The sequence below is a fragment of the Lampetra planeri genome, chromosome 23, assembly GCF_965212315.1.
Source record: "Lampetra planeri chromosome 23, kcLamPlan1.2.h2, whole genome shotgun sequence".
Taxonomy (NCBI): domain Eukaryota; kingdom Metazoa; phylum Chordata; class Hyperoartia; order Petromyzontiformes; family Petromyzontidae; genus Lampetra; species Lampetra planeri.
In genome coordinates, this window is record NC_136129.1 from 9,860,872 (window position 1) to 10,003,195 (window position 142,324).

Consider the following 142,324-nt stretch of genomic DNA (forward strand, 5'->3'; position numbering starts at 1 on the left):
TCTACGATTAAGTACAGGTATTAGTTAATTTCGCTGCGTTTTGTTTCATTTTATTTCTAACTACGTGGCTTTACCGAAAAAACCAAAGAGTATGGATTCCTGCAGTCACGAACGCTTCAAATCAAGATTGTTCAGTGGCGTTGACGTATGGTTTAGGGTCGAGTTAACGCGGTTAATGGAATTTTTTTAGGTGGAGAAGCCGTGACACGGCTGGGACCCATCGTAACGCGCCGAGGAAGGAGGGAAAAGCATCCAAAACGAGATGCGTTCACGAGCAGCAGATGAGTAGTAGCAGCACTGCACCGCAAGAGGTGGTGACGGGATGGAGAAGCCTTCATCCAGCAGCGAATAGACCATGACTACTGATGATGATGGTGCATTACAAATGGCACCAACTTGAATCTCCAACACCAACCTGAAAGAAAAAAAACTCGAACCCTCACTCGAATCTTCACCTTGACCCCCTCCCTCCTCCTCATCCCACCCCTCCGTAGTCGGTATCACACCTCCATTCACTCACTCTAACGGTGCCGCATCACACGCACTGCTCGAGAGCGTCCCGACAAGGTGTTGAGTCACGAGGGGCGGGGGGGAGGTGGGGAAAGGTAGCGGCGACATCCCCAATTAAGGACGGGCTTCTTGCTCCGCGTCTGCACGCAGCCGGGATTGAAGGGGGCACGCGCGCCAGAGCGCCGCAAAAAATAATCAGCTGACGCCAGCGAGGACGACCCCGAGTTCCGTGGGCGTCTGCCGCACGCGCGGGCAGATTTGCTCCGTCGGCCGCAACGAGCTATTCCAGTGCGAAATCAATCGGTCCCAACTTGACCGTCCGAGGAGGAGGATGAACAGCAGCAGAGAGATGCCCACACATGCACGCATTTGGAAAAAAATAATAAAACTAAACATGTCTACTGAGAGTTCTGCAATGCGCTAAGAAAAGACACGCCGATGCGATTGGGCACTGCGAGTCTGCGCAGCCCCTCAATTCTATTTTTTGCTGCGTTCATCAGCGAGAGGACTAATGATGCGCTTATGCTACGGGGTCTCCACACGCTACGCAGCTAATCGTTTTCATCGTGGCTTCGTCTGGGATTGAAGACCACAGCGGCCATATATCGGGGCGCCGATCGATGATTCTCGTGATCTCAACTCGGTCATCCGCGGGGCACGATTATATCCGGGATGCGGATCGACCGTGCTTGTGAAAAACAAATGAATGTATTTGTCAGGTTCATCATCGTCAGCTGCTCCTCACTCATAAAGGGGTCAGTGCCTCAGTGTCCACGTGGCCCGCAAACTTGCCGGCAAGTAAACAGAATTACTTTGAGAAGGAATAAAGACGGACGTGGCATTCGACCTCTGCAATTCCACAACCAAATAACCATGTTGGTTTTTTATAGCCTAAGCTCAATGTGATTGGCTCTGTGTTTTTGTTTTGTCTGCCCCCCGCACACGCATTACCACGGACAGTAGAGAGTTGATTGTAACTTTAAAACATGCGGAATAAAGTACTTGATGCATGACCGAACGTGAAATCACATGCATTGTCTCCAATGATTGACATTCAAGGAGGGAGAAAAACCCGTGAAATATGTTCATGTATTTGCACCAAAACAACAACTTGGCTTTGGCACAACTGAAAGTTTTGATTTAGGTAAGGTCACAGTGAGTGCATTAAAGGACTGAGAGTAAGATATCGTGATATTACCGACGGAAAATTGTGTAAGCTCCATTGAAGGCTCATTGACTACTGCAGTAGCGGTTTGAACTTCACGCCTTATATCAGAGTGCATGCAGGCTAATTCTGACCACCGTAAAGTCAAGCCTATATTTTTGCCATTCTGACCGTAGCAAGACATTTACCCGAACTCTCAATATTCGTGTTTGCACGACGAATTCTCTATATGGGCGCCACGGTGGCGAGATGTTAACTACCTCGCCCAGTATACAGGAGGTCGCGGGTTCTCTCCTGAACCTGACGCCCGTAAATTTGGAGTTTACACGTTCTCCCCGTGGATATTTCTCCGGGTCATCCCGGTTTTTTCCCCCCTCCACATTTAGAATGAACGTGCGTTTCGAGTGTTTGGCTGCCACACATTTCCACACGACAAGCCCACTTCGTTGAGCTATCAATGGCGATGGCCAGGTCGCTTCTGAAACAGAGCTGCGTAGCGCAGCGAGGCCTTTACCTGGTCGTGAAACAACACGTGTCTGCGGATGCCGCACGGAGCGCGCCGCATCGCGAAGTTAGCGTGCAAATGCGCGAAAGGCGTCTCCGGTTTTCCGTGACCTTGCTGCACGCGCCGCGTAAAGCTTTCCGCGAAGCGCCCTTCCCGCGGGGGCCCCCCCCTACCACTCCCCCACCACCCCCGAGATACCGCCAGACTTTGGAGGTGATGACGAGAGGCTTCTGCGATGACTGTTTCCTGCCGTCCGTCTTCCGCCGTCCGTCCGTTTATTGACGTGGCCACAATCGTTGCTGTAGATATTTTAAACTATCGGTTTGAATATTTTTTTTGGGGGGGTGGTGGATAAATACCGGTAGCTGGGTTTTTCGCCGGCTTTTTGTTAATGGGCTTTAGCACCACACCCCACAGAAGGCGACGAGGACTTGTTTAGCACGAGACAGAGTTCAATTGTAAACGAAAGAAGGATGTTAAACATTTCACGGACAGACAAGACGACTGGCGTAAATGTAATTCGGATGGCACCGGGGTACAGAAAGAAGACGCATCAGAATATTTAGATGTAGGCAAAGTTATATTTCTTGGACATGTAGTTATAAAACAAAAGACTGAATATGAATGTGTTTTGATTGGGAAAAGTCTAGGTGCAGTAGCATAGGAAGCCGTCGAAGATAGCGAATTAAATTGACCAAAGGCAATGTGAACAATTGGATGCAACTGGGAGGAGTTCCTGAGTAAATATCACGGCCGGAGCTAAAGGGAAGGACATCGATAATCGCCGATGTTTTTGGGAAAGGACACGGCTCGCACCGATAGCGAGAGAGAAGTTCCGTACGTACGTATGTTGAACTTCTTTCACACCGTACGTACCCAAACCGTGATAATCGGAGGTGCGGGCCACAGGACGACAAACTTAACACAACACAAATCAGTTCTAAAGAAGTGCGTTTGTCAGCCTATAGATAATTTCAAAGTCCATAGCTCCAGCGGCTTCCTAATATCGTAAGGAAGAGCGTTCCAGACGGCCGCAAAAGCACATCCGAAAGCGCCGCGCGATGCAGTCCGTGTGCCGCCACTGCCCAGCGTGCTGCCGCTGCGGTGTGGGGGGGGTCCGGAGTGGCGGGGCGAGCTCGCACTCCAGCAAGCACGGGGCCCCGGGCGCTGTGCCGGAGTGCGGGGCGAGCCCGCACTCAAGCACGGGGCCCCGGGCGCTGTGCCGGAGTGCGGGGCGAGCCCGCACTCAAGCACGGGGCCCCGGGCGCTGTGCCGGAGTGCGGGGCGAGCCTGCACTCGAGCACGGCGCCCCGGGCGCTGTGCCGGCACCTGTTGGCACGGGAAGACGTACGCGTGGAGACAGCTGCCAGTCCCGGGTCCACGTGGGACCGAGTTTCTTGGCCACGGCCAAGCTTCGATAATTCCTGCCACGGGTCGCGCCGGCGCTCTCTGTGCCACAGCGACGTGCCCCCCACCCCTCCCCACCACCACCACTCCGGGGGGCTCCCAAGGGCCTCCCCTAAACCTCGGTTCGACAGCCGCCCCGCGCCTTCTTTGGTGCTCGATTGTAAGGAGCAAAGCTAGGAGGAGGTGACGGGGGTGGGGAGAGGGGGCAGTCTTGCGCACTCTCGCCCCTTGCATGTATTCATTCAGAGACTGAGTGATCGGTCGTGCTTGTGATTACGGGGGTGTTTTAATAAGTAAAGAGACCGCTGCTATGTTACAAGGGGCCATTTGTAGGCAACGACAAACGGACTATTTATTTACTTACAGTCGCCATCCTCTGACCACAACTCAACAAACTTCCGCCAGCTCGACGCGGGAAGAATCGTTTCTTATCGGCCAGGCGAGAAGTTCGCCCTGGGAAGGTCGCAAGTTTCAAATCCTGCTTGGGGGTTCACTCAGACCATCATCCCTCCGGGGTATATAAAATAGGTACCAATGTATAATGCGCATTCCATCCTAGGATGCCAATGGGCAATGCATGGAAAGCAGAAAACTAAAACAGAACCTTGGCAACCGACCTCACGAAAGAGGGAAAGCCACTTCAAAGATATGGATTTGCAAAGCAAACTTGAATCTATCTACCGACTCTGATTGCCTGATTTCAAGTGGGAAGGCCTTCCGTAGCTTGGATGCCAAGCTCACAAAAGCCCGATCACCAAAAGAGCGCAACCTAGACCTGGGATCGTGGAGTTTCCACCACTGACTCGAGGTCGTGAATAGGAGTCGATCACGGCCTCGATGCCCGCTCATTGGAGAAAGAACTCAAACCCACTCTTCAATGTCTCACTCAAACCCACTCTTCAATGTCTCACTCAAACCCACTCTTCAATGTCTCACTCAAACCCACTCTTCAATGTCTCACTCAAACCCACTCTTCAATGTCTCACTCAAACCCACTCTTCAATGTCTCACTCAAATCCACTCTTCAATGTCTCACTCAAACCCACTCTTCAATGTCTCACTCAAACCCACTCTTCAATGTCTCACTCAAACCCACTCTTCAATGTCTCACTCAAACCCACTCTTCAATGTCTCACTCAAACCCACTCTTCAATGTCTCACTCAAACCCACTCTTCAATGTCTCACTCAAATCCACTCTTCAATGTCTCACTCAAACCCACTCTTCAATGTCTCACTCAAACCCACTCTTCAATGTCTCACTCAAACCCACTCTTCAATGTCTCACTCAAACCCACTCTTCAATGTCTCACTCAAACCCACTCTTCAATGTCTCACTCAAACCCACTCTTCAATGTCTCACTCAAACCCACTCTTCAATGTCTCACTCAAACCCACTCTTCAATGTCTCACTCAAACCCACTCTTCAATGTCTCACTCAAACCCACTCTTCAATGTCTCACTCAAACCCACTCTTCAATGTCTCACTCAAACCCACTCTTCAATGTCTCACTCAAACCCACTCTTCAATGTCTCACTCAAACCCACTCTTTAATGTCTCACTCAAACCCACTCTTCAATGTCTCACTCAAACCCACTCTTCAATGTCTCACTGAAACCCACTCTTCAATGTCTCACTCAAACCCACTCTTCAATGTCTCACTCAAACCCACTCTTCAATGTCTCACTCAAACCCACTCTTCAATGTCTCACTCAAACCCACTCTTCAATGTCTCACTCAAACCCACTCTTCAATGTCTCACTCAAACCCACTCTTCAATGTCTCACTCAAACCCACTCTTCAATGTCTCACTCAAACCCACTCTTCAATGTCTCACTCAAACCCACTCTTCAATGTCTCACTCAAACCCACTCTTCAATGTCTCACTGAAACCCACTCTTCAATGTCTCACTCAAACCCACTCTTCAATGTCTCACTCAAACCCACTCTTCAATGTCTCACTCAAACCCACTCTTCAATGTCTCACTCAAACCCACTCTTCAATGTCTCACTCAAACCCACTCTTCAATGTCTCACTCAAATCCACTCTTCAATGTCTCACTCAAACCCACTCTTCAATGTCTCACTCAAACCCACTCTTCAATGTCTCACTCAAACCCACTCTTCAATGTCTCACTCAAACCCACTCTTCAATGTCTCACTCAAACCCACTCTTCAATGTCTCACTCAAACCCACTCTTCAATGTCTCACTCAAATCCACTCTTCAATGTCTCACTCAAACCCACTCTTCAATGTCTCACTCAAACCCACTCTTCAATGTCTCACTCAAACCCACTCTTCAATGTCTCACTCAAACCCACTCTTCAATGTCTCACTCAAACCCACTCTTCAATGTCTCACTCAAACCCACTCTTCAATGTCTCACTCAAACCCACTCTTCAATGTCTCACTCAAACCCACTCTTCAATGTCTCACTCAAACCCACTCTTCAATGTCTCACTCAAACCCACTCTTCAATGTCTCACTCAAACCCACTCTTCAATGTCTCACTCAAACCCACTCTTCAATGTCTCACTCAAACCCACTCTTCAATGTCTCACTCAAACCCACTCTTCAATGTCTCACTCAAACCCACTCTTCAATGTCTCACTCAAACCCACTCTTCAATGTCTCACTGAAACCCACTCTTCAATGTCTCACTCAAACCCACTCTTCAATGTCTCACTCAAACCCACTCTTCAATGTCTCACTCAAACCCACTCTTCAATGTCTCACTCAAACCCACTCTTCAATGTCTCACTCAAACCCACTCTTCAATGTCTCACTCAAACCCACTCTTCAATGTCTCACTCAAACCCACTCTTCAATGTCTCACTCAAACCCACTCTTCAATGTCTCACTCAAACCCACTCTTCAATGTCTCACTCAAACCCACTCTTCAATGTCTCACTGAAACCCACTCTTCAACGTCTCACTCAAACCCACTCTTCAATGTCTCACTCAAACCCACTCTTCAATGTCTCACTCAAACCCACTCTTCAATGTCTCACTCAAACCCACTCTTCAATGTCTCACTCAAACCCACTCTTCAATGTCTCACTGAAACCCACTCTTCAATGTCTCACTCAAACCCACTCTTCAATGTCTCACTGAAACCCACTCTTCAATGTCTCACTCAAACCCACTCTTCAATGTCTCACTCAAACCCACTCTTCAATGTTTCACTCAAACCCACTCTTCAATGTCTCACTGAAACCCACTCTTCAATGTCTCACTCAAACCCACTCTTCAATGTCTCACTCAAACCCACTCTTCAATGTCTCACTGAAACCCACTCTTCAATGTCTCACTCAAACCCACTCTTCAACGTCTCACTCAAACCCACTCTTCAATGTCTCACTCAAACCCACTCTTCAATGTCTCACTGAAACCCACTCTTCAATGTCTCACTCAAACCCACTCTTCAATGTCTCACTCAAACCCACTCTTCAATGTCTCACTCAAACCCACTCTTCAATGTCTCACTCAAACCCACTCTTCAATGTCTCACTGAAACCCACTCTTCAATGTCTCACTCAAACCCACTCTTCAATGTCTCACTCAAACCCACTCTTCAATGTCTCACTCAAACCCACTCTTCAATGTCTCACTGAAATCCACTCTTCAATGTCTCACTCAAACCCACTCTTCAATGTCTCACTCAAACCCACTCTTCAATGTCTCACTCAAACCCACTCTTCAATGTCTCACTGAAACCCACTCTTCAATGTCTCACTCAAACCCACTCTTCAATGTCTCACTCAAACCCACTCTTCAATGTCTCACTGAAACCCACTCTTCAATGTCTCACTGAAACCCACTCTTCAATGTCTCACTCAAACCCACTCTTCAATGTCTCACTCAAACCCACTCTTCAATGTCTCACTCAAACCCACTCTTCAATGTCTCACTGAAACCCACTCTTCAATGTCTCACTGAAACCCACTCTTCAATGTCTCACTCAAACCCACTCTTCAATGTCTCACTGAAACCCACTCTTCAATGTCTCACTCAAACCCACTCTTCAATGTCTCACTCAAACCCACTCTTCAATGTCTCACTCAAACCCACTCTTCAATGTCTCACTGAAACCCACTCTTCAATGTCTCACTCAAACCCACTCTTCAATGTCTCACTCAAACCCACTCTTCAATGTCTCACTCAAACCCACTCTTCAATGTCTCACTCAAACCCACTCTTCAATGTCTCACTCAAACCCACTCTTCAATGTCTCACTCAAACCCACTCTTCAATGTCTCACTCAAACCCACTCTTCAATGTCTCACTCAAACCCACTCTTCAATGTCTCACTCAAACCCACTCTTCAATGTCTCACTCAAACCCTCTCTTCAATGTCTCACTCAAACCCACTCTTCAATGTCTCACTGAAACCCACTCTTCAATGTCTCACTGAAACCCACTCTTCAATGTCTCACTCAAACCCACTCTTCAATGTCTCACTCAAACCCACTCTTCAATGTTTCACTCAAACCCACTCTTCAATGTCTCACTCAAACCCACTCTTCAATGTCTCACTCAAACCCACTCTTCAATGTCTCACTCAAACCCACTCTTCAATGTCTCACTCAAACCCACTCTTCAATGTCTCACTCAAACCCACTCTTCAATGTCTCACTCAAACCCACTCTTCAATGTCTCACTCAAACCCACTCTTCAATGTCTCACTCAAACCCACTCTTCAATGTCTCACTGAAACCCACTCTTCAATGTCTCACTCAAACCCACTCTTCAATGTCTCACTCAAACCCACTCTTCAATGTCTCACTCAAACCCACTCTTCAATGTCTCACTCAAACCCACTCTTCAATGTCTCACTCAAACCCACTCTTCAATGTCTCACTCAAACCCACTCTTCAATGTCTCACTGAAACCCACTCTTCAATGTCTCACTCAAACCCACTCTTCAATGTCTCACTCAAACCCACTCTTCAATGTCTCACTCAAACCCACTCTTCAATGTCTCACTCAAACCCACTCTTCAATGTCTCACTGAAACCCACTCTTCAATGTCTCACTGAAACCCACTCTTCAATGTCTCACTCAAACCCACTCTTCAATGTCTCACTCAAACCCACTCTTCAATGTTTCACTCAAACCCACTCTTCAATGTCTCACTCAAACCCACTCTTCAATGTCTCACTCAAACCCACTCTTCAATGTCTCACTCAAACCCACTCTTCAATGTCTCACTCAAACCCACTCTTCAATGTCTCACTCAAACCCACTCTTCAATGTCTCACTCAAACCCACTCTTCAATGTCTCACTCAAACCCACTCTTCAATGTCTCACTCAAACCCACTCTTCAATGTCTCACTGAAACCCACTCTTCAATGTCTCACTCAAACCCACTCTTCAATGTCTCACTCAAACCCACTCTTCAATGTCTCACTGAAACCCACTCTTCAATGTCTCACTCTAACCCACTCTTCAATGTCTCACTGAAACCCACTCTTCAATGTCTCACTCAAACCCACTCTTCAATGTCTCACTCAAACCCACTCTTCAATGTCTCACTGAAACCCACTCTTCAATGTCTCACTGAAACCCACTCTTCAATGTCTCACTGAAACCCACTCTTCAATGTCTCACTCAAACCCACTCTTCAATGTCTCACTGAAACCCACTCTTCAATGTCTCACTCTAACCCACTCTTCAATGTCTCACTCAAACCCACTCTTCAATGTCTCACTCAAACCCACTCTTCAATGTCTCACTCAAACCCACTCTTCAATGTCTCACTCAAACCCACTCTTCAATGTCTCACTCAAACCCACTCTTCAATGTCTCACTGAAACCCACTCTTCAATGTCTCACTCAAACCCACTCTTCAATGTCTCACTCAAACCCACTCTTCAATGTCTCACTGAAACCCACTCTTCAATGTTTCACTCTAACCCACTCTTCAATGTCTCACTCAAACCCACTCTTCAATGTCTCACTCAAACCCACTCTTCAATGTCTCACTCAAACCCACTCTTCAATGTTTCACTCTAACCCACTCTTCAATGTCTCACTCAAACCCACTCTTCAATGTCTCACTCAAACCCACTCTTCAATGTCTCACTCAAACCCACTCTTCAATGTCTCACTCAAACCCACTCTTCAATGTCTCACTCAAACCCACTCTTCAATGTCTCACTCAAACCCACTCTTCAATGTCTCACTCAAACCCACTCTTCAATGTCTCACTCAAACCCACTCTTCAATGTCTCACTCAAACCCACTCTTCAATGTTTCACTGAAACCCACTTTTCCCAGCCGCCCAAGAGGCATGCGTCCAGCATCGTGAACGCCCTTTGCTTGGATACTGAGACGAGGATTGCACCACCCCTGCTTTCTGAGCACAACGTTTGACTTAAATCGCGCCCATGTATTTTTACCAGTTTCTGAATTTTTTTTTTATTAAACACCCTTTTATTGTCCGAGTGGTATTCTTGAGCTCATATATTTTAATTTGTGAGTCGCGCGCGTGTGTGTGTATACAGTACTTTATTTTGCACTCTGTGCAAGAACGTGTGTTCACCACGTCGACACGTTTTCTAACCCGCTTGCTGTACTGCCTCCGGTGGCACGGCCCAGCTGTGGCCCCATTCGTAGCTTGTCGCAGGGGAGCGCGGTTCGAAACCCAGTGGCCGCACGTCAAGATCCCGTGATTTAGTTCACAAGGGCCAGGCCACTGCGTGCCGGCGTCAGGGTCCACATTTTTGCCAAATTTCGAAAATTACCCCGCAGGTTACTCAAATTGGAATTAAAAACAAACACAGCAGCAGCAGCAACGGCAGCAATCATCGCCCTCCTAATGCCATCAAACCCATGTCCCTGGTCGCTCCTGCAAGTAAGACCTATGCTGGCCTCTTCAGGTGGTGGACACCCCCCCCCCCCCCGTGATCCATAAGCCACACGTGACAATCCGTCACGTGTGCGTTGTCCATATTGTGGAGATGGATTGTGTCTCTTTTGTAGTATTATAATAACAGCACCTTGGCATGTTTAAATACAACATGTGTTCTTGCTGATGATTTGTTATCATTCCAGCCCCCTCCTATTAATAAGTCACTCTTGCCTATCTGTCCGTTGTGAAGGACCATTACCCGAAACGTCACCTCTTATGCATCTCCTCTTCATGGTAGTGCTCTTGATGAATGTTGAGTTTTCCTGAGATGTGGAAACAAGGTGGCAGCCGGAAACGAACATCCCATCTTCTCCAAATGCCAGTGAACTCAGCTCTGAGGCTTACAATCTACGTGAGCGACAGTCGTATGGCAATGCTGCCACTCTTGGTATTTTCTCCAAAAGTAATAACGAACGTAACTCGTGCGACGCGGAGAGCTCACTGAGTGTAGCGCTTCACGAGGCCACGGCCACCAAACGCAGTCAGGTCCATAGATGATCCAGGACTTACTCATTCACTCGCTCGCCCACCCACTTCCTTACTCACCCATTCAACCACCACTCTGGGTCAACCACCACTCTGGGTCAACCACCAGGCTGGGTCAACTACCACTCTGGGTCAACCACCACGCTGGTTCAACCACCACGCTGGTTCAACCACCACTCTGGGTCAACCACCACTCTGGGTCAACCACCACAGTGGTTCAACCACCACGCTGGTTCAACCACCACAGTGGTTCAACCACCACTCTGGGTCAACCACCACAGTGATTCAACCACCACGCTGGTTCAACCACCACGCTGGTTCGATGGTGCTGTTTGTTGCTGGCCGCTTGACGTCCACGGGCCTTGTGCTCGACACACAAACTGGGTTGAAACAAATGAGCGCAAACGGAACTCTGCGTCTCCGTGTCGTTACCCGCGCCTCTTCTGCGCACGCAGAATCGGCGGCCTCGGTCCGGGCTCCCCATTTAGGGTCCATGGCCCCCCACGGGAAGGAACGGGCTATTTTCTCGCCGTGTGCTGCTCTGACATCCCTACCCCTACCCCGCCTCGCGAACGCCCGCGGGCTGCTGAATGTGCAGAGCCTCGGCGGTGTCCCGGGAGTTGGCGTGGCGGTGGCCGTGGCGGTATAAGTAGGAGGGTGGCGACCCCACCTTCGACAGAGACCCCACTCCAGCCCGAGCCACAGGCCTCCCCTCTGGTAGGTGTCCTGCAGCGCACGCCACCCACCACCCACCCACCCACCCACACGTGGCACTCTTCACAGATGTGTGACAGATCAAATTTGTGAATAGATGCAATGCAATTTGCTGCGTTCGTGTGAAGAGGAAAATGTGTTCGCCCGCGTTATTTTGTATTTTATTTTGTGCTTCAGTTTAGTTCATTAATTAGGTATAGCCCTGTGAGCAATGTGGCTCTTGAATCGGGTGCAACCGCAACAAACAAAAACATGAATAAGAAACATCTGAAAGTGACTACGCGCAACAGAAAAATCCAGGAAGAAACAGCAATTGTGTGTTGGGAAAAAAAGCTGTTGACGTAATTCAAAGTTACCAACTAAGTACATAATAGAGGATTTTTTTGGTCAGATCGCATTAATATAAACGCGTCGTTAAACCCGCCACCACCCGACACAAGTAAGGTTTGTCACGTAAACAAGACATGCAAAGTCGTTGCTAGTACAGCACACCGGTGTGTTACAGAGTAAATCCACAACATTTACAATTCGAATATCAGTGACGTTTCGCCAGTACATTACAAACGTAACAATTGAAGCATTTGCTATTTGTGATTAATTACAATTGCACTAAACGTCATGATTTCACGACACAAATATCGCCGTGTATTGAACAAACACACGTGTTTGACGTTCATCAGCAGGAGGATAGTTGCATACCCAGCGATTGAAATAATCATTGGAACAAGAGTGCCGTGAGTCACAATGATACAACGTCATATCGGTTATCATACCAAGTGGTTCCTCTGCTGAACTAAATAATCAAACGAAATTCGTTTTGTAGAGCAATTAACTTGACGAGTAAAACAAATATATAGCGCATCAGTAAACATGCAAATCTAAATACATGTATACACATAATTAATTTTTTTATAATTAATTAGCAGGCGTATCAATTTGGGATCAGTAACCTGATTGGATGGAGGTGAGAAGCCACTTGAATTGATGAGGCTGACCAGCAGCCACGAACTACAGAGATCGGCTGTCATTGTAGATAGACACTGACTATCGCATTGACACCCAACAAATCTAATTCAACAAATCTAATTCTAGATTTGAAGCTTTCGTGACTGCATGGGATGTCTCATTAGAGACGCGTGCTCATTGAGACCACGCATCAACACACGTGACAGATGTGTTGGGTATTCTTAGGTTTTTTCGGTAAAGTCACGTAGGTAAAACATCAAAATTAATGAAAATAAAATAAAATAAAAAACAAAAATCACGACGTTTCGGAGGCAACACAAGTCTCCGTCATCAGGTGGGACTTGATGCAGCTAATTCGGCTGTGACGGTCCCACCTGATGACGGAGACTTGTGTTGCCTCCGAAACGTCGTGATTTTTGTTTTTTATTTTATTTTATTTTCATTAATTTTGATGTTTTACCTACGTGACTTTACCGAAAAAACCTAAGAATACCCAACAAATCTGTCACGTGTGTTGATGCGTGGTCTCAATGAGCACGCGTCTCTAATGAAACATCCCATGCAGCAGCCTTCATTCGCAACACATCGCAGATCACTATTCAACTGTATATCAATGACAATCTGGATGAAGACGCCTACATCGCAAAGGTTTAGAATGTGGGTTGCTTCGTGTCTTTAGTAACTTCCCGTTGGCTTGAAGCATGCGTCTTGTGTAAGACGCACCAGTGAGTTAGTTCAGGATGACAGTGGTGGCGGTGCGCTAACCGCTGCGCCACCACTCCACAGCAAACAAAGACAAATACAAATATCTCCCGAATAGCCTTAACGGACTGTTAGGGCAAGTGCAGTTAGCGAGCGGCGCCTATGGAGGCCGTCACGGCACACGAGGGGGTGGAGTGGCCAGCGCCACGCCAGTCGTACACAGGGGCACGTTCGGCGTGCGGGTGGAGGAGGGGGCGGGGGGGTAGCGAGGCACTCGAGTTGGAGGTGGTCAACATATAAAAATAAGCCAAGACACCCGAAGGAGTGTGCTCAGGAGGGAGCCCCTCTGAACTCTTCCATACAAGGAAGACTCGGGCTGATGCCGGGCGCCAGGTCCGTAGCCCGGGCGGGGTGGGGCTGGCGGGGCGGGGTGCCCAGGCCCCCACCCCCCCCACCCTACTCCCGAGAGAGGCCGCCGCCCGAACCGTTGGAATCGACGGAGCGAGCAGTGGTGGGGCGGTGCCGGGGTTGTGGGGTTGTCTGGTAACCCCCTGTGGTGATCGCTTAGAAGTTAAAATAATCAGGTAGATAATCTTACTAAGTTAGTTGGGTTTATTTTTTCTAAAAACAAAAACATGGAACTTTAAAACAACTATGTAACACGCATTTGAACAATAACGGTGGTAATGTTTATATTAGTTATTGCTCAGCACGATTGAGATTCATGGTGGCAGCTTGCAGAGGGCTCGATCAGTGAATGGACCCTCGATGACGATAAATGTATTTTAGTATATTATTGATAACTAACCACGGTGCTGAAGCAATATTGAACAGCTTAGTATTTTGCAAGAGGGCCTTTGCACATTCTAAGTAACATTACTGACAGATGAATATTTACTAAACTTTACAGCTCATCGCTTTCACAGTGGCCTTTGCTGACACCATTTCTTTTTTCTAAGTCAACTTTCCCAGTGTAAATGTTGCCACTATTATTTGTAACAGTCAACAAAGGTGATCACGTCCCATACATTGTCGTACTAATGTCTGACAAGTGCCCGATATAAACTGTGATCACCTTCAAGTTGACACATTTCATAGACGGCATAATAACTCTAAAGCTCTGCTTTATTTTACTATAAATTGTCTGGCTTATTACACATATACAAAGACACAACTATATACACATATACAAAGACACAGATACATACACACAAATACACACAAATACATTTTCATGTATCCGTGTCTGCTGACATGCCGGTGCAATAATCGTCGTCATTCCACGTTAATATTTCTATTTTAACAAAATTTTACAATGCACGGTTTTTAAAACATTCACTTGTCCGAGCCAACTTTCGTGACAGAATATCTATCGTATTCGGTTGCTTGTGCCACGTGGTCTCTTTTACTCTTCAGAATCAACATCACGCGTTTAGAGTTATCTTTGCTGCTGTAGATGCCCACGTGATGATAAGAACCACTTCGATCATTTGTGATCGCCAAGTCTCTTCTATAAGTTGGCCTTAGCTGGTAGAAATAAAATAAAATCGATTTATTCTATTAGTTCTGATTCATATTTCCTTTATCCAATTCTCTCGAGTTGTCCACGCGTGGTGATGAAACACAAAACGAACTTGAGAAATGAACTGACATGGATTATAACTTCAAGCCAAGTACAGTGATCCAAATTTGTTTGTAACTCCACGCGTTCGTCAAGAAATGCACTGTGGTCTTAAAATAAAATAATATATAAGAGGCGACGTTTCGGGCAATGGTCCCTCTTCATAGCCACATAAAACTCGTTGTTTTGGGGTTCGGCCACGTAGTAAGTAGTTTTGTGCCAAGCTAATCAAGTCGTTAACCCTCCACCACCCCCAACAGATCGTCACGCGTGTACAGCGACATCATTTACCACGTGGCCAACGTATCGATTGTGGAACCCAGAAATAAATGACGGATCGACATTCGTGTTGCGCGTGTTAACTCTCACCACTTCTATCTCCCCCTGTCTCTCTCCCTGTCTCTCCCCCTCGATCCACCCTCAGCCAGCGAGGAAGAGAGTCGAGTCCGGTCCGGTCCAGCTGAAGCTCCGTTAAGCCCTTCCCGCACCTCCTCGTCCACCGTCTCGACAGCAGCCATGCCGTACAAGGGCGAGTGCGGGGAAAATGACGACCCCATGCTCTTCTTGCAGCCGACTCAGGCGGAGCGCATCGCCTCCTCGAGCCGCCCCTTCGACATCAAGACGAGCGTGTGGGTGAAGCACGATGAGGAGGGCTTCATCCAGGGCACCATCCAGGAAGACAAGGGCGACAAGGTGGTGGTTCTCTGCGCTGATGGCAAGGTGAGTGAGTGAGAGAGAAGGGAGGGAGGGAGCCGTTCGCTGCCCCCACTGTGGCGACCCCCCCCCCCCCCCCCCCACGGACGATGCTGGTGACGGAATCGCAGCCAGAGGAGGGAGTGGGGAGGGATGGGAGGGGGGCTGGAGGCGAAGTTGCCGGGCGAGGCCTTCATCCAGCAGTGGATAAACAATGGACCGGTGTGCGATGATCATGAATCGTGGACGTGGATTCTAGATCGTGTGAATTGTAGCGCTGGGTTGCCACGAGGGGCGATGACGTCACGCTGGGCTTTGTGACGTCGTCTCAAGCTCATTTGCTGCGTCCCAGATGCATTTATTGAACAGGACGCCGAGTGCACAATTGCTTATCCTGCTTAGCACCGCAGGCTTGCACGACCGATGTCATCCTTATTAGAGCTTAAAATCATCTTCGCGATTTGGCCGCTAAAGATTTGTTTGGAATTACTCACAAACACAGTGCACGCGCGAAAAAAAACATCACGTGAGAAAAAAGTCGTTTTGTAACAGCGCTGAGAATCAGAGCTTCGGCTCGGCCGTCGAGCGACGAACGCGGGCGGAAAGTGTCGCCCTCTACCACGCGAAGCATTGGCCGCTCGGAGGAATCTCGGAGGTAGCTCTCAGGCATCCACTTCCACGCGCCGTGCCGTTCTCGAACGCGTGGCCTGGCGGTGCTCTGCGGGGAGATCCGAATGAGCCCTCTGCCTCGTGACGCCGAGATGCAATGGGGGGGGTTGATGACACCTCCGATTGGCGCGGTTGGCTACGTACGGTGCGGAAGACGTTGAACATACACACGTGCAAAACATGCACTTCAATAAAGTATAACAAATATATAGGGTGCTTCAAAAAATGTTTTATACTTAAATGGGACTATCGTTTTTAATGGAAAACAATAACGGATAATACACTCTAAGCTGATAACAAATGTGATGTTAATAGCTTCCAAAAGTCAGAGTCTCCACTCGTTCGCCATCGTTGTCAACGCGCGCCTGGAATCTCCTCCGGGTGGTCTCCAGAACGCGGAGGCAGCACGCTTCTCGTGCCATCGTTGCGAATTCTCACAAGTGTTAAAAACATTTTGTTTAGAAACAACCTGTACATTAAAAACAAACACCCATAGCGAGTGGGTCCGGAACGGAGGCTGACGGCTGCGCGGTTCTCGCCCTGTGCCTGTGTGCCTGCAGACGGTGACCGTGAAGAAGGAGCTGGCCGACCAGCAGAACCCGCCCAAGTACGACCAGGCGGACGACATGGCCAACCTGACCTTCCTCAACGAGGCCAGCATCCTCGACAACTTGCGCCAGCGCTACGTCAACATGCGCATCTACGTACGTCCAGCGGCTGATGCCCTGCCTCCTGGTTTCCCTCCAGTTCATCTTCCCACGGCTTAAAGACACAAAAACACACAAAAACACCAGACGATGTTTCGTAGCCTGAGATTGGCCAAGCGTCCCAATACTTTACATCACGTCTCAGCCCATCTGAACCATCACAATGGCACCATCCCACCACCCACCCTGCCCCCGCCGCCACCACCGTAGGCTCCCCCAGTGGCAGCTGTTCCCGTGCGGCAGCGGCACGGGCGCGCACATCAAGGGGATGACGTTCGATCTCGTGTCGGTCGCGTGCGTGCGCGTGCGTGCGCGTGCGTGCGCGTGCGTGCGTGCGCGTGCGTGCCGCGTATCAATCTTCGCGCGTGCGTCGTCTCCCTGCAGACCTACTCGGGGCTGTTCTGCGTGACCGTGAACCCGTACCGCTGGCTGCCCATCTACGGCTCCAAGGTGGCGCTCATGTACCGCGGCAAGAAGCGCAACGAGCTGCCCCCCCATCTCTTCTCCATCTCCGACAACGCATACGCCGACATGATCATGAGTGCGTATCGCGAGACCAGCGCCCACCACAGCGCCCACCACAGCGCCCACCACAGCGCCCACCACAGCGCCCACCACAGCGCCCACCACAGCGCCCACCACAGCGCCCACCACAGCGCCCACCACAGCGCCCACCACAGCGCCCGCCACAGCGCCCGCCACAGCGCCCACCACAGCGCCCGCCGCCTCTCTTCCAACATCTGTCCCCTCCGCGTAATCGGAAGAAAGAAAAAGAACCTCAAACCCCCCCTCTCCCCTCTCCTCCTCCCCCTCCAATGAAAGTCTGTTTCGTTAGCGCTTCTCATCAGCCACGACCGGCTTCGAGATGTTGGGGTCTCGTCGGCCGAGTGAGGCTCGCTTGAGGCTGTCGCTGTTGTTGAACGGACGGCTGATTATTGACAAAGACCCTCTGCCTCCCTCTCTCTCTCTCTTTCTCTGTCTTAGACACGGGTCCTAAGTTCGACGCAACGCATACAATCAAACTGAACACATTCTTCAACAACACTGTGGCCTGAAAATTGAAAAAAAAAACATTTATAATTGGCGACGTTTCGGGCGATGACCCTTTTTCACAGCACACAGAGATGTGGAGTGTGTTTCGGGTTGTGTTATTATGATAACGGTGCGCGCATTATTCCACCGTACTTTATACAATTATGCACGTAATAATAATGATGATACAATTAAGGAATGATTGACGTGAATGTTACATATAATTGTCATTGTTTTGTTTCTCGCAGACAAGAAGAATCAGTCTATGCTCATCACGTGAGTACTGCTTCTCACTGAGTACTGCCGTGACATTGTACTTGGGCTTGCAGTGGCGTGACAACGGGAATGCAGCACTCACACTCGGGCATTCGCACGGAGCTCATCAGTTCTTTACAGCCCACCATAGCCAGTGGTGGAAATTCCACATTCCCATGGCGGGGGGCGAGTATCTGCATGGGACAATCCCTGGTGTACGTATGTACGTTGAACTTCTTTCGCACCGTACCTAGCCAACCGCGTTAATCGGAGATGCGGGGGAAGGACAACAATACTCTGGACTTCCCCACAAAATGGTAGTAATTTTATCGACCCCGACATGATGATTGGCTAAATCAACCCCCCACCCCTAACACAAACCAGGATGTGAATTCGTCACTGCTACCGCTGAGTCACCAAGGCAGGCGACAACTGATAACAGTTTACATCGCGATGATGTTTTATATTGCAACCCATCATCCCTCCGGGGTCGATTAAAGGTATAAGCACTGTGTGGGCAAGTCAACAGTGGTCGATCCCATGGATGGACAGACTCGATGCCCTTCACAGGAATGTGGAATTCCACCACCGTAAGCAGTGCTGAATAATGATGCGATTTCATCCTCGAGATCGTTCTGTCCAGCCCAGTGCTGCCACTCTTTCATTCCTTTAACTTCACATCCTCTCACCCCCCCCTCCTAACCCCCCTCCCCCTCCCAGCGGAGAATCCGGGGCTGGTAAGACTGAGAACACCAAGAAGGTGATCCAGTACTTTGCAAACATCAGTGGCGGTGCAAAGCAACCCGGCCAAGATCAGAGCAAGGTGAGGATAATGTAACTAACAGCAACAATACACACCCTGTGTGTGGCCAGCCTCACGCAGAATCTCTCTCCTCTCACCGCCCGCTTCGAGAACAGACGCTGCTTCTCTGTGCTGCTCGCTCCTTCCTTCTCTCCCGACTCTGTTCCCTCCCCTCTCACCACCCTCTCATCCCTGACGACTTGGCCCCGTCACCCCCTCTCTCTCTCTCTCTTCGCGCTGCTCATCTTGAGCCGTGCGCTGCTCTGTTGTCCGTCCCGGCTTTCCCTCCTTCCCGGTCACCTCTAGCCCCGTCTGCCCTGTTGCCCAGCTGGCTCGACTCCGCGTCTTCGTGGACTCGAAGCGGGCGCCCGGGGTGCCTTGTGATGAGCGAGGGTGGTTGTTGGCTCGGGGTCCTTTCGCCGAGACTCAGGAGGGGTCCTGCCTTGTTGCGTGTGCCGCGAGCAGGGCTCCCTGGAGGATCAAATCGTCCAGACCAACCCTGTGCTGGAGGCCTTCGGAAACGCCAAAACAACCAGGAACAACAACTCCTCTCGTTTCGTAAGCGCCTTTTCGAAGTCAAACACACGGCACACTCGGTCGATGTGGAGCATCGTCAGCGCCATCGGCCGAGATCGATCCACTCACGAGCCTGAGATGCAATACTTCACCGAGCACCGCCTTCTCACGACTTGATTTCATCGCTCCATCTCCCCGGTCGAGGTTCCCTCCTTGCTGGTGGCTGCCACTCCGTCATTATTCTCAACCGTCGTCCTTAGGAGCGGAAAGTGACGCGTTCTGACACAAATCATCCCACGTAATATGTCACGCTCTAAATATGTCACGCTCGAGGGGCGTCAATAACCCGCGCATGCTCTCCAAATCCACGCAGAGATACACCCCAACTGAAATGATCGGGACACGTGGCCACACGCGTGCTCGTCCTCACGTCACAGCGAGTGTTTGTCGATGTCACTGTCGTCTGAGCGGACGCTCTGAGCACGTGGACGATGACACACGCGCGCGTGCGCGTGTGTGAGTGTGCATAGGTGCTGCTCGCTAACAGCACTTGCCCCAACAGTGTGCTAAGGCTATACGGGGGGGATCGTCAGAATTGACGCGTTGTTTTTGTGTATGCTTCCTCCGACTCCTGCGCACAGGGCAAATTCATCCGGATCCACTTCATGACTAACGGCAAGCTGTCCGGTGCAGATATTGAAGTTTGTAAGTGAGCCCTTTTGTTGTTTGAACAACAACAACAACAACATTTGCACGACAACAACTCAGCGCGTTGCACGCGTCAGTTGAACATCTTTTAAACGAGCGTGCCGTGTGGCGAGTTCGTCAGTGCGGCCCTGCACATGGAGCGGTGGTGCCGCGGCTAAAGCGCAAACTTTTGTCTTTGTGTGCGCACGTGAACAGATCTGCTGGAAAAGTCCCGTGTCATCTCTCAGCAGCCGGCCGAGAGAAGCTACCACATCTTCTACCAGATGCTGTCGGGAAGAATTCCCTCACTTCTGGGTACGTTCTCGTCCACGTGTCCAAAGTCAACTCCGCTGCACGCGGATCACTCAACATCAGCTTCGTGAAGCCACAGCCACGGGCGGGGTTCAACTCAGGTGGTGGGCCCTTGAGGTCAGCTCCAGGGGATCTGCTCCGGGACCTTTAGTCAATGGGTTTCGCAACAGCTGGGGTCAAATCAGTGTGGACACTCGCTCCTCTCCCAAGACGTTTTCAATCGGGTAGCTAAATGTGCCGCTGTGTTGCTCGAAGGGTGCGTTGGCTGCCAGGACTTATGGCTCACCTTGAGATCATCTCGAGTGAAAACGCAATTCTTTCGAACTGCTTTTTGTGTTCAGTTTGTTGTCTTTCCCCCGCACCTTCGATTGGCCACGGTTGGCTACATATGGCGTGACATACGTACGGCTAACGGTTTGGACGATGCTTGCCCCCCCCCCCCTCCAGACCAACTGCAGTTGACCCCTGACCCCAAGGACTACTTCTGGATCTCGCAGGGCGTGACCACCGTGGAAAACATGGACGACGGGGAAGAAATGGCTGCCGCTGACGTAAGGCTACCACCCAGCTGACCACTCTCCATTGCAGTAGACTGAGTAGAGAGTGGTGGCTAGGAGATGTTAACTACCTCGCCTGGTATACAGGAGGTCGTGGGTTCGATCCCGACCCCGACGCCGGCTGTATATTTGGAGTTTGCGGGTCTCTCTCTCTCATCATTGTCACGGTGGCTAGGAGATGTTAACTACCTCGCCTGGTATACAGGAGGTCGTGGGTTCGATCGCAATCCTGACGCCTGCTGTATATTTGGAGTTTTGCGTGCCTCTCTCCCCGTGGTCACGTGGATTTTTCTCCGCGCCCGTTGGGGTTTCCCTCCACATTTAGAATCAACGTCACGCGTGTCGAGTTTTTTGGCTGCTGCTATAAATGTCCACGTGATAAGCCCACTCAGTTGAGCTAACATTTGTGGCCAGGTCGCTTCTGAAAAAGAGTTGTACAGCTCAGTGGGCCTTACCTGCTAAAATAAAATAAAAAATATTTTTTTTCCAATCAAATGAAAGTGGAGGCGCTGCTCATCTCCCGCTCGCAGTTCTGAGGCAGTGTTGGTAAATTTCCACATTCCTATGGCGATGAGCAGTCCACAGCGAGAGCACAACCACTGTTCAATTCCTCGTGAAGCACAAAGTGGCACTCAATTTATCTGCCCGGGAGGGATGATGGGCCGTTTCAACACCCACCACGCAGGGTAAATTTAAATAGTTCTTCTGAGAACTTTCCAATCGATCACGTTACTTAAAATCTATACAAAATAACTGTGGGCGGTAGGGTGGTGGCAGAGTGATAACACTCGTGCCGCACAGCGAAAAGGATCTGGGTTCAACTCCCGACTCGTTCTCCCCCTTGTTATTCGTGGATGTTTCTCTCCTGGTTGTCCCGAAATGGGCAAAACATCACGATGCCGAAATTGCCCCCTGCAAGACCACTCACTTGGGATCACAGGCAGAGACAGCAGCAGGCAGCAGCAACATCGCCTGCTCTGCAGCAAACGCTTGGCAGGACCCTCCCGAGCAAGAGCATTGAGACTCAGAAAGTCTTTCCTGGGCAAACAACCGCAATGGCAAACGCGTAGATTGAAACCCCACGAGATTGAAAACTCATTTGTTTAGAACAGATTTTTTTTGTTTAGTTTGTTGTCCTTCCCCCGCACCTCCGATTGATTACCGCGGTTGGCGACGTACGGTGCGAAAGAAACAAACAGACATACCTGTCGTAGAAATCCTGACAGTGATGATAATAACAGCAACGTGCAAATGTAAGTGGAGGAAAGGGGGACACGCCGGGAGGGAGCGAGCAAGTACTCAGTGTGGCCCCGCGTGCCTCTCGCGACCGCAGGAGGCCTTCGACATCCTGGGCTTCACGGCCAGCGAGAAGAGCAACGTCTTCCACCTGGTGGGAGGCATCATGCACTTCGGAAACATGAAGTACAAGCAGAAACCACGAGAGGAGCAGGCTGAGGTGGAGACCACCGATGGTGAGTGCGGCCTTCCTACTCCTCCTCCTCTTTGATGTTGTTGTTGTTGTTGTTTCAGAAAAAAGTGACGAAAAAAATCGGCGGCCTGTTTTTTTAGAATATATTTTAGTGAGATCGATTTAACCGCGCGCTTACGTCACTCACAAAAAACCACATTGCAAGAACGGCCCCCACCCCCGTTACGGACAGACTCATGCCCACCAGCATGTCCGTGCTGCGCCCTGCGCCTTGCACCACGCAGGGACAGCTGCCACCTGAGGTCCCCTTGGCTGGACTACAGCGGGGCATGGGCTCGGTTGAGATCATTCATTCAATTTCTATTTTTGAGTAACAACTCGCCACCCACTAAAGAGGGCGTTGCAATACTTTGCAGCAGCACGAATTGAACGGAGGTAGCCCTACCTAGACAATCAAGGACACGAAAATAAAAATGAGAACAGGACACACTCAAGGAAAATCTAAAAGGCGAAAATGAGTCTTGCAGAGTTGATTATTGTTATCATCCGCTGTAATGACGACGACAACAACAACAACAACCGTTCCAATGCAACGTGAGCTGCGATGTGATGCGCTTCGAGGTGCCATTTGGAGCAAACGCCACGCAGGGAACCCCTTCGCCCCGCACTCTGCACACGCATGCCGTCGCCTCTTTGCTCACTGCGGCTGCTGCTGCTGATGTTGCTGCTGCTGATGTAGCTGCTGCTGCTGTTGCTGCTGTTGCTGTTGCTGCTGTTGCTGTTGCTGCTGCTGCTGCTGCTGATGCTGCTGCTGTTGTTGTTGTGGCGAACCGCAGTGGCCGACAAGGTGGCCAAACTTCTGGGCATCGACTCGGCCGAGCTGCAGAAGGGCCTCACACGTCCGCGCGTCAAGGTCGGGAACGACTTCGTGGTGAAGGGGCAGAACGTCGTGCAGGTGAGCCACGCTAGCTCGCTCGCTCGCTCCACCCACCCACTCCGCCTGCTCGCTCCACCCACTCCACCCACTCCGCCTGCTCGCTCCACCCACTCCACCCACCCACTCCAACTGCTCGCCCCACCTACTCCACCCACCCACTCCGCCTGCTCGCTCCACCCACCCACTCGGGGTAGAGACTTATCGGCGTAAGGCACTGCCACTAGAGTGCAAAGGTGTGCCAGTTACACAATAATCACACATCAATCTGAGAATAAGAATAGGAGTGAATGTCACACGTGCGTCTTCACAGGCAGTGTTGTGACGATTTGGCCAAACGTCTTTTGTCATTCAAGGTCCTCCACTAAAATCAACCCCCAAATAATATTCGACACGTTCATCACTAACACTGTGCGACGTTAAGATGAAAAAGAGATTTATAAAAGGCGACGTTTCGGGCGATTGCCCTTCTTCATGGCACATACACAGAGGGGTTAGAGAGACAGGGTGGATTTTAAGAGTTGGAAACCACGCCTGTGTTGACACCGTTGACGATGCCCGATTTGAACGCAACACTTTCTTAAGAAAGAAAACGTGTCTGATGAAAATGAGTTATTATTAAATGGGCGTACTAATAGTTACCCTAACGGTCGCGATCGCGTAACCAGACAACAACAACAACAACAAACCCTTCCTTCACTCTGAGTCCACGGAAGCCCCGCTGATCGTGTCGCTCACCATGCCCGCGTGTGCCCACTGACCATGCCCACGTGTGCCCGCTTCCCTGCCTGCCACAGTGTGCCTCCAGCTCAGGTGCCCTGGCCAAAGCCATCTACGACAAAATGTTCAAGTGGCTCGTCGTCCGCGTGAACATCACGCTCGACACCAATCTGCCACGCCAGTTCTTCATCGGCGTCCTGGACATCGCTGGCTTCGAGATCTTCGAGGTAACGCTGCGGGTCCCTTGTCCCGCTGCGTCGCGGTGTTCCTTACCATTTGTACTCTGCCAGGCACCGCGTCGAACGAGAAGGACCGCTCCGATTGCGACGAGCGAGTCCGCAGATGCGTGGCCGTGCATCCACGCGCCGCGCAGCGAGCACACGACTCACCGCATCTCTCCCCTCCCTCCCTCCCCTCCCTACCTCCAAACTGACCGCGCAGTTCAACTCCTTCGAGCAGCTGTGCATCAACTTCACCAACGAGAAGCTGCAGCAGTTCTTCAACCACCACATGTTCGTGCTGGAGCAGGAGGAGTACAAGAAGGAGGGCATCAACTGGGTCTTCATCGACTTCGGTCTCGATCTGGCTGCCTGCATTGACCTCCTGGAGAAGGTATCACACCCCAGGGGCCCCTGGTGCTCAGGACTTTGAGATACCCGTGGCCAGTGGCACTACACCTTGCAGCGGGTGGAGGCGGCCGTGGGTTGAGTTTGTTTTCACTGACCGGTCTGCAAGGCCCATTGTGGGGCGCCGCGGTGGATAGGAGATGTTAACTACCTCGCCTGGTATGCAGGAGGTCGTGGATTTGATCACCACCCTGACGCCCGCTGCTGTATATTTGGAGTTTGCGTGTCTCTCTCCCCGTGGTCTCGTGGATTTTTCTCCGGGTCCTCCGGTGTTTCGCTCCACATTTAGAAACATGATTTTAGAGTATTTGGCTGCAATACATTTACACACGATGATAAGCCGCTTCGGTGAGCTCTCATTTGTGATAGCCGGGTCGTTTCTGAAAAATAACTGCATAGCTCAGTGGGTCTTAACTGGTAAAATAAAAAATAAAGTTTAGTTTTAGTTAAAAAATAGTTTTTTTTTAGTTTCAGGATGTTCTCCATCAGTAGTGCACATGTGGACAGTGGCGAGCGATTGACAGTGTCAGACGATCTTGATTTGAAGCTTTCGTGACTGCAGGAATCCATACTCTTTGGTTCCTTCGGTAAAGTCACGTAGGTAGAAAAAATAACAGATCACGACGTTTCGATCGCAACACAAGCAATCGTCGTCATCAGGTGAGACACCCACAGCAAGAACACCGCTGAAGCCGCAAGGTGTTAGACGACTTCACTCACTGCGAGTCGCCATGCGAAGTGTCAGCTGTGGGTTTGTTCAGTCACCCCCCCTCCTCCTCATCCTCCTGGTGAGAACGATGCGAGAAGCCTCAGTCGCAAGTGCGGCCCGGGTCACCGACATCACGCAATGAATCCACGTGCAACAAAGCAGAGAGCAGCGACACGCACGGAAGGCAGTGCACAAACAACGACGGCGGAGGAGGCACCGCAGATTTAGTTGTATGTATTTCAGCAGGAAGGACGGCGGCGCTAATGAAACCGCGACGACGTTTGTTGTTGTCGTAGCGTACAGAATCTTCGTCACTCCGACACAGAAGAAATGTAAAATATGTCCCAAACAGGTTAATATTAGGTAACGTTAATTTTTTTCGAGTAAAATTTGTCTCGGACGAATTTACTCTCAATTGTCGTTCACGGCAAAAAAAAAAATAAAGTAACGCGACAAAACGGTAGAACGACAGATGGCAGAACCGAGATGCGGGGTGGCGTTGTGGCCATCTGTGATTTTTTAAAGAGCTTTATAGCTCATCGGATTCCTCTAGTCTCAGTAAAAATGCGGATTCTGCGGACCGATTGGCAGAGACTGACATTGGAAAATGATCATTCTCCTTTACCCGCCTGCATCCCGTCCTCTCCACGTCGCACCAACTCACCGTGTCTCTCTCTCTCTGTCTCTCTCTCTGTGTCTCTCTCTGTCTCTCTCTGTCTCTCTCTCTGTGTCTCTCTCTGTTTCTCTCTCTCTCTCTGTCTCTACTCATTCCCGCGCAGCCCATGGGCATCTTCTCCATCATGGAGGAGCAGTGCGTGTTCCCCAAGGCCACGGACGAGACCTTCAAGGCGGCGCTCTACGACAACCACCTGGGCAAGTCGCCCTGCTTCCAGAAGCCGCGCATGGGCGGCAAGAAGGGGCCAAGCGAGGTCACGTTCGAGCTGGCGCACTACGCCGGCCTGGTGAGGCTCACCACCATCACCAGCTCGCACCGCCAAACCCGGCTCGACTCCCCGGCCACGCGTGCGACGACATACAAACATAGACTCACCACACAGAGACCCATAGACTCACCACACAGAGACACATAGACTCACTGCACACACGGACCCATTGACTCATCACCGCACACAGACCCAGAGACATGCCACACAGAGACCCATAGACTCACCACACTCAGACCCAGAGACTCACCACACAGAGACACAGACTCACCGCACACACAGACCCATAGACTCACCACACAGAGACACATAGACTCACCACACAGAGACACAGACTCACCACACAGAGACACATAGACTCATCACACAGAGACCAATAGACTCACCACACAGAGACACATAGACTCATCACACACAGACCCATAGACTCACCACACAGAGACACATAGACTCACCACACATAGAGACACATAGACTCACCACACAGAGACACATAGACTCACCACACTCAGAGACACAGACTCACCACACAGAGACACATAGACTCATCACACAGAGACCAATAGACTCACCACACATAGAGACACATAGACTCACCACACAGAGACACATAGACTCACCACGCAGAGACCCAGAGACTCACCACACAGAGACACATAGACTCACCACACATAGAGACACAGACTCACCACACAGAGAGACACAGACTCACCACACAGAGACCCAGAGACTCACCACACAGAGACACATAGACTCACCACGCAGAGACACACAGACTCACCACACAGAGACACATAGACTCACCACACACAAAGACACATAAACTCACCACACACAGAGACCCATAGACTCACCACACTCAGACCCATAGACTCACCGCACACAGAGACCCATAGACTCACCACACACACAGAGACCCATAGACTCACCACACACACAGAGACCCATAGACTCACCACACACAGAGACCCATAGACTCACCACACACACAGAGACCCATAGACTGGCATAGAGAGCCATGGAGACCCACCGAGACGACTCACCACACACACGTGCCCCCCCCCCCACCCCAGGTGGGCTACAGCACCGCGAGCTGGCTGGAGAAGAACAAGGACCCCCTCAACGAGACCGTGGTGGGGATCTTCCAGAAGGCCAAGCGCGAGGTGTTGGCCACCATCTTCAAAGAGGAGGAGGCCGTCGGTAAGAGCCCCCCCCCCCCCGCGAAGCTACACACAGATCTATTCACAAGAATAGGTTTTACCCTGTCTGGCAATACAACAGTTGTGTTAAAATATTAAAACACCAAACTGAAACCTTTTTCAAGGAATCATATACTGCATTAAGCCACATATTCTTGTGGTCAACATGCAAACAAAAAACCCATGCTCTGGTAGTATAAGGTGATGATGCATTGGTCTTTGAAACTGATTGGTCCACACCAGAGATGGCTTTCTTTAGAGCCTCGTCTTAATGACAGTGTTAGACCAGAGGACGACGCCAAGTTCATTTCAAGTTCATTTATTAGGTATAGCCCTGTGAGCCATTCGGCTCTTGAATCGGGTGCAACCGCAACAAACAAAAAACAAAAACATGAACAAGAAAACATCTTAAAGTGACTTTGTGACTGAGTGCCAAGAGTTGACCAGCACCACGGCAATGCCACTGTCAGAACATTGAGAGCAGCTACATCACGGGACCTCCCTTGGCACGATCACAACAAAGATCTATTTACCGCTGTGACAGCCACACAACGAGGCCTCGTTTCAGTGTGTATGTACGCGTTCTTTGCATTCGCTCGCCCAATTAAATGTCCCGATTATGTTGTGTTATTGCAGCTGGAGCCAAGCAGAAGCAGAAGAAAGGAGCGTCCTTCCAGACCGTGTCTGCGTTGTACAGGGTGAGTCGGCCGCGGCGAGATGTCAACTGCCTCGCCTGCTATGCAGGAGGTCGTGGGTTCGATCCCAACCCTGACGCCTGTACACTGTATTTGGAGCTTACGTGTCTCTCCCCGTGGTCGCGTGGATATTTCCCCGGGCCCTCCGGTAGAATCAGTATTTGGCCGCTGCTGTAAATGTCCGCTTTGATATGCCATTTATTTTGTGACCAGGTCACTCTTTGTGACCAGGTCACTCTTTGTGACCAGGTCACTCTTTGTGACCAGGTCACTCTTTGTGACCAGGTCACTCTTTGTGACCAGGTCACTCTTTGTGACCAGGTCACTCTTTGTGACCAGGTCACTCTTTGTGACCAGGTCACTCTTTGTGACCAGGTCACTCTTTGTGACCAGGTCACTCTTTGTGACCAGGTCACTCTTTGTGACCAGGTCACTCTTTGTGACCAGGTCACTCTTTGTGACCAGGTCACTCTTTGTGACCAGGTCACTCTTTGTGACCAGGTCACTCTTTGTGACCAGGTCACTCTTTGTGACCAGGTCACTCTTTGTGACCAGGTCACTCTTGTGACCAGGTCACTCTTGTGACCAGGTCACTCTTGTGACCAGGTCACTCTTGTGACCAGGTCACTCTTGTGACCAGGTCACTTCTGCAAAAAGAGCTACAGAGCTCAGTGAGCCTCATCTGGTAGCTGAGCTACGAACCGTTGCGAGCCGAGTTCGATTCCGGCTCACACCGGTGACGATCATCTGCACCGGTCCTGGGCCATCCCCTATCATAGGTCGACTCAGCCTCAAATGAGTACCTGCTGCGCTCTGTCAACATCGCCACCAGAGGGAGGGAGACAAAGGCGTCCTGGCCCTGACGTGGTTCCGGCCACCCCACCCCCATCGCGTGCCGTGTCGGCCTTCATAGGTGACACTCGCAATCAGCACTTGCCCCAGCAGCGTGTTAAGGCTACACGGGGGGGGGGATCTTTGTCTTTTTCTTGTGAACAGGAACAACTGGGCAAGCTGATGGCGACCCTGCACAGCACATCGCCTCACTTCGTGCGCTGCATTGTGCCCAACGAGTGCAAGAAGAGCGGTGAGCGAAAGTAGCAGCAGCAGTCGTCGTCGCTAGCCCCTCGCTGCAGCGATTCGAATATCCGGCGGGCCGCCCTGGACAATGCTGCGCGGCGTATCGCACCGTACAAATATTGCACAAAGTGTGCCGGAGCGTAGGTGTCTCCGTAGCTGAGTAGCTCGCAAGCGGCGCGCCCGTCACGCCCTGGATGTCGCAAACCTGCGTACGATCCGTGTGAAACGTTTGAAAATACCGCCTTGTTATAATTGCGTTCAATGAACGAGCTGACACGGACCATTGACGATGTGGTTTTACGAGTCGACTCTGCCGTCCGCTGCCCTCCAGCGCTCAGGCTCAATTGATTTGATCCATCTCTTGGGGAGGGAGGGAGGGAGGTAGGGAGGGAGGGAGTCACCTCTAGATGGGACTCTGAAGATCCCGTGACAATGTATGTCATTCAAAGTGTGCCGGTGTCACGGTGCGGATGTGCCCGGCCAATCACCACCCTGGCTCAGTGGTGGGCACGCGGGCCGGAATCGGAGGGTTGCGAGTTCACATTGAGGGGTCGATAAAACGACGACCGCACTGTGGAGAAGTAAACCATGGTTGTGCTATGGGGATGGACTCTCCCCCGCCGTGTGAACATGGACATTGCCACCATTTTTGCTCCTCCGATTACCACGGTTGGCTACATACGGTGCAAAAGAAGTTCAACATACATACGTACGTGCATGGAGAGCTATAGACTCACCACACAGAGACCAATAAATTCACCACACAGAGACCGATAGACTCACCACACGGATACCCATAGACTGGCATAGATTTTGACATTGAAAACTCGCGCGCGTGCGCGAGCCCTCGCCGTTAGCCGCGTGTCGTGCACGGCGTGGAGTGAGCGGTGGTGGCCTGACGAGGCGTCGGTCTCCGCGTGTGGACAGGGATGGTGGACGCTCACCTCATCCTGCACCAGCTGGCGTGTAACGGCGTGCTGGAGGGCATCCGAATTTGCCGCAAGGGCTTCCCCAACCGGCAGGTGTACACCGAGTTTATCCGCCGGTGAGTGGCGTCGGCCAAGCGGGGGATGAAGAGGGGGGCAGTGTATAGCAAGTAGGCCCCCACGCCTCACCAACTCCCTCGCCTGGTGTGCAGGAGGTCATGAGGTTCGATCCCAAATCGGACTCCTGCTGCTGTGTATTTGGAGTTTGCGGTGTCTGTGGTCGTGGTGGATTTCCCCCTCCCCCCACACATTTAGAATCAACATCACGCCCTTTGAGTATTTGGCTGCTTTAAATGTCCACGTGACAGGCCACTTCGTTGGGCTATCAGTCGTGAGAGCCAGGTCGCTTCTGAAAAAGAGCTGTACACCTCAGAGGGCCTTGCCTGATAAAAATAGAAAATAGTTTCTGGTTTACACTCCAAGCCAAGGCCGTAGCCATGGAGTCAACATTGGGGGGGACCAAATATATTTTGTAGCAATATAATGGGGGGACATTTTGAGCATATTAGAATTTCGGGGCCTTGCTCCAAACAAATGGAATTTGCCAAATACCCCCAAGAAGGAGCCCCGTGGATAATTAATCTTGAGACTCGGCAAAGCTTCCTGGTTCAACAAATCAAGGGTTACGCAATCAAAGCACACGCACTGCAGTACACAACAGAGACCAAGATCCCCCCTAGCGCAGCGCGCTAACGGCGACACCACCAGCACACACCACGCACTACCGCGCCGCTTGTCTGCTCGGCGTGGATGTGTGTCAGCGAGCCGAGTTTGATTCCCAACCACAGCGAACATCAGTGGCGAGTATTTGAACCGGTCAGGGGGCCTCCCCGCGATCGCCTTAACTGAGCACCTGGTGGGATGTGCAAAAACATCATCACTGGGAAGACAAAGACGGCCCCGCGCGTGGTGCTGGCACCACCTCCTTGTGCGCCACCGCCGCTCTTAAGCGTTGCTCGCTAACGACACCCTTGCCCCAGCAGTCTGCGTAGGCTACACGGGGCATCTTCGTGTTCACCTGCGCGTGTAAGGAATTAGTTGCAACTGTCGCCTCCGTCTCAGTGGGTAGCGCCAGCACTTGCCCGTTCGCTCGGTGCCACGTCTTTGCAACGGCCTTGATCGCCATCCCTCTCGGGTTCGCCCCTGTTGCACGCGTGCGCCCCCTTGCAGCTACCAGATCCTGGACCCCAACGTGTGCAAGGGCATCGACGACCCCAAGAAGCAGACGGAGCTCATCATCAAGTCGGTGAAGCTGCTTGAAGATGAATTCAGGATCGGCAACACCAAGGTAGGCATTGCGCGGGGAACAGCTGACTCGCTCGCACCGTGGAACCAGCTGACTGACTCGCACAGCGGAACCAGCTGACTGACTCACACAGCTGAACCAGCTGACTTACCCGCCTCACCCGCTTCACCCCCAAAGCCAAACAGAAACTTTCATAGCGATTATTTTGCCCATCGGATGAGCATCGAGGCACTGGCACGCATCTCTAATTTACAGCCCTGAGCCGCCAGTGGTGGACACACCACGTTTCTATGGTGGGGGCGAGTATATCCATGAGACAACCGCTGTCGACTTTCCCGCAAAGTTGGTACTTATTTTATCGGCCCCACAGGGAAGGATGATGGGCTGAGTGAACTCTCAACCGAGATGTGACCTCGGGACCTTCCGATTGCGAGCGGCTCGCTTAATGACCGGAACGAGCTTCCTCCTTGACATAACGGAGGATTCCAACCACCCTCAATGTACACGAGCAAAGAAAACGTGATTTAGAATGTGTTTGTCCCGCGGAAAACATTTATATCGTGCACATAGTTGTACAATGGTCCCATTGTAGATGCAATCAATCAACTAGGCCGGGCAGGGGGTGGCCACGCACGTAGCTGCCTCGAAGCCAGCGCTGTGGAGGCTGCAGCAAGGGATGGTGGATCACCGCACACACAGATGTTGTTGTCAAACTCCCTTCCTGTGGACGTGCGGGGAGGTGCTGTAGCTTGGCTTTCTAGGAGAAGGCCGTAGCGGAAAGTGGACTAATCGCCATCTGTTCCCATCTGCACGGGGGATAGAGCGTTGTCACCGTCGCGCGAGGCGTGGGTTTTTCTCCCCACGTGAATAATAATCACAAACACAACGCGTCATTAATTGGCCGAAAACACCTTCACAACATAAACCCAACGTAGCGATGCAAACTTGAGCTGAGCATAACCAGCGTCAGCGTGACATCCCAGCCTGCGCTCGTTCCGGGACGACGATGACGATGCCGCCGTTTCCCCTCCCACCCCCGTCCCAAGGTGTTCTTCCGCGCCGGCATCCTCGGTCGCCTGGAGGATTACCGCGACGACTGCATCACGCGCTTCATCATCCGCCTGCAGGCCGCGTGCCGGGGCAACACGTCCCGCCGCAACTTCGGCGCCATCCTCGCCAAGCGGTGCGGCGCCGCACAGATGGATTTGTTTTTTTCACTCCGGGAAATCTTTGGCCCGACGCGGTTTTTATCGCGAACGCGTGTTTAGGCTACACGCTAGAAACGGAGGCGGAGTCGGCATCCTTTAGTACCATAACAAGGACGTTAATATGGGGGTGCCGCGGTGGTGAGATGTTAAATACCTCGCCTGGTATACAGGAGGTCGTGGGTTCGATCCCGACCCTAACACCTGTTGCTGTATATTTGGAGTCTGTGTCCGCCCGGAGTCGCCGGGGTTTTTCTCCGGGTCCTCCAGGTTTTCCCTCCACATTTAGAAACGTGCGTTTGGAGTATTATTTGACTGCTATAAATGTTCACGTGGTTATAAGCCACTTGATCGGGCTATCATTTGTGGCCAAGTCGCTGCTGCAAAAGAGCTATATAATAGCTTAGTGGGCCTTACTTGGTAAAATAAAAAAATAGTTTTTTTAAACAGTTTTATCGGGTAGAATTAGTTAAACAAAGAGGGAGGGGATGATCATTTCGGGCCCAGGAACACAACCCGATTTTCCCCACGAGGTGAATTATTTGTCGAACGCCGTTTTTGCCCAACGCATAATTTTCCAGGAACGCCGGCGCTTGGCTGATCGTGACGTTAACTCTAAACTTGGCTTTGGAATCTCACGATCCCTCGTGGGCCGCCTGTCTTTGGGCGAGTGATGTGGAGCGGCGCTCTGTGTGTGTGTGTGCGTGCGCGTCTGTGCACACGCGTGCTTCGTGTCTACGCAGGGATGCCATGGCGTGCATCCAGCGCAACATTCGCAGCTTCCTCACCCTGCGCTACTGGCCGTGGTTTAAGCTGTACACGAAGGTACGCCGCACGACTCAGGACGGTATCCGATCGCTTTCCTTCTCTGTACCGGGACAATGCGGGTGCCTCCTCACACGTTCCACCGCGTTCTTTAAAAAAAAAAAGTTTCTTCAAAACCACGATGGAAACGTTAACCCACGGATGGCGTCCGCTGGTTGGCAGTGGGGTATCCAGCCCCGCCGCCATCTGCAGCACCATCGTTCCCTGTAGCGCATCCTCAGCGGCGTTCAGTCTACAGCCCCAACCTCATGGCGTCCTGGTCTCGGTGTCTTTCTGGTGATGCGGGGGGTGGGTCACGATTAGTGCACAAGCACCGAAGTCAAGGGCCGCTGATGAGGCGCACTAACTCGTCTGGGTTGCCCACCACGTGTCTACACTGAGACACTCGGAGGCCCCGCCTCTTTCTTAAAGGCCCACCACCACTTGTCTTTCAACCGACGCCGAGTTTGGCTCCACGCTCTCGGAGCCACAGTCTCTCTTGAGTTCATGATACAAATCGCATCATCGTCGTCGTCATTATGATTATTGACTTCCGCTGGATGGGCAGCAGATCCTACACGAGCATTGCCCGCCGGGGGAGAAGGGGGGGGGGTGCAGGCCAGAGCCGGTTCGGTGTCATGACGACGTGCGTGGCGTGCGTGGCGTGCGGTGCGCAGGTGAGGCCCCTTTGCGCCATGCTCAAGGAGGAGGAGGACCGCAAGAAGAAGGAGGAGGAGATGAAGAAGGCGCTGGAGAACGCGGCCCGCACCGTCGAGGAGCTCCAAGACCTCAAGGACAAGCTGGCGAAGCTGGAGGCCGAGCGGGAGAAGCTGCTGAGTCAGCTGCAGAACGTGAGGGCACCCTGCCGTTCGAGCACCACCAACATCCATCGCCACAGATACGCTCGGTCGCCTAGTGACCGGGAGACGCTCGGTCGCCTAACGACCAGGAGCCGCTCAGTCACCTAGCAACCGGGAGCCACTCAGTCACCTAGCAACCGGGAGCCACTCAGTCACCTAGCAACCGGGAGCCACTCAGCCACCTAGCAACCGGGAGTCACTCAGTCACCTAGCAACCGGGAGTCACTCTGTCGTCTAGTGACCGGGAGCCACTCAGTCACCTAGCAACCGGGAGCCACTCAGTCACCTAGCAACCGGGAGTCACTCAGTCACCTAGCAACCGGGAGTCACTCTGTCGTCTAGTGACTGGGAGCCACTCAGTCACCTAGCAACCGGGAGCCACTCAGTCACCTAGCAACCGGGAGCCACTCAGTCACCTAGCAACCGGGAGCCACTCAGTCGTCTAGCGACTGACAGCCAAGCTCGCTACCTTCAATGGTGAGCGATATCTGAAACCGGTTCCGGGCCAGCTCTTCACCAACTCGTAATGACAAATTGACAAATTGTTCGGTAAAACAACCCAATGATGACTCAGATCAGTGAGGCCTTCATCCAGCAGTGGATTGACAAATTGGTTGTAAATGACTATTATACTATAATGAAGAGGCTTCGTTTACATGCAAAGCTGGACCTTGCTTTGTCCCAGAGGATTTACGTTTTAATTTCTTGATGTCCAACGTGATTGACAAGGAGCTCAACTCTTTGTCTCGCTCTCACGTACGCCACCATCCCTCTCTCTGCCTCCGTATATGTCTCCCTCTCCCTCTCCCTGCCTCTGTCTCCTCCCTGTCTCCGTGTCTCCGTGTCTCCGTGTCTCCGTGTCTCCATGTCTCCCTGTCTCCGTGTCTTCGTGTCTCCGTCTCCACCGCGCTCGGGTCACCGCCGCAGGAGTCCGGGGGTAAGTCGGAGGCCCAGGACAAGGTAAACTTCCTGAGCCGCCAGGTGAAGGACCTCGAGAACAAGCTTTCTGACTCCACCCACCGGCTGGAGGACGAGGAGAAGTCCAACTCGGACCTGAGCACCAAGCGGCGCAAGCTGGAGAACGAGTGCCAGGAGCTCAAGATCGCCATCGAGGGCCTAGAGGGCACCGTCACCAAGATGGAGAAGGAGAAAAAGGTGGGCACCTCCTCCTACACAGGACTCCTCCTGCTGTCCCTGACATCCGGGGGTGACGGTGGGGTGTCCCGGTGGGGGGGGGGGGGGTGCGTGGGGGGAGGGAGAGTAGGAGTTGGACGAACCGAGCGGTTTCTGTCTGCGATCGTCAACAACATCGACCGGGAGACATTTCTTTGGTCTATCCACCGGGCAGCCGCTCGATCGTCTGGCAGGACACCGCCGCCTCCCACAGCGCGGCCGTGGTCCGGCCTCGTGAACGTCTCTCTCTCCCTCGCTCTCGCTCTCTCCCACCCTCTCTCTCTCGCTCTCTCCCGCCCTCTCCGTCTCTCACCGTCTGTCCGCGTGTCCCCGCCGCGCAGGCGCTGGAGAACAAGATCCGCCAGCAGACGGAGGAGCTGAACCAGCGCGACGAGACCATCGTGAAGCTGCAGAAGGAGAAGAAGCAGCTGGAAGAGGCTCACGAGGTGAGCGGACGGGGATGGGGTCACTGACCCCCCACCCCCCACCCCCCACCCCCTAACCCCTCTCCCTCGTGTGGGACACTTGTCCGGCGAGACGGAGTGGGACGGTGATGCAGGTTTCCCGAGCTGCTGAGGGTCTCACGGCTTGTTTTTGTTACCCCATGCGCAGGCCACCCTGGACGATCTGCAGACGGAGCAAGACAAAGTCAACTCCCTGCATCGCAACAACAGCAAGCTGCAGACCAAGGTGGCGGAGGTGAGTGGCCGAACGCTGCGGGGGCCCGCGGGCAGCAACGGAGGTGAACCGCTCAGCTGCTTCGTGGGTTGGTGGGTGGGTGTTGGTGGGTGTTGATGGGTGTTGGTAGGTGGGTGGGTGTTGGTGGGTGGGTGTTGGATGGGTGGACCACTGAGCCACGTCTCTCCGTATGGAAGTAGACAAATTAGTAGAAAGCCCTCGTTAAAGTGAGACGTCCCGATGCAGAACCCGCATCGGAATACAGTCCAACGACGATTCAGCGAAGCCCTTATGGATTCATCAATTACTTTGTCACGTAGAACTGAGCCAGGGCTGCTGAAGATCCTCGATCCAAACCTCGCTCTTCGCCGGCCGAGGTTAAACCGAACTCGTAGAATGAAAATCATCGCCGTGTGTTGGGGCGTCAGCTAGCGCACCGCACTGCGACCCCAGCCACCTGTGTTTGATTTCCAGCCGCGGCTAACGTCAGCGGAGGGCGATATCTAAACGGGTCCTGGGCAGCCACACTCAGCACCGTGGTGAAGTATGCCGAAACAACCCGCCGTGGGGAGGCCTTCATCCAGCAGTGGATTAACACAGGGCAGTAGCGGATCAATTAAACTATCATTGACCTCGGCGAGCCGGTCACCTGATCGAAACCCCGCTTGGTTTTTGTCCGCTCCACCGCCATCACCACCACCAGCTGGAGGACTTCCTGGACCAGGAGAAGAAGCTCCGCGTGGAGGTGGAGAAGGCCAAGCGCAAGTTGGAACAGGACCTCAAGACCACCCTGGACAACCTCAACGAGGTGGAGCGCCTCAAGATCGAGGCAGAGGAGGTCATCAAGAAGTGAGCGCTCGTCGGTTTTAGTAAAAACGCGATGCCGAGGGCGGCGTGCGGCCGTGCTGCCCCGGAATTCGTTCCCTCTCACGCACACATACAGAGAGAGAGACACAGAGAGAGAGACAGAGAGAGAGAGAGAGACAGAGAGAGAGGTGGGAGACGATGATTGGGAGGTGTTGGGGAAACCCACAAACAAGGCAGGAGGGCAGCCAGAATGACGATTTCTCAAGCTCTGCGGTCACTACGTTGGGATGGTTTGGCCCCCCGACTCCCTTCTTGAGCGTTTATACGCGCCGGAGGTAACTGGAGCGTCCCGGAAAGAAAAAAAACCCACGGAAAATGAATCCCCTCGCTGCACCAGAGTGGACACTGTCAGGCCGCGGGGTAGGGTGAGGGAGGGTCACGATCCACCAACCCTCGGCCTCCGCAGCAAGCGGGTTGCAGCGCACGGTCACACGCTCGGCGCGGCGTTGGCGAGCGAGGGGCGGGGTCGGTCGCCCCCCACCCCCCCCCTCACCTTCACTCCCTCTCCATCACCTTCGTGATCGCGTAACATGGGGGCGTTCGTGTGTGTGCAGGAAGGAGTACGAGATCAACGCTCTCAACGCCAGGCTGGAGGATGAGCAGAATCTCTCCCTCAACCTGCAGCGCAAGATCAAGGAGATGCAGGTGCGTGCATGCGCGTGTGTGTGTGCATGTGTGTGTGTGTACTAGTGTGCGTGCGTGCGTGTGTGTGGGTGGTGCTCGCGAAGAGCACTTGCCCAAACGGTCTTTTAAGGCTATACGGGGGATCTTAGTCTTTGGGTGGGTTCTCTTTATGCGTGTAAACACGGGGAAATTGGTTTGTCCATGAACTAGCAGCTCGGCAATCCATAAGCGGGCGAGCAGGTGAGTGAGCGAGCGAGTGGGTGGATGAGTGAGCAATCGAGTGAGCGATCGAGTGAGTGGCTGAGTGAGCGAAACGGTAATCGTCGATCAATTATCTTGAGGCGTGAAAGCTAAGCGATAAAAAAGCGAGCGTCTGTTCTTACTTTCAGAAATGCAGTGGCTGCCCCTTGTGTGCTCCGCGTCCAGGTTCTACTCCAACCCGGCGGCTGCCTCTATGCGTGTGTGCACGCGGTGCGCTGATATTGTTGTTGCTTGTTGCTTGTTGTTATTGTTGACGTTGTTGTTGTTTCTTTGTTTAACCTGCAGTCGCGCATGGACGAGCTGGAGGAGGAGCTGGAGGCTGAGCGCGCGACTCGTGTCAAGGTACGCGCGCCACCCGCGCACGAGACATTCACGCAACGGGCACGGCTCAGGTTGACACAACAGCCCAGGAAGCCGAGCAACGTCGGTCCAGCGTCAACCAACGTTGGCGCAACGTTTGCGCGTTTACTAAGACAACACGTGGTTCAGATTACTCACAATGGCTGTGTGTCTGTGTGTGTGTGTCTGCGTGTATGTGTGCGTCTGTGTGTGGCTGTGTGTATGTATATCCGTGTGTGTGTGTGTGTCTGTGTGTATGTGTGGCTGTGTGTGTGTATGGCCGTGTGTGTGTGGCTGCGTGTCTGTGTGTATATATGGCCGTGTGTGTGTATGTGTGTGTGTGGCTGTGTGTGTGTGTGCCTACAGATTGAGAAGCAGCGCACGGATCTGGCTCGGGAGCTCGAGGAACTGACCGAGCGGCTGGACGAAGCCGGCGGTGCCACCGTGGCTCAGGTACGCGAAACACTCGCCACACTGGAGCGAAACACTCGCCGCACTGGAGCGAAACACTCGCCACACTTTAATCTTACACCGCAAATGAACTCAACTGCGATTACGCACACAGCAGTCATCGACCGCTACTGGCAGACCGATGCCGCAGCTCACGCTTGCAAGTGAGACTTAATCCTGGTCAGTGGATTTCGCACCTCCGATTAGCACGGTTGGCCAGGTACGGTGCGAACGAAGTACATCGTGCGTATGCACGCACACACTCACCCTGTTAGACAAACGCTCACTTTCTTTTTTTGTTTCGTCTTGCGCCGCGGAATCGGCGCCGGCGTCTCCTCCCTCCTCGACCCGCCGCGGCAGATCGAGCAGAACAAGAAGCGCGAGTCGGAGCTGATGAAACTGCGGCGCGAGCTCGAAGAGGCGTCGCTGCAGACCGAGGCCACCGTGGCCGCGATGCGCAAGCGGCAGACCGAGGCGACGGCCGAGATGGCCGAGCAGATGGACAACCTGATGCGCGTCAAGGTGAAGCTGGAGAAGGAGAAGCAGGGCATGAAGGTGGAGATCGACGACCTCGCCAGCAGCCTGGAGGCGTCCCAGAAACTCAAGGTGAGCGCCCGCTCCGCTGCTTGACTGCAGTCGACGACGACCGTTGGAATTCCAGTCAAGGGTATAATTCTAGCCGACGATTTAAATCGGTGGAACACTCAGTCAGACGGCTCTGTGCTGTTACGCGTTGGCGCTCGCTGAGACGAGGCGCGGCGCAGGTCGCCGTTCGCGCGTAGGGCGCTCTGAGACGCCGCCCCCGGCGTAAAGGAGCGCCACCTCCATCAAAAACAACATCATCATCGCCATCACTCTCATTAGTATCGTTATTATTATTACCTTGAAGGAGATCGGTGCGCGCTGTAAAACCCAACTCCAGACGTGATGCTCTTCTGCGGCCGTCTGGAACGCTCTTCCTTCCGATGTTCGGAAGCCCCCCCCAGAGTGCTGTGCACTTTTGAATAATTGAGACTGAAAAGTAATTTCTTTAGAACTACTTTTTGTTTTTAGTTTGCTGTCCTACGTACGGTGCGACAAAAAGTTTCACGTACACACACACACGTACGTGGGCCCCTGGGCTCTAACCTCACTCCGCGTGTCCCCACGTGTCCCCCCGCCGGCAGGCGTCCAACGAGGTGCACATCCGCAAGCTGGAGGACCAGGGGTCCGAGGCGAACCAGCGCTGTGAAGAGCTGCAGAAGAGCCTGGAGGATGTCAGCAACTTCAAAGTGAAGCTCCAAGGTTCGTCAGCGGTCGTCCAGACCCCTCGCTTCACTCGGCGAGCACAACGCGAATATTCTGTTTCATGAAACGTGTGTTCACAAATATAAAACAGGTATGTGCGAGTGCATTACAATGGTGGAGAGTCACTCTGTCTGTCTGTGATAAGATTTGTCCACTCTGGTGGAGAGTAACGCTGTCTGTCTGACACTCGGCTTGTCCACTCTGGTGGAGAGTAACACTGTTTGTCTGACAGTTTGCTTGTCTACACTGGTAGAGAGTCATTCTGTCTGGCAATCGCTTGTCCACTCTGGTAGAGAGTCACTCTGTCTGTCTGTCAATTGTCCACTCTGGTAGAGAGTCACTCTGTCTGTCTGACACTCAGCTTGTCCACTCTGGTATAGAGTCGCTCTGTCTGTCTGCCAGTTGCTTGTCCACTCTGGTAGAGAGTCACTCTGTCTGACACTCGGCTTGTCCACTCTGGTAGAGAGTCGCTCTGTCTGTCTGCCAGTTGCTTGTCCACTCTGGTAGAGAGTCACTCTATCTGCCAGTCGCTTGTCCACTCTGGTAGAGAGTAATTTTGTCTGTCTGGCGCTCGGTTTGTTCACGCGTAGCCGAGCACAGCGACACGTGCCGTCGTCTGGAGGACGCGGAGCACAAGCTGACGACCATCAGCCGCACCAAGATCACCATCTCCACCCAACTGGAGGAGCTCAAGAAGAACCTGGAGGAGGAGACCAAGGTTCACGCTGCCTCCACCTCCACCAACAACCACCACCACCTTTACATTCACCCGTGGCCACCACAACCATCATCACCACCACTACCACCACCTCTGTCATTTGAATAGTCATACCACGATTATTTCTATGAACATTCAAAGTTAAAGCGATTTCCTGCTCGAATGAGCATTGAGGTGGTGGCTCATTTACCGTTCACAGCCCAGAGCCAGTAGTGGAAATTCCACATTTCTAAGACGGTGCCAATTTTATCAATTTGACAGCCACTGTTGACGTCGCCACAAAACGGTACTAATTTTACCAACCCCAGAGGACTGATGGGCCGAGTCAACTGACCTCACCGACCTTGCCATTGCGAGCCCCTCGCTCTCTCGCTGTGCTGCCCGGCCGCGGATAGTTGAACCAAACGCTGCTACTTAGCGTTGGGCTGGAAGGCCCCCTTAGGCTGACAGACTAACATCCTCCTGAGACCTACCCGGCCAGAACATCGTTACCATGCGTGTCATCCGTGCCACTCCCCCCCCACCTCCTTACACGCGCGCAGGCGAAGAACACCGCGTCGCTGAGCCTGGCCAACGCCAAGCACGACTGCGACCTGCTGCGCGAGCAGCTGGAGGAGGAGCAGGAGAGCAAGGCCGAGCTGCACCGCATCATCTCGCGCCTCAATGGCGAGCTCACGCAGTGGCGCAGCAAGTACGAGTCGGACGCCCTGCAGAGGCTCGACGAGCTGGAGGAGACCAAGTGAGTGCGGCCCGCGAGCGATGAGCCTTCCGGCAGCGTCCCGTGAAGGCCGCAGCTGCGAATGGTTCGCGTGTTGACGCGTCTGCAACCGGGATTGCGAGCCGGTTGCGCAATGTGGATTGCAAGCAACTGACGCCAGTAACGTTTGATGCCATAGAAGTGTGACTTTGCTTCTCGTGATGTCACGATCCGTACCTATTTTGTTTGTTCCCACGATGGACACGACTTTCATATCCATGCCCGATATTCAAGAATTTGTCACATTAATGCGAAAATCGGGAACCTGTCCGTCGCGTCTGCTTGCACGCATTTGCACCGATGTGCGTGAGCGCGTCACTGAGCGCACCTGCAGTTGTTCACCCGTGCGTGCTCGCGCGCTGCAGGAAGAAGCTGGCAGCTCGCCTGCAGGAGGCCGAGGAGGCGGTGGAGGGGTCGCAGGCTCGCTGCGCCAGCCTGGAGAAGCTCAAGCAGAAGCTCCAGGGCGAGGTGGAGGACCTCACCGTGGACCTTGAGAAGGTACGAGACTTGGGGTGACATCCGGGCCACCGGAGGTTCATAAAAAGGGCACCACGGTGGCCAGGAGATGTTAAATACCTCGCCTGGTATGCAAGTGGTCGCGGGTTCGATCCCGACCCTGACGCCTGCATATTTGGAGTTTGCGTGGATTTTTCTTCAGATCCTCCGGTTTTTCCCTCCACATTTAGAATCAACATCACACGTTTAGAGAATTTGGCTACTATAAATGTTCACGTGAATAAGCCACTTTGCTGAGCTTTCATTTGTGGTAGCCAGATCGTTTCTGAAACAACAGCTACACAGCTCAGCGGGCCTTAATTGGTAAAATAAAAATAGTAGATTTAGTCGTAGTAGTGGTTATACTTTAGTAACCGTAACAACCGCGCCGGCGTTGGGTATCAGTCGAACGCAGCCGCCGCCCACCTGGACAAGAAGCAGCGGTCGATGGACAAGCAGATCTCGGAGTGGAAGCAGAAGTCGGAGGAGCTGCAGAGCGAGCTGGAGATCTCCCAGAAGGAGTGCCGCAACTACAGCACGGAGATCTTCAAGGTGAAGACGAGCTACGAGGAGGCGGTGGAGCATCTGGAGACGCTGCGGCGAGAGAACCACATCCTGCAGGGTAACGGCGCCCCCACCCCCCACCCCCGCCCTGCCCCCACTCGCCCCGCCCCCACCGCCACCACCACCCATCTCCCACCCCCTGCCCCCACTGCTCAGCGATCCAACAACCCCCACAGCCGCCGGTGTCTCGGCAGCGAGGTTAGTGGATCAGGCTGAGATCATCCGTGCGGGACACACGGACAAACATCCCAAGCGGGGAGAGCACGACTGAACCCGGCAACCTGAGGTCGATACTCGGCCATGGCTAATATCGAGACCAGGACCGATATGCCGGTCCTGGTCTCCCCTCCTTGATCAAACTGCACTTGGACCACTGCGGTGAAGTAAGGTTAAACAACCCCCATGATTGACATGGCCCGGCAATCCCGCCTAGGGAACCCCCCCGAGTAGCCAGGTAGCCAATAACGAGACGTCCGTGTTGTATTCACGAGGCGTCCGCTGTGACCGCCGGAGACGGCTCACCACCTGGCGATCTCTCTTTGGGTGACCGACGCCACACAGAGGAGGTGACCGAGCTGTCCGAGCAGCTGGGTGAGGGCGGCAAGAACATCGTGGAGCTGGCCAAGGCCAAGAAGAAGCTGGAGCTGGAGCGCGAGGAGATCCAGCTGGCGCTGGAGGAGGCCGAGGCCACCGTGGAGGTACGTCCGTCGATCCGCAGTGCACAGGCACAGCGGGGGCCAGGAGATGTTAGCTACCTCGCCTGGTACGCAGGAGGTCGTGGGTTCGTTCCCGATCCCTCTGACGCCTGCTGCTGTATATTTGGAGTTTGCGTCTCTCTCTCCTCGTGGTCACGTGGATTATTCTCCGGGTCCTCCGCTTTTTCCCTCCACCTTGAGAATCAACGTGCGTTTAGAGAATTTGGCTGCTATGAATTTCCACGTGAAAATCCACGTAGTTGAGCTGCCATTTGGGGCCAGGTTGCTTATGAAAAAGAGCCATACAGCTCAGTGGGCCTTACCTGAAAAAATTAAAATAGTGTATAGCTGTAGTTTTGTTTTGTGGACCCACGGAACGACTGTTCACGGTCCGACGATCGGTAAAAAAAAAAAACGCTGTTTCGTACAAAATAAACTGTTGCACGCAAGAATCTGCAACAGTTCCGCGGACTGCTCCCCAGTGGTCTCGCTGACCAGCTGCGGGCGCAGGGCCGCGGGAGTGCCACCAACAATACCTCGTCGTCGTCATCGTCTTCGCCACGTGCGTCGCTCTTCGTATCCCGGTGGCTACCGGGGAGTGCGTGCAGCCGTAGCGGGTCTCGTGACGGCGCGGTGTTGCGTTGCAGGCGGAGGAGGGCAAGGTCGTTCGCCTGCAGCTGGAGCTGGCGCAGGTGAAGGCTGACATCGACCGCAGGATCCAGGAGAAGGAGGATGAGTTCGAGGCCGTGCGGTGAGTCGAGGTCACTCGAACTGCGGTCACTCAAGTCACGGTCATTCCCGTCGAGGTCGTTGCCATCGTGGTCACTCGAGTCGAGGTCACTCAACTCAAGAGGGAGGTCTGAGAGCGACCAGCGATTAAACCACAGAGGGGACTCGAGCTCCGAGCCCTGCGTGTTCATGACGACCTCAACTCAAGCTGATCACAGTCCCATTTGGTGCACACCAAAAAAGCGTGGAAACCTTGAGCCGCTTGGGGCGCTGCGCTGTTGCTCTCTCCCACTCACCCCCCCCCCTCCCACCCCCTTCCCACCCTCCCCCCTACAGCAAGAACCACCAGCGCACCATCGAGTCGCTGCAGACGAGCCTGGAGGCGGAGGCGAAGGGACGCGCCGAGGCCCTGCGGCTCAAGAAGAAGATGGAGAACGACGTCAACGAGCTGGAGCTGCAGCTGGAGCACTCGAACCGCACCAACGCCGAGAACGTGAAGCTGCTCAAGAAGCTGCAGCAGCAGGTCAAGGTGAGAGGGCCGCGGCAGCGCCGAGGAGGACACCGCCAGCCGGCCGGACAGGCCGGGCGACCGAGTAGGTCGGGGGGCGGGGGGGTGGGGGCGAAACCAGTTGTCGGGACGCGCCGGCGTGAGACGTAGACGCTTCGGGGCCACGCCGTGAGCGAAAGACGGGACGTGGCGAGAGAAGAGGCAACGTGGGGGTAGCAGCTGACCCCGTGTGATGACGGCCCTTCTGCCTTAGAATATATAAGTCTATGAGCCTCTGTGTAAGTGTGCGGGTCATGTAGGTGCGCGTGAGTCTATGGGTCTCTGTGTAAGTCTGCGGGTCTCTATGCAAGGACAGTGGATGCGACGAACGAAGAGGCGCGGAATAGAAGTCCGCGGCCGACTCGGCGCGATAACGGAGCTTCTGGCGTAGAGACGATGACGACGATGACGACGATAGTGACAACGGTGACGACGCCGATGATGACGACACTGACGCTCGTGCCGCTCCCCTCTGTCGCGTCGCCGCCCCGCAGGAGATGCAGCTGCAGATGGACGCGGACGCACGAGAGCGCGACGAGCTGCGCGAGCAGTTCAACCTGGCGGAGCGGCGCGTCAGCCTGCTCGTCACCGAGCTGGAGGAGGTGCGCAGCGGCCTCGAGGCGTCGGAGCGCACGAGGAAGATGCTGGAACAGGACCACACGGAGCTGCGCGAGCGCTACGCCGAGGCGGACAGCCACGTGAGACTCGCCCCCCCCCCCCCAACAATATCTCCCGCAACGTCGCCAATGTTGTTACCACCATCGTCAACCATCATGACCATCATCCTTGTCACCATCGTCATCATCGTCACCATGGTCACCATCGTCACCATAATCACCATCGTGATCAACGTCATCACCATCAGTCACACCATCAGAGATGGTTAATCCACTGCCGGATGAATGCCTCCCCAAGCCGCCACGATCCATTGCTCCAATTCTGTATCAGCAATCGAGACTTCTCACACGGCTCATCGCTGTGGGTGCGGGCCTCGTGTAGTCCCATCTTCCCACGCTGAAAGGTCAATTCTCGTCGTCATGGGATAATCAATTTGCTTTCGTGGTTTCTCTTGCTGGCCGTCGCGCCACTAACATTCTCGCCTGTCGCTGCCCGTGTCCTCTCCGCTCCCCACAGAACATCCAGCTGACGTCCATCCGCAAGAAGCTGGAGTCGGACCTCACCCAGATCACGGTCGTGCACGAGGAGATGATCGGCGAGTTCCGAGCGGCCGAGGAGAGGGCCAAGAAGGCCGTCATCGACGTGAGTGCCGCTCGTTCGGCCGCCCCAATACGAAGCGATCGTCAGGCCTGTTGTCGGCTCGCTCGGCGCCGACTGTTTATCCACCTGCACATCCGAGCCGAGCCAATGTGGGGCCCTCGCGGTCTAACGGCGGTTTCCCACAAGAGACCCGAATCTGGCTCGTGGGGCCAAGCAGGCCTAGGGGCAGGGCTAATGGCGCGTTAGCTCAGAATCAGAATCTTTATTTAGTCTGGAGGAGGAATCCGATGAGCTATGAAGCTCTTGTTTTCACAAATGTCCAGTAGGGGCGGCTCCAGTCAATACTCTGCATGCTCCACGATTCGTTCCCTGCTCGTGACGACAGCAGCGCGTGATGGTGCGTGTGAACTGGGGCGGCACGTGACGATGTGTGTGCGTGAACCCGGCCACAGGCCGCCCGCATGGCGGAGGAGCTGAAGCAGGAGCAGGACCACGCGTCGCACCTGGAGAAGATCAAGAAGAACATGGAGCAGCAGTTCCGCGACCTCTCCGTCAAGCTGGAGGAGGCCGAAGCGATGGCGATGAAGGGCGGCAAGAAGATCATCCAGAAGCTCGAGCTCAGGGTGAGTACCACCGGTTGCAAACGCCGGCTTCGTATCAACAACGCAGATCCCTGGTTTATTCCTTACTCGATAATAAACTCTACCGTGGCCCGATGCGCGCGTGTCAAAGTCTCGCCCACCCACGTCGCTCAGTTAACCGCAGCGAGCGTTCGCCATTCGCCGTTTGTCAGACCACAGCATCGTCCCCTTGGCGCAGACTTAACTCGAGACTGGAGCCGGGCGCTGATCGGAATGCGTGTGCGTCGCGTGTGAAATCAAACGCAGATCCGCGAGCTGGAGGCTGACCTGGACTCGGAGCAGAAGCGCCACGCGGAGACCATCAAGAACCTCCGCAAGATAGAGCGCCGCATGAAGGAGCTCATCTTCCAGACGGAGGAAGACCACAAGAACCAGCAGCGCATGCAGGAGCTGGTGGACCGGCTGCAGAGCAAGATCAAGACCTACAAGCGGCAGATGGAGCTGGTGGTACGTGACGCGCTCCGCTCCCCCCACGCGCCGTCGCCACCACCGTCACCGACAAAGACGGCCGGAGCAGAACCGTCGGGGCGAGGGCCGTTGGCGAGCTCCTATTCAGGCCTACGTGGCACACGAGGGTTGTGGCCGGCGTGGTGTGGCTGGGGCCACGCTCCAAAGCCCCCCCTTAGTCTACAGGGTGCTTGTGTTTGCACTCTGCGAGGCAGGCCCACCGCTTACAAAAGCCACGTCCCGAAGTGTGAATGTTTGTTTCTCTCATCGACACTGTGCTCAGCCACCGTGCTGCCGGTCACAACACTTCTCTCCCCCATCGTAACTTCGTGCTGATTGCCGCTGACCGCATGACGTTTTTGGGCTTTGGGGGCCACTGTGTTCAGCAACCGTGTTAACAAAACAAAAAAACAACGCCATCCACACCGGCCTTTAACCCCTTCGTGACCCGGCATGACCCCCTGTGACCCCCCCTCCCCTCCGTGCGGTGCAGGAGGAAGAGGCGAGCGGCAACCTCGTCAAGTACCGCAAGACAGTGCACGAGCTGGACGAGGCGGAGGAGCGTGCCGGCATGGCCGAGTCGGCGCTTGTGAAGCTGCGGCTCAAGAACCGCGGCCAGACCATCAAGGGCTTCACCACGATCACCACGCACGAGGAGTGAGGGAGCCGGCGGGCACCCGCACCGACGCCCCTCCGGTAACCCGGCGTGCCACTCCTCACTCACACCCACTACGCATTTGGTGCGCGCACGCGCGTGCATGCACTGCCCCGGTCGGTTTGTTAAAACAAGTTGCAAAGTGTTTGTTCAAGATGCCTGAGAGCTGGCCATCGAACAGGAGACGGTCGCTGTATCGCGCGGCGCTTTCCGATGCGCTTCTGCGGCCGTCTGGAACGCTCTTCCGATATTAGGAGGCCGCTGGAGCATTGCCACTTTTAAATCGTCCAGATTGAAAACTCTTTTCTTTAAAATTGCTTTTGCCGTTCAGTTCGTTGTCCTTCACCCGCACCGTAGGGCGCAAAAGAAGTTCAACACACGTGCAGACATGCAGCTGAACTTACAATTCCACCCACAGGATTGCAGCACACCCATTCAAGCTTCACGACGGCAGGCAAAGACCGGCGGAATTATCGGCGAGCGTCCACTGCAGAGCGGGAAGACACCAGCGAAGCCCTTGGGGGCCGTCACCCACCACACCCCGGCGACGCGTCGACGGAACGTCGATCTTTCCGCCACTCGTCTTCATTTAAAACGCCCGAGGCACGCACGTGCGCAGGGATACGCACTCAAGAAGCGCTCACGTGCGCGCGACGCACGAGCAGAGGCGCACGAATGAAGAACCGCGGGGGAAGATTTTCGCGACACTCTTTTTAGATTTCAGGGCTCGCTGTGCTCTTGAAGGTTCTCGGGGGGGGGGGGAGAGGGTGGGGGTTGAAAATAATTGACGATAGGGGGCTGCCGACACAAACGACGTTTTAAGTTTTGTATTGCGCTGTGCGATTGTGTGGGCGGTGAACGGAATGAATGACCGCGGTTGTGAGGTGGAGAAGGCGTTGTGGATCGTTGTTTGTGCGAGGGAGCAAATTATAGAAACGCTCAGAGACCCTGAAAGACCCACACGCAATCACGACAAATGCATCGTAGTTGAAAAACAACGACGAAAAAAATCATTTGGTAATTAAAAAAAAAATACGGATATTTTAACCACCATTTGAATAACCAGAGGTGCTCATTTGTAACACAAAACTCTATTTTTTTTTAATCAGAATTTAGTTGGAGAGGGTGGCCATGCATTTGTACGCCGCCATGCCTTCAGTGTGGCACGGGCCGGGGTCGTTCTGTGAGGTGTCTCCAGCCGGGCGCTGCTGCGCCGTGTTAAAGCAAGTTGCGTGTGCCCTGTGTGTGAATGCGATGCGAGCAAGCGCTGCCCACGAAGATGCAATGTAACAACAACAACAACAACGCGTCGTCGCCCGCCGGTGAACGTCGCGAGATCCCCCCTCCCTGCCCCCCACTCCCTGCCCCCCACTCCCTGCCCCCCACTCCCTGCCCCCCCCCTCCCTGCCCCCCCTCCCTGCTCCCCCTCCCCCCTTCCTTCTGTCTCTCTCGCCGCTGTCGCGTGCCCGCTGCAATCCGGATCGAGCGTCGCTCTGCGCATAACAAACCGTAGTAGTCACTGTAGTTATTTAACACGCAATAAACAACCTGAAAACGAACTGCTCCGCGTGTGTTTCGTGCTTTTTTCTTTCGCCTCAAACAAAAACAAACCCAACAAACCCAACAAACACAGTAAAACCACGGCGAAGTGCTTCCAATGAGAGAAATCTGTGGGAACAATAAAAACAAAAAAAACATCGTGACCGATGCCGGCCTGGCGTGATGACGAGCACACCGGACTTGCTATTCAGATGCCGTCGGTCCAATCTCCCGGGGCGGCAGTTGCAACCACGGAGGAGTTAAGATCCACCGCCACCACCCCACCTCTGTCCACCCGGCAGGATAACAACCACAGTTCGGAGATCGGCACGCCGCACGTGCTAGGGTAAAGTGTGGACATTGCCATCTATACCAAGACCTCCAGCCAGCGTGGAAGAGTAGGCCAAGATATCCGCTGGAGGGGACTCTCTAACAGCCCCTTCTCGTGGAGGCTTCTTCCGACAGCAGGTGGCGCGAGAGAGCACTTGCAGGGCTGCGCCTTTAGCCGTACCTTCCCCGAGACAATTTTGCCTCAAAGGGAATCATCCACTGAGCTGCAAACTGCCCTTAACCGCCCCCAGCCACCCTGATTGTAACTCTATTCGTAACACTCTCACGACAATCACGTGCATGTTAGACTAAACACTTTAACAATCATCGACAACAGGCATAGCGAACGTTTTTGATGTTCTCAATATTTCGCTGAAAGTGCAATGGTTAGCACACCGCCGGTTCCATTCTATCTCCCGGAGCGGCAATTGAAACAATGAGGCAAGCCTCTTGAATCCCCCCCGCCCCTCCACGTCTACCGCCTCTGTCCGCCCAGCAATATGAACGGCTTCACCGCAGTCGTTCGGCAGGCAACGTGCGGTGAGGTACAATGTGGGCACTCCAACCTCTACCACAACGTCTGTCCGGCATGGAAGAGCAGGCCAAAACACAACTCCACAGAGCTCCGTCTAGTGGATGCCCAGTGTCGTGAGCCAGCAATTGCAGGGCTGCGCCTCTAGCTGCATTAACGTGGGACCGCCACCAACACCGAACGGCGCTGTCCAAGGTGCTGATGTTTGTAGCCCCCTTTGAGAAGCAACAGGCAGAGCGAGCGCTGCTCTGTGTATTGTCCCATCGCCATAGGAGTGGTGAGGCAGCATCGCACGCGATTCTTGAAGGCGTGGACTGTGTTGGTGTCTGCACGCAAGACCTGCTGTACCTCTCGCTCTCTCTCTCTCTCCGTGTGTTCCTCCTCCTCGTTGTGCTCAATCCACGCTGTCGCTCGCTCTCTCTCTCTCTTCTCGCCCACCACCTTTCACTGGAACAAACTTCCCACTCCACATTAAGCGGTCACCTTCGCTCACTAAGTTTCCGCTCCTCACACACAACTCACTTATTGTTACCCCTAGCTCACCCCACGACCCCCCCCCCCCCCGCCTTAAGCTCCCCCTCAAACCACCGCCACCCTTACCATTCCCTCTTCATATTCTCATTACACGGCTATCACTCATTAACCCTCATTCATTCAATACATTGACGAACATTTACTGTCATCAATCTGGCTTTCTACGAATTCAGCACCATCACAGATTCGCCCCCGCCCTCTGCTTCCTCTCCTCGTCTATTGTATTCACCTCATCTCCACCATCGCATTCATACGTCGTGCCATTCTTAATTATCTGTAGAGCGCCTTAGTTCAATTGCCCGACGCGGTCGGACCCGATCTCGATTGAGCAACCGCTGGAGCACGTGACCAATCTCACAGCAACACCGCGCGCTGCGCGCTGGAGCTCAGCGAATGAGTTGCGCAAACTCCCTCCTACAGGGGCATGTGTGGACATCGAGCCATCTGAGGTTCCTGACCAATAAATGGCTGCTGTTGGCCCGTAGTTGGTCCCAAGGAGGAGGGGGGGGGGTGGAGGGGTCGAGGGCGAACGGACTCACGCGACTTGCCAGGCACGAGGCATCGCGCCGGGGTCTGTCCGAGCGTCGGGCTGCGAACTCGCCTCGTGGGCCCTGACGCCTCCATCACGGACCGCGAGCAGAAGTGGAATGGCGTTGCAGCTACCAGCTCGATGCAAAGTGGTGCTGCGCAGAGTTGAGGATGTGGTTGGTTCACTTATTTTGCTGTTGTCGTCGTCGCATTACCGGTAATTGTTTCAGAAATTACAGTAATTGTTTGCGATTTTGTTTGGTTGCATACCGAGATATTTGCGTTTTGTAATAGTCATTGTATTAGGGTTGCCATAACAGAGTAACATTCCGTCCGATATAGAATCAACGATACTCGTGTCGCCCATTGTCTGAATATCGTCTAATTGGGTTATCGTTACTCATTTTAAACGTTAAAAAGTAATGTATTTGTCTATACTTCACCACCTTGTGCTGTGCGGGGGTCCCACCGATAGTTCACACATCGACTCGGGAGTCGAACTCAGGTTACCGGGCTCGGCTAACCCCGTGCATCAACGCTCCCTTGCCTCCCACCGAGCATGGTTTACACGGTTCATCTCAATTGCATATGGTTATGCACTTACATCCACAGCAGTGTAATGTGTTGCTGATATCAAAACTACGCCGATATAAGGTGTGCTCATATCCAGATTCACTGCATTTGATAAACCGTGCATTTTGCATCGTGAGTCTACAGTCATGCACCAGGAGTTAACAAAGGGAGGAATGAGACACGCAACAGTGGGATTTCAGTTAAAAAAAAGCGCTTTATTTTTGCGTTGTCATACACTGCGGACCAGCTCCACAGAGTTACCGTGGGTCAGGGCGCTGGTTCGGGCCAGGGTCTGTTTGTGTAAATGCCGGCACAGAGAGGGCGGTGTCCCCGGTGCCAGTTTAGCGAATGGGAAGCAAATTGCGTGCAGCAGCTGTTCGTTGTCATGTTCCAGGACGTTTGCGGTTGGTCGGAGGGCCTCTAGTACTGGGATTTCAGCAGGATGCTGACTTGGCTGAGGAATTTCTCCCAAGCGGCTTGAGCCTCGTCCCCTAAGCCTCCGTTAGCAGAAGACACCCCCTCCAGGATGTTAACAGCCAGAACCTGCACACAAAGACACAGACAGAAGAAGACAAAGCACGCATTTCAGCGTGTGACTTTCTATATGTATATACCAATACCCGCCATTCGCCACTAAGTGACGGTGCACCTGTGCCAGGCCCGGTGCACTTTGAGGCCACGTGAAGTGCCGAAGGCTCGCTGACAGGGTACGGGACAAACCCAGGTGCCACGGGTTGGCTGACTGAGATGACTGGCAGATGCACCAGCTGTGCCACCTGTTGTGCCTATATATATAAAACCCTACACACACGTGCTGCCAAAGTGGTTGTGTTATTGTCGTCGGTTCAATCCGATCTTCCGACGCGGCAGTTGAAACTATGGGGCAGGTTTCTTAAATCCCCCCCCCCCAGCGCCTGTCCACCCAGCGGCGTGAATGGGTCCACCACCACCACGCTTATTCGATGGGCAGGTCGCATGTGATGGGGTAAAGCGTGGGCTCGCTCAGACCTGTTCCAAGACCACTGACATTCATTTGACATCAAATAGCCTCTCGAGGGGGCTCTGTAACTCCTCTGCGGTGGATGCTGTTCTGCCATCAGTGGCATGAACAAGCAATCGTAGGGCTGCGCAATTTCCCACAGTGGTTATTCACATTGATAATCTGCACGCTACCAATTCCAGGGAGCTTGTGTTATGTGTGCGTGTGCGCGCGCTCCTGTAAGCTGCGCTTCATCACTAAGCGAATTGTGCCCCGTGGCTTGTGACCAAGATTTGCGTTGGCAAGCGAACAACGGTAAAGTCAGTGAGTGCACCTTGAAGTACTGGGGGTCCACGTTGAACTCCTGGGCATGCTTCTTGCTCAGGGCCTTGAGCTTCAGGCTCAGCTTCTCGGGGTCGTCCAGGGCCACCACGGCGTCGTTGACGGCGTTGATGATCCTCTCGGCGTGCCAGCGCACGGCGGCCGACTTGCTCAGCTGGTCGGCCGAGTCGAGCCCCTTGAACTTGGGGAAGAAGTCCTGCACGCCGGCGTTGGACGTGAAGAACCTGGCGGGAGAGAAAACGCAACGTCAACGTGGTGGCCGAGTGTCGTGCGAAATCATCTCCAGCTGATGATGGAAGCATGCTGGCCAACACGGGAAGAGGCATCTATGAGCCTGCCCTAGCACCGACGTCACGGGGGATGGAGTTTGCAGGGATGAATGTTTCTGCTCGGGAATATTCTGAGTTCGTATTTTTTTTTTACATTCTGATATTTCACCTGGAAAATCTCACTGAGATCCAACTTCTCGTTTGCCGAATTTTCCTGTTTCAACACTTAGCTCTTCCTTCACAGCAAAGGCGTTGCACTTTTGACGTGTGCTCACTCTCTTTGATTGGTATTATGTTTGTCTCGCCCGCTCACTTAATCTGTACTCAAAGCTAAAACAACAAAAACTCAGCATATTCGTCAATAATACTGCCTCAAAAGAACACGTCATGTTCATCTTCTCCAGAACACATGACGTGCTACGGAGAAGAGCCGCTGCGTCAACAATTGTTTTCTTTATTAACGAATGCGTTAGAGGTGTTTGTTTGTTGTCGTTGTTGTCATCTGTGCTAGTGCCCCACTGCCAACGCAGCAGCAGCAGCCTCAGTATCACCAAATGCCCAGTGGCATTGAGACGGTGACAATTCGCGACGGTCGGTGGCTGTGAGCGAATTCTCCGGCACGTGGCCGTGACACGGGAGCTGCAGCATCCCCATCGGTTGTCCGCGCAATGCTCGCCTAGCTGCATTTGTCTTCCTGGTTTGCCGAGTGATACATTGTTGTATGGTCGCACTCATTACACACACACACACAAAGTGCTTGTCACAATTGAACCACAATGCCTTGCTGATCTCTTCAAGGAGCATAAACCACCATCACGCGAACTCCGGCCATGCCCGCTGCAGCGGCTTTTGGCTGCTGGCCATCGGACAAGGACGGCCGCTGCTCCGCGCGCTTTCAGATGCGCGTCTGCGGCCGTCTGGAACGCTCCTCCTTCCAATATTAGGAAGCCGGTGGAGCTCTGCTCTTTTAAATCTCGACTGAAAACGCACTACGTTAGAGCTGCTTTTTGTGTTTAGATCGCTGTCCTTCCCCCGCACCTCCGATAAGCACGGTCGGTACGAAGGAAGTCCAACATAACATACGCCTCGCCACCGTTAAACGCACGTGGCCACGCCGAGCAACGGACGCCACGTGACGGTGGTCGCGTCACATTTGGCGCTTCGCACCGAACGAGCAACGAGGCACTCACTTGATGAGGATGGCCTTGCCCGCCTCCTCGTAGTTGGAGTAGACGGCCTTCCAGCTGTCGGCGATGGCAGCCTTCTCGGCGCCAGACAGAGCCCCAACACTTCCAGAGTCGACGATAGGCATGGCGAGAATGAGGGGCTTTGCAGCGGCTTGCAAGAGACAACGAGCCGAAGGCGGGATTCACAGGAGGCGATGCTGTGCAGTATCAGGAGGAGGGGGGCCCTTAAATAGCGAAACATCGAAGGCCCCGCTTGCTTAACCCGTTGTTGTGCAACGTGAGGTTAAGTAAGGTGAGTAATTAATTGTGGTTTTGCAATGCGCGCGAGATATACATTTGTTTGGTGATCAGCAAACGTTCAGGCTATTTCCAAATCAGGTTTTCGACAGTTTCGGGTTATGACGAGAAGATTAACGCTTTGAATTGTACGCCGTGTGGAATATACCGTTTAATATGGCACGTGTTTTACTCCATCTTTAACACCGTGATTCCATTACTGTTCAACACGTGGCCCATATTCATGCAAATTGTATGAGCAGGACATGTAAACCCAATAAAATGTAAACCAAAAATGTAAACCAAACCTCACAATACGTATTACCTTGACATTTTATTCTGACAGAAAAAAACAGATTAATTTCAGTGCTCCGTGTCCAGGAGGATTGTGAGTACACGTATTCTTTACTCGTTTCGTGAACAATAACGACCCCGCTTTTGCACCCATCCAGAAACCAAAAGTTGTGGCCATGGGCGAGGTCACTGCAGCGCTGTGTACTGAATTTGCACGGTTACGTAGCAAAGAGAGACACAGGAGTTGTGTGCAAAGCTCACACGTAAAACCCGCTCTCATTCACCAGTCTGATATGCATTCATTCCGTTTGGTTTAACCTACGGTCGTTTGTGTCTCGTTCTCTGTGCCATCCGCCGCTTCCGTCTCAGCTTCTTTGCTGAATATCAGCGCGTTAACACATCTTGAACGTATTGAGTTAATGCTTCAATTTCGCCGAGTCAAATACAGAAAAATAATTCTCCTGGTAACCGAGTGAAAGTTACAGTTTTTGTGTTGCTTCTGATACGATACATTTGTAATTATTTTCAGCCCTTGAATCCACTGCTGGATGAAGGCCTCACCACGTTGTGTCCAGCCATAGGGGGTTGTTTGACCATACTTCACCATGCCGGTCTGTGTGGGTTAGTGAGTTTGAAAGCACAGGACTGGTTCAAAATATCACTCGTCAGAGTGCGCCACCACTCCCCACGCTTTTGTGCAATTCTATTTGTGATTGTCGAGTTTGTAACGTGTTTATTTTAAATGATATACATTTGTATTAGTTCTATCTTAGTCGTAGTAATTTTATTACAGCATTGTTTTATGTTTGGGGATTTCATTGTGATGTTATAGCTGCTCGTTGCTACATAGTGCTGATGGCGAGTGTGCAGGATTGACACAACACTTGCTGATGATATCAAATTACCGTATCCTGTCATCAGCAATTTGGCAACTTGCCCACTGACAGATACGGTGACTTTTCAAAATGGTCAGTGATGTTGCTCAAACTCGATTGTCCGTGCGCATTGGTTGAGTAACGCAACCCTCTCTGGATTCGCTTGCATTAACGTTGCAATGCAAATGTTATAAAACATAGTAACTGCTTATTTGTTTTAAAAAGCCAGAACTAGTCCAATAACTTATTTTATCTTGGAGGTTTCCTACATTGTATGATTTGATATCAATGTTCTCAGCCAATGTATGAGTGTGAAACCGAAGGATCCAGAGTAAACGCAAGCATGCGGAGGCAGTGATGAACACTATTCCTGTAAAAACTATTAAAACTATTTTTATATTTAAAGCTTTCGTGACTGCAGGGATTCATATTCTTGGTTCTTTCGGTAAAGTCACGTAGAAGGGAAATAATAGAATAATATAAATATAAAAACAATAAAAATTATCACGACGTGATGATGATTGCTTGTGTTGCAGTCGAAACGTCGTGAGCATTTTTATTGTGTTATATTTTTATTATTTTATTATTTCCCTTCTACGTGACTTTACCGAAAGAACCAATAATATTTTTATTTTATCAAGTAAGGCCCACTGAGTTATACAGCTCTTTTCTCAGAAGCGACCTGGCTATTGCAAACAGACAGCTCAACGAAGTGGGCTTATCATCACGTGCAAATGGATTGCAGCCAAATGCCCTCGACGCGTGATGTTGATTCTAAATGTGGAAGAAAAAAACGGAGGACCCGGAGAAAAATCCTCACAACAACAGGGATAGAGACAGAACACGCAAACTCCAAATATACAGGCATCAGGGTCGGGGTCGAAAACCCACGACCTTCTGTACAGACGTACCCAGGTGCTGATCACACGATAGAATGGCTGTCTTGTAAGGCACATCACGCATTCACCTTCTTCGAGACATGTGCAGTCCACTCTGCTGCCAGTCGTGTGATGGGAGATCTTGAGCACTTTTACATCCAGATTGAAAAGTCATTTCTTTAGAACCGCTTCGTGTGCTTAGTACTGTGCTCTTCCCCCGCACCTACGATAAGCAAGGTTGGCTACGTACGGCGCGAAAGAAGTTCAACTTACATACAACATCTATTTTATTGCTGTGGTTTTCACACCTGATGATGATTGCTTGTGTTGCAATCGAAACGCCGTGAGAATTATATTTTATTTATTTATATTTTTTTATTATTTCCTTTCTACGTGACTTTACCGAAAGAACCAATAATATGAATCCCTGCAGTCACGAAAGCTTTCAATCGAGACATTTATAGCCTCACGCCTTACATTTAGGTGTAATTACTCCTAGCATTTGACATTGTAATACAGGGTGCTTAAAAAAAATATGTGAACACTTCTGAGAATTTACAACAATGCCACGAGAAATGTGCTGACTCCGGGCTCTGGAGACCACCTGGAGAAGATTCGAGGCACGCGTTGACAATGATGGTGAACAAGTGAAGACTGACTTTTTGAAGCTATTAACATGACATTTGTTATCATGTTACAGTGAATTATCCGTTCTTTTTCCATTAAAAACGATAGTCCCATATACGTAAGTGTTAAAAGCATTTTTAGGCACCCTGTATTTGTGAACAATTGAGATACGTGCAAGAAGAGGCAAGTGCATGGGTCGACAAACACAACAACAAGAGGAGCTATTGTTTTTTTCGAATTTGGAACAAACAAAAAAAACCCCTCGATATTTCAAGAGTGGCAACGCCGCTGCGGTGGTGAACGCGAGACCGGAGGCGAGGCAGCGGTCATTGAATGGGGTTGAGTGACTCATGCAGCCAGCTATGGCTGCAGGGTTTGGTGGTACATGTTGTTTACGTCGTTTATTGTGAAAATTCTGTCACAGTTCCTATGATCACTGTTTCATTGTTTTTATGGCTTCATTTTGGTGATTTTCGAAAAGTTATTCGGTTTTGCCATGTTTGTTTGTTGTAGTACAGAGTTAGACTGATGGCCTTAATCTAAGTTGTCTTGTGGTTGTTGTTGTTTGACTTGCATCCCACTGGGATTTTTGCACACAGTGTTGGTGTACGGTGCTATTTCTGCAATATTTTGTTGTCTTTTCTTGGATTTTCTGTTTGCACTTAGTCACATAGTCACTTTAAGATGTTTTCTTGTTCATGTTTTTGTTTGTTGCGGTTGCACCCGATGCAAGAGCCGAATGGCTCACAGGGCTCTACCTAATCAATGAACTTGAACTTGTTATGCTTAGGTTTCGTCTGGGTTCTCCAATTTCCTGCCATAGCTAACATAAGATAAAAAAAAACCTTGTAACTTGGTATTGGTCAAGACTTTTAATGCTAAAAATAATTACGCTGCTAATGCTTCAGTTGGGATTGATTACACACAAAAGCAGCCTCGTTGCTGTGAAAACTTGGCAGGACCCTCCTGAAAAAAAATCGTCTTGAGACCCATTGAGGCTTTGCTGGGTAAACAACTTGTGCCTCACAGCAAGATCCTTGCTGTGCAAGTCGTGACAATAAGACATCAATAAGACATCAATAAGACACATTCTGTGGTTCTAGATTTGAAGCTTTCGTGACTGCAAGGATTCATATTCTTAGGTTTTTTCGGTAAAGTCACGTAGGTAAAATGTTTAAATTAATAATAAAATAAAACTTGATACAGCAATCGAGCTGTGACGGTTCCACCTGAAGACGGAAGCTTGTGTTGCCTCCGAAACGTCGTGATTTTTATTTTACTTTTATTAATTTTAATTTTTTACCTACGTGACTTTAGCGAAAGAACATAAGAATACATTCCGTGGTGCCGAGATGAAGCCCACGCATCACAACCCCGCGGGCGACGTGCCTCGCCAACGCCGCTCTCAAATGACGTCATCCGCCAGCACACACGTGACGTCACTCGTCGATACCGCAGGACGGCGACGTCACCCGCCAAATGTCTGCGAGTTGACGTCATCGCCTCCCCCCGCCGCCGCCCCCGCAACGCCAATCGGCGGCCTGACGTCACCCACAGCCTTACGTGGCGGGGTGACGTCACCGGCGCCAGGTATAAAAAAAAACCCGCGCGCCGTAGCGCGAGACGGCCTCCCCGCCGGCCCGGCCGCAGCGCGCGAAGCCCCCGAGCGAGCCACACGCGCGGCACCCTCCCTCCAACCCCCGGTGGCAGTGCGTGGTGGTAGTAGTGAGTGGTGAGGAGGAGTGGGGGGGCGAGCGAGCGAGCGGTGTGTGAGAGAGAACGCAACAAACATGACGTCCCCGCAGTACGGCCCGCGCCGCGTGACGTCACAGCAGCACGTGGGGCGACGTGCCGGCGGCCATGTTGGTAGGGGAGGCGTAGGGGGTGGTGGTGGCTGCGGTCAACTTCGGGCCCGCGATCCGTCGGCCGAGGAGCTCAATCGGAGGCCGCCGCCGCCGGCTGCTGCTGCTGCTGCGACGACCAAACAGAAGAAGAAGGCGGAGGAGGAGGTGGAGGGGTGGAGGAGAGAGGAGCGGAAAAACGGGGAGAGGAGGAGGGGGGCGGCTCGATCGGCCATGAACCGGCAGAAGACGGGGCCCACTCGGCGTCCCAGCAAACCCTCGGGTAGGCCAGGCCTGGGCCTCGACTCTTCGCTGAAACTGGGTGCTCGTAACGATCACGCACGGTCCTTGCTCTATGCACTGCTGGAGAGCGAGAGAGAGAGAGAGTCGTTTTGGGCCAAACGTCACCGCACCGCTCGCCACTTATGTTAGCCGCGGCCGGGCATTGCACACGCGTCGCCAGGTTCGTGGGGAGGAGAAAACAAAATCAACACTGCCATGAAAAGAAACACAAATGCAGTCGGCGACGTTTCGAGCAATTGCCCTTCAGAACGCAGGCCAGAGCGAGTGATCCGGGCTCACGGCTCGATGAGCTAATCGCTGCGCCACCGCCCATGCTTGGAGCATAGCGATTGACGTTTGTCAATATCTTAAAGCTGCATCCAAGTCGCCACTGGGATGCAGTTTTTTTTTTATCCAAATGACACTTTTGGCTCATTAGTGATCGCTTGCACGTCCCTACGGTGTAAGCGGGCGTCGCGATGTTGATGGGACTGCGCTAAGAACCAGGTCCCCTCGTCAAGGGTTCAGCATCGGTGCATTGAGACGTTAGAACCGATCCTGGGTCTTTCGACCCTCGCTGAGCAGGATGGTGAAGTATGGTGAATTCTAGATTTGAAGCTTTCGTGACTGCAAGGATTCATACTCTTAGTTTTTATTTCGGTAAAGTCACGTAGGTAAATAATACAACTAAATAATAAAATGATAGAAATAATATTAGAAATCAAATAACGTCGTGATTTATTATTTTATTTCTACTATTTCTATCATTTTATTATTTATTTTTCCCTTCGTGACTTTACCGAAAAAAACCTAAAAGTATGATGAAACCACCCCGATGATTTCTAGGAGTGGGAAATCCTTCATCCAGCAGTGGATTGACAGATTAATATATACAGTCCGGTAATGTGAAAAGGTTACAGCCCTGCAATTGCTTGCCGGCATAACACTGCTGGGGCTTCCACTTGGCTCTATAGGAGACGACCCACACTTTACCCTACCGCACGCGACCCTCTGAACGGCCAAATGCGCCGTAACTTACGTATTTTCATTGCCGTGTGGGCAGTGATCTAAGAAACTTGCTCTCATTGTTCCCACTGCCGCATTGAGACGTGGAATGGAACCGACCACGTGTGGATTACAAATCCGGCGTGCAACAATTACCCCACGGCAGCCATCCCACTGGAATAAACAACAAATACGGAGAGTTGCATATAATATATATAATTGCCAATAATGTTCCATAATAGTGCGTGAAAAATGTGTCTACTCTGATTTTTTTGCGGTAAACTGGCCCCATCGCAGCTCTTGTCAGTAACGTCTGGCAACCCAACAAACTTGCTTCTGCCGGTGACACCCTAAGGGTGCTAAGTTTTGCTTGCTGAAGTAAATACTGCTTGTAAGCTATTTCTTAAAAAACTAAAATGAGCTTGGGCAGCACATATCTCCCGACAGGATGGTGGTCGTTGATGATCAATGAGGCTGGTGACAGAGAGGCGTTGACAAACGCAGATGCAGTTCACACAATCGGTCACCTAACACGCAGTGCCCCCACGTGTCTCCACACCCAACAGCTCACCCACCTCCCGGCGACTTCATCGCCCTGGGCAGCAAGGTGCAGTCGATCGACTCGAAGTCCGTGCCGACCCTGCACAAATCCGGCAGCGGTGGCCCTTTACCCAGTGTGGGCTCCTCATTGGTGGGGGCCGGCTTGGTGCTAGGCGGGGAGCGCAAGCGCGATGCGCCGTCCAGCTCGACCTCCGGCGCCAGCCTGGGCAAGAGGCCCAAGCTCGGAAGCCTCAGCGGTAGCGGCGGGGCCCTGAGCGCCCTGGGCCGCCTGGCGGACGCTGCGGACGCCGAGAGGAGGACCATCTCGCCGTCCATCCGAGAGCCGTCGGTGGTGCCCATTGAAGGTGAAGCGGGAGCATCGGCTGATACTGGGGATGTAAAGATTCGCCGCCCCGCGGATCGATGAGTTGTCGCGATTCGATCGCGTGCGACGCACACGGGTCGAAGAACTGATTATTTCAGATTCATGGAAACGATACGCTTGTGTAACATTTAGACCAGGGGTCGGCAACCACAATAACAAGAAGAGCCATTTCTTTCCAATTCGGTACAAAATTCAGTATTTCAAGAGCCGCAATGCATCTGAGTACATACTGTACATACGTACATATCGTCAAGAAGCAGCCCGTAAAGAGCCGCATGCGGCTCCGGAGCCGTAGGTTGCCGACCCCTGATTTAAACTGATAGCGCGTACGCTTGCGCGTGTGTGTGTTAACGTCCGTTTGCATGCGTTTGCGGGGTCTGCACGCGTGACTGTGTGTGCGCGTGCTTGCCTTTGCCTGCACGTGTTTGTGCGCAGTCCCGCCGAGCGCGCTGCTGGACGCCATCGAGGCGGCGGAGAATGAGGGGAACGACGACCGTGTGGACGGGCTCCTGTGCGGCGCCGTCAAGCAGCTGAAGGCGAACCGCGCACGGCCAGACCCCACGCTCTTCCTCACCCTGATGCACCTTGCCAAGGTCAAACCCAACGTGTTTGCCACGCAGGGCGTCATCGAGGTGAGAGCACGCCCAGGGGGTGCCCTTGAGGGGGCGGGGGAGGGGGGGTGCGGCCGCGTAGAAGTCGGCATGGTGTGAAAAAGTCGTTGGGGTTAGGGCGCGTGCCCCCGAAAAGTTTGAGTCGACGATGACCGATTGGACAAGATTTCTTCAAGCAGGATGGTGACGACGATTAAGCCACCAAAAGACAAATGCTTGATGGGCTCTGGTGGGACGACATTGACGATTGTGAATTAAGACGCAGAATCGAGATAATTTAGTCAGGTTATTGGAGACGGCATTGCACTGAGGACGACCAAAAAATTGGTAATTGGCTATAACGAGAAAATATCTGCCCAGCTTAATGATGGACAGGATGAAATCTAGCCAGGTGAGATTTGTGCACCCCTCACGGCAACTTGTAATAACAAAGAATGGACAACAGTTTTTATTACTTTAGTCGACAAGACTTAGAGAATTGCCAAGTAAAATCCACAAACTAGGACGTGCCAAGTATTTTACTGGTTGTGGTCGCCTAGGACTAAGACCATGACCAATATCACATGTTCTGACGAAGTGAACGGTGGTTGTGTGTGCAGGCCCTGTGCAGCCTGCTCAGGAGAGACCCGACCGTGACGATCAAGGCCAAGGGGAATCCCCTTGTGTCCGTGCTGGCCTGCAACCTCCTCATGGCCGCCTACGAGGAGGACGAGAACTGGCCGGAGCTCTTCGTCAAGGTAAGCCGAGCGGGGTTGAGCAATGGAATTGGTGATGAAAACGAGACGATAATATGATACGGAGCACGATTGGAATGGAATTTTTAGTCCAGCTAGCACGCACCGCTAACTGAGTACGTCGAAGAACAAACGCGTGTCGAAAAGAGTGACTTTGACGAACTAGTTCACGCCCTCCTTGACTCCCGTCCTCCCTTAACCCGGACGCCGACCTCGTTCCTGTCGCCACGCGGCACGCCAGGTGTACATCGAGGACTCGCTGGGCGAGCGCATCTGGGTGGATAACGTCCACTGCAAGGCGTTTGTGGAGAACATCCAGACGGCGTTTGGCACCAAGTCGCCCCCGCGCTGCCTCATGCTGCCCGCGGAGGGGGCGCGCCCGGGCGGCAGCGACGCAAGCGCCGGTGAGGCCCTCTCCGCAGTGGCCACTCTGGCACACGATCAACACGGGTGGGGGAGCGTGGTGGTGGTGGTGGTGGGACTCTCACTGCTTGGTTTGGAACAGCGGTTCCCAACCTTTTCGAGTGTTAGTTAATCCTCTTCATCCCCTGTGCGACATAATGCCGCAGTGAGTTCCGTCCACTTCTTCCCGTCCTTGGCGACATGTTGAACCTCGCCCAAAGAGAGGATGATCACTGCCACCAGCTCGTCCTTCACGGTCTTGTGCCACGTGGTTTTGGGTCTGCCGGATTTCCTTTTGCCCGGTGGTGTCTTTTTCGAGTGTGCCGACCCCTTTTCAATCTCAAAGCATTTCGCGGACCACCACGTGCGACTACTTTAGTTGTTTGAACATTTATTTCCTTGGTGAGGATGTTATGGTTTTTCTTTTCCGTGGACCCCCCCCACCACCAGGGGGGGTCCATGGACCACAGGACGTGAACCGCTGGTCATGAGCCGTGGGAAATGGTCTGCTGAACTGTTGCAGATACGGGGTTTGTTTGTTGTTGCAAAAGACGGTGTTTTGCGTGAAAATTTGTTGAGGGTTGACTGGTCCCACTGGTCCAGTGAAGTTGGGACTCTCTGGTCTAAGTCACAGTCAAGGTGGTGGGGGGCAGTGAGAGATGTGGCAGTGGGGGAGGGTAGCATTCCCTTCTAAAGGAATTGACCAAATTTCCCCGTGCAGGACCCGACTGAGGAAGAGGCTTGAGTCCCAATCGTATTTTTCTACGTGAATAAAACTGGCCTTATAAGTCGATCGTGCGTGTGAGAGTCATATTAAGATTTGTGTTATGATAATTTTACATTTTAAGGCTAAATAGTGTTAACAAACTTTACAAATGAGACAACTGAAAACAATACAGCACAAGAGACGGTCCGCATTTGGACAATTTCATTGACTCGCTTGCTGCTGTTCATGAGTTCCAGGCCCCGGCGCTTATCGCTGATGGTCGTGATGGATGAACACCGTGTAATTGAAGTCTAATCGATGTTGTTCATTGTCGTTTGATTGATGAGCAGGTGCCAGTCCCCACCTGGCCGGGGAGGAAGAAGACAAGAACCAGGAGCCCCCGGACCTCCTCATTGCCGAGGACAAAACTTCGTCGGACGAGGAGACTGCGCAGACCATGAACCGGTGATTCTCGCGTTGGCCACAGCCTGTCAGCGCATGGCCCACAGACCCCTGTATCACTCGCTTGAACTTTGTAGCTAGCCTACAGTGTGTGGATGTGTACAGCAACTTTGGTCACTCCGCTGCAGGGATAAATTGCCTTAAGATGGGCGAGTTTAGATTCGCAGTCGAGTGGAGGATGTTGCTGCACTGCCCTCTGCTGACCACCACGTGTTGGCACAGATCCACAGCCGCCTACGACGATGTGGCGTGCATCGTGGTCACCCATCCAAGCACCGGCCAGGCCGAACCATGCTTAGCTTCCAAGATCTGATGAGATCAGGTGCATTCTGGGTGATTTGGGCATAAGTATGACACTGAAACCATAGCTTTTTTATATATATATAACCGCTAACTTTTACCAATACGCCTACATAATTATAAATCACATCTAACCTCGAACCCCACCAGTTGCTACAAACGTCCCTGACCACTGAACCTGCGTCGTAGTCTCAATACCCAACACTTAATCCTAACCCTTCATTGCCAAGGCTTGTAACCGTGAACATGCACCCGTGGGTTATTGTGTGGATGTCTTGTTCTTCTGTGTGCGTGTGGTTGGGTGTGGGGAGTGTTGGCACAGTGGTTAGTGCGCTGCGCTACGAAATAAGCAACCGGAGTTGGTTCCTGCTCACAATCAATAAGTCACAAATTTGTGAACTGGTCCTGAGCCTCCCTAGGTTGACTTAGCATCAAATGAGTACCTTGTGAAGTGTGTAAACATCAGCACTGGGGAGACAAAGACAGCCAGGCATGAGGTCCGCCCACAGTACTTGTCTCAACAGTCTGCACGGCTATAGGGAGATCTTTGCGTTCATTTGCTATTCGTGTCTGATCATGCATTTGTGTGATTGTGTTTGTTAGGTGTGCATGTGTGTACAATTCTGTGCGTGTACAATTCTGCATATATCGCGCGAATGCAGTTGTGCGTGCGGTGTAGTTTTAAGCACGCGATGGCTCGGAAAACGTCTGGCTACCGCGCTCTCGTCGATTGCTCGTCATTTGCATGTGCGCTCGTCCAACGCGTGAACGCGCAACTATTTCCTCGTAGCTACGAGGACCTAGGCGAGAGCGTGGAGGAGTACGTGGTGGAGATGCTGCGCGAGCAGCTCAACCGCCGGCAGCCCATGGACAGCGTGTCGCGCAACCTGCTGCGCCTGCTGGCCGCCACATGCGGCTACTGCCAGGCGCGCCTACTCGCCGTGCAGAAGCTGGAGATCTGGCTCCAGAACCCCAAGGTGAGCGATGGAAGGCAGGAGGAGAGAGGGAGGCTTTCCGTCTGCGGGCTGAGTGGGCCGGGTGGCATAGCGGGCGTCACACTGGCTGCATGGGGTCGCCAATTGGATCGAGTTATGTAATTCGTGCGTGTGCACAAATGTCCGAATCTACGTGCCACTGTCAAGGCCCAAATCATCCCAAATCAGCCAAAGTGTTGCCATCCGCGAAAGTGACGGTGTTTCCGATGGCAGTAGCGATGGTGACAGAAGAAGGGGGCTGGTGGGGGGGTGGTGTGTTTGGCGAGGAAAGTGGCGAACGGGGACGTTGACGATCGCCGGCTCCGTCATGTTCTCGTTGCAGCTGACGAGGCCGGCGCAGGAGCTGCTCATGTCCGTGTGCACCAACTGCAACACGCACAGCAGCGACGACGTGGAGGTCATCTCCAATCTCATCAAGATCCGACTCAAGCCCAAGCCCCTGCTCAACCACTACATGCTGTGCATCAAGTGAGCAACTTACTTGGCTCCATCGCTTGCTCGCTCGCCCCGCAGTTATCAATTTGTCGAAGTCAGTCGGCTAAACTAGAGATGGGTCTTGACTTAAAGCTTTCGTGACTGCAGGAATTCATATTCTTTGGGTCTTTCGGTACAGTCACCTAGATAGGTTCAAAGAAAATAACTAAAATAAAAAACTACGACGTTTCGATCGCAACACAAGCGTTCGTCATCTTCCTGATGACGAACAAATTTTTGTTATTTTCTTTGAACCTATCTACGCGACTTTGCCGAAAGACCCAAAGAATAGAGATGGGTCGATGAGTCTATTTAGTTGATTAATACAGCATCCCCCACATCCCTGGAGAACCAGCGGCACACTAATTAATTACGTGTTACCCAGTTGAGTAATGGAACCCGTAATCGGTAATTAATTAATCAGATAAGAAATCGAATAATATTGCACAAACTGAAATCGATGTTAATTATCTCCTAAGTTGGCTTGAGTATATTGTTAGATCGACCATCATACAATTACCATTAAATAACACTCACTCTGTCCGTGGTTTAAAGCTGGCAGAAAACTGGCAGCACAAATGTAATCAACTAATGTGTGTGTGTGTGTGTGTTTCTTTTAGGGAGCTGTTGAACGCGCACAAGGACAACCTGGGCACGCTCGTCAAGTTCCTGCTCTTCAACGAGCTGTCCAACATGCGCAACCCCAACAACATGCAGGTGCTCTACACCGTGATGCAGCACGCGCCCGACGGCGCACCCAAGGTGAGAACCCCGGGCACGCGGAGCGACGGCCACACGCGTGCGAGTGCGGGATTCAGGAATCGCTTTCGGAACTCGCGTTTGTCCTCGGGTAGGTTTTAATCGGCGGCGACGTCACCTGTGTATCCGCGCGATGCCGTCGCGGGGATGCGTGTAACGCCATCGCCTTGTATTCATGTCTATTTAACTATTTTATCACCGTACGTAGCCAACTGCTAATCGGAGTTGCGAGAGGTGCCTTGGCCGTGAAGGCCCAATTCATTTGACGGGAACAGTTTTGATGACGATGGCCTAACCGTGAGCGCACGCCTGTGCTGGTGCTTTCCGACCGCCCTCTAGTACCTGGCCATGGTGTTCCAGGACCTGCTCGTCAACAAGGAGGACTACCTGCGCGCTTCGCGGCTGCTGCTGCGCGAGATCGTCAAGCAGACCAAGCACGAGATGAACTTCCAGGCCTTCTGTCTGGGCCTCATGCAGGAGCGCAAGGAGACGCAGTTCCAGGACCTCGACCACAAGGTTTGTGCGTGCAGCCAGCGCGACGGGACGTGGGACACGAGGCTGTGGGCCGTGTCGCGATTGGGCCACAGTGCAGAGGGATCACATGTCCACGCCTCTTGGCAACTTGGTGTTAAGCAACACAATTGTTTCGTGTTGATATATCTTCTGCACGTTATCCATGCCGCAACCTGCCTCCCTCCCTACAAGGCTTTTACGGGTTGAGAACTGCGGAATTAAAGATCAGAATCGATGTTCAGCACACATACATACGTGTTCTAAAGGGCTGATCTGACTCTCGGCCAGGATTTAAACTCGCAAACTTAAGATTGTGAGTTGCTTGCGCCATCAACTGCAGCAGTCAGCCGGATTTCACACTGTACATTGTCGAAAAAAGATTATAGCAAAGCATCCGGTTAGCGTGAGATGCGGTAGTCACGCGGTTAGTATGCGGCACGCAGCCAGGTGTTGTGGTGGTGGTGTTGGCAACTCAAGGATATCATTTGTTTAACTGCACCCGTGTCGTGCTTTTGTGCTCAGGACCGGTTCGTAATCCAGACGACGGATCTGCTAACCCTGGCTATGATGCTGGGCATTACGGGGCAGGTGAAGGAAGCCGGCCTCGCTTGGGACAAAGGCGAGAAGAAACGTGAGTTCTTCGTGGCGTGCGTTGATCGTTCAGGCGCAGGCGGTCGTACGGACCAGCCCGGCGTTAGATTGCCGAGTGACTCTCACAGTCCTTCATATGTGCATTCGTTCGTGCGTGCGTTTGTAAATTCAGACCTGGATCAGCTGAGGGCCTTCCAGAGGCAGATCGCAGCGATACAGCGAGATGCCGTGTGGTGGCTCCACACTATCGTGCCCGCCATGTTCAAGCTGCCCGCCAAGGACTACGTGCACTGGTGAGCACGCGCACCGTCACTCACCGCTCACCCACTCACCCACTCCATTCCTCAAGCTTGATGCATGCCCATGGCTATGTGCAGGGTGCGAAAAATGTTGGAGCCATGTGCCTCTACGCTAAAGTACATCAGATGCTCCAACTGGGAACCATGTACTTGGACATTCATCTCGATTCGTTTCACACAGAATACTTAAACATTCCCTAATTTCAAGGAAGCTCGAACAGTCCACATTGATGCTTGGCACACTTGGCTCTTATTTACAACTCCAAATATCGAGGTCCTGAAATCGCGATGGTTCCTTACGTTTGCCTCGCCGTGTTCAAAGAGGCATTGAGGCCTCGTGGGGAAAGGAATCCACATCACCCTCCACAGCCGGTCTTCTTTTAGTGTTGTTTCTGTGCAGCAATGCACGTTGGTTAAACCGGTCACTCGCCTACCAATTCTCACGGCAGCAATGCGGAATGGACTGTCCTCTTGTGTGTCTCGACCTGCTGTGTGCGCTCGCGTGGGTGCGTGCGTGTGTGTGTGTGTGTGCAGCCTGTACAAAGTGCTGTTCACCGAACAGCCCGAGACCTACTACAAGTGGGACAACTGGCCCCCCGAGGGAGACAGGAAGTGAGTTCCCTGGTCACGTGTGACGTCCTGTCACCACCGCCATCTTGTGCTGCCGTTGCCACGAAAACGTCATGATCATGAGCCATTACCGATCCGCTGCTGTGTGAAGGCCTCCCCTTGCTGTTGCCATTCCTCACAGTCGTACGTTGGTACAATTTAACCTTTTGCATGTGAACTTATCTGCCCTGTTTCACTTATATACACTTAAATACATATTATCTTCATTGTCAACCATTGGATATCTCCTGCTGTTTGAAGGACTTTCTCCACTGTCTTCATCGCTTCATCACTCGTAGTACTGCGATGCCACAATCCATCTGTTCCTGCACGTGAACTGGCATCATTGTTCCATCTCCGTGGCGGCTCTCACGTCAGGCACATTTCTTGCCTGTGGCTGCCATTCTCTCTCCAGTCTTGTCCACCAACCGTCAATCCGAGGTCGGACATTGACATGTCGCTAGAAGGGTTCTTCTGGCAATTTGTCAATTTCCCATCTCCGATTTGTGTTTCATCCCTGATCCGTGTGTTCTTCTTCCCATCTCTGTAATTCCTATTGTGCCCCTCTCCACTCTTCCTCGTGCACTTTTCCTGCTTTCCTTCCATTTCCTTTTTCTCGGCGTCCTTTCTCCACGAAACGACAAACTATAACCGCGGCCCTCTCTCTCCACCGCCGCAGCTTCTTCCTGCGCCTCTGCTCGGAGGTGCCGCTGCTGGAGGACACGCTGATGCGCATCCTGGTGATGGGGCTGTCGCGCGACCTGCCCCTAGGCCCCGCCGACGCGATGGAGCTCGCCGACCACCTCGTTAAGCGCGCCGCCGGCGTGCAGGCCGAGGGCGCTCCTCCTTGCGCACGTACGTACGCAAGAGCAGCACGAGCGGCACGCGTAACGTCAAGCGCCGCGCGCCCGTCCCCTGCCTCGTCGGCGCCCCCCGTCGCGTTGACCCCCTGCGTTGGCGCCGTGTCCCCACGCAGACATGGACGTGCTGCGCGTCGACAGGATCCAGCTGCTGGAGGCGGTGCTCAACCTGGCCACCTACCACTACCCCGAGAACATCCACCTGCCCGCTGGGTACAGTCACGCGTGTCCGCCTGCTCGCTAGCGCCGTGGCCACCCCCCCCACCCCACCCTCACCGTCTGATCGGCTTCCCTTGGTCTATATAGTTAAGATACATGTTGCTTTGTGTGGGAGGAACCCCGGAGTAGCTGGAGAAAATGCAGCTACTCCAGAGGAAAAGATGATCTCCCGAATGGTCCGCACATGGGCATTTACAACCCATTTTCTGTTCTGCCATTACCTGGCTACCTCGCAGCGTGGCGGGTTTGGGAGTCTCGCAAATCTCTGCGGGATCCAACAAAACTTGCCCCTAAAGTGTTGTATCACAGGTGTGCATAGCCACCACTAGCGGTCATGTGACCTGTCCAGACTTTACTGGGCGTGTGGTGGTATCTCTGTCCTGATGCTCCCTGGCTCTCTCCTTGGCACTCGCATTCCCTGTATCTGTCGAGTAGATCCCTCTCAGTGGGTGACGCTACCAACGCTGTACACCGTTCTTGTTGTGTGCTGCAGGTACACCCCCCCCACCCTGGCCATCTCCAACCTCTACTGGAAAGCGTGGCTCTTGCTGCTGGTCGTCACTGCCTTCAACCCACAGAACATCGGTGCGGGACGCTTTCCCAACCCCCTTTGCGATGCGTGACGGTGGTTGTGGGTGCGTGGACTCGGCCTTGAAATGATTTCCTGCTCAAATGTGCCTTGAGATGGCGCTCATCCCCTGCTTAGAGTCCTGAGTCAGTGGTGGAAATTCCACATTCCTATGGCGGGAGCGAATGCATTCGTAGAACTACCAATGTTGACTTCCCCAAAAAAGTGGTTCTCGTTTCATTCGCCCTCGAGAGATGATTTGCGAGTGGAAAAAAATCTGAACCTGGACGTGAACTTTTACAGCTGCTTTATTGCGAGCGGCTCGCTCCAGCGTTGAGCCACTTGGTCAGTTATCCGTCTACCTGGTGGGATCACGTGGGGAGACGACAACGGTGTCTCTGCTTGGTGTTTGGCCACACCGTCCCACCCCCTTGTGCGCCGTGCAGACCTTCATAAGTGCTCGCTAAAACCACCGCTTCCACCAATAGTCTGTGTAGGCTACGGGGGGGATCTTTGTGTTTACTTCTGGGCTGTTCCCAAGCATCTGCGGTGTGTGTGTGTCTCCGTGCAGGCCAGGTGGCCTGGGAGGATTACCCCACGCTGAAGATGATGATGGAAATGGCTATGACCAAGTAAGACTCTTCACCCTTCTGCCAAACACAACCAGTTGCCCTTTTAATTAGTTAATCAAAGGAAGACACGACCCAAAAGACAACATTGAAATCAAAAACATGAAAATACATGGATTCTGTGTAACACTTTCCAACATACATATCTTTAATTAGCAGCAATGTAACATTTTAAGCCACACGACGAGATACGATGGCGCGCGGTGAGTTGGAGCGTCTTGCCGCGAGCAGATTTGTACGCGTGCGCGGGAGGCGAGCGTTTTTTGCGCGCTCACGCTCGCGCGCTCTCTCTCCCGCCGCAGTAACTACGCGTTCCCGCCGTGCACCGTGGGGGACGAGGAGTCGCGGGCCGAGCTGACGGCGCGCGAGCTGCAGATGGCGCAGGTGGAGCGGCAGGACATCCTGCAGTTCGAGAGCCACCTGGCAGCCGCCTCCACCAAGCAGACGATCACGCAGGCCAACAGCCTGCTGCTGCCCCAGCTCATGACGTTTGACCCCCGGTGGGTGGACAATCCTCTCCACCGCCCCACCCCGATAGCTTGGCCGTGTGCCTGTATTGCGTGTGTTTGTGTGTGAGAACAGAGGTATGTGTGTATGTATGTGCGTAGAACTTCTGTCGCACCGTACGTAGCCTACCGTGCTAATCGGAGGTGTGAAACTATTTTTGAGACTTTTTTCCAATTCTTTGCGTGTGGTCCCCGATTAGTTGAGTAATGAAACCGATAATCACCAGAGTAATCGTTTACTTGAATAATGCTATAGCTCTGCTCTAATTATAATATGCTAACTGTTGACTAGGTTGACTTGGCCTAGGTTGGGCACCTGGTGCACTGCGTTGATACCCAGCGAGCTGTTGCCTCTGTGTGCGGGGGACGCTGAACGGGCGCTGACCGTGTGTGTGTGCGACAGCGGCGTGGCGCGGAGACCTCCGGCCAGCGTGGTGGAGCAACTCAAGGGCCTCAACCAGAACCTCAAACTCGGCCAGCTGCTCTGCTGCAGTCGCAGCCCTGACTTCCTACTCGGCATCATCCAGAGACAGGTGAGCGAGTGTGTGTGTGTGTGTGCTTGCGTGCGCTATGAACCCAGCGACCCGAGTTGGATTCTCGCTCACAATCAATAACAGTGGCGAATCTTTGAACTGGGCCTCCTCCAGGTCGACTCGGCCTCAAATTAGTATCTGGTGCGGTGTGTAAACATCGCCACTCGGGGGACGAAGGCGGCCGAGCGTGGCGATCTTTACACCGCACCAGGTGCTCATTTGAGGCTGAGTTGAACTAGGGGAGGCCCAGGACCGATTCAGATAACCGTCACCGGTGTTGGCCTTGAGCAGGAATCGAACTCGGGTCATTGGCTTCGTAGCGCAACGCACTAACCGCTACGCTACCGCATTTGCCACCACCACAATCGCCGGTCGCTAACGACACTTTGGGGCCGACCCGGCCCCGTGGCCTGTGCACGCGTGAGCAGCAGGGCTCGTCGCAGTCGATGCCGTGGCTGGCGGAGCTGGTGGAGTCGAGCGAGGGCTCCCTGGACATCCTGCCCGTGCAGTGCCTCTGCGAGTTCCTGCTGCACGACGCGGCGCAGTCGAGCGGCTCCTCGGCGGACGACGACGACTCGGGGAAGGCTGGCAGCGGCGCGGCCGAGGGCAGCGAGAGCAAGGAGCGGCGGGCGAAGCGTGCGCTGGTTTGTACCCCCACCCCCCACCCCCACGTGGGCGTTTGATCGCCCTCGCTGACATTTGTGCGTTCTGACAATTGCCGTTTTTATTTTACCAGGTAAGGCCCACTGGGCCATGTAGCTCTTTTTCATAAGCGACCTGGCCACAAATGATAGTTCAACGAAGTGGCTTATCATGTGGAAATGCTTTGCAGCTAAATACTCTAAACGCATGATGTTGATTCTAAATGTGGAGGGAAAAAACAAGAGGTCCGGAAGAGAGAGACACGCAAATTCCAAATATACAGCAGACATCAGGGTCTGGATCGAACCAACGACTTTCAATCGCCGGTTTATTTAGCCCCGGTTATTTCTCAAAATGTTTTTTTTCCCCGCGAATGCCACCGCCGCGCGTAGCCAAGTCCTCGCGCTCGCGCGTGCCCTCTAACCCTGCCTCCCCCCCCCCAACGCTCTCCGCTGCAGAAACGGCGCAAGCAGAAGCAGCTGCTGTCGCGCCTGCGGGAGCTGCTGCAGGGGCCCCGTGCCGCCGAGCACACCACCACCGAGGTGCTGGACTACTTCCTGCGCCGCCTGAGCTCGCAGCAAGCGGCCGCGCGCCACCTCGCCATCAAGGCAAGACGCCGCCGCCCGCACCTGAACACCGGTTCACCCGTGAACACTCGGCCGCCTCGACCGTACCGCTCGCCAGCCCCGCTTTCTTATTTCTACTATTAGCTCACCGGCCCCAGAAACCTAAAACTCCACATGGCCAGCAACAAACCGTAATGCTGGTAAAGTAATAGATGACGGTTAACGCGTTTCTGGCGTTGAGACTGGCCACTGTTTCACCAGCAGCAATCGCGCCTCACATTGGCACGGTTGGCTACGTACGGTGCGATCGAACTTCAGCATACCATACGTGCATGCAATCGAACTTGGGACGACAGACGTTGGAAATCCCAAAGTGAAGTGTGCGTGACCGGGCGCGTGGTCGTTGCTTGGCGCGGTTGGCCGCTCCGCGTCGGCTCGCAGGGCCTGGCGATCGTCCTGGGCACGGAGACGGAGCGCTCCAGCGTGGGCGAGGACGCGGACGTGACGCCGGCGTCGGGCGAGGACTCGCGGGGCAGCGACGCGGGCCTCCCCGCCCAGCTGCTGCTGCTGCCCGCGTTCCGCTGGCTGCTGCGCGACCTGCCCCAGCTGCCCCTCTTCCGCAGCGTGAACGCCATGACGCTGCACGCGCTCATGCAGGTGAGCGCTCGTGTGACCGCGAAGCGAATCGAACCGCGGCTACTTTTGGTGACGTCCATTTTGCCCAGGTGAGAGCCGTATTCCTTGCGTTTAAGGCAACTGCTAAAACGCCATAACAGGTGAGCCATAGTGACAAGGCTACGGTCTTCCATCCAACGAAGGAGGGACGGCAAAACTACACGAACTCTTTCCTGAAGCCCCTCTCGTCTTGGCCAGCAGACCTCGACATTGGCATCTAGCTCCTGAACGTATTATTCCCATAGGAAAATAATATAAATCGTTTTTTGCGCCAGGAAGTGCACTAGGTTTCACCCATGATTGCAGTCTCACGTAGTTTCTCACTAGGGAGCGACGTTGCTTTGGAACTCAGTGGTCCGCTGGTCCAGAAAGGTTGGGGCACCGCTGTTGTGGACAATATACAGAACAATTGAGGACAAGATTGTAAAAGTTAAACTGCGCTATTGAGAAAGCCTGGAGTTGCTTCTCATCCATGCTCTGTGGTGCTCTTTCTCTCATGTCCACCCGAAAAGCACGCATGGCTACGTACGGTGCGAAAGAAGTTCTCTATGCGTACATACGTGCTGTGGAGGTGTTCGTCACACCAGAGTTTTAAGTCCTCGAAGAGGAAGGTTTATTAAAAAATCCGAACGGGAAGCGGCTTCTCTCGCACGCGTTCATGCCCCCCCCCAATCCGCCTCTTGTTTGCCGTGTTGTCGCTCAAACCGCCAGGCCATCCACGTGGAGACCGACCCGGACGCGGTGAGCGCCTACCTGCTGTACCTGTCGCAGCACCTCCCTCTGGACGACCAGCAGATGCACAACAGCCTGATGCTGGTGAGGGAGTCGCTCACGGTGGCGTTCTCTCACAGGAAGCTTTTTGCGTGAATTCATTCTTGTAGTGTGGTTTAATTGTTGTGTGTGAGTGTGTGCGTGTGTAATCTGTATATTGGTGTGTATGCCTGCACGTACATTATTTTTCTTTCTGTGTGTGTGTATATTGTATGTATGTGGAACTTCTTTGGCGCCGTACATAGCCAACGGGGCTAATCCGAGGTGTGTATAAATGTGCGTGTGATCTGTATGCCGGTGTATGTCGTCTCTATCTTCGTCTGGTGGACTCATTGCATATGTGTGCACGCGTCTGCACGTGCGCTTGCTTGTCGCCAGGACGTGTCGCACCTGATCGTGGAGCGGACGACCATCGTGAACCACCTGTTCTTCGAGCGGACGCGCTCCACGCAGGCCGAGTCGGTCCTCTCCGCGCTGCTCTTCGTCTTCAGCACCTACATGCGCTGCGTGGTGCGCACCAAGGAGGAGGAGACTTACTCGTGGGTGCGTACGTGCGCACGCACGCAAGCGGAGACGGCGATCCGCCCCGGCAACCTGTACGGACGGTTGTGGCAAGTGCCGTTAGCGAGTCGCACCGATGGAGGGCCCGGCACGGCGCACGAGGGCGTGGTGTGGCCAGCACCGCTCCTGTTGGGCTGCCCCCCCAAGTGGCTGGTGTATGCACACCGCGCCAGTTACTCATGGCGTGAAAGTATACAATCTGTATATCAGAATCTTTCTTTCGACTGGAGGAATCCGATAAGCTCTGCAACTCTTTTTCACAAATGTCCAGTATGGGCAAACCATATCATCGAATGTTTGCATTTCGATGCACTTATCTTGAGCTTGAGAATCATCTATTTTAATCGATCGATGGACCGCGAGGTGTCTGCTTGCCCCGCGGTACGAGCGCGCGCATCTGCTCGTGTTGTATCCGTCCTGCAGTCTGAGTCCCAGGATCAAATCTTCATCCGCTGGGCGTCGGGAGAGACGGCCACCATGCACATCCTGGTGGTGCACGCGTTGGTCATCCTGCTCACGCTGGGCCCGCTCGACGGTACACACACACACACACAAGAGACAGACAAAGATCCCCCGTGTAACCTTACAGGTTGTTAGGGCAAGTGCTGTTAGGGCAAGTGCTGTTAGGGCACCACGGCCGCGAGATATTAACTACCTCGCCTGGTATACAGGAGGTCGTAGGTTCGATCTGGACCCTGATGCCTGTCTCTTTGGAGTTTGCGTGTCTCTCTTCCCATGTTCGCGTGGATTTTTCTCTGGGTCCTCCGGTTTTTCCCTCCACATTTCCACACGATGGTAAGCCACTTCGTTGAGCTATCATTTGTGGCCAGATCGCTTCTGAAAAATATCTATATAGCTCAGTGGGCCTTTCCTGGTAAAATAAAAAAGTTTTTCGTGAACACCTACGAAGGCCAACACTGCACGTGAGGGGGTTGGTATGGCCGGACTGCCCTGCGTCTTCCCCAGTGGTGATGTTTATAACACCGCACCAGGTACTCGCTTCAGGCTGTTGTTGTTGTTCTGCGTGCGGCTCGCAGGTAACGGCGACTTTGCGTACCTGCTGGACGTGTGGTTCTCGGACCGCCAGCCGCTGCCCACTGCCTTCCTGGTCGACACATCCGAGGAGGCGCTGCTGCTCCCCGATTGGCTGAAGCTGCGCATGATTCGCTCGGAGGTCTCGCGATTGGTCGACGCTGGTAAGAGATAAAATATATATATATGCACACGTGTCTTAAATATTGAAAATACAAAATAACTTACAGCTCCTGCAGATGCATGTCTCGGTAGATTGTCCCCGGCTCACATGTTAATTGATTTGAGTCTCTTTTTTAATGTAATCTGTAGTTCTGTCTGTCTATAATGCTGGCCTTAATACGTGCTCGCTAACAGCACTTGCCCCGACAGGTTATTAGTTCATAAGGGGGATTCTTCGTGTCTGTGTATATGCAAAGGTGTTTGCGTGTGTGTGTTGTGCATTGTGTGTGTTTGTTCAAACTAGTATGTGTTTTGTGTTTGCGTGCCCCACAGCCCTGCAGGAGCTCGAGGTACAGCAGCTGATCCTGTTTGTGCAGTCGTTTGGCATCCCCGTGTGCAGCATGAGCAAGCTGCTGCACCACCTGGACCAGGCGGTCACCTCTGACCCCTACACGCTCGAGCACAATATCATGGACAAGAGTGAGTAGAGGAGGGTGCGGGCGCGCGGCTCCCTCCGATCGCAACCTCTGTGAGTGTGGACCCCATGGTTGACAGGGCGCAACAAGGGAGTCCACGGATTCCCGTAAAACTATTGCCGATTCCAGATACGAGGAGCTAGGCTTGTTATCGATTTGCGATTCTTTAATAAATTTTTACGCCCCCGATGAATTTGATCGTTTTACGATTTATACAAATCGTGCCAAGCAAATGTTCCCTTCGGGATAAAGGAACGGATGAACAAGACGAATGGAGCAGATGATTGAGTTAACTCATAACCCTGATTTGTGACAATTTTTACATGCTTGGCAAATGTTTTAATTCTTAACTTTTAGTTTTTACAATTGGTCAGAGCACTGAGCTCCACCACCATCGCTCGGGATCCTGGCTTTTGAATGCGGGCAGCCAACCGCGATTAAACTTGGATCTCGAGTCCTGAGCTCACTGTCTCAGCCTGGTCGCCAAGGATAATGTGTGAAAAAAAACTATTATTAGATTTGTTTTTTCACTTAATTAGGTTAACTCTTTAACAAAAAATGTGGTTTGACTCGCATGCGACAAACATCTCTCTAGCAGGACACATAGTAAAGTGCAGCGCCTCTCGCATGAATGACAGGTCGTGGGCAAGGATCTCAGAAGTAGTTCTGTGATGTTGTCTTCTGTGGGCCATTCCCATCACGACATCAGTGACTGGTCTTTTTTGTTTCTATTTGCCTCGTCGCTTTTGGATTTTGTCATTTTTGCTGAGCCAGGTCACTCTCGCGAATGGGACTATCCCTCGTCTCTTTGAGTTCTCGCCTGGTTAGACGGAAAATAAATCTAAACGAGCGTCTAGTGCAACGAGTGCGTGTGTGCGTGCGTGCGGCGCGTGTGGTCGTGGCGCAGACTACATGGCGCAGCTGGTGGACGTGCAGCACGAGCGCGGCGCCACGGGCGGCTTCGCCTTCCACAGCATCCTGGCGGCCGCCCCCCTGCCGCAGACGGGTGAGACCGCTCGCCATCGGGGAGCTCTCGCGCCCGCGTCGCCGTCCGATAGCCCAGCGGCAGACACACCCCCCCCCCCCTCCTCCCCCCTTGAAAAAACAAGCGGCACGTAACAATCGGGCAGGTTTCTCAAATCGCCGTCCGCCTCTGTCCACCCAGGAGTTGTAAATGGGTACAGCACAGACAGTCTGCCGTCTGGTCGCGTGATGTTGCTGGGAAGACGCTCTGCAAAGAATCGCAGGGCTGCACCCCCCCCCCCTAACTTTATGGCTAGTCATTGCTGGTGGCCGTGAGCGAGAATCGAACTCTGCTTGCCGGGTTCGTAGACAACACACAGACGGTCACTGCATCGCGTGCTTTCGGATGCGCTACGTTGCAGCCGTCTGGAACGCTCTTCCGATATTTTGAAGTCACGTTTAAACCTCCGATGACCGCTGTTGGCGATGTTACGGCACGAAAGAAGTTCAGCATGCGTACGTACGTAACCTCTCCTTGTGGCCGCTGCACTGTAGACGCGCTGGACATGAAGAAACCCGGGACAGGGCCCTCGGCCGCTCGTGCCGACGCGGTGCAGCCCTCCTCCCACCGGCCCCTCTTCATCGACCCAGACGAGGACGTGACCGCTGTGCTCCTACAGGTGCCCGCCTCTACGCCCGCCTGGCAGGGCCTGTCAAGCCTCTCGGAGTGGGGGGGAATTACAGCCGCGGGTGAAACGTACCGTTGCCACCACTCGGTTTTCGGTTTTAAACTAAACTAAAAAACGTTTTTATTTACCAGGTAAGGCGGCACACTAAGATTTCCAGCTTTTTTTCAGAAGCGAGCTGGCCACATGATAGCTCAACGAAGGGACTTATGTGGAAATTTATAGCAGTCAAAGACTCTAAACGCGTGATGATTCTAAAAATATGGAGGGAAAAACCGGAGGACCCGGAGAAATATCCAAGCGACCACGGGGAGAACATGCACACTCCAAATATACATGTATTGTGGTCGGGATCGAAACCACGACCTACATACCCGGGGAGGTATTTAACATCTCGGCACATGCGGATGCTATAAAGTAGGTTTGTATCGAGCCATCAACATCAATTATTTTACTTGCAATACACGTACAGAATCGTGCTTTTGGTTATATATATAATTTGCGATTTTTATGAATGATTTGCTAATTTAGGTTAATGGGGTGAAAATAATTGTACACAAGCAAGATGATAAAGACAAGCCAAACATTTATTTTACTTTTTTTAGTTTAGCTTTATTTGTGACTGTAACCACGCGTTCCTCCTCCGTGTCTCCCTGCACACACACCACACACCCACCCTGCACACACCACGCACACACTACACACACCCCCTACACACACCCACCCTACACACACCCCGCACGCACACACACGCACACCCCGCGCACAACCCGCACACACACACCACACACACCCTACACACACCCCACGCACACACACACCCTGCGCATGCACACACACATCCCGGACATGCACGCACACCCCGCACACACAGATCTTCCCACCGCGGTGCGAGCCGGGCCTCGGGGACCCTGCTGCACGGCAACTCTCACTCGCTCTGCAGAGGTCGTTAGCCCAGGAGGCGGCCACGGCGTCGGCAGCGGCAAACTCGTCTCGAAGGACCGGCGGGGCGGGTCCCGCGACCGCCGGTGGTGCCGCTAGCAGTGGTGGCGCTGGCGGCAGCGTGTCCTTGTGCGTCCTGCAGGCCCTGCAGAGGATTCTGGCGTCGCAGCACCGTGCGGCGTTTGTCGGAGCCGTGCTCCGCCTGCACGGCCCCGCGTGCCAGATCCTGCGCTACCTGCGCCGCTTCCAGGTGCGCTGTCCCGCCCGGGCAACACGCGGGCGCTCTCCGTGCGTGCGCTCTCCGTGCGTGCGTGTGGGGAGCCGTGATGCCGCGGTTAGCGTACGCTATGAACTCGGCGACCCGAGTTCAATTCCCGCTCACGGCCAACACCAGTAGCAATTATCTGGGCCCATCCCAAGGTTGACTCGGCCTCGGATGAGCACCTGGTGTGGCGTTGGCGAGCGACTACAAAATTAAAGATGCTCGCTAACAGCGCTTGCCCCAAAAGTTAAAACGGACTCTATGGGGAATCTTTTCTATGTCGGTAATAATTATTACCGCAGAACCAAGAGTGACTAGAGTTATGATGATGATGCAATATTACTAAAAATAACAATTATGATAATATAACAATATTTCTAGTTGTATATGCAAGTGGCTAAACACACGCTCTAAGTGGTGTCACGGAGATGGTTGAGTGGGCACTGCCTGTTGCATAGATTAGACAGGCAGGCCGGGTCTGCGTTGAGTAGACACTGGCCAGGTGGGTTGTGGCCCGAAGGCGTTGTGGTGGGGGTGGTGGTGACGGTTGGCCCGGCCCTGCAGAAGGAGAGCGGGGACGGTGTGGCGAGCGCCCTGTTCGCGGACGTGCTGCTGCAGCTGCACGCGGAGACCGGCGCTCGGCAGGAGGGGCCCCTCCACTCGCTGATTGCGGCGTACCTCGCTCACATCGAGCAGGACGGCACGCCCGCACAGCGTACGGCTCGCAGCACCACACGCCACGCGTCCCCCACCATCGCCACCATCGCCACCATCGCCACCATCGCCACCATCGCCACCATCGCCACCATCCCCACCATCCCCACCATCGCCACCATCGCCACCATCGCCACCATCGCCACGCATCGCCACGCATCGCCACGCATCGCCACCATCGCCACCATCGCCACCATCGCCACCATCGCCACCATCGCCACCATCGCCACCATCCCCACCATCTCCACGCATCGCAACGCCGCACCACGCCACGCTTCTCCTGCTCGCACCTCTGTGTTACCGTCGGTGGGCGTGCGTCTGCGATGCCGTCGCTCACAAGCGCGTGTGTCGCGTCCCCAGCTGCGGTGGCGATGGCTCAGCTGCTGGAGGCCGCCCAGTACGGCCGGGACGCGGCGGTGCTGGCGCGCCACGGCAAGGCGGCGGTGCGGGCCCTCGCGGCCTCGCCCCGCGCCGCCTGGGAGCCACGGCTCTTCCAGGACGGTACGGAGGGAGCAGACGGAGCGAGCGAGTTTGGCCCGGGCGGAATGTGTAACATATTCATCGCGATGCGGTGTGCACGAGGGATAAATAAGTTAAGCACATCATTGTGACGTCATGATCTCGGATCAATCGTAAATCATTTTTGGATCCTCTGACGTGATCACTAATTCAATACATCGGAGGACAAACCCATGTTGGAAAGCGTTATAGAATCCCGTACATGTGCACGATTTTTCTTGTTTTATAATCAACGTATCATCGAACTCGTGTCTACCGTAACCTCGGAGTGCATCTCCAAGAGACCTCGGGAGCTCGGCAATTGCCACTTCTGTCGCACTCAGAAGTTTGTTCATCACGAGCGGTGACGCTCTCATCCCGGTCGCTGTCGCGTCTTCCTCTAAGCCCCCCCCAAGCATTGTGATGGGGTAACTGGGCGCTGCGCTTTGCTCACCGTGCCGAGACGCTCGCCTAATAACAGCTCCGTGCATCCGCAGTGTGCTTCCGCCTCGTGAGCACGAGCTCTCCCTACCTGGAGGAGTTTGTCCGGCGTGCCGTCGGAGGGGTGGCTACGACGGGCGTCGGCGGGGCCGGCGGCGCCGGCGGGGAGGCCTGCGCCGCCGCACTAACTCGGCTGCTGCTGCTCGAGGTGCAGAGGTCACAGGTCAAGCGGGAAAGATCGGAGAGGTGGGGGCACGCACAAACACAGGGCCGTTTCTGCGAGCGTCGCTCCCCTTTGGCTCGTTCTAACACACGAGCACACAAGGACAAAGATCCCCCGTATAGCCTTAACAGTCTGTTGTAGCAAGTGCTGTGAGCGAGAACCTGTCACACGAGGGGGTGGGTGGCCAGCATCATGCCCGACACACACACAAGCTTGTGCGTACTTGGATCGTTATTCAAGTTGGCGGGTCCTGCTCTGTGCTGAACCCAACCTTCGAAAACCTTCATTACGCCCGATTGGAGATTTCTGTATTTGCGCCAAACCAAAAATGTACTCGCGTTAGCGCTTGTAAAAAAGCGGATGTCAACGACGCTAGGTCGTCGCGCGTGCTGGCTGGTTCGTAATGGGAGGCGTGCCGACGCCCCGCTCTGCCAGGCCCAGCGTGGAGCTGTCTCCCGCGGGGCTCTTCATCGACTGGCTGGAGCTGCTCAACCCGGAGGTGATGTCAACGGCGCCGGCCACCGCGGCGTCCGCTACCACCATGGAGCCCCAGCTGCAGCTCCTCTTCACGAGCTCCAAGGTGCGTGGGATGGCGTAGAGGGTTCGTGACGCTGCCGCCGGTAACTCTCTAGGTTCCTGTGTCTGGATCCGGGCTGTACCCACAGTAAATTTGGTGTTTCTAGAACTGTGCGGCCTCTATAAATAACGACGCGGTTTAAATGCGTGTGTGCTAACGGACAGCAGGAAGGCACGACTCCCATCATGCCTTGCGTGCATGTCGTGTGACCACCACATTACGTGCACAATGCTTCTCGGTCTTGTCTAAGCCACATACGTGCAGCCATGTTATTGCTTAGACCATCAATTCACAAGGGTTAAGTGTGGCCGTCCTTTATATTTGTTTCCAGGCTGCGCACATTTTCCCGTTCTCATAAGTTTTTTTTATTTACATGGAATAGTAGATTTCAGCAGACTAGCATGAAGCATTTACCTTGCTTTTCAGCTGTGCAGTTAGGAAACCCTCGAAGGGATGGTGTCAGACGATGCCTACGCCTGTCAATGAACGTCTCGGCAGCCGTGCTGCGGCAGGGTTAATGACGCTGCTGATGACGTCGCGCTCGTCGCTGTGTGCAGAGCGAGAGGACGGACGGCGTGGGGCTCTCCTCCTTCCGACTGCACCTGCTGTCGCTGCTCACGCACCAGTCCAACTGGTGCACCCTGCACCGCACCGTCGCCGCCCTGCTAGCGCCCGCCTCCACCATCAGGTACCGCTCTTTTCATGTCTCCCCACCTGTATCGGGGGTGGGGGCGTGGAGTGGTGGCGCAGTTGAGAGCCCACCGCACTACAAACCCCCGCGACCTGAGTTAGATTGCAAGGCGCCCAGTGTTATCGTCAGTAGCGATTGATATCTGAATCGGTCCTGGACCCACCCATTCTTCGCCAACAAATACTGAACGAGCGTGGTGAAGTATGGTTGAACACCCCGTAAAAGCCGACATGGTGTGTGCAGGCATTGGTCCAGCTGTGGCTTGATGGAGGGCTACTTCTTTTTACGATGTTCATTGTATACGACTTCTCGTTTGTTAAATTTTGTATACTCCGTTAGCCTAAATGTAACAGCATATATTGTCCTTAAATTAAAACACATTGCTCCTTACACATGCCACTGTGCATGGATAGTAAGCCTTATGGATCGACATTTAGTGATGCTTCGTTACATCCCAACACTGATAATGATGATGGCAATTATGCCGAAGATGATGATAATAACGACCGCGATGACAAAAATTCTTTATAATCATTACGACAACGATGATGATGATAACGATGGTGACGATGATGACAACAATAACGAATGATGACAATCATGCCGCCTGGCAGCTACAGCGCTGGTGCGGCGCTGGACTTCCTCTGGGCCTGCACACGCATCCCACGCCTCTGGCAGGGCCGGGACATCAAGACGCCGCTGGTAGGCCCGGTCGCATCACCTGCGACAGAGGGGACATCGGTGCCCAGGCTAAACGTCACCAACAAAACTAACGATTCTTCTCCCGTAGGTGTGTACCTACTCGGCGAAGTGTTCCCGATGTTCTGATTAATCTGGAGAAATAATTAGATTAAGCAGGAAATGGGACGTCACTGCCATGGCATCGCTTCCCTGACGAGGTGGTTAGGAGATGGCAGGATACCCAAGTGGGTTCTTGAATCAATCTCCGTGGAGCTTAGAGTTTTCCACTCGTATGCATATCTTTTTCCAATTTCCCCCAGGACCCTTCTGAAAAAACCCTCGCGTGGGAAAATAAAGGACAATCTAATTACTTAACAATATTCGTCCGAGTCATGTGACCGCTAATGCCCCCCCTCCCCACCCCCCCTTCATCTTTCCCCATCGCAGAAGCGCTCCGCGGAGCGCGTGCTGCGGCTGACGTCGTCGCAGCTGCTGCGCCTCGTCGACCTCATCGTGGAGGAGGCGGCGGAAAAGGACGGCGAGGACGGCGCGGCGGGGGCGGCACCACCGACCACGGCGCCGTCGGGGGCGGCCGAGGGCGCAGAGAGACGGGGCGACGGGGCCGGAGGGGAGTCGCCGGGCGAGGCAGGGCTGAGCTCCATCCAGGCGCGGCTCCCGCTGCTGCTCGGCTGTTGCCAGGGCAACTCGCGCCTCCTGGCGGACGTGGCGCAGCACCTCATCGCTCGGGGCAACCAGAGGAGCGACGGGTACACCACCGCCACCCCTCCCTCCCTCCCTCCTCCACCACCACCACCGCTCCTTCTCTGTTGTTATTAGAGGCTGTGCTGTGCATTGTCAAAAGGCTTCTGGCCTGTGAAATACAGGTGGATTTTATTGTGACGCATAATGTGGAGGTAATACAGGACTTTGCGTGTGTTGGTTGTATAGTGTATAGCAAAAGGGGGTTGTGAGGAAGGAGGCCAATGAATGTTGCCAGATTGAAAAAACCCATTCAGGAAGAGCAGAGAGGTCGTCTTCAGTTTCAAGAGATGGGTGTTTGAGATAAGTAACGTGTGTGTTTCTGTACAGGTAGGAAAATTAGATTGTCAGAAAGAAAACATACATTTGGCACTTGAATGCAGTTGCGTATGGAGGTTACAAGGAATTGCACGGCAGATAGGGTAAGCAACTTAGAAGTTCTGAATAGCATATGACAGCAATTGCTCCAGATTGAGAGAGGATTGTCGACGCATTCAAAAAGAAGAAGCTTGCGATGGGTGGGATGCGTGTGTAGGGTAGAGGGCAGGTGACCCCTGCAAACATTGGGGTGGCACCCAGAGGTCTGCGGCCAAATTGTAAAGTGGCAACGAGATTACCGAAAGCAGACCTTGGAGGCGGTTGTCAACTTTGCAACTTTGCAAAGCAGAGTGTGGAATCCAGCAAAAGCAAGGAAGCGGTGGCCGCGCGAATTCTGATGGCATTGCGTTCGGATGACCTCGTGGACCTGAAGGACGCTTGTGCCCAGCTCATCCATCGTTCTCGCTGTGTGCACCCCCACCCCGCGCGTGGCACACAGCCGGGCTCCCGGCTCGCTGTGCTCCTCGCTGCTGCTGCAGATCTACCTGCAGGCGCCCGAGGTGGTGCGCTGCGCCACGCTGCCCGACGCCCTCCTGCAGCACGCCGCCGGCACCGTGCGCGGCCGGGCCTGCAAGGTGCGGCACGGAGAGGGCGCACGCACACACGCAGCTTTCCAGTGGGGGGGGGGGGGGGGAAGTGGGGATGGGGGTGGGGGCATAAGCTTTAGACGTAGATGGCTGTCGCGACCGATATTATCCATGATAAAGGTTTTTTTGGGTTAAATTGCTTAAATATAATTGTGTCGTTAAACCCGCCACAGCCATTGAGTAAGGTTTGTCACGTTAACCAAACATGCCTATTAGTTACTAGTTCAGCACACCGGTGTGTTGGAGAGTAAACCCACGACATTTATATTTCGAGTACAATCTATCGCTGGTGATTACAATCGGCATCATCAGGTGATGAAGCTGACTATTGCCGGATGGTGGGGGCTGAACTAGTAACTAATTGGCATGTTTTGTTTACGTGACCAACCTGACTAATTGGCTGTGTCAGGTGGTGGTGGGTTTAACGACACATTTATATTTTAACGATCTAACCCAAAAAAAACTTTGTTATGGATAATATTGGTAATAAAACCCTGCGAGTCCACGTTTTCTGTATTGCCTCGTGGTGGGCCAGATTATGGCACCTCAACCCCCCCCACCCCCCCCATGGTAAGTGAGTTTTGCAACATTTGTGCGATCCGCCAACCCCCCTACTCTTCACAGTGCTTGATTACAGACGTGCACCATCACCGCCCGACATCTGATCAAAACGTCAAGTCATTTCTGTCTATCTCGGCCAGAGCACAACAACTAACGGAGCTCGCTGCGTGTGTGCGTGCGTGCACCTAGCTGGACGCGGGCCTGCACCGCCTGTGCACGTTCCTGGTGGACGTGTCCGACAGCCGCGCGAGCGAGAACCGGGCCAACGACGCCAACCTCATCCTGCGCAAGATGGCCGTCTCACACCCCTTGCTGCTGCTCAGGTGGGCCTGGCCTCCTCGCCCTGCTCCCCCCCCACGCCATCACGTGCCTAGCAACGTAGCATCACGTTCTCCCAACCCGGCGCCAACGCAAAGGTGACATCTCCCTGTCTCTCCTGACCCCGCACACCCCCCGCCCGCCCCCCTTCTCCCCTCCATTGCCCGCGCAGGCACTTGCCCATGATCGCGGCGTTGCTGCAGGGCCGCGCTCAGCTGAGCGTGGGCCTCGAGGTGTGGCGAGTGGCTGGCCAGCTGGGGCCCTTCTCCGCCACGCTGGGCCTGCTGCAGCTGCTGCGGCCGCTGGTGTTCGGCCGCGAGCACGCCCGCGCGCTGGCCGACGTCCTGGGCACCTTCGTCACGCTCCTGCAGGTCGGTCCGGTGGGGGGGGGGGGGGGGCGGCTTGGCGCTTGGGGTCAGACGGCCGCACGGTCAGTCAGGATGCACACGGGGTCCATCGGGTGAAGCCTACGACAATCAAATCATCCGAAACGCGTTGGGCCGCGTCGGATCTGGGAAGCCAAACAACGCCAATCCTCGTTAAATACTTGGATGGGTGACCGCCAAGGCTTGCCAGGCGTCGTAGGAATTGGTGGGCTGCGAGTTGTTGCCTGGAGGTGGCATTGCTCGGTGTCGTCACATCTCTCTGGGTTTTTTAGTTTCCTTCCACGTAAAGCGTTACAGTTCGTCAAGTGTTGGTGAGGCTTTGCCATCTCGCGGTCCATCAGACTTGTGGTTTCCATGGAGCTGTCACACATTGCTAGGCAAAGCTCCTCCATATTCAGACGTTTTGTCAATGTACGGTGGCAAGTGCTCATACCAAACTGCGGGTAAATTACGGTAACGCCAGCATGCTGATGACCACATGGTGCGTGTGCGGTGAGCAGAACCTGGGCCGCTGTGTGCGGCAGCTGACGTCACTGGTGAACCGGCTGGTGCAGTTCGTCCACGGCTACGTGGCACACGACCCCTGCAGCGCTCTCACCTTCCTGCGCACCCACGCCGCCGCCCTGCAGTGAGCAATTCCCCGTGATTCCCTGCGATTCCCCTTGACTCGCCGTGATTCCCCTTGCTGCCCACACCCCTGGCAAACACCGCCAGCCCTCTATTGTGGCGCCACACATGACGTTCGTACGAATGCCACCAGCGGACATTCGTGAAAGTCGTAGGACTGGCAGCGATCTTGAGTGTGGGTGGGGTTGCCTGTGTGTGTGCGCTCGTGGGTTTGCGGGTGTTTGTGCCTGACCATTGTTTGCGCGTTTGCTTGCGTGCTAACGTTCTTGTATGCGTGTGCACGCGTGCACGTTTGTGTACCGGGAGCTGCGCCACAGTGATTCGGCCACCCGAATTCGATTCCCTGCCACGTCTCGCATTCCTGACAAGTCTTATCGAATACCGGTCTTGGGCCTCTCCTAGGTCGACTCAACCTTAAATGAGTACCTGGTGCGGTGTGTACACAATCGGCACTCAGGGGAGACGCAGGTGGCCGTGTGCGGTGCTGATCACGACACCGCTTCGTGCGTCGGCCTTCGCAAGCTGCTCGGCAACAGCCCTTGTCCCCCCGTGGCAGTCGGTCTCTCTGCGGCCTTGTCACAGAAGGACCCTTTGTCTTGGGCGTGCAGGCAAGTGGCAAGCGACTACAGGGACCTGACCCAACTCAAGTCGCTGCTGGCCGGACTCTCCCTGCCCCCGCACTCGTCATCGGGCACCGACCGCCACTCGCTGCTCTCTCAACAGGGTTTGGATACGCAACCTCGCTCGCACGTCGATGGCTGCAGTGATGGCCGCCCTGAGTGTTTCCGCGCGCTCTCTCTCTCTCTGTCCTTGCCAGCAGTCTTCGATGTATCTTTCAGCGAGCTTCCTCGCGGCTTTTCAACGTTGCGCGCGCACGTGTGCACTCGCACGCCCTGCAGTCGCACACGCGCATTGACACACGTACACATGATTTTATGCACGCACTCAAATGAACTGGAAACATACGGTTGGGCGTCTATATGCTGTACCGTGGTTCGCCAGGAGAAGGCAGAACAGCAAAAATTTGGACTCCACGTGTTTCCCCCTCGCATGGTCGCATTTTCTCAGGATGCTCGGTCTCCTCCCACATATAAACACTAACGAATTGGTCGATAACATCTTCATATCCAGGGGACTGCAGAGCTTGCGGAGTTGTTGGAGCCGGCTCCCTGCGTGGCTGCATTCCTGCTTGTCTGTGGTTCCTCGTGCCTCCCTGAGATTTGAGTGAATTCTGTGCTCGTAATAAGTTGAAATTATTATTAGTGCACGCATGTATATATGTGCGCACACTCACACATATGCATCCATCCATCGCTATGTGCCTGCTCGACTGTCATTGTACGGCAGCTCCCCTTGCTGAGTGGGGTCCACTCGTTATTGTCAATCTCCCACCAAGTCCGTCTTTGTCACCCCCTCTTGTCCTTTGGCCTTCGATTATCATCTCAAGAAGAACTTGTCTTTTGGCCGTGTGACTGTGTAATTGTATGCGTGCTGCCCCCTTCATTGCCAATACCAGCGTCTGTGTGTGTGTGTGTCTGTATTCGTGTTGGCGTGCGGCGCGAGCAGAAGAGGCGAGCAGTGCCCTGCCGCTGGTGGGCATGAGCGCCACCCACGCGGTGATGCCGTCGGAGATGGCGCCGTACCAGCGCCGGCTCACCGATTGCCGGGACACAGAGGGTGAGCCCAGGGGGCAGCGGTGTCGATTTAAATCCACATCCAGTCCACCACTTTGCATCAGCCGCTCCATACACATGTTTGTGTCTTTGTGTTTGTGCGTAATGTGGGGAGCGGTAGTGCAGCGGTGAGCGCAGCGCTGCGCTACGAACCTTGCAACCCGAGTTCGATTCCCGCTCACGGCCGACACCATTGTGACGTTCATGTAAACCGGTCCTGGGCCTCCCCTAGGTCGACTCTGCTTCAAATGAGTACCCTGTGTAAAACATCGCCACTGGGGAGGCAAAGGCGGCCGGGCGTGGGTGCCACCCACCCACCCATCCACTCGTGTGCCGTGCCGGCCTTCATAGGTGCTCGCTAGCAGTACTTGCTCAAAACAGTCTGTTAGGGCTATACGGGGGACCTTTGTCTTTGTTGCAATGTGCTTACTCAACCATTTGACTGGATGCTTGCAAAATTCTGAACTGGATGTTGTCCCTGATTTCCCTGGGGTCCTGGTCACTTTTTTGGAAGACGACTACATCCTTTCCTGCGACCAAATCACCCTGGATGCTCGCCTGATTTCGTCAGATCTCAAGCTCAGCTGGTTATTCCTTGGATGGGGAAAACTGCCTTGGAATCACCAGGTGTTGTAGGCATTGGACTGATGTGGCGAGGAGGTGGCGGTACAGAATGAATTCTACATCTGTGCGGAAGTCCCTTCCTCATCGCTCCAAGCTTTCTCCAAATGAAGCCAAACACTCATTCACGGAATTTGCCCAAACGTCCCTAGTGCAGACCCCTTACGGAAGAGGCTTCAGCACCCCAGCAATGCTTTCCTGGATACATGAATAACATGACAAAAGTATCGTTGTGCTTGTGACTCACGTTTCATCATTGTCCTGCAGATATTTTGGAAGCACTTGGCGACATTGACGAAATGTCCAGAAGGAAGGAGGAGATCCTCAAATTTTTCCAGGTAGGACTGGCGCACAGTTTCACAACTCCCTCCACTCCTCACCTGCGTTCCTTTACTCAGGTTGCCGTGATCTGTGGTTACTGCTGTGTCCCCCCCTCGGTGTGAAACTCCGTACCTTTGCACATCCTCAACATGAAATGCACTATGACTTTAAAGAAACATCTAAAGGCCTCTTATCTGTTTCGGCGAGGCTTGTCGAGCAGCCCGGAGCCTGGCTTGCGCGCCTCCGAGTTGTTGACTTGTCTGCAAAATCTGGCGCGTTATAAATATTATTATTACTGCGATCGATATATCGTATAATGCAGGGTTCACGACAGTCGTATCTTCCGTTCTGCAAAATGTCGTAATATTCTCACAAAGCATTTCATTAACAGAAGTTCAGCGAGTTCTGAAGGAATTAGTTTTACCCATGAAATGAGCGCTTTGCAAAATGTTTGCTGGAGTCATGATGGCATGCTGGTTATTGCCACGTTTCAACTACATTTTGTTTATCCAGGTGAGGGAGGACAGAGTCGCGTATTCACAAGTAACCTGGGTCACCAAAATGACAAAAGTAAAATCAAAGTAACAGCAAAAAAAAAAAGCAAATAGCGTTCAAGACAAAAACAAGAATTAAAGCATCACTCGTCACGCAGCGTGCCCCTCCCCCCCCCACTCGCTCTTGTGCCCGGACTCCGGACTGTGACGGACGCTCGCCAACGGCGCTGGTTCTGTGTGTGCAGGCCGAGCTGCAGGTGCTCATGGGCCACGCCGACGAGGCGTGCCGTGACCTGGCCTTCACGCTCGCCATGAGGAGCGGTCGCCACAGCCCCCGGTGAGGAAGCGTCGAACACCAACGCTAGCCGTAACGCCAACACTAACCGTAACACCAACGCTTCTTCCTTTGTACGGCTGATGTAGATGCATAGCAACAATGACACTTTCACATTGAGGTGGTTAAGCCAGATAACTGCATCAGGAGTAGCAGAGTCGTGTATCGCTAACCCTAATCTGAACCCTAAGCGTAACCTGAGCCATAGCCCTCGCCTTAACCCAAGCCTTACCTGAACCAAGACTCTAGCTTTAAACCAGAACCCGAACCCAAACACTAATCCGATCCTTAAGTTCAACCTTAACCCCTGCTCTCATTCCATCCTGAGCCGGAGACATTAGCCTGACCCCGAGCCTAACCCCTAGCCCTGATGTAGCTGGTTTAGCGGAGGCTGATGCGAATAAAAGCCACGTCGCGACGTTGACCCGCGTGTCCCGTGCTCCACCAATACCACCGCCCCTGTACCCCACCGCAGCTGCGCTCCAAGCTTCCTGCCCGCGTACCTCTACTGCCTCGACAGCGACAACTTCGACGTGGTGCAGACAGCACTCAGGAACCTGCCCGAGTTTGCCGTGCTCTGCCAGGGTGAGTCGGCGCCTGCCGTTTCCCGCTCCACTCGCGCCCCCCAACCTACACAAACCCACGCTCTGTCCACCACGCAGGTTCAGCGTTCCGGTGTGCGTGTGCTCGTTGTCCGCTTGCGCGCGTAGAACACGTGTCGGTGGTGCTGCACCGTGCGTTCCTGGCCGGCGTGTCCCACCAGCTGGACACGAGTCCCGTGGTTGCCGACGCCCTGCAGATGCTGCGCATGGAGATCCTGGGCTGACGTGTGGTGGGGGGACACGGTACGAAGGGGGTGGGGGGCCCTCTCGCGTGTACAGCTGCCGGGATGTCTGGTCTTTCGAGTGACCGATTGCTCTGTGGATTATCGGTTCAATTACTGGACTGATTGGTGAACACGGAAATAGTTGTGGGGGGTGTGTAAGGTTGCTTTTGTAATTCTGGCCAGTTAAGTCGAAACAATGGCACTGGAGTTTGTGGCTCAACACGTCTTGCGATGACGCCAACACGTCTCTCTCCGGCACGCTTTCTCCCAACTTTCTTGGCTCAAGTCTGTGCCCTGCTCCACTCTCTCATCCCCACCGTTAGTTTGTAAATAGCTAGGCTACTTTGTAAGAACAATTACTCACAACCACATCTCGTTTTTAACGGCTTGCTTTTGTAAACACGGTCCTGCGTGATAGGAGTTTGTGGAATGTTCATAAATTCGGTGTAAAAAATAAATGTGAAGTTTTGCTTAAAATGTGGCCAACTATTTAAAGGGTCCTATATATATAAAACATTAATGCCAGGTGTGTTTAGAATGAGAAAAACATGATTTCACTTGTTTTTATTGCCCAAGTAGGGCATACAGTATGTTTAAAATATTTTCGGCGACATGTCAACTTTATTAATTTAGTGTAATAATGTAACCTGGGTGGACACGAAGCCACGCATCTCAATGGAGGTATTGTCAACATGCACAACTTCCGTGTGCAGCACACCGGCGGGTCAAACAATTACGAAGGATTCACTGTTTGCTCAAGAGTTTTATTGAAACAATGACGAAGAATATTTGGCACCGAAGTGTTCTTGATAGCCGTTTGCCACGCCACGGACAGCCGCCAGTCGCTCTTCTCCATCAATTTCACTTTCGCAAATTACGAAACAAAAATGTTACATGAGCAATCCAACCATCCCAACGAAATATCCCTCCTCTGCGAAAACAAACGATTGCGAAATATTGGAACTTTTTCAAAAGACACGTTTTGAGTACCTACATTTAGTATTGCAAAGCCTGCAAACTCACAATTGGAAGGTGGATTCGAATTGTAAAATGCACGACACTTGGTGGGAAGTCAACAGTGGGTTTTGTGTTGAGGTATGGACTAGCCTTGCCACAATAAGGTGGAATTTCGACCACTTAATCAGAGCCACCAATATAAATGTTTTTTTCAACATAAACTTGGGACTAAAGACCGCACAGTCAATTGGCAATGCACGCAGCAGCGTGTCAACGACAAATTAGACGTGTAGCCATCACATGTACACACCCCAGTGTCCAAGGCCAGTGCTTTGTAGAAAGTTCAACTACTGATGTTAAACAAAAAAAAATTATCCACTTTCTACTGACATCCAAGTTGAATCAGCCTGGGGCTGTTTTTCAATGGCTGCTTGCCGTGCCAGGCCAGAACAAAAGTCTTGATACTCGTTTCACAAGACATCTGAAGCGAGCTCAGGGCCAGGGGGTGGGGGTAAGGAGGTGTTCATTGCTCGCGACGTCAGTACACGGCGTCATTCACGGCATGCCACCGACTCATTCGCTGCTTGCGACCTCGACGGCAAAGTTCGGCTTCTGCAATGGAAACACGACCTGGCTCTTATACAGCAGGAAAGAGGTATAATAATCCTATGTGGATCACCTCTTTGGCGAAGGGTGTGAAATTGGGAACTGCGCCGGGGTGAACAGGCACCCAGCGTAGTTGGGTGACAGGTTTGAGCGCTAAACGCTCAAGACGCAAACAGCGTAACCGCTCCACAACAGTTGTGCGGCCGTGCCTCGGAAGAGAGGAGAAACAATTCCACTTGCGGACACACCGAGTGTCCTGAACCAACTGCAGTGTAGGAAGGCTGGACGATTTGAACAAAAGGAAAAAAAATTATCCCCCATTAAATAATGAATATAACATTACGTAAAATTACAGAATACTCCATGCTTCCCTATCATAAATTCCTACTAAGTTGTGCAGTTTTTGTAAAGATGCTTCAACACAATGATGAATATAGATTTTTGCGCTCACGCATTTATGCAATGGGTTTGCATGGGACCCTCAAGCTGAGAGTGACAGCTACAGTCACCGCAAATTGATTCTCGATTTGAATGGCAATAAACTGAATGGGGGAAGGATTCGTTAACCCCCTCTGCTTTGGCTGCCCAAACCATCTGGATGATGAAACCAAGAGAACGTGCGGACATGTTGGCGCTCGCACAACGCCGGGCACGCTAACCCAGTGGCTCACAACCAGGGCTCGTAACTGCCCCATCGCTTCACCGGAGCGCAAGGAGATTGGGAAGAAATTCCTTTATTTAAACCAGGCCATAGCCCATTCAGACTATTTTCTTTTACAAGATGCAGGAGGTGCCACTGCAGAAGAAACCATTCCGAATACTTTTTTCACAAAAATAATTTCTTTTCAAAGTCTGTTCATAGCCCTTTTGATTGCTGGTGCTTGTTCCAAACAAAATACGACATCAAGAGTTCAGTATTTACAAACCCAAGCCACAGGGGTTGTTTTCTTATCCTGGTGCTCATTTTAGTGTATGATATGCATTAAAAAAATCTTCCTTAAATCTTCACAAAGCCATCGTAATACTAAAAAACAATTTTACAAAACGCTATTGCTGGCAGATTTACAAAAAAGAGAAGATCTTTACAAAATCCTCCCGCACGAATTCTGGGCGATTCCGCAGGCTCATGTGGGGGGTTGCATTCCAGCCCCTGGGACGGACAGACCCATGCCAATCCTCCAGCCCAAAACAACCAGAGATCAGAAGCCCAGCTGCTGGGGGGGCTGGCTCCAGTTTTACAATTATAATTAGTCCACTGTTGATGTTGAGGAGACGGAGTCCCAGACCTTGGTTGAGGCTATGGGTGCAGAGCGACTTTCGTCATGCGTGCAATGTCTGATATTTATCCAGGAAGGCCTCTCAGCAAGTCTCAAGACTTGCTTTCAATCGAGTCCTGATTGAGGTGTTTTACCCGTTCCTTTTGGAACGTGCTTGGGGGGTGACAACCCGGTCTTCCGGTCGCAGGATAATGCGCATCCTCCACCACACCCGGCCGAGATCCAAAGGCCCCTAGCGATCCGTGGATTCTCTCAACCCAACGTCCGTAAACATCAGAGGTGTGAGAACATTTGAACAAACACGGGTTCCCCCCCCTGGCCAGATGGAGCAAGGGGACCCCCCTCCCTCCCCCAGCCAGACCCTTCTCACTCACTCCATCGCCCCGACCGCTAAGAGATCTTGCAGCTGTTGTGGGAGCAGTTCGTCTGCGGCGAGAGTGGCGGCCGCGGCCCCTTGATGGACGCCGACTTCTTGAGGCTGCTCCGCTTGGCGGCGCCGCCGCCCGCTCCGCCGGCCCCCGCGGCCGCGTGCACCGAGTACGAGCGGCCGTGCATGGTGAAGGCGTTCATGCCGTTGGCCATGGAGAACGACTTGAGGTGGCTCTTGATGGTGACGGGCAGCGGCAGCTTGTCGATGAGGTGCACCGGTGTGCAGGACACGATGGAACGGCAGCACAGGTCCTGCAGACTCAGCACTGCGGTCGCCGGCAGGGACACGCACAGACAAAGACACCGGTATAGCTCTTAAGACTGTTGGGGGGCAAGTGCTGTTATAGCCAGCACCGATTAAGCACCACACATTTAAGGCTTAGTGGACCCATCCGATATTAGTCGCCCACATTGGTAGGGAGCAGGAATCAACCTCTGATTCACATATGGACATTTATGTACACAAATCCACACGAACAAATAACATGCAAAATTACACATGCGCTCACATATTTACATGCACACCCACACATGCAATTACATTACAACAAGGACATTTACAGACATACATTCCCAATTAACTAGGGTTGCCCTAAATTACGTAATTACAATTATTGCGATAATTTTCCCATAGCTTTGTACTCGGCGTTTGTATTTTATTCCTGTACTGCCACGACCAATAAAGATTTACTTTAAAAGTACAATTCGTTCGACTTAAGCCTTCCTATCATTGTAACTTTACAATCTGCAATTCATATGAAACCCCACATGCTGTTAGTTACTCATGAAATTATTTTAAAAAACTCAAATTAAAGACACCAAAAACCCACTATGCAAGGCATTCATTTATTTACGAGTTTGTTATTTCACAAATGGTTCCATCAGGAAGTAAAATGTCTAATGTTAAGAATTGACCAAGCAACGACGATCAATACGCATTACACCCTAAGCGGAGGAACAACTCGGGAGCAACACATTTTGGGTGGCACGAAGGCCGACCGCCTTACCTCGGTTGGGCCTCCACAGGCGCTCCATCCCGTGCCGCATGAGGACGATGCGCGAGAGCTCGGTGAGCGACTCGGTGATGTTGAAGTTGCAGAGCGGCGACACCTCGAAGAAGGTCATGGCGTGCCTCTCGGCGTAGGCCTGGGCCTGCTCCGTGCTGACGCGGCGCTTGAACGCCAGGTGCAGGCGGTTGCCCACCAGGATGCGCGGGACGCCAGGGGCGTGCTGCGTGGCGCGACGGGGGACAGCGACGGGTTAAAATACCGCCCGGTGAACTCGAACACAATCCAATGCCTGCCTTTCCCACCCACCACCAAACTCTTTGGTTCTTTCGGTAAAGTCACGTAGGTATAAAATACATTTAATCACGACGTTTTGGGCGCAACACAAGCGTCCGTCATCAGGTGGGACAACCACAGCAAGAAACAATTGCTGAAGTGGGCAAAAAGGGCTGCTGTAACAAGAGGCTATATATCTCATTTATTTAATTTTATACCTACGTGACTTTACCGAAAGAACCAAAGAGTATGGATCCCTGCAGTCACGAAAACTTAAAATCTACACCACCACCAAGTTATATCCCAATTGTACCATTCGGCATGCCACTTGCCCTGATTGAGGTGCTAACCCAATCGCAATCAAAACCAAAAACTGTCTGGGGGCTCATTAGAAACGCGTCTAATAAAGTGAACTAATTTAGCACGACGTCTTATCAATTTGTGCAGTCACACACCAGCGTTTACAACAACGTGTCTGCAGCTTTCTGGCAACGACCAGATGAACAGCTCAATCTACAGCACCATAGATCAGGGGACACGCACACAAAGTGGTGTAGCGCTCTATTCAACACGGGGTCTTGTAGCGCACACACACGCGGACGAGCACACCAACAAGCCTCGTGGTAGTGGTGGCGGCCGCTCGAACCGCGCTCCTCACCTCGTCAATCTCCTTGATCCAGCGGTCAATGCCATCGAACGACCAGCGGTTGGTGATGTCGTAGACGAGAACGATGCCCTGTGACACGCACAGAATCGTTAGTTAAAGGAAGGGTGGTGGGGGGCAACACAAAAGTGCGCGCTCGTGCAGTTAGATCGACACACCTCGTTGAGGGTGTCCATTATCCTCTTGACGAACGCTCATTGTCAACGTTATTATCCTGAAACCCGGCGACCAGAGTTCGATTGCCAGCCACGGCGAAGTAACACTGGTGGCGAGTGACAGCAGAAACGGCCCAGCCCTCCCGCAAACCTCCGCTGATGAAGTTGGGGTCAAAGACTCTTCTTGACCGACATGGCATTGGGAGGTGTTCATTCAGCAGTGGAATAATGAAGGGCTATCACGTTCACTATTTTGACTGGTGGATTGAGCAGGGCTGGAAGCAATTATATTTTTGTTTATGTTATTAACGTTTTGTTTTGTATCATTTATGCCGATGAAACATAAACCACTTCACAGTCGGACTCAATGATGTTTCCCACCGGCTCGCTTCCAGGAATGCAATCTTGGCAAATATTTACTCCAAAGCAGCGAGGGCCCTCAAAACAGCATTGCCTATAAATAAGCACCGCTGTGCCGCGCCGGGTGAATTACTGCACAAATTAACCTCCCCCGCGGCGAGTTCGCTCGGTCACATTTCACGGGACCCTTCTATATCTCCCCGCACCGCAACATTCAAATCGGCCATCGATGCACACAAAGCCATGCTTCTGCTACTTATGATATGGAGCTGTGACCACATCGTCCAGAATGTGCCCCCCCCACGTTGTAACAGTTGGGACTGCGTGGCGGTTGGTGGAGGGGGAGCCAATCCACTGTGGTGGGGGGATGCGGGGCAGCAGTGTTGAGAGTGCAGAGCTGGGGTGGTCACGGTGACGAGAAAGTGGAGCTGCTGCTGTTGGAGGGGCGGGGGGGGGGTGTAGTGAAGTGGAAGAGCGGAGCCCAGTTCTATTGGGCTGGCGGAGCAGTGGGGCGCCCCCTTTGGTGGGGCCGTTCGGTAATCGAGTGGAGCAGTGGTGTGGCAGTGAGGCGGTGGTGCGGTTAGGTAGCGGGCAACATGGAGGTAGTGCAGTGCTCACCTGAGCGCCTCGCGAGTACGAGCGGAAGATTGTGCAGAACCGGCCCTGCCCGGACGTGTCCCTGCGGAAAAATCGGGGCAAAGCAAGCGGTTACGACACGGCTCGACACTCACGAGCGACTCGCTCCGACACCACGGACAACACACACACTCCCGCACACACACGTCAAACAACACACACGTCAAACACACGTCAAACACTCCACCGACAATTTCTTCGCGTGTAACAATCAAAGCTCGTGCCAAGTTATCCGGCAGGGTCGGTGAAGGCGTGGGCAGACTGCTTTTCCAGCAGTGAATAACTATGTATGTTGAACTTCTTCCGCACCGTACGTAGCCAACCGTGCTAATCGGACGTGCGGGAGGAGTGTATGATGATGACGTTAACGAACAATCACCACTCGCATGGCCGGTTTGAGTGATTTGGTAAACATTGCAAACGCGAATGTTGTTCAGGTTTGTTGGGTGGTGGTGGTTTTGACGGCACCGCGGTTAAAGAGGCGACAGATCTCACCACAACTGCAGCTTCACTTTGCGTCCGTCCAGGAGTATGGTCGTGGAGGTGCACACCACACCTGCAAACACGAGGCAGGGTCACCCCCCCCCGCCCTGTTAATTAGTGTCGGCTCCTCATCAACGACGACACTTTTCCAGAAGTGCCAATTGTTCAGCAGTGTCACCCACATAATTAGCCGGCGGGTGTTTTTATTTCCTCTCACGCCAACGGAGTCAACGGACAGCCAAGATTAAAAATAAAACGTCGATGGCAACGCCCGATATAGAAGCGCACACAAGTGTGATTAAACAACAGCAAAGGTTCCACGGGCCTTCGAGCGTCTTAAGTGGCTCGTCTGAACAAGCACGTGCTTGCCAAGACCACTTCCTTGGCCCTCTCCGCCGCAGCAATGAATTTCTTCTATTGGCATGCTCACACGCTCGCGTAAGAGAAACACACCCCCCACCCCTGCATGTGACCTTTTAACAGACTGTTGGGGACAAGTGATGTTAGCTTTGGCATGGCACACGTGGGGGGCTAGGTGCCCAGCACCCCGCCCGGCCACCTTTGTCTTCCTCGTGCTGATGTTTACACACTGCACCAGGTACTCATTTTGAGGCCGAGTCGACCTCTGGGAGGCCCAGTACCGGGTTTAAACATTCGCCACCAATGTTGGCTGTGAGCAGGAATCGAACTCTGGTCGCCGAGTTCATAGCGCAATGCGCTCACCACCGACCCTAATCTGCGCTCACCACCGACCCTAATTTGCGTGTAGCCGCCCTGCGAGACTCCGTCATATCAGGGACACGCCGACATGCGGAGGCCGGAACGATCGCCTACTTAGCACAGCAGCAGGCGCTGCGGGCAATGATTGCCAAATAATTGTCACCTGCGTATCGGTGTCACGTGCATATAGCACCTGTACAGGAGTATCACGTGCTTAGCAGGTATCTAACGGTGGGGGCGTCGATTGTGATTCAAATCAAATGAATCATGTTCGTGATGCACGCACTCGTCCACGTACGTGAGCATCGGATTATTTTCAATGTACGAAAATGATACGTTAATTATATGGCCACGTGACATCTGGGCTCATGGGGGAAACTCAACTGTACAAACGAGATTGTTACAATCACAGAATCAACGCAGACGGCAACAAAAAAATATAATATAACCACGAACACCCCCGCTTTGTGACGATTCAATGCGCATCGCTGGGCGAGAGCGAATCAACGCGGGTCTAAGGAACGCTGCTGATATCAAAGATGCTGTCAAAACCGGGATGCTGGGCATTCCAGCCCCCGGAGGGAAATGCCCAACGCGAAAAAGTCCGCTTCGTGTTTTTGGGTCGTCGCGTTGAGAGCACTCAAACGATCCTGGGAGAAGAACCGTCGAAACCCATCAATAATTCAGCGAGCTGCAGCAGCGGCGGCGGCTGCAATCGACGCGAGCGCTCCTGAAAGACGCGCATCGGGGCTCCTGGGTCACGCTTTTTATTATTGCGCTGCCCTGCATCAAAGCCACGCGACTACTTAAAAAAAATGACGGATTAAATAACGGCGGCCGCGTCGCTTATGATAAGCGCACGTGTCTATTTTTTTGTCTAATCCCTCCGAACGTAGCAAGCAGGGGTCCCTCCGGCCCGCATAGAGAGGCGGGGGAGGGTGGGGGCCACTCCACAGGGGCCTCATGAAATGGAAATAACTTTTCAGCAACTCCGAGGTGGCAGCTTCCCTGCAGACGCTCCACCGGGGGTGGCGGTGGGGGGGGGATTCAGCGGAGATGGCGGCGACTCAAAGAGACGGGCACAAAAGGGAAACGCCGGCCTCGGCTGCCAGACAGCACTGATTCCCTCGCAGGAAAATTGAAGAAGAAAAAAACGGAAATGTGGCGCGGCGAAAGGGAGCGTGACCCATCGCGGCCTCGCCACGAGCCAGCTGCTCCGCCGGTCTTCACGCGCGTTTCATCCGGGCTGCAGGGGAAAGTGAGAAAAGGACATCTCTGCAGTCACTCGGCAACAGTCAAGTCACGCGGCTACCGCAAGTGGTGAGAGGGTGAAGATTCGACCAAAAACATCCAACGGTTGGATGCTGAAGAAAGCAGCTTCCTCCACTCTCGTGTCACGGGGTCGCCTTTCGTGATCGGCGGACAGACGCCACTTTGGGCAAAGAGTTGTCATTGGCTTGTCCTAGGCCGAGCCAAAACCGATAAGGAGTGTGCAACTTAATGTGGTCACCGAGTTGAACGACCTGTGAACATCACATAATAATGTTATTATTTCTAAAGGGTGCATGTGAATACAATGGGCTTACTGTGTACACTGCAGGTCTCCCTCCCAAAGCACACTTTTGCCTGCGTATTAGATCAAATTAAACGATCGATTCGCACGCGAGCTTCCACAGCGAGGGGATAGGAACCCGAACCATCGCGGGGGGCTGGCAATGTCGTCGCGAGACCCGGCGGGGCTGAGAGCCCCGAGGCAGCTACTTGGCATGAGTGACCGAGCTGTGAGAGCACGGAGGGAGAGAGGGTAGCACACACAGTGGCAACACCCCAGCCATCATCCCCGCGGGCGGGCGATCGCGAGGGCTCCCCGTGTAATCCAGAAAACGTCACTCGATAACCCAGTTTGGCCGGGCGTGCCTCGACTGGCCCAAACAAGCCTCGCAAACCAATTTGATATTTCCACCACCAATCGAGAAGCCATCGTCGGCTCTTCAAAGTGAGCACGGGACTTGTTCCGTGCCTCCTCTCTTCCCCACCCTACTGTGTGTTTAAGCCCCGGGCATTCTGCAGACAATGGGTTGGCGCATCACCATTTACGAGATGAACGCACACGGCGGCATTTCAGTGCGGGAAATACTTTCTGGTTGTTGCATTTGAGACTCGAGCTAGTTTTAGCGCCACCTTCGCTGCCGTTTCATCACCACGGCTGGCCGGGGACACCGGGGGGCTCATCCGTGATCAACTTTTCGTAGGAATTTTTTTTAAATCACTTAATCGTCGCAGTTTTTGTTTTTAAAAGGCACTAAAAACCACACTTTTTTTTTTAGAAACAACTTCACGTCAACTCTTGCCCAAGGAGGCCAAGTCGCGGTCCCTTACCGCACGGGATAATTGCCTGCCGGTAATGCCGCACCAAAACGTCTGCACTGCCACCAAATGGCCCTCATTAAAAGCCGACCTTTTCAATTCACCGTGACCTCGTTTCGGATGCGCGACCGCTCGCCCGACCTCCGCTCGTCACAGTAACCGAGAGGCAGACAGGGGCCGGGCCGAGCTGCACGGCCATCTGGCCGGGGCCAGAAAGATCCGACGCAGGTGCGCGCGCGCGCATGTAGATGGTGTGCTTATAATCCCCGAGTCGATGGGCGCAAATGTGCTCACTCAAGATAAGTGTCTTAATCCAGCGACGAATTACCGCTAATTTTATACGCAAAAGCCCCATCCCGCACAAATAAGCACGCCGCAGATCATCCTCTCACCGCAATTACATACCGGTTTGCGACACGCGTCAAGGCGCTGTTAATGAGCAACACTTGAAGCTGCGCGCCAACGTATTAAGTCGCTGCCATCTGGTTAGAAACGTCCACTGAGAGCCACGGACGCGTTCGCGCCGCGAGCCACGGACGGCTGCGTCTGTGGCCCACGCGCCGTCGTGGCGACGCACGTCACGGAATTGACCGATTAACGAGGAGAAACAAACGCCCGCTTGTGTGAGAACACAAGCACCACAACTAAATCTTGCTCACAAGTAAAAACAATCATGACTTAGTTATTCATTGAAATGGTGGCCACAATTAAATCTGTTGTGTGTAAAAGCACACGCAACATTATAGGTGGCGGAAATTCTTTTCCCGAGCAGCCTAAAAATTTAGAGACCGGTTTTTTGTTTGGCGGCGCTTAAATATACGACTCTGTTTTTCTCATGACCCTCCGCGACCTCTGCTGCCGCTGCCCCGCTCTGCCGCATTACCGGCACACAAGCCTCGGGGGTCGTGGCCATCCTTCCGCACCTGACAACACCGCTCAATGAAAACTAAGCGTCGGGAGGAGGGAAACACAATTTGAAAAGATTTATTTTATCACAAAGGCCCCCTCCGAAAGGATCGTCTTTCGTGCAACGCGATCGCGAGCTTCCTGCGTTGCACGGAGGCCCCTCGGCGTGCAACTCTTACGGCCTTGCGCTGCCCGTGCGGACGACGAGACCACGACGCCAACGCACTTCGTTGGCGTCGAAGCTCTCGGGCAGCGGCCGAGCCGCGCGCGGTGCACAATCCACATTTGAAAAGATGACGATACTTTGAAAGTGTCAAGACGCAACATGGGCGCTTGCAGCGTTATAATTTTTTTTTATATATACGCGAGATAAACACGACTCTCTGCCCCGCTGGGGGATTTATCTGCCTTTTGACAAACGCCATGAACGGGCAGACTTCAAACGGATTTTGTTTTTCTTTCTCAAAAGATGGATGACGTCTTTCAAAAACCAGGGCGCGTTGTCAACGACTCATTGAGAATGCGCGCGTTGCGTCGGATGCAGCCACTCCCAGTGACAGCGCCGCAATGCCAAGAATGTGGAGGAAGAGTGACTTTGAACCTGTTCAACACAGGTGAGTGCATTACCAGCCTTCCCTCGCGCGAGATTCACCCAAACAGTTCATTGTGCGGTGCCTCCTCTCGACGCCGGACTCATTGGGGAGAGAGCCTTTCCCCGTGTTATGGGCAACAGTCGTAGGCGCCACTGTGGCTAGGAGATGTTGACTACTTCGCCTGGTGTACAGGAGGTCGTGGATTCGATCCCGACCCTGACGCCTGCTGTATATTTGGAGTTTGTGTGTTCTCCCCGTGGTCGCGTGGATTTTTCTCCAGTGCAGCTTAAGCTGAGTCACCCACCATCACCATTAGACAGAGAGGGATGCCTGAGAGGTTGACTGTATCTGGCAGACAATGTACTTTGTATATTTGTAATTTTTTTAAAATCATCACCAATGATGATGCTTTGCCATCTCCTGGCTGCGTCGCACTGCGGGTCTGAGACAATCGGAGGCCCGAGTCGATTCAACGCATTAATAGATTATTTGGATAATTATTAACATTTTGTGAACGGGGAAGGGTCTCTCTCGTCGGCACGGGTTCACGCGAACTCATTGCGCTTGCAACGTCACACGCGTGACAGAGAACCGATCCTCTCCACACGTGCACGCTTCGGCCTACACCCGTGCCGGTTGAGCACAGAAAATCCGCTCGGCGACCTCTCGAAACCAACGAGAGCACGACTCGAGCGAGACAGATCGCTCCAGCCACGCTCATCCAATCCGGCACGTGCCTGGCCTGACCGATCGGTTGAGCAGAGGGCCCCCCCCCCCTGGCACGCGGCCACCAACCCCACCCCCCCCTTCAAACCCACCACCTCCATCTGGCTGCCTCTCCGATCGGCCCCAGATTTCCAACAAAACACAACACGTGCCTCCCCAACGGGACATCCCCCACCCACCCAGCCTCCCCCACCCTTTCCCTACCACATGCTTTATGTGTGTGCGTGCGTGCGTGAGTGCATGCGGGCAGCGCCGCCGCCGCCACTGAAATGATATACTCCAGCATTGGGAAAGTCTAAACTTCCGGAGGTCAAGCAGCAGCCATTGTGTGCAGAGGAGCGCGAAGACAAACCCATCGCTTGCAGTCCCCCCGAAGCCACTGGGTCACGCGGGGCCGACGTGAACCCAATCAACATCCGTCGGTTGTTCTCATTGGGATCGTGATAATTCCCTAAAGGTCCCTCCAGGATAGAGAATAGGGTGGCTATTTTTGTTTCCGACAATATTTTCCCTTGCAGACGAGCTACATTCCGTGTTTTTTTTTCCATAACTGTACGGCTGTTAAACATCCATTTAGAACTATTACACCGCCGTGTTCAATTGGAATTCGTTTTGAAATAACACGTTTTAATTAAGCACAGTGCGGTTTTATATGAATTATGGCACGTAAACCAATTTATTTAGGGACGTAAATAACAAGGACTTCCATTTCCCAGTGCCTTTATTCGCAACTAGATAAGAGCGGCACATTGGTGGGCAGAGCTGTAGCGCAGTGCCCTTTGAACCCGGCGAACTTGAGTACGATTCCAGCTCACAGCTCTAACATCAGTGGCGAGTGAAACTGGAACCGGTCCTGCCACCCCCACGCCCCCAGCCTTCGCCAACCCACACTGACCACAAGTGGTGAAGTATGATCAAACAAACCTCCATAAACGATACGGTGCGGAGGGGGGCCCTTTATTCAGCAGCGAATTCTCAAAAGGGCCGTTAAATATTCAATTGAGACCCCCTCAGAGACCAACAAATGTGTTATTTTACCACATCCCTCAGTGTTGTATCTTTGTATTTTATTTCTGCATTGCAATGTACCGTTTGTCAATAGCTGACCATGGCCATTGTTGCGGACTAACACTGCCTCGTACATAATCGCATTTTTCTATTACAATGCATTGCTAATGATGAATCTGGCAAGTGCTATTGTCATTGTTGTGCTTGTACACCACTGCCCGTGTACAAGCACAACACTGTTTCACGAAATACTCAACGGCACACAAAACGACCCACAGCAGTGGGAGTCTGCAGCGCTCGGTTAATATTTGGACAATCAGCTTGCCACAGTGAAAGATTTTCGTGAAAAGACTGCCGGGGTAAGCGCCGTTAGCAAACACCTCTAGGGGCTATACGTGTCACACGAGAGGGTGCTATGGAGAGCGCCATACCCGGCCACCTATGTCTCCCAATGTCGACGTTTAAACACCACACAAGGTACCCAGTAAACAAAGGGGAAGGCCCAGGACCCGTTCAGATTTCCGGCAGTGGCCCCGTGACCGGCAATCGTACACCAGGTCGCCGGATTCGCAGCACGGTTTCGCGTTGACCACCGCGCCGCCGCTCCCCGCTCACACAACGGAGCCTCTGATGTGCGACGGAGGCCCCGTCGACACAGCAAAGCGACCAAACCTCCCGTCGAGTGGCTCCGCACCTCCACCAGCAGCTCACGCCTCGCTTACAGCTGTTGTTCATTTAACCCCGCCACATACCCAGGAGAAAAATGCCACTTTGCTGTGCAAATTATTTTTTGTTTCTACCCCCCCCCTCCCTAAAAACAAGCTACGCTGTAAAGCTGCAACCGATTACTTTGAGCGCGAGCACGTGCAATAGACAGCGCAGTCACGAGAATGGTAATTAACACACGGGCGGCAAGCGGTCGAGGAAGGCTGTCCGTGACGCCAGATGAGTGAAAGGTCCTTGTGCGGCCAATTCTACGGCGTCGTCAGAACATGTACGTGTGTACGTGTGTGTGCTGCTCTTGCGTCGCGGTTAGCGCTACGCTGCGCTACGAACCCGGCGACCCGGGTTCGATTCTCGCTCATGGCCAACACCAGTGACGATTATCTGAACCGGTCCTGGGCCTCCCCAAGGACGACTCTGCCTCAAATGATTACCCGGTGCGGTGTGTAAAACATCGCCGCTGGGGAGACAAAGGCGGCCGGGCGTGGTGTTGGCCACCCACCCCTTCGTGTGGCGTACCGGCCTTCATTAGGTGCTAGCTAACAGCACTTGCCCCAACAGTCCGTTCAATATATATGGGGGATCTTTACCTTTGTGCTGCTCTAAGACAGATAAACGAAGCTTCAGAGAAAGGACTGCACAATCACAGCGAAAAGGCAGAAGGTGCCAATGACGAGGTGATCTTGCCTCGTCCTTCACGTTGCCCGCGGAAGTACCACCGCCTCCTACTGTAGGGATCCTGGATAAGGTTTCAGGGATTCTGAATGAGGTTATCGGAATGTTCTGGCCAGTTTCCTTGTTCTAGTTTTAGCTGCAATTAGGCAGTTCTATGTTTGGGGGGCATTATGCTGGAGCAGTTGACTGGTCAAACGGATTTTTATATATTTGTTGGTCGCTTTAAAATGTCAGCCTTTGGGAATGTACTTCACACCTTTACTACAATAAATTGGGCCACATTTCAACTTGTTCACCAGTCGCTCAATGCATTGTTTTGCCATAAATCCTTGCATCGAATAAAAAATTCGAGTGGATTCTAGCCACAGATCTTTTCCCACCCGCTCCGACTCCCACACTGGCGTGCGGCCCGGGGTTTGGGCCGGCGTTTGGGCCGGCGTGTGGGCCGGCGTGCGCCGCGGCGTTTTGCGTAATGCCGAGACAACACTGGGGGGACGGCGGGTCCGCAAACCGAGGTGCAGCGCAGACGAGGGCCTTTAAAGAAGCTCCCCGATGGAAGTGCCCCGTGTTGTTATTTAATGTGAAGCACGCCGCCCGTCACAACGGAAAGCTCTGTTGGGGGGGGGGGGCGGGGGGGGGGCATGCCTTGGAAAGTCTCCGCTGAAGGAAAATCGCTTTCTTTAACGGGACCGCACCCGGATCCCGCATAGTCATCAAACAACGTCGAGCACTTTATACGGTTACTACCGTGCCGCGTCGCACCGCGTCGCACCGAGGCGGCGATGAGTTTATCGTAGCAGGAGCAAACATGAGAGTAAAAACGTAGTGTTCAAAATGACATTTGTTTTTGGTGGCTGCTTGCGCACCACTGGCAATGGAGACGTACAATTGCAGTTGTTATTGTGCACGTACACAGCCCTGTTTGAGAATCGACTACTGGATGAGGGTCTCCCCACGCCGTGCGCACCGTTGGACCGTTCTCTTCACCACACTTGCCAGCGCGGGTTGGTGAAGGTGGAGCTCACAGAAGTCAGGGCCACAGGTAGTGCAGTACAACTATTGATTTTGCTGCACTGCCACCACATAACCCCTGCAGTCTATAACAACCGGCCACGCACGGTGGTCACACCCATCCAAGTACTCTCCAAGTTCAGCCCTGCTTAGCTTGAGATCTGACAAGACCGAACACATTGTGGGCAAGTTGGTCATATCATTACGTGACTGTAATTATCACGACAGCATCATTCTATTGAACTCATCTCAATTTTTTTTTTACAAGACGGCTCGTGAAGGGGGTTTCTGCCTTCGGCGAGGGGGGAGTGGGCGATATTGGCCGCAAAAAGATCGTTACTTAATTGTTAGTCTATTAATCGCTTTAATCGATCCAGCCCTAAGGGTGTCTATTTACGACGAAGCCTGTATGCAGCCGACACCAGGACACAGCCAACCAGCTGGGGTACAGGTGAGCATGAAGGGCAAAAATATATAAAGTATGAGCTTGTTTATATTTCTTAACACTCTTAATAAAGTCTCACAAAACCAATGTTTGTTTTTGAAGGTATAAACTATAAATCCCATTGCCGCACAGAGAAAGTAACAAAAAACACGGAGGATAAACGGCTCGTTCTGTCAACTACAGGCCCCGCCAATAATTTAACATTCAGTGTTATTGTAAACCCCATCACAGCGTGCCTTAGCAAATGCCGTGCTGGTTATTTCTGTAGGCCATTTGACATTCCATGCACTCGTTTAAATGGCACAATGTGAGTGATAGATCAAACATTAAACGTGAAAAATATTTACAGTAAATATAACCAACCACTACAGACCAAATCTTACAAATTCACCTCTAGGCATTTAGTTGCCAGGTCAGGATGTTATCGTCACAACTCTTTGTGCATTTCTCGCACTGAGAAAGTTGCACGCTGGACATGTTATTACAGTAAAAGCGCGCTATAGCGCAGATGTCGGGGGACATAACACCTACGTTATAAATTTCGATTTAAAGCTTTCGTGACTGCAGGGATTCATCTTCTTGGTTCTTTCGGTAAAGTCACGTAGAATGGAAATAATAAAATAATGTATATAAGAAAGGGTTTCTCAACGTCTCCGTATATATGTGCGTACTCTATCTCCGTGTCTCCGTGTCTCGTATTCCCAACTGGGCATGCGAGGCCGAGGGACTTGAGGGCCGGGGTGGTGGCTGGCGGCTCTCTGCCCTACTGCGCCACGACCAATGGAGAAGGGAGCGTGGGGGAGGTTAGGGCCTGGATCGGCCACTGAACCCGGACCATGTTGGCACGGACCACCACCGGTGATCTTAATTCCTCTTCGCCTTCCATCCATTCCCCACAAGCGGCGTTACATCAGGCTTTCGCTGTAGCTCTGCACCAATTGTGACACGCGCAAACACATGCGATCGCAACGTGGGGCTGTGTGAGGCTCGGTCAACTGCAAATGCCTGGTGGCTCACGGTTCCTCGATTTTCACCTCCGCTTAGACTTGCCACGAGTGGTGGCCCCAATTGAGTCACGGTCCCGAGTGTGACAAAGAGCGCAAAGGGCACGAAACAAGCACAGGCGACAATCAGCATGGCGCGCGACTGAAAGCAATACAAGAAGCGAAGCAGCAGCAGCAGCAGCATTTTTCATGAGCTAATTTGTAGAGGCGTTTAAAACCCACTGCTATTCGCGAACAACTGCCAACTGCTTCAGTTTTTCCAAGTGATTTTTTTTTTACAGGATAAAAAGTTCTGGCGCCTGTGGCTCATCTGTTTCGTTTGCCAAATTTAATTCATCATGAATTTTGTTTAAATGTCCTTTTGGCGGTAAGGCTGCTATGGCCAGGCACTTTATTTACTCATCATTATCATAATTTATCGTGTTTATACCGCGCATGCTATGTAGTACATCTCGAGTTGAACAACTCAAAGAGCATTGCCCATGTCAAGGAAAGGTATGTTACGTAAAACACATTGTATCAGCACGCCCAACACGATGACTCAACAGCTGTCAGTCCCACTGCACTTTAGCGCACACGATGAGCCCCCATTCATTCGCTCTCTATCCAAAGGCTATCTCCTTTGGGGAGCTCATCCTTCTTGCAGTTACCTCGTGTTCTTACAACATAATTTACAGTACTTGTATAGTACTGTATCGCGATTCTGAGCCATGACAGGAGCATTGGCACCGTACACCTTTGAACCCTGGAACGAGTCAATCACGGCGTTGCGACAGTAAAAACAACACCAAAGCAGTTTCCTGGTCAAACAAGCGTGGGGTGGCCGGTGACACTCATCTCCTATTTACAGACCCGAGACAACATGTGGAAATTCCACATTCCTATGGCTGCGATGACTGCTCACACAGCAGTTGTCATCTCAGTTACCGCGCAGGAATGAGTGGTGGTTGTTGGGTGGACCCACAAGTGAATATGAATGACCGAACCCGCAGCTTGACTGTAGCAGTGTATCATTATTATCATTCATGACACTGCAATCACAGCGATGCCGCTGTACCGTGGTCTCTGTACCAGTGGCGATCTGGAGAGGCACCCACCACACAGTCAATCGCGCTCACTGCACCGCGCACATCTGGATACCTCATCATCTCCGGCGACACGCGGCTCTCTGTTTAAACCGCCATCAGGAGAGAGAAACAAACAACATCGGGACGGACGGAAGTTGAGGCTATCCGCCACACCGACAGACAATGGGTGATTCTGCGGTCACGATTTAAAAAACCAGGGAGCACTGAACGCCGCTCACTGCCCTGCCTGATTGTTGTCCATCATTTCACACTTTCTCCTGAAGCCCCCCGTCCTACTGGCTCGCTCACGTGGCCACCACACACACCCGCGAACAATCCGTACGCAGGATGCTCATCAACTAACTCCCCATCCACCCCCGCCATACGAAAGAGAACGTTTCCACCTTCCCGCACTGAAGGGGCAAACTTCACTGCCAGAATCGTCGTCAGCCGTCTCTGCACAACATGGATGATGATGATGTTGTTGTAAGGGACGCGTTAACGTGCTGGTTGTTTTGAATTTGTCGGGCATGCAGTAGAACTGCGGCCACACCTGCACAGAAGGGACCACCCTTCCCATCTCGCAGCGAAAACACGATTGTTGTTTTCAAGACTATTCATCCATCCTTGCGAGAGTTTAATCTTTTTTTGTTTTTACATTAATTGTTTATATATACCGAGACCTGCGATGGGATACGTGCCGCTTTCGAATTGATGATTTCCGCGAGATGTTTGATGGTGAAACTGCTGACGACGACGTTCATTGAAGATTACGACCAAAGAAGACTTGCTGCTAATGCCGAAGATGATGCCGTTGATTATGAAGCTTACTTATTCCGAAGACGCTGCTGCTGCTGCTGCCGAGTGATACGATGCTTTCCATGTCTTGCTAACGCCGCTGTTTGTTACCGATGCTGATCACGCCGAGGCCGCTGTCATCACTACTGACGATGCCGACTTTCACAGTGGCACGCCGCTGCTTACCCACCCGCCTGAGCACCGCGTCAAGCTCCATGCTGACGGGGCCTACCCACCATGTGGCTTGCTCCCCAGGAGCATGCCTCCAAGTGCAGCCGCCCAGCGCTTGGAGGTCTCAGCAACACCGCAGACGGGGGGGGCGGACACACTCCAAGACTGCTGCTGCTGCCCCCCCTAGACTGGCCCGAGACTGATGATACTAGACCGGTACTCGATTGGTACTCAAGTGATCCTCGACTGGCACGAGACTGCCGATGCTCGACTGATGCCCACTCACCGACTCCGCTGTAGAAGGCGGCCTCGTTCTCGGCGTCCTGGTTGAGCGTGGAGAGGATCTCGCCCTTGCCCACGTCGCTGTCGCCCACGAGGAGGAACTTGAGCAGGTAGTCGTGCGTCTTCACGGGGCTGCCTCGATTCGACATGACTCAGGCGCTACCTCCGCGTCGTCCGCATGCTTCGCGCTCACGACGGAAGCGTGCGCGAGAGAGAAAGAGAGGAGAGAGGGAAGATAGGGGAGAGAGAGGAGAGAGGGGAGAGAGGGGAGAGAGAGGGGAGAGGGGAGAGGCAGCAACACCACCGCGAAGCCCGCGGATTTCTCAAGCCGAGGCCTAGCGACGCGATGCCGAAGACGCCGACCCTCGGATAGATTGCCCGCCGGGTTCGGTGCCTCCACCCTCGGCCTGGAGAATGAATGCCCGGGCACCGGTCCGTACCCTGGCAGCCTGCGGTGGCGACGCCTAACAAACGACGAGCCCGTGTGGACGCTGCTCGATCACTCGCTCGATCTGTTTAACCGAGTGGTGTCGTCGTTGTTGTTGTTTGTTGTTCTTGTTGTTTGTCTCCGTCTCTGCCTGCAGACCGCGAGCTGAAGTTGTCCGCGCGCTGCGTAACGCGACCTCAACCTGGCCTCGCGGGTCGCCACTGCGCATGCGCACGCCCCACCCCCACCGTCCCCCATAGTGGGCGTTGCGAAAGTAACGAGAATCCATTCCAGCCGTAGAATATTCCAGTTTACCATGGGAGTCCAGTTTACCATAGGAGTCCAATTTACCATGGGAGTCCAATCTGTCATAGCAACCCAGTTTACCATGGGAGTTCCAGTTTACCATGGGAGTCCAGTCTGTCATAGCAACCCAGTTTACCATGGGAGTTCCAGTTTACCATGGGAGTCCAGTTTACCATGGGAGTCCAGTCTGTCATGGAAACCAAGTTTACCATGGAAATCCAGTTTACTATGGGAGTCCAGTCTGTCATGGGAGCCCAGTCTGTCATGGAACCCAGTTTACTATGGAAATCCAGTTTGTATGTTTAACTTCCTTCGCACCATACCATGGAAGTCCAGTTTACCACGGGAGTCAATTTTACCATGGGAGTCCATTTTACCATGGGAGGACAGTTTACTGTGGGAGTGAAATTTACCATGAGCAGGGGTCAGCAACCTGCGCTTCCAGAGCCGCATGCGGCTCTTCAAGGACTGTGTCGTGACCGTTATTAATTAAGGACCACCACCGTCTCGCGTTCACCACGCAGTTCAAGTACGCCTCTTGAGATATTGAAACAAACAACAATTCTCTTCTTATTCTTGTTATTTTGGTTGCCGAACCCTGGCGATAGGGAAATCCCCAGTGGGGGCTCAGGTGCAGTGGTGAGTGTGGTTGGCATGTGCCCTGGGCGCAAGGAATCAAATGGGGCCCTCTGTCCGAATGACCCCCCCCCCTTCACTACTCAGATTGGGGTTCGGGGGGGGTCCCGAGACATGGCTGTGGGGGTGTGGGGTTGCCTGGGGGTGCGTTCTGGCGAGGGAGGAACAGGCCCCACAGGGCGCCTACGCGGGCACTCTGAAAAATGATTTCAGAGATGTTGGCGAATTTATTATTCACGTGCCGCAAGCGATATGCAATTAGGGCCATAGCCACAAACATCCACTCGCAGGGCGGGGAGATGAAGGGGAAAGGTCCATTAACCGGTTCCCCTGAGATACAACCAGCCCCGTTCGCGTGGTATTGTAGACTCATTTATGAATGCCCACTGCTGTGGAGCCATTGGGATTGGCAGCGACCAAATTACCCTGGATGCACCCCCGTCTCGTCAGAATCTCGGACACTAAACAATTCACTTTGGTTACAGTATCTAGGATGGCAGACCACCAGGGCTTGCAAGATTTGTGTTGTTTTGTTATGCGTGGGACTGTGAGCTGGCGCCAGCACACGTCACTGCTTCGTGTCATCCCGAGCGCGCCTCGTACGCGTGGTGGAGTTTCTCTCCGGGTTCGATGGCTTCCTCCCCACACGAAGCCAAAACAATCGTTGGCGAGAATGTGCGAAGCATGTCAACGTCGCAGGGCCAGGAACGGCGCTAGTGGGATGCCTGGGTCGGCCCTGCAACCGATGAATTGTACAGAAGTTCACTCTCCTCCTTATGGGTGGGGCATCGCTGTTATGGTGGTGCCCTACTCTATTAAAGATAGAACCGGAGGCAGGCGTGAACAGGAAACACCCTTCAAAAGTCTTCAAACTCAGCGAAAGTTTACACCATTGGAACCTCATTTGCCAGTAAAAAATATGATAATTGGTTTCTTTACCCTTCTATCTGGCAACAAAACTGACACCTTTTTTACAAGGAGTCATGTTTACATAGACCACAATACCTGCAGTCATAATGCAAACAAAAAACATAACTCTGAGAATTATGTTTTTTGTTTGCATTATGACTGCAGGTATTGTGGTCTATGTAAACATGACTCCTTGTAAATAAGGTGTCAGTTTTGTTGCCAGATAGAAGGGTAAAAAAACCAATTATCAGCGAAAGTTGTCCGGGTAAATTGCTGTTATTGTCATTTACAATGCATCAGAATCGTGTAACGTGAAACGTCACCGATTCGGCCTAACGCTGCAGCTTCTCCCTTGAAACACAGATGTCTGTGGTCTCCACGGGCTCTCGTATGGTTACTCGAATAAAGGTAATCTACGACACATCCTGCCCTTTCTAGCAAGTGCTTATCAACCTGTCATCAGCCACCCGCAATCGATCCACTGCTGGATGAAGGGCTCCCCAAGCGATTCTGATGTAATAACCCGGCTGCAATCTGTACACGTGCTTATTTCAATCGCTCCATCTCCACGGTGAGACATCGTTTGTGTCGACTACCGCCCACCGTACCCTCTTCTAGCGGCCTGTTGTGCCCACAGCCACCTGGTTTTCTGAACAAAGACAAAGATCCCCTGTGTAGCCTTAACAGACCGTTGGGGCAAGTCCTGTTAGTGAGCACCTATGAAGGCCGGAACGGTACACGAGGGGGTGGGTGGCCAGCACCACGCCCGGCCGCCTTTGTCTCCCCAGTAGCGATGTTTTACACACCGCACCAGGCACTCATTTGAGGCCGAGTCGACCTAGAGGAGGCCCAGGACCAGTTAGGATAATCGTGTCTGGTGTTGGCCGTGAACGGGAATCGAACTCGAGTCGCCGGGTTCGTAGTGCAGCGCGCTCACCGCCACACTACCGCTCCCCATGCGTTTTCTTAACGGTGGTGTTAAGAAAACGATACCACGAACATCGCCAGTGAGAAAATGGAACAAAATGCTGCAAGGTGTGCACGGGAACATGGGAAGGGGGAGGGGTGCATGCTAGGTAACAATGAGATACAGAAGGAGGAAGAAACAAGTGAAACGGCGACAATACACAAGCTTGAGTTTACATTAGGGAAGGGACAATTTCAGTAATTGTAATTAAATATAAATGTAGAAATGCAGCCGTTTGGCAATCCACTGCTGGATGAGGGTCTCCCCAGACTTCACGAGTAGAAAATAAAATAATTAGTAGATCAATTAAAAAGCCACTGCAACCTCAAAAGAATAAATATTTAGTAGGAGACGTTTCGGCCAATGGCCCTTTTTCATAGGACATACTTCACTATTCTGATGAGGGGGCTGGTGGTGGAGAAGAATGGGGTGGGGGGGAGTAAGTACAGTAGGATAAATATTAATCTTGCAATTCCTGTCCGTGGGAAAAGCAGGTAGACCGGCTCTGTGTGAATCAGGGCTTGGTCGGAGAGGAGGGAGTGCAAGGGCGGGGGTAGAGGGGCGGGAGAGGGTGGTGAGGTAATGAGATAAAAATGAGCTCACCCCCTACTGCCACGCAGCAGGCCTCCACAGCGATTCCCGCGCGCCACGCGTTGAGTGCTGTCCCCTCGAATGCCGTGGCGGGGTTTCTCGGAGCCCTGCGGTCACGTCCCTCGATGATGCAAAAACAACCCACAACCCCTTACTTTGAAATAAACGCAAAATAGACCGCGCATCCCCAATGTATAGCAGGACCCCTCCTCCAGATGAACACGATACTCCCCCCTCCCCCCCAATCATGGATAAATGATCATCATCACCGTCATCAATATTATGTTCGTAAAAAAAATGTGCACGTCGATCCATGTGCGTCGTTTAACCGCGCCAGGACACACGCGTGCGATTCGACAGCCAGACAGTTCACACGCATGGGTTTACGGCACTTCAGGAATTCGGCTATTATTTTATAATTATTGACATTTATTTTTTCTGGACAAAATTACCGGCATGAGGTGACGAAGCCAGCCAGCCAGCCCGCCAGCCCAGTGATAATGCCCGCTGGGTCTTCGACAGCCACGGTTAGGCTGCATCGGACACCGTCCGACGTTAATTGAAAATTCAGTGGCAAATAGATCGTGGCCGGAGTGGGAATCGGAGCCGCATTCCAATCAGGTTGATTCTCCTTTGTTGGGTCTATTGGCCCACAATGCATTGTTTCATGAAATACAGGGTGCTTCAAATAAATGTGAACACTTCTGAGAATGTACAACAAGACCACTATGAAGGCCGGCACGGCACACGAGGATGTGGGTGGCCAGCACCACGCCCCAGCAGCCTTTATCTCCCCAGTGGCGATGTTGAAACATCTCACCAGGTCCTCATTTGAGGCTGAGTCGACCTAGGGGAGGCCCAGGAACGGTTCAGATAATCGTCACCAGTGTTTACCGTGAGCGGGAATCGAACCCGGTTCGCCACGTTTGTAATGCGGCGTATCGCTAACCGCACGACTCGTACGCACACTGCGCTAACCGCACAGACTCGTACGCACACTGCGCTAACCGCACAGACTCGTACGCACACTGCGCTAACCGCACAGACTCGTACGCACACTGCGCTAACCGCACAGACTCGTACGCACACTGCGCTAACCGCACAGACTCGTACGCACACTGCGCTAACCGCACAGACTCGTACGCACACTGCGCTAACCGCACGACTCGTACTCACACTGCGCTAACCGCACAGACTCGTACGCACACTGCGCTAACCGCACAGACTCGTACGCACACTGCGCTAACCGCACAGACTCGTACGCACACTCACGCATCTGATGAAACCGCAGCGCAAGTGCTGGCGGTGTGTCGTGGCTGTCCGAGGCGCAGATTTGGCAGGTCTCCTTCACGAGCACGTGCCAGACAACTCGATCACCAGCCTGGCCTGGCGGCACGAGCCGGCGGGTGCGGGGCGGGGGTAGAGCGAGACGGATTGATTTAGGGACGCGAAAGCCTCACCCCCCCACCCACCCCCTCCTCACTGCCATCTGTTAGGGACAATTCGCTGCAAATCTCACTGGGATTAACTAACACATTCACACTTTCGCATGCAAAAGACAATGACAAAGATCCCCTTTATAGCCTTAACAGACTGTTGGGGCAAGTGCTGTTAGCGAGCAGCTCCCATGAAAGTCGACCACGCACACGAGGGGGTGGGTGGCCAGTACCACGCCCGGCCACCTTTGTCTCCCCCGTGGCGATGTACTCATTTGAGGCTGAGTCACACAAAGACAAGGATCCCCCCGTATAGCGGTGGTGTAGCGGTTAGCTGCGCTACGAACCTGGCCACCCCGGTTCGATTCCTGCCCGGTGCGGTGTAAACATCGCCACTGGGGAGATAAAGGCGGCCGGGCGTGGTGCTGGCCACCCACCCCCTTGTGTACCGTTCCGGCCTTCATAGGTTCTCGCTAACAGCACTTGCCCCTACAGTCTGAGTCACATACAAATATCCCCCGTATAGCCTTAACAGACTGTAGGGGCAAGTGCTGTTAGCGAGCACGGAACGGTACACGAGGGGGGGAGGTGGCCAGCACCACGCCCGACCGCCTTTGTCTCCCCAGTGGCGATATTTACACACCGCACCGGGTACTCATTTGAGGCCGAGTCGACCTAAGGGATGCCCAGGAACCGGTTAAAATAATCGTCACTGCGTGTTGGCCGTGAGCGGGAATCGTGAGCGGGAATCAAACCCGGGGATCGCCGGGTTCGTAGCGCAGCGCGCTAACCGCTACACCACCGCTCTCCATTGAGTCCCCCCCCTCAACACCCCATAGCCCCACGCGGTGAGAGCAGAAGGCCGGGCCGCAGGTGCTCACCCGGCTAATGTCCGCCCCACTGTGACCCCCAACCAGGGGGGGGGGGGGGGCGGCCAAGTGTGCAATGGGTTTTCGCCTCGAGCAGATGCTGCCCCGCGACACTTGAGACCCCCCCCACACACACAACACACTGCAGAAGCCGAGGGGGGGGGGCGGTAGAAATCCGCGGAAGCCCTCCCCCCCATCGTGTTTGCTGTCGAAGAACGCAAGAGCGAGATCCTGTGCGTGTGTAGTGTGTAGTCTGTAAGCACATGCGCCTACCTCCAATGGAGTCTGCGCGTGTTCAAGGTGGGGAGCGGTGGCGCGGTGGTGGGCGCACTGCGCTCAGAACCCGGCGACTCGAGTTCGATTCCCGATCGCGGTCAACATCGCTGACGAATAGCCGAACCGATCGTGGGCCTCGCCTAGGTCGACTCAGCCTCAAATATGTGCCTCGTGCGCTGTGTGAACGTCAGCATTGGGGAGACAAATGCGTCCGGGCGTGGTGATGACCACCCCCAACCCCTTGTGCGAAGTGCCGGCCTTCGCAGGTGCTCGCTAACCAGCATTGCCCCACGCAGATTGCTAAGGCTACACGAGGGGGACACATGTATCTATCTTTCTGTGTGTGTGTAAGGTACGCGAGTCTTCACGCATACTAAACCACGAAACCCGGTTTCCGCTCGACTTGGGAAATATTTCATTGTGCTCGTGCCGCAAAAAGCATCTCGCTTCCCTGCGGTGGCTGCTGCTGCTGCTGCTTGCCGATGGCTTCGGCCTGAAAAAGGTGGACGGCGTGTCTCCCAATGCTCCCAGGAGCTTGCACAGTCTGCAATGGGCGATGACACGATCAGCTGTTTGACGCGAAATTTCATCACGAAACACATTTGCTGTCATGGCCCTGCCCTTCAGACTTTACGAGTTTCCCCTGAGGTGCAAACACAGCATGAATACCGCACCAACGGATGTGTGTTCGTGGTTGGTAGGGGTTGGTGCTCGCATCGCGGTCCGATTCCATCTCCCCAGCACGTTAGTTGATGCGACACTGCTGCTGCTGCTCCGATGCTGCTGCAGGTTTATTGGAATCCTCACCCCGCGCCCTCTGTCCACCCGGCAGTAGAATCCGATGTGGACATTGTTGCACTCAAAGATAAGATATGCAAATTATTTTGTCAAGGCGCCCTTCCCCCCCCTTCCAACCCAGCTTAGATATATGCTCCAAGCATGGTGCTGTTTCATTCAGACGCTGTCTCCCCGACAGACCTGGTCTTCACCTGATGACCGCTGCTTGCGTTGTGGCCGAAACGTCGTGAGAATTATTTTATAATGTTTTATTTTATTCTTTTTATTGTTTCCATTCTACGTGACTTTACCGAAAGAACCAAGAAGGCGGTATAGTACTATAATAATAGAGCAAGTGCAGAATCAGCATTTGTAGCTACTTTTGCTACTAGGATAATCTGGCACTGGTGATAGGGCTGGTGGGGGGGGGGGTATAACCGATCCACAGATGTCACTCACCCCACTGATCTGAGCCGTGAAGACGAAGTCGAACTGTGGTGGCTGCCTCGTTTTTAATTGCGCGGTGCTGAAACCACAAAGCGCACAACGCGCCGCTGGAGGTGTTCACGGTGTAGGAGCGCCCTCTGGTGAGCTGCAGTGTGTAGTGCCGGGCGCCGTCCACAACGACGGCGGTCATTCAACTCGAAGGGGACCTCAGACGTAGTTCCGTCACTTCTGCCTCCACGGGCCGTTCTCTAACGCTTCGTTGACGCGCGCGCGGGTCGCCGTGACCGCGAAATTCAATTGGGGTGGCCGGTTTCATCTCGCAGTGCGCTAACCGCTGCGCCACCGCCCCCTCCTTCCAGCGATGAGTGTCCTCTGGTGGCTCTTACACTGGACAGCGGTCACAATAAACTTTTAAAAAACGTAACCTTGATTTTTTATTTTACCAAATAAAGACCACTGAGCTATGTAGATATTTTTCAGAAGCGATCTGGCTATCACAAATTATAGCTCAACGAAGTGGCTTATCACGTGGAAATGTACAGCAGCCCAATACTCTAAACGCGTATTTTATAAATGGGGGGGGGGGGCAGAGGAACCAGAGAAAAATCCACGCTACCACTGGGAGAGAGAGAGATACGCAAACCCCAAATATACAGCAGCAGGCGTCAAGGTCGGGATTAAACTCACGACCTCCTGTACACCAGGCGAGGTAATTGACATCTCCTAGCCACCGTGATGATGAGAGAGACACAAACTCCAAATATACAGCAGCAGGCATCAAGGTCGGGATCGAACCCACGACCTCCTGTACACCAGGCGAGGTAGTTAACATCTCCTAGCCACCGCGGCGCCCCTACAATGATGACTGCTTCACCCGGATTAGTAGAGCCGATGAGAGAGCAGGGCCGCAATAATCTCCGGAGTGGGAACACCGCACCTTGGTCGGCTACTTACGGTGCGAATGACGTTCCGCACACGCAACACAACACAACGAGACAGAGAGAGAGACGGGAAGAGAAGTACTGTAGATGCGGACATCGCAAGCGATGGCAGAGACGACGTCAAAGAAATGTGGAGACCACCACCGGACAGACACAAGCGGGGAACGGGAGGTGTGGGAGGGAAATGGGAGAGGGCCTTTTCCCAGCCGTGGGAAGTTATCGGCCGAGAACACCAACAACATTCTGAGCATTAATTACGTAGATTATTTCAAAAGTGCACCATTAAATGAAAGCACTGCACATTTACGTGATCTATTCTGCGTTAACTCCATCGCCCCGGCGCGTTAAGGAATTACCCCACACTGCGCCTCGCCCTTTGGGATAGAGTAATTGGTTTAATTTGCGGAATAAATTGTAATCGCCGGGAGTTTCCCCCCCCCCCAAAACCAGAGTCAAAGTCTGCCGTGATTCAGAGAGCAGTGGAGATTCTTCAGTTCTGCGCTTCAGTCGTGTTCTTTATTTCCACCCGGGGTAAGAGCTCACAGACACCGCTCCTACTCACCGACTCGCACTCACCAGCACGGTGAGCTGACGGTGAAGCGACCACGGCGACTGTTGCCAAGCCACCGAGCCTGGGTTAGCTTAGAGGAGATCTGCGATGGAAAGAAGTGCGGAATAAAATGAATGTAGTCGCAGAGCTTGACGACGACGACGATGATGATGGTGTCAAATGCTGGACCATCAGAGTCATCAGCAGTGTGTCTGGCCTGCTCAACAAAACAAGGCCCGTGTCGAAAACCCGCAGACACCGACCACGACGCCTCCATCCTCGCCTTGCGACCCACACTCTTTGTGCGATAATTTATATTTCCCCTTTCTCGACGCCGCTGTCGGCCGCGTGCCACGAGACGAGACAACCCGTTGGGATCTCGGTGCACGCCTTCGTGATGAGCGAATGGCCCGCGGAAGTGGCTCTCGCAGAACTGCCTCTGAGGCCACTTCCAATGAACTCCGTTCACCTTTGTGGCAAGTCGTCAAGCAGGGCACATCGCGGGTAGGGGCATGTTGAAGTAATCCCGACGCTGTTGTTGGTGGTCAAGCTCTAAATCCTCGTGTGACTAAACGCAGTGCCCGGGTCGTGTGAGTGGTGGTGCCCAGGTGTGGTGATAGCCCAGGTGTGGGGCGTGCCCAGGTATGGGGGCGTGCCCAGGTGTGGGCCGTGCCCAGGTGTGTCTTTGAAGGCAGCTACCCCGGGTAGCAGGGAGACACTCTGCAGGCCGGTCCTCGGAGTGAGACACGGCGACCTCCAACTCCGACCTTTAGCCAGCGCAACACACGCGGTGAGCAGAGCGCGGTGAGCAGAGCGGGGTGAGCAGAGTTGACTTTGTGTCGCCAGGTGAGGGATTTGCGAGATTGGCCTGGGTCACCACCATGACAGAAACAAGAACATTTAAACAACAACAAAAAACACAAAGTACTGCATAACAATGCAGCAAATATAAATCAGCGCAAAACCAACGGCGTTGCGGTTACAAGGAAGTTATTGATAATTGACTGTAGCTTGAGTTGGCTCGGGAAACGACTTGGCTCGCAGACACACGGTCAACGCTTCCAGGGCAGCACAACAACAACAACATCAACAACAACAACAACCAGATGGTTTTCTCCTTCAGGTTCGCCATCTGAAGGGGCTGCCTCTGGGCTCCGAGTTGGAGGGCAGCAACATGGAGGAGACTCGTGAAGAAGAGGCGAAGAGAGCGCAAGACCAAATCCAGCGGATCCAGAAGGAGCTGCTCAAGGTCGTGAGGTCCTTCATCGAGGAGGAAGGTACGAGCGGGGGGGGGGCTGCGGTGAATCCGGACGAGGAGGGGGTGATTGCCCCCCCCCCTTCCTCCTTGAAACCCTTGTGGCCTTCTCACCTGTTTGTCACATGTGTCGTGCTCATACCTGCATGTCTGTCACCTGCGTGTCTGTCACCTGTGTCTAACCTGTTACTCTCACCTGTATGCCTCTCCCTCGCGTGTCTCTCACCTGTGCATTGCTCACCCGCGCCTTACCTGTCTCTCTTCTGTCCCTCGCCTGTGCGTCTCTCACCTGTCCCTCACCTGTGTGTGTCTCTCTCTCGCTCGCGTGCCTCTCATCATCAGCCGTGTCAATGCTCACCTGTGTGGGCCTTCTCCCCCCCCCCGGCCCCCCGTGGCCGCCCCAGACGGCCCCTACAGGTGGCAGAACACGTTCCGCGGGCCGGGCCAGGATCCCGAGTTCTCGGTGATGCCGGGCCACGCCGAGGCGCCCGCGTCAGCCGACATGCTGAGCCCGGCCAAGATCGCTCGTCTCACGGAGCGGGCCTTCGAGTTCCTCTTCGCGCAGGCAAATAACGACGTCAACCACAATATCAACAGTATGCTTGGTTCTTTCGGTAAAGTCACGTAGAAGAGAAATAATAAAATAATACAAATAAAACATCATAAAAATAAAACAATATTATTTCCCTTCTACGTGACTTTACCGAAACAACCAAGAATATGAATCCCTGCAGTCACGAAAGCTTTAAATCGAAATATCAACAGTCACAACATAATTTCAACTCGTAACGCGCCGCGCACCGCTCGCTCGCTCGCGCGTACCAGGCAATTGCCCGAGATCTGTGGTCCTCTATGTATGAAGATGTTATCGGCCAACGAATGAGTGCGAGGGAGCGAGCCTCGTTTATCGTATATTTTGGCTCGCCATCGCGCACTTTCAGATGCGGCCGTCTGGAACGCTCTTCCTTCCGATATGAGGAAGCCACTGCAGCTCTATGCACTCTGAAATCATCGTCATCTAGATCGACAAAATAATTTATTTCGATTGGCAACGTGCGGCGTGATAGAAGTTCACATCCACGTCCGTGGCCGGGTGGCGACTGTTGTGTTGGGCAGGCGGGTTTGGCCAAACGCTACGAGAGCAGCCCGGACAGGATGACCGCGTTCTTCCACGGCCACCTCAAGGCGCCCGAGTCGATCCTCAAGTCGTGGAAGGACGACGCCGCCTTCTGCCGGCAGTTCACGCAGGGTAAGGGCGCGGCACTGCGGCGGGGTGAAGGCGCAGCCCTGCAATGTCCTCGCCTCAAGCCAAGGCTGTCGGAAATGCCTCGCGCTGGAGGGAACCTCTTAGCGAGCACCTCGAAAAATATACTTGGTGAGAGGCAGGTGAGAGGCAGGTAAGAGGCAGGTGAGCACTGCATAGGTGAGAGACACAGGTGAAAGACACACAGGTGAGAGGCAGGTGAAAGGCAGGTGAGAGGCAGGTGAGAGGCAGGTGAGAGGCAGGTGAGAGGCACGCAGGTGAGAGACACAGGTGAGAGACAGGTGAGAGACAGGGAGAGGCACAGGTGAGAGACACAGGTGAGAGACAGGTGAGAGACAGGGAGAGGCACAGGTGAGAGACACAGGTGAGAGACACACAGGTGAGAGACACAGGTGAGAGACAGGTGAGACACAGGTGAAAGACACACAGGTGAGAGACACATGTACTGTGTTCTCCTGGCAGGGCCAGGGCACGGCCCCTCTTGGGAGTTCGACAACACAGCGCTGGTTTACAGGCCACGCGCAGCAGCGTAGCCACCACGCCCGTGCCGTGCCCCCCCCCCCTGTCCCCCCAACTCAGGCCCAAACCCCATGATGATCAGCGTCTGCCGGAGTCTGCGGGAGGTGCCCTGGGAGATGCGAGGCCTGGCGGGACAGGGCTGCACGGTGCCGCAGCTGCTGGAGCAAGGCCGCCTCTTCGTCGCCGACTACAAACAACTCGCAGGCGAGACACCGCCACGTCTCAGCCACCCCTCCCCCCTGTACCCCCTACTCCCCCCCCCCCCTCACGAACTGAAGGCCATTGGTACGAGGAGGGGGGGACCCTCAAGCCCGCTCCTCCTCGCTTTAGAGGGCGGATTGCAGGACGCGGTCTCAGCTCTCATCTTGGAGCTCCAGCGGTGGCCTCTGGCGGATGCTGAGGCTCAGAGGCACTGACCGTGGTGCTGGCCTCGGCAGCGGCAGTGTTAACATCGCTCCTAAGACCAAACAAAGCCACCAGGTGCTTCTCATTCAGGGGAATGTTTATCAAGCCTGTGCACAGCGTACAGTCGCAAAGTTCAACACGGCAACACCGGGACACGATCCCGGCACGAATCAATTTGCCGCCACACGAATACAGAGGCCAATTCCTGAACCGTCCGGGTGAAACCCAGACACGTGGCACGCCTCGCCTAGACGACCCTTGACTCGTCTGGACACTGGAACCGAGGCCTCGAGTCCAAGACTCGGGAATTGTTGGGCAATTGTTGTTGGCAACCTTCACTAACAATCGCCTCTTCACGGAGGGGCGATAATATAATCAGACGAGGTTTTGCCACCAGGGCTAGACACGCCAGCGCCCGGGGCAATGTGCCCCCCCCCAACACCCTGCCCCCCCACCACCCTGCCCCCTCACCCTGCCCCTCGCCACTCGTCTTCTTCTCCTCCTCCCACGTGTTCGTCCCACTCGTGTGCGGTGTTCCGCTGTTCTTGCCAACCCTCTCCACGCTGCGCCGTCCTGCGCCATCAATCTCTCTCGTTCTCCGCTCCACCGTGGTCAGATCGCACCGCATCGCCCCCCCCCACGTCTCCTTCTGCCCTCCTCTTGATCTCTGTCCTTCCGCTTGCATCACTCTGACCCGCATCATTCTCCTGCCGTCTCTCCACACGACCGAACCACACCGGAGCCATTTCTCTCTCTCTCTCGCATCTTCTCTGTGATGTCTATCACCTTGAGTCTTCCTCTCGCCTCTTCATTTATCTCAGCCCCTTGTCCTTCCTTGTTAAACCCCCAACATCCACCGCAACATCCTCACCTCTGTGACTGCCATAGCTCGCACCTCCCTCTTTCTCGTGCCACAGCACTCGGCCACACACAGCAGCACCGGCCTCACCACCGTCTTGTAACACTTTCCCCTTCACCACCGCCCCCCACACAAAACCCTCGAGCCACCGATCCTCCACCGCTCGCTTCCATCAGTTCGGGGGGGGGGGGGTGTGCCCGGGGGGGGGCAGCCTCCCCACGCGTCCCGCCGCTCGCTCACGGCCCTGCCGCCCCTGCCCTGCGACCCGCCGCCAGGGCTGCCCCTGCTGCCCCAGGACAAGAAGAAGTTCTGCGCGCCCCTCGTGCTCATGTTCCGCGAGCTGCAGCCCGCGCAGGGAAGCAGCCGCCTCATGCCGCTCGGCATTCAGCTCACGCGACACACAGGTACACGTGACACACAGGTACACGTGACACACAGGAACACGTGACACACAGGAACACGTGACACACAGGTACACGTGACGCACATGTACACGTGACACACAGGAACACGTGACACACAGGTACACGTGACGCACATGTACACGTGACGCACAGGTACACACACAGGCACACGTGACACACAGGTACACGTGACACACAGGTACACACACAGGTACACGTGACACACAGGTACAGATACAGGTACACGTGACGCACAGGTACACATACAGGTACACGTGACGCACAGGTACACACAGGTACACGTGACACACAGGTACACACACAGGTACACGTGACACACAGGTACACGCACAGGTACACACACAGGAACACGCGTCACACAGGTACACACACAGGTACACGTGACGCACAGGAACACGTGACGCACAGGTACACACACAGGTACACGTGACACACAGGTACACGTGACACACAGGTACACGCACAGGTACACACACAGGTACACGTGACACACAGGTACACACACAGGAACACGCGTCACACAGGTACACACACAGGTACACGTGACGCACAGGAACACGTGACGCACAGGTACACACACAGGTACACGTGACACACAGGTACACACACAGGTACACGTGACGCACAGGTACACACACAGGTACACGTGACGCACAGGAACACGTGACGCACAGGTACACACACAGGTACACGTGACGCACAGGTGGGCACCGGTGCTCCATGACGCCCGGCCGGCCAGGGGTTTTGCTACCGGGCAGCTTGCAGTCGAGATGATCGGTGTAAGGCACTCCCACTAGGCTGCAAGCCCACGAGATTGCAGACTATTCATAAAAATCCTTTATTACGTTTGTTTTTAATTACTGGTGGGGCGGCTGAAACGTGGATTCGAAGCCAGGATCTCATCAGTGGCGCTTCGTCAACATTCATCATCATCACCACCATCAGCCATTGTCTATCCACTGCTGGATGAAGGCCTCCACGCGCGGTCGCCATCCGCCGCGGCCCACTTGCTGGCACCGTCTCACCCGCTGCACGCGAAACTGATTTCGCCGCTCCATCTCCGCGGGGAGCCGTCCTCCTGGGCGCGTTCCCTCCTACGGCAGCTGTTCTGCATCCAGTCTCGCCCTTCAAGTGTCGTGGTCGCCGTCGCTGTCGTTGTTGTTGTTTGTGAACAACAGACCGCGAGAACCCCGTTCACACGCCGCACAAGAACCCGCGTCGCTTCCTCTTCGCCAAGATGCACGTGGGCTGCGCCGACAACCAGGTGCACCAGTTCGTGTCCCACCTGGGCCTCACGCACCTGCTCCTCGAGCCCTTCGCCGTGGCGCTGCACAACCACCTGCGGGGGGGACACCCCGTGGGGCAGCTCCTGCACCCCCACTTCCAGGTGCGTTCGGGGAAGAGGGGGGGGGTTGGGGAGGTGGGGGGGGGGGGTTGGGGAGGAGGGGGTGGGGAGGAGGGGGTTGAAGAGGAGGGGGGGGTTGGGGAGGAGGGGGGGTGGGGAGAAGGGGGGGGTAGGAAGAGGGGGGGGTTGGGGAGGAGGGGGGTTGGGGAGGAGGGGGGTGGGGAGGAGGGGGGGTGTTGGGTAGCCGAGAGAGAGGCGACGTTTGGGGCAGAGTGCCACGCGCGCGTGACCCTGAGTCTCCCTCCGCAGGACACGCTGGGCATCAACCACGTGGCGCGCCACACGCTCATCTCGAGCGTGGCGCCGCTCACAGACGCCACGTTCGCGGTGGGCACGGCGGGCGGAATGCGCATGGTGGCGCGGGCGCTTCGCTCGGCGCGCTTCGTGGATCGCTCCTTCCCCGTGGAGATGGAGCGCCGCGGCTTCGGCGCCGACGGCCTCGACGACTTCTACTACCGGGACGACGCGGCCCGCCTCTGGGACGCGCTGCGAGCGTACGCGGCCGCCGTCGTGGGGCGCACGTACCGTGACGACGACGCCGTCACGGCCGACTCCGGTGCGAGGAACGCGTTTTGCCGTTCGTGGCTTTCTCACTGCTCGTCGTCCACACCGCGGGTTGTCACGTGAACTACCCAGGTGGACACACACCTGGGTAGTTACCCAGGTGTGTGCACACCTGGGAAGCTCATGGACGCGATTGCCTCCTCCTCATCCTCCTCCTCCCGCTGCTCCGTCTCCTCCTCGTCCTGCCCCCCCTCCCGCCCCCCCCTCCTGCGACACAGCCCTGCAGGATTTCGCAGAGGCCGTGGTGGATCCGGACCGTGGCAACGTGCTGGGGTTCCCGGCTGCCCTCTGCACCAGGGAGCTGCTGACGGTGAGAGGAGGCCCATACTGGACATCTGTGAACAAGAGCTTTATAGCTCATCGGATTCCTCTGCAGCCTGAACAAAGATTCTGGTTGTGAGGCCGCACACAGTCCAGGCTCAGTTAGCGCAAGCGCCGCCAACAGTAACGCCGTGCGGTACTGAATCTAAACTAAACAATTTTTAACGTACGATGTGAAGCCCCCTGAGCTATGTAGCTCTTCTTCACACGTGGCCTGGCCACGAATGGCGGCTCAACCAAGTGGCTCACCAACATCGCGGGGAAATGTCCAGCAGGCAAATACCCTGAACGCGTGACGTCGATTGTAAATGTGGAGGGAAAACCCGGGGGACCCGGAGAAAATCCACGCGACAGCATGGAGAGAGAGAGAGACACGCACACTCCAAATATACATCCACAGGCATCTTCAGGGTCGGGATGGAACCCACGACCACCTGTATATCAGGCGAGGTGGTAAACATCTCCTAGCCACCGCGATGATGATAATGATGAGAGAGAGAGACACGCAGAATCCAAATATACAGCAGCAGGCATCGTCAGGGTCGGGATGGAACCCACGACCACCTGTGTACCAGGCGAGGTAGTTAACATCTCCTAGCCACCACGATGATGAGAAAGAGACACGCACACTCCACATATAAAGCAGGTGTCAGGGTCGGGATGGAACCCACGACCACCTGTACACCAGGCGAGGTAATTAACATCTCCTCACCACCGCGGCGCCCCTTGCCCCCCCGCCTCGCAGGAATGCCTCACCACCATCATCTTCACGGCCAGCGTGCAGCACTCGGCTCTCAACTACCCCCAGTGGGACTTCTACTCCTACGTGCCCATGCGGTGAGCAACGCTCGCACCTCGCTTTCCACTGCGCTGCCGAGCCGTGGCGAGCCAGCCTGGCGTGGCTCAAGAGCCCTTCCCACTGCAGAACCTGAGCCGTGCCGCTGACGCCACGGTGGCTAGGAGATGTTAACTCCCTCGCCTGGTATACAGGAGGTCGTGGGTTCGATCCCGACCCTGACGCCTGCTGCTGTATGTCTGGAGTTTGCGTGCGTCTCTCTCCGGTTTTCCACATTTAGAAACAACACGCGCTTAGAGAGTGCTTGGCTGATATAAGCCACTTTCGTTGAGCTATCATTTGTGGCCAGGTCACTGCTGAAAACGAACTACAGAGTTCAGTGGGACCTTACCTGGTGACGCAACGAGTGACTGACTTAGCCCCGCCCCTAGCCCTGCTTCCCCCCCCCCCCAGCCCCGCCCCCCGGCCGAATTCCAATATCTTGTGAGACCTACAGCCAAGCACGGTTTGTTAACCGGATCGCTATGAAAATGTCGCCAGTGGAAAACCAGCCGTACCGCGATGGCCTCCTGCTGGCTCAGCTCGGCTGTGCCAGTGGACGAGTCGTGGCACCGCTGAGATCGCACCGAGTGTGTCACTCGGCCCGGTTGATCATGGCAGGACCGTCAGGTGTGATGCCGGGGGGGCGGGGGGGGTGATCTCATTCAGCAGGGGATAGGCCCAGACCCACGATGATCGTTACATCTGTAAGCAGCAGTTGAATAGCAACCACCAGAGGGAGCGGTGAGTACACGGGGTGAGCGCGTGGCGTGAACACCGCCGCCGTCGTTGCAGCTGCTGCTGCTGCAGCTGCCACGCGCCACTCCTCGACTCGCGGTGGCTGCGCTCGGGGCCGCCACCGAGACGACAGCGCTCGCTGGGCCGGTCGTACACGGGCAGCCAAGGCCACGCGGCTTCAGCAAGGAGCGTTGCAGTCGAAGCGCGCCGCTCGCCACGCCGCGGCAATGCGGCCGGGGCTCGGGCAGGGCGCGTCGCGAGCACAGACGGCGCCCGATGGGCGAGCGTCCGAGATATCTACGGAGTGTCAAGGCGTCCGTCGGGGAGATGGAGCGACGGAATCAGCTCGCGCGCCGGTTCCGGGTTGGACCGTCGCATCGCGGGACTGCGAGGGATGGCGACGGCCTTGGGGCGGTGTTCATCCAGCAGTGGATTGAGCACGGCTGCTGTTGACGATGAAAACGAGGGCCGCTTTGTAGGACGTCAACGGGGCTCTTCCCGCATCGATACAAGTCCCTGCCACGGTAGTGTGGAATTTTCTACGCCTGGCTCACAAGGGGCTGGCAACACAGATGAGTGCCGCCCCCATCGCACAACTGAGCAGAGATCCACTTTGGCCGTGACCGTTATTACGATAACCCGGCATGCGATGACCCCACGGCCCCCCACCCCGCGTGGCAATGTGGTACGGCCCGTCGATGAAGTCTGCGTTGACCACAGGCCGGAGCATCTCACGAAGCTGATGCCGGAGGGGGAGGAGGACATCTCGGAGGAGTTCATCACGAGCGCCCTGCCCGACGTGCGCGTCTGCCTCTTCCAGATCCTCCTCTCTCACATCCTCTCCGTGCCCTCGCTCACCACGCTCAGCCAGGTGAGGACTCACACACCTGGGCACACCCTCACCAACACTCACCTGGCTCTCGCGCACTCACACATGAGCGTGACCCCACTCCCACCCACTTCTCTGTCTCACTTCACTGCCCCCCCCGCCCCCCTCCCCCCGTGCAGGTGGACGCGATGTCGGAGCTGTACCCGGACGTCCACGCGGATCTGCAGCGGCGCCTGCGCCTCATCTCCGCCTCCATCCAGCAGCGGAACCGCCAGCTCGAGGCGGCCGGCGCGACCCCCTACCCCTACCTCGACCCCGCCAAGGTCGCCGCCAGCATTGACATCTGACCCCTCGACCTCCTGATCTCTGGGCGGCGCCGATTTGAAACAAGGACATGCGGTCCACTTCTAGGAGGAGGAGGAAGAGAAATCGCGCTCACGCATGGCTCCCGTTGTGTGGGTCACGTGGCTCCCGTTGTGTGGGTCACGTGGCTCCCGTTGTGTGGGTCACGTGGCTCCCGTTGTGTGGGTCACGTGGCTCCCGTTGTGTGGGTCACGTGGCTCCCGTTGTGTGGGTCACGTGGCTCCCGTTGTGTGGGTCACGTGGCTCCCGTTGTGTGGGTCACGTGGCTCCCGTTGTGTGGGTCACGTGCTCACGTTGTGTGGGTCACGTGCTCACGTTGTGTGGGTCACGTGGCTCCCGTTGTGTGGGTCACGTGGCTCCCGTTGTGTGGGTCACGTGGCTCCCGTTGTGTGGCTCCCGTTGTGTGGGTCACGTGGCTCCCGTTGTGTGGGTCACGTGGCTCCCGTTGTGTGGGTCACGTGGCTCCTGTTGTGTGGGTCACGTGGCTCCCGTTGTGTGGGTCACGTGCTCACGTTGTGTGGGTCACGTGCTCACGTTGTGTGGGTCACGTGGCTCCCGTTGTGTGGGTCACGTGGCTCCCGTTGTTTGGGTCACGTGGCTCCCGTTGTGTGGGTCACGTGGCTCCCGTTGTGTGGGTCACGTGGCTCCCGTTGTGTGGGTCACGTGGCTCCCGTTGTGTGGGTCACGTGGCTCCCGTTGTGTGGGTCACGTGCTCCCGTTGTGTGGGTCACGTGGCTCCCGTTGTGTGGGTCACGTGCTCCCGTTGTGTGGGTCACGTGGCTCCCGTTGTGTGGGTCACGTGGCTCCCGTTGTGTGGGTCACGTGGCTCCCGTTGTGTGGGTCACGTGGCTCTCGTTGTGTGGGTCACGTGGCTCCCGTTGTGTGGGTCACGTGCTCACGTTGTGTGGGTCACGTGGCTCCCGTTGTGTGGGTCACGTGGCTCCCGTTGTGTGGGTCACGTGGCTCCCGTTGTGTGGGTCACGTGGCTCCCGTTGTGTGGGTCACGTGCTCACGTTGTGTGGGTCACGTGCTCACGTTGTGTGGGTCACGTGGCTCCCGTTGTGTGGGTCACGTGGCTCCCGTTGTGTGGGTCACGTGGCTCCCGTTGTGTGGGTCACGTGCTCCCGTTGTGTGGGTCACGTGGCTCCCGTTGTGTGGGTCACGTGGCTCCCGTTGTGTGGGTCACGTGGCTCCCGTTGTGTGGGTCACGTGGCTCCCGTTGTGTGGGTCACGTGGCTCCCGTTGTGTGGGTCACGTGGCTCCTGTTGTGTGGGTCACGTGCTCACGTTGTGTGGGTCACGTGGTTCACGTTGTGTGGGTCACGTGGTTCACGTTGTCTGGGTCCCGTCGCTGCGTGGGTCCCACTGTTGCGCTGTACTTGTGCGCTCCCGCATCTACGCCCCTTGACCTCACCAGCTCGCGCCGCCCGGCGTTGGTGAAGCACGGTCGGCATAATCCCCCACAACAGCGAGGGCGCTCATCCAGCAGTGGATTGACAAAAGCCGCGATTATTTTGCGCGGTAGTCGTCACGGAGTAGCCGGATAACTCCGGCCAGACTTCTCTGCCGCGTCGGTCGCCCGAAAGGAAAGGTCACGGATTGTTAGTCACAACCTCCGAATATCGGGCACGGACGAAGCCCCGTGGGAATTCTCCGCTTCTCCTGCCGGTGATCTCACGGTGACGACGCCGGCGAACAAAGATTTATAAATACACCAGGCGCCCTCTGACCTGGTAAAAAAAACCCGCTGGCATGTATCACGAATTCATTTTTTTCCCGTAAACTCGGCTCCATTTTTTGTATTGTCCGCAACGCCGACCTGTTTTTACTCACAGTCGAGAATAATAACGCAGCGGTGGCCAAGAAACGGAACGGGTCCGAGAGGACGCCGAACGGAGGAGATGGAGCGATGAAATCGGATCTCGTGTGCGCGTGTATCGGGCGGATTGTCAACACCGCAGGATCGCGAGAGATGGACACGGCACGGGGGAGATCGTCATCCAGCAGTGGATCGACCAAGACCGCCGATGATGATGATATTCATGTATGTGAGCCCCTTGCCATGGGAACATGGAATTTACATTGCTGGATCAGAGCCGCCAGTCCGGATGGGTAACGCCCATTGAGTAGGGAGACACCTCGACTGGTAGTGGGCTAACTCCGTGATTAGTTTAACACGTAGCAGGCTTTCGCGACCAATATTATTCATAATAAAGATTTTTGGGTTAGATCGCGTTATTAATACACGTGTCGTAACCCCCCACCACCCGACACGACCAAACAGTAAAAAAGTGTCACGTTGACAAAACACAAATAGTTCACTAGCCCACCGGTGTGTTGAAGAGTGATTCCACAACAATTTTTTGAGTACGAGGTTTCGCTGGTAATTACATCCAGCATCATCGGGCAATGTGATTGAGTTCACCTCCGATGAGTACGGTTGGCTACGGACGGCGCGAAATAAGTTCAACGGACGTACATACTAGACGCGTGCAGTGGCATTAATAGCCATGCTGTAATGGCAATTACTCACCCAGGAAGGCCTCGCCAGGTCTCTAGACGAAGTTTTCAGGGAGGTTTCTGTATCGAGAAACGCCTGCGGTCACATTAATGCATGTTGGTTGCTGCGTGTGACAAAACCAGTCCTAATCATCACCCTCATCAGCCATGGTCTGTCCACTGCCAGATGAAGACCTCCCCAACACCGTCACCATCCCTCACGGGCCCTGCAACGCCACCGTTCCACCTGACGCCTCCCCCGATCCCACGGCTCCATCTCCTCGCGGCACCAAGTGCTGCATGACCCGCCAGTTCCACTGACCCGCAACTCGAATCGCTGTGGTGCGCACCCGGCCGCCCGCACCACCAGCCCCGGCCGCAACCTTCCAGCGAACCAGAACCACCACCCACCACCACCCCCCACCACCAACACCCACCACCACCACCCACCACCACCACCCACCACCACCACCCACCACCACCCACCACCACTCCCCACCACCACCACCCCCCACCACCAACACCCACCACCCACCACCACCCACCACCACCACCCACCACCACCACCCACCACCACCACCCACCACCACCCACCACCACTCCCCACCACCACCACCCCCCACCACCAACACCCACCACCCACCACCACCCACCACCACCACCCACCACCACTCCCCACCACCACCACCCAACACCGTCACCACCCACCGCTAGTGTCATCCATGTGTTTCGCGTCAAACAAATCGGGGTCATTATTTGGATGAAGCGAATCACCTCCCAGTGGAGACGGCAGCCGGCAGGGCAGGGGCGCTACCACGGGGGGCGGGGGGAGGGGGGGGGGACGCTGGGAGGGGAGGGTCAACACCACACTCGGACCGACCGACCGACTGACCCACCGACCCGCACTCATCAATGCCACCCTCGCTCGCCTGTCTCGTCTGGGTCTCGGCTCGGCGGTTCTCCACTGAACGCCGCGCCGATTCGCTCTCCCCTGGCGCCTGCGCGTGCCCCACTCCGCCACGACCCTGACCCCGTGTTGACCCCGCGGCGCGGTGACCTGGCGGTGACCGTAGCGGCCTCTCGTGGCGTGCAGAGGGAGGGTGCCGCCACGAGAAGCGGGGCTTGGAAGGCGAGCGGGGAGGAGGAGGCGGCGCTCTTGTTCAATTCGTGCGTGTGGCGGCAGCGATGATGCTCAGGAGCTTGGTGCCAATGTCGAGGTCTCGTGCTGCTGCTGCTGGTCACGACGAGAGGGCTTCAACAGAGAGAGACAGAGAGAGACGGAGAGAGTCGGTGTCGTGTCGCTGTTCCTCCTCCTCCGTTGAAGGAGCAGCAGCAGTAGCAGCAGCAGCAGCAACAGCAGCAGCAGACCGCAGTGGGTTCACTGCACGGTCCCTCGCTTGCGTTGCAGGGTCACAATCGCACTGCTGTGGCTTGTGCCCTTACTGCATCTCTACGAGTCTCTGTGTATCTCTGTGTGTCTCTATGTAACTTTGTGAGTCTCTATGTAACTACGTGAATCTATGTATCTCTGTGCAGCTTTATGAGTTTCTATGCATCTCTGAGTCTCTAGGTATCTCGGTGTGTCTCTATGTATCTCTATGAGTCTTTACGTATCTCTATGAGTCTCAATGTATCTCTATGAGTCTATATGTATCTCTGAGTCTCTCGGTATCTCGATGTGTCTCTATGTATCTCTATGAGTATTTACGTATCTCTATGAGTCTCAATGTATCTCTATGAGTCCCTATGTATCTCTATGAGTCTCTAGGTATCTCGATGTGTCTCTATGAGTCTTTACGTATCTCTATGAGTCTCAATGTATCTCTATGAGTCTCTCTGTGCGTTCTGTATGGTCCATAGCTTGGGTCGCATGGCCACAATCGGAGTGCTCGACTTCCCCACCCCACCCCACCCCACCCCCCCATGTATTAAACTTTTACGCAAATGATCTTGGAATGCCGCATTCGCACTGGGGAAACATTGCGATGAACTCACTCACACACTCACTCACTCACACACTCACACACTCACTCACACACTCACACACTCACTCACACACTCACTCACCCACACACTCACTCACACACACACTCACACACACTCACTCACTCACACACTCACTCACTCACACACTCACTCACACACTCACACACACACACTCACTCACACACTCAGTCACTCACACAGTCACTCACTCACACAGCGGTACCGCCACGCGTCGCACCGCTGAGTCTCGAGGGTTCCTATTCAGGAGGGTGCCGCGGTGGGGGGTCGGCGTCAATCATCGACGGCGATGATTGACGCCGCCGCTCAGCCTCCCCGTGCCGTGCATCACCATCATCATCATCACCATCATCATCACCACCACCACCATCATCATTACCATCATCACCACCATCACCACCACCACCATCATCATTACCATCATCACCATCATCATCACCACCACCATCATCATTACCATCATCAACATCATCATCACCATCATCATCACCACCATCATCACCACCATCATCATCATCACCATCATCACCATTATCATCACCATCATCACCACTATCACCATCATCACCATCACCACCATCATCACCACCATCATCACCACTATCAACATCATCACCACCACCATCATCACCACCATCACCACCATCATCACCATCATCATCACCATCATCATCTTCACCACCACCATCATCTTCACCACCATCATCATCACTATCATCTTCACCACCAGGACTGGTGGAGCAGTGGTACAGGGGCACGGTAAAAGGAGATGTCGGCGCTTCATCCAGCAGTGGATTGACCATGGCTGGTGATCACGGTGACGACGACGACGCTGATTATTATTATAAACGACGAATGCTGACAATTCATTGAATCCCAAGCCACTGGTTTGGGGGAGGGTGGTGCTGATGCTGCCGGAGCAGGGAGGATGGGAGTGGGGGGGGGCTGACCTCCAGCGAGCCGGGCGAGTGGAGCGAGGCTGGGGGGGGGGCACGTGGAGGGGGTGGGGGGGGGGCGAGGGGGCCCCATTGTTTGGGTTGGCACTGGCGAGCTTTACCTTGGCCACGCCGTTCAGCCCCGCGGTAGAAATTTATACGAACAGGGCGAGGGGGGAGGGGGGAGGGGGGAGGGGGTCGAAGCGCCTCCCTTTCCTTCCTGCGGGGAGGGGGGAGGGGGGTACTCGGGGGGGGCGGGCGTGCGAAATGCGCGAGATTATTTATTTATGTAACTGTGCGTGAGTGGGTGGGTGGGTGTGGGTGAGTGAGTGTGGGTGAGTGAGTGTGAGTGGGTGGGTGAGCGTGAGTGTGGGTGGGTGTGTGTGGGTGAGTGCGTGTGAGTGGGTGGGTGTGGGTGAGTGCGTGTGAGTGGGTGGGTGAGTGTGAGTGGGTGGGTGAGTGGGGGTATGTGGGTGGGTGAATGTGAGTGGGTGAGTGTGTGTGAGTGTGGGTGAGTGTGTGTGGTAGTGTAGCGGTTAGCGCGCTGCGCTACGAACCTGGCGTCCCGAGTTCGATTCCTGCTCACGGCCAACAGTGACGATTATTTGAACCGGTCCTGGGCCTCCTCTAGGTCGACTCAGCCTCAAATGAGTACCTGGTGCGGTGTGTAAACATCGCCACTGGGGAGACAAAGGCGGCCGGGCGTGGTGCTGGCCAACCCACCCCCCTCGTGTGCCGTGTCGGCCTTCATAGGCGCTCGCTAACAGCACTTGCCCCTACAGTCTGTTACAGGCTATACGGGGGATCTTTGTCTTGTACGTTCATGTGCATGCCATTATTTCTCACGCTAACCGCTGCACCACCGCCCATCCAAGCACTCGTCTAGGCTCAACTCCGCTTAGCTCGCGAGATCTGACGGGTCCGCTCCGGGTGATTTGGTCGTAAGGTTACTTGTAAAGATTTACATTCACACACCCATCGATTATTCAATAGTATAATCTAATAGCAATTGCCTGTATTTATCCAGGAACACTCCTTTATACATTTTTGTAGGAACACCTGAAAAACTCAAATCTTCTTATATTTTGTTCGTGGAGAGACAAATGGGGAAAGAAGGCATTGTTGATTTGTTGTTGTTATTATTTATCAACGAAATGCCTCCCTGACTCTCAAGACGAATTTTAACGAGAGTCTTGTCTATCATGACGAGTGGCCGATCTCTGCCTCTGGAGTTTCAAGTTGACGTTCGTTTCACCAGGCAGTGAGACCTCACGAGGCCAGGGTGCGAGTCTCATTCGCAAGAGTGGCCAGGGACACGAATCTGCCAATACGTGGCAATGATTGCTGCTGCGGCTGCTGTTGCTGCTGCTGTTGCTGCTGCTGCGACTGCTGCTGCGGCTGCTGCTGCGGCTGCTGTTGCGGCTGCTGCTGCGGCTGCTGCGGCTGCTGCTGCGGCTGCTGCTGCGTACAAACCCAATCGAGTCATTTTCCGGTCAATTCCACATTTTGGCAAATTTAGACCGCGACACAGGCACACAGCGGTCAACTCTCGCGAGTGGCGCCACGGGGCCTTAAACGTCCGGTGTGAAGTAGCTGTCACCGTAGTACACCTCGGTATTAATCAGGACGGCTGCTCGATTCGAACCGCGAACCTCCGCAGCGAGCGGCGACCGCGGCTCCCCACTCGGCCCATCCCCGCGGGGTTTTCCCGCTGCCGGGGGGGTGGTGGGGATCCATTCGGTTTCCCATCACTCAGCACAGCCGGGGGTCTGACCGGGGTGGCGTGTGGGGTGGGGGTAGCGGGTGGCAGCGTAGCGTGACTCACAGCGCTCAGGATGCAAGGGTTGGTGGATCACGTGGATCTGTGAGACCCCCCCCACCACCACCAACACCACCACGGCTGGGCTGGGTACGGGAAGGAGGGCCGTGAGACCGAGTCGCTGGGGACGTCTTCAGTGAGCTCCCCGTGGCGTGCTTGCTGGGGTTTCTCGGGGCTCCCTTGTGCCCTCGTGCACGCACAGCGCACGCCTGGATGCGGGATTGGTGCAACGTCGCAGTGCAGCGCTGAGGCGCAGGGCACTTTCTGAATGAATGAATGCATGCACACATTCATTGGGCGGCTCAATGGACGTGTCGCTGAATGGAGACTTCGACTTCAGTGGCTTTCCGTGAAATCTCAAGAGGCTCACCCACAAGGTGGCCCCACTCCGGGCTGCTCACGAATTCCAACACCGCGCGTCCTCCGAGTCGGTGCGTCAGACCACGACAGCCGGAGGGGGTCCCCCCCCCCCGTGTTGGAGGGGGGTTCTGGGCAGCGCTCTGCCAGTGTCGCGTGCGTCGTCTGATTCGCGTCGTTTTTGAACGTCGCCTTTGGCCTGAAATCGCTTCCCTGCCGAGTAATTCTCTCGAATGCCACCATCCTGTGTCTGGCGCCCTGAGATGATGATGGCGGTAGTGACGATGGTGATGGTGATGATAGTGGTGATGATGGTGATGGTGGTGGTGATGATGGTGATGATGATGGTGATGATGATGGTGATGATGATGGTGATGATGGTGATGATAGTGATGATGATAGTGATGATGATGGTGATGATGGTGATGATGGTGATAGTGGTGATGATGGTGATGATGGTGGTGATGATGATGCTGATGATAGTGGTGATGATGGTAATGATGATAGTGGTGATGATGGTGATGATGGTGGTGGTGATGATGATGGTGATGATGGTGATGATAGTGGTGATGATGGTGATGATGATGGTGATGATGATGGTGGTGATGATGGTGATGATGGTGATGATGATGATGGTGATGCACGGCACGGGGAGGCTGAGCGGCGGCGTCAATCATCGCCGTCGATGATTGACGCCGACCCCCCACCGCGGCACCCTCCTGAATAGGAACCCTCGAGACTCAGCGATGCGACGCGTGGCTCATCTCGACGATGATTGATGATGATGTCAGTGACGATCACTGCGTGGGGGGGGAGATGATCGTGGAAACGACTGCACGGGAGTCCAAGGGTGTCTGCGCACGTGGAGGAGGGGTGGTGGTTGTGTTTATCCATCAGTGGATGATGGACTAGAGGGGGGGAGCGAGGGTCCGGGAAGGGGGAAACTGCAGCGATGATTCGCCGTGGAACGACGCATCAGCTCGTAGAGTGACATCACGGGACCTCCCTTGCCACACTCACGAGATAAGAATATATTTTACCCTTTCTGAACATCATAAAACAGCAGTTGTGTGAAGATGCTAAAACACCAAACTGCATTAAGCACACACAGGATTTGGGGGGAACAGACAATGCATCAAGCATCTACGACCGGAGCGTGTTATGTTGTTTGCATGTCCAACACAAGCCCCGTGTGTGTGGTTAATGAATTGCCAGAATAGGGCCAAATATATTCTGATATCGTTGGGTGATGATGATTATCGATTCGGAAGGCGCACGAGCCACGCGTCCGGTCGCGAGCGTGCGGATCGATTCGTGTGCCGTTTTATTTTACTTTCTCTCTCCGTGACTTTACCGAAAGAACCAAAGAGAATGCCACAACAATGCTAACAATGCAGATTAGTCGTTGAATCGAACTTACTCCTGCACAGCAGGAAGATCGAGTTCTCGCCGCCACCGCGGCACCGCGCTACGAATCCCCATGCCACCTCGGTTCGATTCCTCGCTCACGGCCGCCAACGGCAGTACCTGGGCATCCCCTAGGTCGACTCAGCCTCGAATGAGCAGCTGGTGCGATGATGTGTGAACACTGCCATTAGGGGAGACAAAGGTGGCCGGGCGTGGTGCTGGCCACCCACCCCCTCGTGTGCTGTGCCGGCCTTCATAGGCGCTGCTACTCGCTAACAGCACTTGCCCCAAAAGCATTGCTAAGGCGATACGGGGGATCTGTGTCTTTGTTGTGTGCACGTGCTGTTTAGTTTGTTGTTGTTGTTGTGTTTAGTTTGTTGTTGTTGTGTTTAGTTTGTTGTTGTTGTGTTTAGTTTGTTGTCCTTCCTCTCGCACCTCCGATGAGCCACGGATGGTTACGTACGGTGCGAAAGAAGTTCAGCATGCGTACAAAGCCACAGTGACACACACACACAGGCAGGCAGGTCTCTTGACACCCCCCTACTCTCTCTCTACACTGGGTGAGAACCTGCTCGGCCCGGGACCCCGCGTGCATGAGAACAAGGGGAGAGAGAGGAAGACACGAAGGATCTGTGGTGGTGGGAGTGGATGGTGGTGGTGGGAGTGGATGGTGGTGGTGGTGGTGGTGGATGGTGGTGGTGGTGGGAGTGGATGGTGGTGGTGGGAGTGGATGGTGGTGGTGGTGGTGGATGGTGGTGGTGGGAGTGGATGGTGGTGGTGGTGGTGGTGGATGGTGGTGGTGGTGGGAGTGGATGGTGGTGGTGGGAGTGGATGGTGGTGGTGGTGGTGGATGGTGGTGGTGGTGGGAGTGGATGGTGGTGGTGGGAGTGGATGGTGGTGGTGGTGGTGGATGGTGGTGGTGGTGGGAGTGGATGGTGGTGGTGGGAGTGGATGGTGGTGGTGGGAGTGGATGGTGGTGGTGGTGGTGGATGGTGGTGGTGGTGGTGGGAGTGGATGGTGGTGGTGGGAGTGGATGGTGGTGGTGGTGGGAGTGGATGGTGGTGGTGGGAGTGGATGGTGGTGGTGGGAGTGGATGGTGGTGGTGGTGGTGGGAGTGGATGGTGGTGGTGGGAGTGGATGGTGGTGGTGGTGGGAATGGATGGTGGTGGTGGTAGTGGATGGTGGTGGTCGTGGGAGTGGATGATGGTGGTGGTGGTGGGAGTGGATGGTGGTGATGGGAGTGGATGGGTGGAGGCCGTGCGGGGTGGCGGAGTCGATGGCAGGGGGCTGGGGGTGAGGGATTGGGGTGGGTGGGGTGGGGAGAGAGAATTCGGGTCTCGGGACAGGAAAGTGCCTTGGAACAGGGTGGAGCTGCACAGGGAGAGAGTGGAGCCTCCGTGGAGCTCCCCCGGGGGGTTGTGGCGGAGGGGTGGGGGGGGCACCCGCTCCACACTGCCCCGGGCAGGCCACCCCTGCACTACCGCTGTCCACAAACAACAACAACAACAACCGCCACTGAGTGGGTGTGGCGTCATCACGGCGCTTGTGCCAGGCTACGTGCACGTTGAGGCCACGTGACATGTCGAACGCCCGCTGGCAGCAGGAGGTCACGGGACAGACCCAGGTGGCATGGGTCCACTGACTGAGATGACTACTGGCCGATGCATCACCTGTGCCCCCCACTGTGTCAACTTGCTTTGTTATAGCCAGAACCCACACAAAAAAAGCCTGAACAGACTGTTGGGGCAAGTGCTGTTAGCGAGCAGGCTTCACACACACGGACAGACACACAGGAAAGACACACTTCCAAACATCAGTTTGACAAAAAAAACCATATAATTAAATACAGACGTGTAACTGTGGTCACAACCAGTGACTTTCTCTCGCCCGCTATTGCGCTATAAATATTTAGAAACAATGCGACTGATAAATAGAGCGCGCGCCGCCACGGGGCCAGGTTCAACACCGGACCGCAGCATCAACAACAAACGACAACAATATCGTCAACAGAAACAAACAAACAACAACATCATCATCAGCATCATCAGCTGCAGCAGCAGCGGCCGCTCCTCCTCTTTCGGCGCCACGAGGCGCGGTCCGTTCCTCGAGGAAGTTTCTTCGTCTTGTTTCTGTTATTTCTTCTGCTTCGTGTTGTTATTGTTAAGAGGGGTGGGGTGGGGGGTTCTTGTAAGGAGGGTGAGGGGGGAGGGGCTGGGTGGGTTCGGAGCCGGTCCCTTCCTTTGTGTGCGCTGCACCAGCCCTCGAGAAGAGTCCGATTCGGTGCCGCCGATGACTTGATGGAAGAATCGTGCGACGATCTCACGAATGGTCGATGTCACAAATATCGTGGTGAGCGATCGAAGCGACAGCGAGCCACGGAGGCAGAGGTCGCAACCGGGTACCCGATACCCGTACCCTACCCGATACCCGGCTACCCGTACCCGGCCGGGTACGGGTACGGGTAGGCCGTGAGTCACTGGTGAGTAACTGTTTGTCACTCATTTCCCAACGTCTTGTCTCATTCTCACAATTCAAGTTCCTAGAATCAACCCACCCGCGCCTGCAACATGGCTTCATCCCAGAGGTCGCAATCAGGTACCCGTTTGCGACCCTGGTGCGGCCGGGTACGGGTACGGAATCAAACCCCGTTTGCGACCTCTGCACGGAGGCAACCCTCTCCGCGTCTCACGGAGAACGTCCGTGGTCCCATCGACGGCTCCGTCACTCAATCAGCCGACACAAACGTCTCACCGGATCACCCGTTCACGAATTGTTTTGCCAACTGAAGCGATTCGCTTTGTCTCGGTCGCGCGCGGTGGCCAGGAACTTGCGGAGCGGATTTCAATTTTCGACCACGATTTGTTGTTGTCGTTGTTGTTACACCTCGGCTCGAGGTCTAAAGGGTAAACATAGACCACCATCATCATCATCATCATCCATACGGTGGGTCCCTGGTTCCATCCGGTCAGAGTGAACCCTCACTCGACTCTGGATCAAAGGCGCATTTCTCAATGTAGCTCTGTGAATGACCCACAGACGAGCAAGTTGCAGTTGCTTTTCGTTGTTGTTGTTACGGCTGTCGATGTTTAGTCAATCACAAATCCCTTCTCCAAACACCCGCACAGACGTGGCCATGGCCCAAGACGCGAACAACAGCAGCAGCAAAGTCGCGTGCCTTGACCCAGGACTGCCCCGCACCAACTCGGGCACT

At 53.9% G+C, this 142,324-nt stretch overlaps 5 protein-coding genes across 5 annotated transcripts; 3 read left to right on the top strand and 2 right to left on the bottom strand.

Annotated features, from left to right (window-relative positions):
- Positions 1–11,675: 11,675 nt before the first annotated feature.
- LOC144726462 (myosin-16-like) lies at positions 11,676–49,181 on the top strand. Its single transcript, XM_078605197.1, has 45 exons — positions 11,676–11,704; positions 15,415–15,710; positions 16,913–17,056; positions 17,444–17,600; positions 18,340–18,367; positions 19,067–19,169; positions 19,614–19,706; positions 20,306–20,369; positions 20,568–20,666; positions 21,111–21,214; positions 22,554–22,692; positions 23,486–23,604; positions 24,381–24,530; positions 24,745–24,915; positions 26,418–26,600; positions 27,656–27,782; positions 28,418–28,479; positions 29,473–29,560; positions 30,481–30,598; positions 31,710–31,827; positions 32,832–32,968; positions 33,734–33,815; positions 34,472–34,645; positions 35,582–35,809; positions 36,169–36,273; positions 36,440–36,526; positions 37,209–37,354; positions 37,927–38,017; positions 38,543–38,599; positions 38,963–39,049; positions 39,407–39,652; positions 40,213–40,330; positions 40,924–41,051; positions 41,594–41,790; positions 42,174–42,306; positions 42,709–42,925; positions 43,429–43,565; positions 44,210–44,313; positions 44,628–44,820; positions 45,333–45,536; positions 45,973–46,098; positions 46,509–46,679; positions 46,944–47,144; positions 47,638–47,840; positions 48,218–49,181. Exons 2-44 carry the CDS (start codon positions 15,507–15,509, stop codon positions 47,803–47,805), a joined length of 5,808 nt encoding a protein of 1,935 aa, XP_078461323.1. The 5' UTR covers positions 11,676–11,704; positions 15,415–15,506; the 3' UTR covers positions 47,806–47,840; positions 48,218–49,181.
- A 2,848-nt stretch (positions 49,182–52,029) lies between these two features.
- On the bottom strand, positions 52,030–54,871 carry LOC144726473 (globin-like). Its single transcript, XM_078605210.1, has 3 exons — positions 54,616–54,871; positions 53,149–53,380; positions 52,030–52,378 (listed from the first exon to the last, which is right to left on the bottom strand). Exons 1-3 carry the CDS (start codon positions 54,735–54,737, stop codon positions 52,256–52,258), a joined length of 477 nt encoding a protein of 158 aa, XP_078461336.1. The 5' UTR covers positions 54,738–54,871; the 3' UTR covers positions 52,030–52,255.
- A 4,321-nt stretch (positions 54,872–59,192) lies between these two features.
- Positions 59,193–92,314, top strand: INTS1 (integrator complex subunit 1). The gene is made up of 47 exons (XM_078605208.1): positions 59,193–59,686; positions 61,257–61,595; positions 62,051–62,247; positions 62,826–62,963; positions 63,202–63,364; positions 64,419–64,533; positions 65,621–65,807; positions 66,148–66,293; positions 66,920–67,061; positions 67,398–67,574; positions 68,094–68,202; positions 68,335–68,455; positions 68,996–69,073; positions 69,750–69,925; positions 70,047–70,143; positions 70,643–70,734; positions 71,289–71,349; positions 71,649–71,846; positions 72,256–72,385; positions 72,814–73,029; positions 73,486–73,635; positions 74,035–74,250; positions 74,980–75,084; positions 75,418–75,582; positions 76,024–76,135; positions 76,638–76,796; positions 77,128–77,274; positions 78,178–78,276; positions 78,789–78,913; positions 79,794–80,111; positions 80,688–80,838; positions 81,198–81,338; positions 81,833–82,022; positions 82,435–82,579; positions 83,134–83,264; positions 83,882–83,969; positions 84,396–84,715; positions 85,525–85,660; positions 86,423–86,556; positions 86,724–86,922; positions 87,438–87,565; positions 88,173–88,288; positions 89,131–89,241; positions 90,126–90,196; positions 90,919–91,010; positions 91,483–91,592; positions 91,718–92,314. The coding sequence occupies exons 1-47, from the start codon at positions 59,353–59,355 to the stop codon at positions 91,831–91,833; spliced, it is 7,191 nt and encodes a 2,396-aa protein (XP_078461334.1). The 5' UTR covers positions 59,193–59,352; the 3' UTR covers positions 91,834–92,314.
- Positions 92,315–92,583: 269 nt separating this feature from the next.
- On the bottom strand, positions 92,584–112,061 carry LOC144726472 (ras-related protein Rab-40C-like). The gene is made up of 6 exons (XM_078605209.1): positions 111,184–112,061; positions 98,696–98,756; positions 98,183–98,243; positions 97,044–97,121; positions 96,110–96,332; positions 92,584–95,368 (listed from the first exon to the last, which is right to left on the bottom strand). Exons 1-6 carry the CDS (start codon positions 111,326–111,328, stop codon positions 95,064–95,066), a joined length of 873 nt encoding a protein of 290 aa, XP_078461335.1. The 5' UTR covers positions 111,329–112,061; the 3' UTR covers positions 92,584–95,063.
- A 9,651-nt stretch (positions 112,062–121,712) lies between these two features.
- LOC144726539 (polyunsaturated fatty acid 5-lipoxygenase-like) lies at positions 121,713–130,235 on the top strand. The gene is made up of 11 exons (XM_078605333.1): positions 121,713–121,740; positions 121,971–122,131; positions 122,683–122,815; positions 123,410–123,553; positions 124,790–125,017; positions 126,217–126,425; positions 126,693–126,999; positions 127,226–127,317; positions 128,074–128,165; positions 129,622–129,772; positions 129,910–130,235. The coding sequence occupies exons 1-11, from the start codon at positions 121,713–121,715 to the stop codon at positions 130,075–130,077; spliced, it is 1,713 nt and encodes a 570-aa protein (XP_078461459.1). The 3' UTR covers positions 130,078–130,235.
- The last annotated feature ends 12,089 nt before the right edge of the window (positions 130,236–142,324 follow it).

Bases quoted from the DNA above. Each gene is read 5' to 3' on its own strand.
- LOC144726462 (XM_078605197.1), top strand. From the start codon at position 15,507: ATGCCGTACAAGGGCGAGTGCGGGGAAAATGACGACCCCATGCTCTTC. The intron at 22,693-23,485 runs GTGAGTGCGGCC...GGCGAACCGCAG, and splicing joins TGAGGTGGAGACCACCGATG to TGGCCGACAAGGTGGCCAAA. The intron at 44,314-44,627 runs GTGAGTCGAGGT...TCCCCCCTACAG, and splicing joins GATGAGTTCGAGGCCGTGCG to CAAGAACCACCAGCGCACCA.
- LOC144726473 (XM_078605210.1), bottom strand. From the start codon at position 54,737: ATGCCTATCGTCGACTCTGGAAGTGTTGGGGCTCTGTCTGGCGCCGAG. The intron at 53,381-54,615 runs GTGAGTGCCTCG...CTCTCCCGCCAG, and splicing joins GGCAAGGCCATCCTCATCAA to GTTCTTCACGTCCAACGCCG. The intron at 52,379-53,148 runs GTGCACTCACTG...CTTTGTGTGCAG, and splicing joins TGGACCCCCAGTACTTCAAG to GTTCTGGCTGTTAACATCCT.
- INTS1 (XM_078605208.1), top strand. From the start codon at position 59,353: ATGACGTCCCCGCAGTACGGCCCGCGCCGCGTGACGTCACAGCAGCAC. The intron at 62,964-63,201 runs GTAAGCCGAGCG...GCGGCACGCCAG, and splicing joins GGCCGGAGCTCTTCGTCAAG to GTGTACATCGAGGACTCGCT. The intron at 73,030-73,485 runs GTTTGTACCCCC...TCTCCGCTGCAG, and splicing joins GGCGGGCGAAGCGTGCGCTG to AAACGGCGCAAGCAGAAGCA.
- LOC144726472 (XM_078605209.1), bottom strand. From the start codon at position 111,328: ATGTCGAATCGAGGCAGCCCCGTGAAGACGCACGACTACCTGCTCAAG. The intron at 98,757-111,183 runs GTGAGTGGGCAT...TCGTGTTTGCAG, and splicing joins CGCCTTCTACAGCGGAGTCG to GTGTGGTGTGCACCTCCACG. The intron at 95,369-96,109 runs GTAAGGCGGTCG...CGGCGACCGCAG, and splicing joins CCTGTGGAGGCCCAACCGAG to TGCTGAGTCTGCAGGACCTG.
- LOC144726539 (XM_078605333.1), top strand. From the start codon at position 121,713: ATGTCTGTCACCTGCGTGTCTGTCACCT. The intron at 122,132-122,682 runs GCAAATAACGAC...TGTGTTGGGCAG, and splicing joins TCGAGTTCCTCTTCGCGCAG to GCGGGTTTGGCCAAACGCTA. The intron at 125,018-126,216 runs GTACACGTGACA...TGTGAACAACAG, and splicing joins TCAGCTCACGCGACACACAG to ACCGCGAGAACCCCGTTCAC.